The 144,179-nt window shown below is 39.2% G+C and overlaps 2 long non-coding RNA genes and 1 pseudogene across 4 annotated transcripts; 2 read left to right on the top strand and 1 right to left on the bottom strand.

The window, feature by feature from the left end:
* Positions 1 to 62,848: 62,848 nt before the first annotated feature.
* Positions 62,849 to 88,926, bottom strand: LOC112858889 (keratin, type II cytoskeletal 8-like; annotated as a pseudogene).
* Positions 88,927 to 90,136: 1,210 nt separating this feature from the next.
* LOC147581648 (uncharacterized) lies at positions 90,137 to 96,146 on the top strand. Of its 2 annotated transcripts, none has more exons than XR_015250118.1 (3): positions 90,137 to 90,492; positions 90,613 to 90,782; positions 92,511 to 93,274. It is a non-coding gene; the product is annotated as an uncharacterized LOC147581648 (long non-coding RNA). The 2 variants fall into 2 exon arrangements; XR_015250117.1 differs by lacking the exon at positions 92,511 to 93,274 and adding an exon at positions 96,101 to 96,146 and having other exon boundaries at positions 90,140 to 90,492.
* Positions 96,147 to 133,396: 37,250 nt separating this feature from the next.
* LOC147581647 (uncharacterized) lies at positions 133,397 to 142,217 on the top strand. Of its 2 annotated transcripts, XR_015250116.1 has the most exons (4): positions 133,397 to 133,493; positions 136,500 to 136,620; positions 139,020 to 139,116; positions 140,918 to 142,217. It is a non-coding gene; the product is annotated as an uncharacterized LOC147581647 (long non-coding RNA). The 2 variants fall into 2 exon arrangements; XR_015250115.1 differs by lacking the exon at positions 140,918 to 142,217 and having other exon boundaries at positions 139,020 to 139,424.
* The last annotated feature ends 1,962 nt before the right edge of the window (positions 142,218 to 144,179 follow it).

Genomic DNA, 144,179 nt, shown 5'->3' with positions numbered 1-144,179 from the left:
TAGAATGACATGATGGTTGATTGATCTTGGTACCAAGATCCAATTCCTTCAAGAACAATTTTTTAATGTTTATTTATTTATTTTGAGCGAGAAAGAGAGGGAGCATGAGTAGGGAAGGAGCAGAGAGAGAGATAGAGGAGAGAGAATCCCAAGCAGAGAATACTCAACACTGTCAACAGAGAGCCTGATGTGGGGCATGACATTATGGACCATGAGATCATGACCTGAGTCGAAATTAAGAGTTGGGTGCTTAACTGACTGAGCCACCCACGTGCTCCAATAATACTTTTTAAAATATGAAGATAGAGATGCCTGGCTGGCTCATTCGGTTGACCGATTGACTCTTGATCTTGGCTCAGGTCATGATCTCACAGTTTGTGGCTTCCAGCCCTGCTATGAATCCCCCTTGAAGTGTCCTGACACTATCAATATTGGCAACCTGAGCCGACCCAGGCAAGGTTTGGTCAGAATAAAAATCTCTACTTGATAATGACCTTTTCACAACCCCCTTCTTTGTACCTGCCCACATGGACTGTTTGCCTTGCTGAGCTCTCAGCGTTCTGAAATGCAAAGAGCAAGATTTTTAGAACTGGAAGACCCCAGTTCAGAATCTTTTAGCCTGGGACTTCGGAAAAGTCATGTAGCTTCCCTGAGACACAATTGTTTCTTGTACAAAAGGAGTTAATAGCATCACCTACCTCACAGGGCTGTTGTGAGTAAAAAAAATTGAGTATGGGCAAGTGCCTAATAATTCCTGACATATAGTAAGTGTTTAGTACATTTCATGTTCACAGAATATAAAGGATTAATTATTACTGATTAAATAGTGAGCTATTTTTTTTTTTTTTTTTTTTTTTTTGCAACATGGCATCCACCTTGTGGTATGTTGAGGTTATCTCATTGGTAGTCAATGTAGTTCAACAACCGGTATCTATGTTATTGTTTATGTGTGTCACCTGATCACACTCAAATGAAAAAAGGAATAGATGGTACGCCTCTTTTCAAACTGAGTGGAGACGGCCCTCGCTGCCCTCAGTGCCTTTTTCTGGACATCTTGATTGACGTCTGATTCCTTGCCTTGCAGTGGCTATTTGTGCAAATATTTTTATTAGGGACCGTCTGGGACCTCATGCAGACTTCCCACACCACCACACATCCATAATCCTCAGCATAACCAGAAAGTCATTTCTCTACTGAAATTACAGTAAATCTCAAAGGCCTGGGAGATGGAAAGGGCTGGAGTAGAGAAATGGCTGCTTCCCTTTGGTTTGCCTGGCCAGCCATTTTCTGCCATTCCCCTCTGAGAGCTTTAGGAGGCCCCCAGTACGGTCTTCGTGACCTCCTCCGACATGCCCTATGTCCTCTTTGTGGTGGGAAAGCCTCTACCTTCTGTTTGAGAAATCACTCCTGTGATACATTCAAAGCTCTAAAGGGGAAAGGGCTATGTCAAGGACAGACAGTGTTCGCATTTGGAGGTTTTCGACAGCTCGAAATCTCAAATGGTGTACCAGTCTGGGTGTCCTAATGGAGGCTGAGGCCTCACATGCTACAGCCTTTTGAGCTCTCCAGCCCCATGTCCGTGGTGGTCAATTCTTTAAGGGATAAAGCTTTGTGGCCTTGAGATCTTTTGCCTTTTCCATCTCTGCAAGGTGCTCCATTTATATAATTGTTGGCGGGTGCCTGGATTCAAGTAACCTTTGCTATGTTGTGTGACCTGTAGTCCTATCTTCATTATTTAAGCAGGCATAATAATAACTCATACAGCTCTGCGAACATGAAGGGAGATGTGAAGGGAGATGTGGTGTAGGTGCTCAAATACATGTGCTTTACTACTAAACATAACAAAGAGAAGTTCTAATAAAGAATATAAGAGGTTCAGAATCATGTACCTTCTTGGGGTTGAGCAAAGATAAACGATCTGATGGAGACACAGGATGAGCTTCCCCATCCTGGTTCTGGTAGTCTCTGCCTTACCATGGTGGGTTCTACACTTGTTCCAGGGGTTTAAACCACTAAAGGTTAGGACAATTGCAGGGGGCCCCAGCTGGGGGGAGGTGGTCAATAGTGGCAGGATTTTCTTCATTGGTTTCTCAATGAGCCGTAACTCTTTCAGATTCACTGCTCACATATGGCCTCCAAGCAGATCTGGCAGTTTCCATCCATGATGCAGGCTGGGAGAGGTAGGGTCTGGAAAACTCATAAAAGCAGACTGAGTGGTAAAGGAAAATCAATCTTCTCCTGCTTTGGACCAAGTTGATGAGAATCATTCTCCCTGATTCTCCATAAATTGGAACAAGGCTTAGGACACTAATCCTACTGTAATACCATTTGAAGACGAACACTGACATTTGTGACATTTAAATAACAGTTCAGGTCTGCTATTAAACCAGGGCCTCCAACTGTTTAACCTTTGCCCTTGTGTACTATTACCCTTGGTCTAGTGCATGCAAATGCGTTTATTAATGTGTTTCAGCTTTCTGATGACACGTGATTATTTAGTGTTGCTGGATACGCCTCATAATGTGAACTATACTTCACCAAGCACAAAATTTATTTTAAAACTTTTAAATATCATATTTTCCAAGGCTCTCTCTTAGATTGGTTTTATGCAGTTAAAACTAAATAAACAGTTGAGGTGATTAACCGGAGACTTTTCCGTGGGTGGAGGAAAGTGTATTTCTTGAACTAAACAAAATTGTCTAGAGAAATCCAAAGTCATTCATTCATTCAACAAAATTTCTTAAGTGCATTTTACCTGTCACATAAAGAAGACATGCCTCCTGCTCTTTTTTTTTTTATGTTTTTTTATTTTTGAGAGATGGAGAGCACAGGTGGGGGGGGGGGCAGAGAGAGAAGGAGACACAGAATCCGAAGCAGGCTCCAGACTCTGAGCTGTCAGCACAGAGCCCGATGCGGGGCTTGAACCCATGAACCGTGAGAACATGACCTGAGCCGAAGTTGGATGCTTAATCCACCTCGACATGCCTCCTGCTTTAAAAGAACTGTACCTAAGGGATTTTATACACCTGCTCACATAGTTCTGTACCTTAATTTATATGTATCTTACCTGACAAAATTCTTACTGGTTTCAAAAGAGCATTTCCTCATTAGTTTGAATGGGGATGTGGCTCTTTCCCACTCAGAGATGATATTTTTAGAAAGATAGTGTTGGTATTAAAGTCAGGAATAGCCTCTTCATCTCTTGGGTATTTTCCTAAACAGGAGAAAAGACTTCTTGTTATATTCCTTATCATCACATACCATTTTCTGAGTATCAACAGGTCTGCTCCACATGTAATGAGAAGTGAGTAGGGTCACTTGACTATTTAAGGTCACTTTGATGGCTGAGATTCTAGTTTGGCTTAATGTTAACTTAGTCCCAAACTGGCACATGAGAGACCTATGGCTGAATGACTGGTTCTGTCAGTTTCCAGATGTGTGAAATTCACAAGCCTCAGTTTCCTCATCCATAAAATGGCTTAATAATATCTACCATGCTGAGTTGTTGGGAAGATCAGAGGAAATAATTCTGGGAAGATAGCCAACATAGAGCCTGATGCCCTACAACCCCTGTTCTGGTCCCCGTACTTTTGAGAGACCCCCACCTCATCCCAGCCCTCCTCCAGCCCTGCCGCGTGTCACTGCACAAAGCTTTCCTTTCTAGGATGGTCGTTCTAACCTGGGAGTAATTTTGTCCCTATGGCGATATTTGGCAATGCCAGGAGACTGTTTGGTCGTTACAATTTTGGGGCAAGGGATGCTAGTTGCGTTTAGTAGGTAGAAGCCATAGATGCCGCCAAACATCCTATAACGCATGGAAAAAACTCATCCGTACCTTGCGCAACAAAGACTTATCCAGGGCAAAGTGTCAATAGTCCCAAGCTTGAGAAACTTTGCCCTTGATTCCTAGGACCCTGAAATTCTCTCCCTAAATAGCCTATTTCCAGGGTCTGTGCTTCTCATCCCCTGGGCAAAAGGGGTGGCTAATGTAGATGTGTAAGATGGGGTGTCCACACATGCTGTGTAAGACCTCTCTTAGATGCCTGGAGTTGGGGGAAGGGGCGTGGCTCTTGGGCCAGCTCTCTCCTACCGTCATGTCTCAGTGTGGAACTCTGAGGAGTCTGGGAATTCTAAATTGGCACCTGGCTTCCTAAGTCGTTAGGAAGGTATATTTGTTAATTTCAGAGAATAAGATATATTTCATTTAATGGCTTGTAAGCTTGATCTATAGCTTTAAGTACTTATACGTATAATATGTGGGCCTTTGTTTCCACTCTTGCTCTGGATCCCACAAATGTTGGGAAGGGCATGCCAATTAGATTTCTAAAACTCTGCATCATTCCTTTTCCGTGGCTGGGGTCACCTGGTCTCCTTCCCTCAGGCTCAGTTTTAAGAACTTGCTTTGCTTAAGGCAGATGATGCACGGATGGTCCTATTGCCACATGCCCCATGTGCTGAGGCTCAGCACATTTCTTTCGATTGCTGGTGTGTTCCAGAGTTTGTGATCTCTTTTGCAGTTGGAATATTTATGGTGACCATCCTCCCGGTGACCTCTTTTCCTGAGAACTTCACTTCAGTGCAGGCATGGGCCTCTGGCAGACGTGTTAGTATCATCTGATGCAAGCAAAGCCTTTCAGAATCTTTTCCAGGGAATTAGTTTCTGCAAATGGCTGTACCTCAGTGCCGTAAACATGACAGTTGCTTCTGGACAGCTATATCCCACCACAAAGAAAGGCAGTAGGTAGAAAAAGGAAGAGAGAGAGAGAAATGGAGGCCTGCCTGGGTTCTTGATGTCTTTCCAGTCTCAGAAATATGTCTGGGTTCCATCAGATACCTCAGTTTCTTCCAAGAAACTATCTTGTTTGCTTAAGCTGGGTTGAGTTGGTTTCTGTTATGTGTAACCATAGGGCCTTGACTAAGACCCCATCTTTCAAGTTCTTCTTTTGGTAACTTGTCCCAAATTTTAGTGCCTTGCTTGCATCACATTTGGCCTTATTCTCCCCAGTGCCCTGATTGGCAGTGTGGAGGATGGAACCCACTGCTGGATGTCAAATTTTGCCTGTTGCGAGAGCTTTCCCTCATCATTTACAGGTGGGGATTGACTCCCAGGAGCTGTCCAACATCAGTGGATAGATCTGGTTCTGGACTCTCCTAGTTGCAAGAAACAAGACCATTAGGCCATGTCCTTTGGTGTGATGCTCCTTATTCTCTAGAAATTTACAGCTTAAAGCTGTGTCTACATATTTCCAAACATCCTAAGCAAACGAATAATGGTTTGGAAAATTCATGAACAATAGATAAGGAAACACATTTTCACTTGGACGCGTGCGGTGTTTTAGACATAATCTTGAATATACACCAGTGCCGAAGAATGGTAGGAGAATATACAAATGAATATTAAGATTCATTGATATTCACTAATATTGATATTAAGGGGCCCAGCTCAGAGGACAGGGGTGGGGTTGTGGTTTAGAAATGTGTGCTTGTGAGTGAGCGTGTCAGTCTGCTCCTTTCCAAGGCCTTTTTGCATGTTTTCTCATTTAATCCTCACTATAACCACAAGTCCATTTTTACAGATCAGAAAATGGAAGCCCCTGTTAATGATGAAGAAGGAATTGAAATTCAGGTCTCTCTGATTCCACAGGTATGGGGGCAGCAGTAAGGAACCCAAGTTGGGAAATACAGGAACCAGTGATTTTCTTGCAGAACAGAAATGTTGGGAATGACTATTTTAAAAAAAAAATTTTTTTTAACATTTATTTATTTTTGAGACAGAGAGAGACAGAGCATGAACAGGGGAGGGTCAGAGAGAGGGAGACACAGAATCTGAAACAGGTTCCAGGCTCTGAGCTGTCAGCACAGAGCCCGACGCGGGGCTCGAACTCACAGCCCTCACGGACCGAGAGATCATGACCTGAGCTGAAGTGGGCCGCTTAACCGACTGAGCCACCCAGGCGCCCCGGGAATGACTATTTTTAAAAACTGTTTGTCTCATACAAAAAATAGATTCTCAGAAATCATGTAGAAATTCTGTTATGTTACCTAACCGTTGTGTTCTTTTTTCTCTCTCTGTTTGTTTACCGGAGGATTTAAGCCAGCTTCCACAAGAGACCGTTGATTCATTAGTTCAGCCAAATTTTTGTTGAGGGTGAAAAAATCAAAATGGCTTTTAGATGTAGTGTAGTTAAGATGGTTGACTGGGGAGTGCCTGGGGTGGCTCAGTCGGTTCAGCATCCGACTTCGGCTCAGGTCATGATCTCGCGGTCCGTGAGTTCCAGGCCCGCGTCGGGCTCTGTGCTGACAGCTCAGAGCCTGGAGCCTGTTTCAGATTCTGTGTCTCCCTCTCTCTGACCCTCCCCCGTTCATGCTCTGTCTCTCTCTGTCTCAAAAATAAATAAACGTTAAAAAAAATTAAAAAAAAAATAAAAGCACTAAAAAAAAGACGGTTGACTGGATTGCACACTCTCCCTTCTGTTCTTACTGATATTCTTTTAGTTTCTTCCCAGGAGTTTGCCGTTGTTTTCGTCTTATTTTTATCTGTGCTACTCAGTCAATGACCAGTTTATTTGGATGGATGTGTCTGAAGTTTTCTTGTGTGTAGACTCAGGATGGTTGTCCGGCTAATCTGAACATCCATGCTAATGTTATTAAGATGACAAAAAAAAAAAAAAAAAGCAAACAAATTCCAAAAATCAATTCCTTGACCTCCTACACATTCTATTTATATATTTACAGGCTTAGCCTGGCCATAATTTTAAATTCAAGAACCAAACCCAATTATAGATCTGTATGTAAAAAAAGATGTTTCGAATAAGTTTACCATGATCCAGAGAATTCTATGCCAACAGTTTTCTGACCTAATTTTGTTTACTCCTAAAATTCCTAGTCTAATGGACACATCCAAGATCATTCAAACAGGGGAATCTTAACTATGATTGCTGAGTAATTAGATTTTTTTTTCAGAATTACTTTACCATGTATTTTAATCAATAACTAGCAAAATCTAAAGTCCTGCAAATCCTACCAGTTATAGGAGAAAAGTAAAGGACGAGTTAAAGACCCATGTCCACAGCAGAAAAAAATGATGAGTTTTTCCTCACTCAGCAGAACGGGATGCTCCAAATATATTGTTTTTCCCCTCCTGGAGTTATTTATTGGCCAGAAGGGAGGTGGACAGGACTTCTTTGAAGTTAAACATCTTGCTTGGATGAGCAGATATGTTGCATCAAATCAAAGTAATAAAAAGACAAAATGCTTTATTAAATCTTCTTTATCACTATATTGTGCTCCAATAGGATGATCTAATTAAAGGCCAGTTAAGCCTTTTTTCATCTGAAGAGGAGTTCAGAAGCTTTCATTATTAAAAGGTTTGCACAGAAACAAATACATTGCTGCATTGCTTCCAAGTTTCTCCGTGGTGCCTCCTTCCTGTTTTGCTCTAATTGTTATGGATGTCTTGGCTGCCACTTCACGGTTTGATGCTAATTAGTCTTTTTCATCTTCAAAGGACCTGTAAGACACTAACATGATTAACATTCATAATACCACTCTGAGGTAGGCACTGAAGGTGCTGTATTCGTTTTGGAGACAGAGAAACAAAAGAAAAGAATTTAAAGTGGTATCTATTTGGATGCTGCTGCTGAGTGCTTTGCTCTCTGGTTCTGAGCTCCCAAATGCCTTAACTGGCTCCTTCTTTACCTCTGTGCCTGCCACTGCACATCTCTGTCAGATGCTGCCAGTTCATTCTGCATTACGTGACATTTCTTCCAGTCATCTAACCACCATCATCACCATGAGAAAAATATATACAAATCAGGGAGAACTCCATTAGCGATTGCCCCTCAGTTGGATTCTCTCTAGGTCACCTTGATTTAAGAAGCATGCACTGAGATACTGACTCACGTTTTAATTTAATTCCTCGAAAATATCGTTCTTGCATAGAACTTCATTCAGTTTGGACTAAAGTGGAGATCCAAAACTAGCAACTGATACAGCTCTTTGGCCAGCCAAATTGTCTCACACTTTTTTGCACTTGCAAATTTTGTGAAGTTTGTTCTTCCTAGGTCATCATGGACTCCTCTGTCCTCTATTGCTTTATACAGAGTTTAATCTGTGTGATTTATGTTACCTGCCCAACTGATGAAGGCGTTTGAGTTTGCTGACTAAATAGAGAAGGGAAAGATTGTCTTATTCCCCCAAACCACGGCAAATTTGGCTAATTGGCAAAACTGGTACGTTGTTGAATTTCTTGGATATCATATCACTCCTGCCCCCAAACGACCTCTCTCCTTTCCCTGTCAAATCCTTACTAATTTATTTCATTTAGCATTCTCAGAGGAAAGTAATCTAATAAAGGAATCTACACGGAATTGTAAATGACTGACACCAGGTGGATGTTTTGCCCCTCTAGAGCTACTGAGAGTTTAAAATTTTTTTCAACGTTTATTTATTTTTGGGACAGAGAGAGACAGAGCATGAACGGGGGAGGGGCAGAGAGAGAGAGGAAGACACAGAATCGGAAACAGGTAGAGCTACTGAGAGTTTAAAAGAGAATGGTAACCACACCTTCATGTCTGCTTTCTGCGAAGCTAATGGAATTTTCTTTTTTTAAAATAATGGCATGATTGGAATCTCTCAAGTCACATTATATACTTGTGATTATTGGCTTTTACACTGTGTGCATATAAGACAAGTCCCACCCAAAAGCCTATTTTTTTTTTTTTTAATTCAGATTTCTATGTCAGAGTCTAACATACTGGGTGAAATCAACAAGTAAACCCTGGAAGGTAAATCTAAAACATTGCTTATTTATTTAGGCTTCTGTCTGTATTAAACAGAGAACAGGAAGAGAATGTTCTGGGGTGGAGGCATAACAGAGGCTAGGCAGACTCTCTTACATTTTTTTATTTCCATTTTGAATTTGATGCTGACTTGTCTGGCTCTGAAAGAATCAGACACAGATAGTAGAGATTTCCAGCCATGATAAATGACCTTGGACAGAGTCGCTGGTGGGGTAATGGCAACTATTAGTGGAAATAGGAAACATTTCAGTTGTGACCTGTTCCAGAATGCACCTGCAGGCTTGAAAGGTGAAAGCTCAGAGTACAGCCTTACTGTGTCACTCTCCTGTGCCTTCCATAGCTTCACTTTCCACTTAAACTTGACCTTAGTTGAATTAACTCAACCAAAGTCTCCAAAGGATCAGGCAGTGCAAAAGTAAGCCACTTTCTGAGACATGTGCATCTCAGTTAATTCTTTTGGACTTCCATTTTTAATTTTTACAGGTTCTCGGCTTTCGCTTAACCGTAATTTGTGATTGAGGTTAAATTAAAGTTTATTTTATTTTTGGTGACATTTTCATAACTAATTTGAACTTAGGTCCCTTTGTGGAGAAATATTTACAAAGAAATAACATCAAATTGCATGGTGTAAATACCATGCCATTCAACTATGTAAATAGCAGTTGAGATGTTTAATTGAAAATGAAGCACTGGTAAAATATAAACATCGTTTTTGTTCCAGTTGCTTTGAGTGTAGGCTTCAGCGGCACAAATGAATTCAATAACTGATGGTGAAAGTTAGGATTTGTAACAGGGCCCAATAACTCCAGTGTGTCTGGAAACCTTTTTTGTAATTGCTATATTCTTTAATGATGCTCAGTCCATCTCTCAAAACACACTCATTTGTTGTCACAAATATTGGCTGTTTGAGACCTGCTACACTGGCATGTTAATGTACAATTCAATGTACCATTGTGGGTTTTGGTTTTCCTCTCATTAAGCTCTTCCGTGGCCATCAATTAGATATCTTTCAGGCTGCTTCATTGTCTCAGGACGCTAGAAGTATACCAGACACTCCAAAGTGATCAAATTATTAGTGTTTTGAACTTGTTTATTTATTTATATAGCTGTAACTCTGTATTATATGGCACACCCCAAGCAAACCCCTCACAGTTCACAACTTGACAAGCATATTATTGGAAGAAACATACATGCTTGGTTATGGGATAAGGAATGTGCAACCACCTTGGAGAGGGTTAAGTATCTCTACTTTTTGGAGAGGTTCCTTTATTCCAGATTTAGAGACTCTAATATGTAAAGATGAAATTGTAACATCTTTTGATCCAAAATTTGATGGAAGGTCATTTCAATAATCCCAACCGATTGCATATTTCATCTTTACATTACATTAATGGGACTACACCAAAATAAAAAGCTTTTGCACAGTGAAGTAAACGTTTACATCAACAAAACAAAAAGTCAACCTATTGAATGGGAGAATATATTTGCAAATAATATATCCAATAAGGGGTTAATATCCAAAATTTACAAAAAACTTGCACAACTCCATGCCCCCAAACCAAATAATCCTATTAGAAATGGGCAGAGAAACTGAATAGACATTTTTCTTTTTTTAAAAAAAAATTTAATGTTTATTCATTGTTTGAAAGAGAGAGAGGGAGAGAGAGACATGGAGCAAGAGCAGGGGAAGGGCAGAGAGAGAGAGAGGGAGACACAGAATCTGAAGCAGGCCACAGGCTCTGAGCTATCAGCACAGACCCTGATGTGGGGCTTGAACTCACAAACTGTGAGATCATGACCTGGCCGAAGTCAGGCACTTTACCGACTGAGCCACCCAGGCGCCCCTAGACACTGTTTCAAAGAAGACATACAAATGGCCAACAGACACATAACAAAATGCTCAATGTCACTAATTATCGGGGAAATGCAAATCAAAACCACAATAAGATATCACCTCATGCCTGTCAGAATAGCTATGTCAAAAAGACAAGCAATAATAAGAACTGGCAAGCTGATGGGAACGTATATGGGTGCAGCCACTATGGAAAGCAGTATGGAGGTTCCTCAAAAAATTAAAAATAGAAATACCATATGATCCAGTAATTCTATTACTATTTACCCAAAGAAAACAAAAACACTAATTTGAAAAGCTATATGCAAGCCTATGTTTATTGCAGTATTATTTATGATACCCAAGAGATGGAAGCAACCCAAGTCTCCACTGACAGACGAATGGATAAAGATGTGGTATAAATATACAATGAATTGTTACTCAGCCATAAAAAAAAGAATAAGAATCTTGTCATTTGCAACAGCATGGATGGACCTAAAGGGTATTATGCTAAGTGAATTGAGTCGGACAGAGAAAGAGAAATACCATGTGATTTCACCTACATGTGGAAATCAAATGAACCAACCAACCAACCAACCAACCAACAAAAACCAGAAACGGACTTGTAAATATAGAGAAGAAACTGGTGGTTGCCAGAGGGGAGGGGCTTGGGGTTTGGGCAACATAGATGAAGGGGATTAAGAAGTATAAACTTCTAGTTATAAAATAAGTAAGTGATAGGGAAGAAAAGTACAGCGTAGAAAATATGGCCAATCGTATTGTAATAACTTTGTATCATGACAGATGGTGACTACACTTACTGTGGTGAGCATTAAGTAATGTAAACAGTTGTTGAATCACTAATATAACTGAAACTAACATAACATTATATTCAACTATACGTCAATAATAAAAATTAAAAAATAAAGTACATTAATGGGAGAACTTGCATTACCTTTCTTGAGTAACTGTATCCAGAGAGAAATTATAGCTTAACTATTAAGAGCATAGACTCTGGAACCGTATCTACTGGATTAGTTGTGAAACCTTGGGCAAGTTACTTAACTGTTCTGTCACTCAGCATTCTTATCTGTAAAATGAATATAAAAGTAATGCCTGGCTCATCCGACTGTTATAAGGATTAACCGGAATAACGTAACATAAAGTATTTAGAACAGTGCCTGGCACAGTGCTATATGAATATAGTTGTTATTCATTTAATTAGTAAACATTTATTAAGAGCTTTCATTGGGGCACCTGGGTGGCTCAGTCGACTGAGCGTTCGACACTTGATTTCGGCTCAGGCCATGATTCCAGGCTCATGGGATCGAGCCCTGTTATCAGGCTCGGTGCTGAGCACGGAGCCTGCTTGGGATTCTCTCTCCTTCTGCCCTTTTCCCCTGCTTGTGCTCTCTCTCTCTCTTTCTCTCTCAAATATATTTAAAAAAAAAAAGTCTCATCATTAAAAAAGCATTTATTATTTAGTATCTGTTAATAAACATTAACTTTCTATATTATTATCTTTTATGACAAACAATTCTTTTATTTTACTGATTTATTTTATTATTTTTTCCAGCTTTATTGAGGTGTCATGGACAGATATAAATTGTGTGTATGTAGGTCATACCAGGTGATTTTTTAAAAGGTATACAACATGATGATTTAATATGTATACATATTGTGAAATGATTTTCACAATCAAGTTAATTAACATATTCATTATCTCACATGGTTACTATTTTTTTGCGTGTATGGTGAGAACATTTAAGATCTATCCTCTTAGCAAATTTCAAGTATACAGTATTATTAATTGTAATCACCCGGCTGTACATTACATCTCCAGGACTTACCCATCTTAAAACTGAAAGTTTGTACCTTTAACCAACATTTCCCCATTTTTCCCCACCTCCCAGGGAAACAATTCTTTAAGGAAGTAAATCTAATTACAAATTCTCACTACTTTATTCCACACAATGAAGGTCAGGCTTTGAAGAGTTAAAACCTAATGAAAATGTGCTCATATCTGGTAAAATTCTTGGTATGAACACTTCTTTTTTCATTTAAAGGGCAGCATCTGGACCTTAGTAAGCAAATATGCAATAAAATATTATTTTGACCTTTTAAAAAGTTGATCTTTATTTTATTAAAACGGTAAAAATATTCCAAAGAGTAAAGTTCCATGTTGAATGGCAGTTTGCCATCATTTAGGGAACTGTTTATGTGCAAATAATGCTTTTACATTGCATATTTTTACAAAGAAAATCAGACTATAAGCTGACAGAATCACCTGAAGTAAAAAACTAGAAAGATTTCACCTAAGCTCACCAATCATGGGAATTCAGTTTGAAAAGATCCTTTTTAGTCGAGAAGCAGCTGAATTTGTTTTCCGGCATAAGAGTCAAAGATTTTAGGGTAGATTATTTTGCTCTCTGTTACAGTCTCATCTCTCTCTCTCTATGATCCGTTGTCAAACAAAACCCGGGAATCATTTTATAACCTTACTTACTGCAGCAAAGACATTGGTGTCAGGGACACCTATTTGGTTTCCATCTGAGGCATTTAATTTCTTTTAAAAACATTTTTTTTAACATTTATTCATTTTTGAGAGACACAGAGAGTGACAGAGCTCGAGCAGGGGAGGGACGGAGAGAGAGGGAGACACAGAATCCGAAGCAGGCTCCAGGCTCTGAGCTGTCAGCACAGGGCCCGACACGGGGCTCGAACCCACAAACCATGAGATCATGACCTGAGCCGAAGCCGGATGTTCAACCCACTGAACCACCCAGGCGCCCCAAAGGCATTTAATTTCTAAGGCTCAAAGTGGACCTTGTCAGAAATCGAAAATTACATCCCAAATGCAAAGGCTTTTACAAAACAAATCAAACGAGCACATTTATCGTAAACCTTTGCTGTGTGCGTGTGTGTACGCGTGCGCGCGGATCCAACTTCCTTTTTATTAGTCTCCAGGGGCCTCTTGGTGAAGCCTAACAGTGTGGAGTCCTGGGGAGTTGCACAACTGGCCAAGGGGGCCGGGCCCTCCCTCTTCTTCCTCTCCTGAGGTAGCTTTGTGGTTTAGATTTGGGCAGTTAGACCTTGTCTTCTGGGCCTTTGAATCTTGAGCAGGTGAGGAGGCAGGCAAGGGACGGATGGAGGCACATTCTGGCAATGGGATTGGAGCCTGCTCTGCCTGCAGCCTCTTCTGCCCCTGGCTGCCCAGCTGCGTCAGACCCCTGGGTTTTTGCCCCTTTTCCAAGACTGGTCCTCCAGCCTCCTATCAATTTTGCGAGCCTCCATATACTTCCATTCAGTCTCCTTCTCCACAATTTTTTTTTCCTTATGATAATCAAAGGAGGTTTCTATTTTATGCAAACAAGAATTTTCATTGATGCAACAATCTTCAAAGCCTGGGGAGAAACCAGTGCCAACCTTTTACACTGAATTATCAGTCTTGCCAATGGTAGCTAATCTGAAGGCGACTTGCCCTTAAATAATGGTTTATGGAATCTATCAGCTATTGGCAACTGTATCAGTTATATGCTTCTGTAGGACTGCACAAATGATATTTGCCCAAATGTATCTTGATTTGGCAGTCATCCCTCATCAGCCAGTGATGGCTGATCTTATTTCAGCTGCTATTTTGGAACTGGAATTTTGACATTGTTAGAATGAGCTATGCTACTGTCTTGTGGAGATGAAGTAAGGTAATTGGTTTTAATACTGTGCTTTCCAGAAGTGAAATGTCTGCAATGGTGTTATTAGCTGAGATACTGTAGATAGTTTTACATGTCGGGAACAATTAACACGTGTCCTGTGGGTCTGATTACTAGTGTTAAGGAAGTTCTGTTCTGCATAACCCCCAAAGCAAAGCCTCCAGGAAAGTTAAAGGTCCCTGTTCCACCATTAAAATGGAAAAGTAATGTGCCTTTTTTTGATTGACTATAAACTTTGACTCGTGGGACTTTGTTCTTAAAGGTGAAAACAAACATGAATAGGAGGCAAGTTGTTTTCCTTAAAAATTCTTAAAACTGTAGTTGAAACCCTTTATCAGAAAATTTCTCCAAATAAAACTAAATCAATATCACCTTATAATTATCACAGGGAGAAAAAAAAAAGCCAAAAAGCCAAAGTGGACATTTTCCTTAAAACACAGCAAGCAGAAAAGAAATTTTATATGTTTAGGCCGTTGCCCAGAAGAGGGATAAATTCGATATTTGATATGTGAAACCGTTGTAGGAATAGCATGAGGAGTTGTATTTATAAAAGATTTTAGGACTAATTAAATGATTGAAAGTGAATTTATGAGACATCCTGATTACTACATATGGTAGATCCTTAGAATATAAAGGTAATTAGGTGAGATTCACATACACACAGTAAATTCCCACTAATATGCATATTCTCGATTACACGTGAGTAGAGCCAAGTCATAAGTCGGGCCTTCTGCTCTCGGCTTCTTCACTAACCAAGTGACTAACCTGAGGCCAGTTGGCTCAAATGCAAAGTGAAAAACGTGGACTATAGGAGTTCAAGCTACCTGTCAGCTCTGCGATTCCATGATCCTAAAATTGTACGTTTCATTTTCTTTTTGGTCGTTGGATTATGTTTCTCTTCTCTGAAGGACGAAGGAGAAAAGAAGTAGTAAGAAATGTGATGTCAAAGAGGACAGGATAATCCCAAATGCCTGGCCCCTGAATGGCCTTGGGAGGGAAGGAACCCCCTTCCAGTCCAAGAAAGAGTGGGACAGGTGTTGTTCTACCAGTGGCCATCAGCTGAGATGAAGAATTAAGTCTTCCCGCCACAGGGAAGTCCTGATAACAAGTGCTGGACTGAAGAAGCCAGTGTCTGCCTCCATCACAAGCAACTGCATGGCTTTGGGCAAATTATGCAGCCTCTGCGGGAGTCTTATCTTCAAAAGAGGAGCTAGGACAGATCTTCAACATTTTCTTTCCCAGCTCTTCTATGATTCAAAGAAAGCAATGTTTGGAGTATCAAGTAAGGATCGAGTTATCCACTCATTTGAGGTTAAGTTTTCTTTATTTTGCCTAGAATATTATCGCTCCACGCTGCAAAGTGGAGATAGCTCTAAAACTGAGAGTATCTTTCCATTTGAAATTACAGCAGGCCAAGTGTGGGCTTTTCCTTGAAGAAAGGAAATAAAAAAGCAAGACACATGGTCAGGAAAACTGTTAAGCGGTGGGAAGATAGAGAGATTAGACATTTTTCTATCAAAGGCAAGAAAGCTGTAAGAGGAAAGTGGAAAAAAAAAAAAGAGTAAGAGCGAGAGAGCAAGCACAGGGGAAGAAGTGGGGGAGGAAGGAGGAAATAGAAGGAGCGCTGGGCTTTGAAGTGAGGCCAGAACTGCAGCAAAGGATTGTGGGATAGGAGGTCAAGAGAAAAAGTAGATGGGGACCCTTTGTTCAGAGGTTAATAGTTATGTGTCAGAAGTGCTTTATCAGAATAAAATGCCCTCTGCATTTTTAGATACTTTTTTAGAGGAGTAAACCACTTCTGTGGAAGTTTCCCAAGGTCCTTAAGAAAGAAGCGTCCTGTGGTTTCTAACCTAAAAAAGGATATTCTGCAGTTAGAGGCTCTGTTTTAATTAGAAATAACCAACTGTGGAAAAGGCCTAGTGTTTCAGATTGAAAATGATTCGAAACAAATGATTTTGTTTTTATTTGGGGGTGCTCAAGGGGTAGGTGGGGGAAGCAGCTGAGAGAGATCTGGAGAGTCTTTTAATTGCTCACCAGGATCTGTACTCTTTCTACAAGTTCAGTGCCATGTAGCACTTGTAAATGATGAATGAGGGAGAGGCCCCCAGCTCTTCCCAGGCATTCCCTGATTCCGAAGCGATTCCAGCCAAAGGTCAAAACCGAGGTAAACTCAAGTTTGCTTTGGCAAAACCTGCTTTCTTATTCAGATAGCCGAGTACACGATTGTGTAAAATTAGCAAAGGTTACCATGGGAGCCTTAAGAAAGTTTGTTGAAAGTGTAGGAGACAATAGCACAGTGGTGTTTCCTTGAATGAGTTATCCAAAGTGCTTTAAATCAGTAGTTCCAGGGAGTTACATATATATATATATATATATATATATATATATATATATATATTCTTGTTAAACAAGAAAGGCAAACAGTTTCCTTTACATTTGGCAGGTTTCTTTGTGTGAAAGTGACGCAGTCAAGTTTTTATTTGTATAACTCTCCTCAAATGTGCAGTCATGCTGCCCTCGTGGATGATTAAAGGGGTTCGCAGGAAAACCTCCACCTCTGACTGTTTAACTTACCAGGACTTTTAAAAGTGAGGCTGATAAAATTCATAAATTTATCACATCTCTAACAGTCGATGACACTCACCAAGTCCGTTTCCGATACACTTCAGTTCCACGCTTTCGTGAAGCCGGGTCACTGATGACAAATCTCACGCAGAACGATCAAGTCATAACTAACCTTTAAGTGTTTCCTTGATGGTTAAGACCAGAAGATCTGAATAAAAAGTAGCAGGATCCTTGATCGGATCTTTGTTCTGACACTTCCCAAATCCACAAGGCGGAGGGCACGGTGCAGGTTGGGGTGTAAACTGTTCCATACTCTTAACCCTCACTGAGAAGCACCAGAGATATGTTCTGTTTTGCAGCAGGGAAACGAATAAACACGCACACATTATACAACAAATATTTGATTTGACCGTGGATTCATTAAAAAAAAATTTTTTTTTCAACGTTTATTTATTTTTGGGACAGAGAGAGACAGAGCATGAACGGGGAAGGGGCAGAGAGAGAGGGAGACACAGAATCGGAAACAGGCTCCAGGCTCTGAGCCATCAGCCCAGAGCCCGACGCGGGGCTCGAGCTCACGGACCACGAGATCGTGACCTGGCTGAAGTCGGACGCTTAACCGACTGCGCCACCCAGGCGCCCCTCATTTTTAATAAGCTTATTAAAAACTGTTATCTGCAAGGAAGACGTAACTGCCAAGATGAGGGAATGAATGAGGGTAATGGATTATAATATAATCACAAAATGCTGCGGTGCGAATTTCTTTCGCTTGAGATATTTTTAAAAATTCTCTTATTTTCTAGGCTCCTGCAGTACAGTTGCTCTAAAACCACTGATTTAATCACCTCAGGATTATAAAAATTGTTTAAGCCGTGGGAAAGGGTTACATTTCCTCCTCTTTTAATTGTTGGTCAGAATTTCAAATAGAATGCAATATTTTATATATATGGTGACAGGCCAACTGCGTGTTTTTTTATAGGATGGATGGTTACTTGTCCTTGTATAACCGATATCATTCTCCGAAAAAGCAGGTCAGGTAATGCTAGACTTGGTAATAGCTGTGGGTGCCTTGAGCACGTCTCAAATCAATAATGACAGAGGTAGCCTTATAGCAATTTATGAACCACAGTCCCCTTGGGAAACATAGTTCAAACCATAACTTCATCTAAACTGTTTATCGGCTAAGCTTGCTCAAATGTATGAAGTGTCAAAAAGTTTCTTTGACATTAGGCTTGTTATTGTCCTTTGATTTATGTACCCAAGCAAAACGTAGTAAATAAAAAGATTGTTTGGTGGTTTGGTATTTTAAGGAAATGATTAGAAACATTTGCCAATGCTATTCATTTTATATGTTTTTTTTTTCCTTTCCAAATAAAAAAAAAAGTATTTCCGTCCAGCGAGTGACTTCACGGTAATGGAACCTTGAATGATCATTATAGTAAGCAGAAATGCCAATGGAGTTGCTATGAAATATTCAGAAAACTGAACTAAATGTGTGATGTTCATATAAAGCATCTGTCTCTTTCCTTGAATTTTGCATGCCCAGGAGTTCACAAAATGTCCCATTTGAGGCACATTTATGGTGGTAAATCTGAGTTATTAAAAACATGGTTGTCATATCGTAGTTAGTTTGTGTGGAAACTTTCACATGGAAAATTCAAAGGACTATTCTCTTGAAAAGCATCCTTAAAGAAAATTCTTGGGTATACACAAAGAATTTTTATTTGCTTAGGAATGGAAATATTGACTTCTTAGATTTTTTTTGATGGTGGAATATTATAGATGTATAAAATGCATCAAAAGGCAAACTATAAGACAAACCCTTTGAACAGTATTTCATTTAAGTGTTTTAGTCCAGGATTTTACATTTTATTTTAGTTTGAGGCTTTCCAGTCTTATAATTACTTAAGCAGATTTTCATATTAGGCAACCCTATGGGTAGAATGTATATAAAAAACCGAAATATAAGATTACAAAAGTTGGTCAAGGATTCCAAAGGATTGGATTATGAGTTTTTAAAAGATTAATTTTTAAATAATTTTTATATCGATACAAGTGGAATTCACTCACACATTACAGGGAAACAAGAAACCCAGCGGAGATGGACACATTTTAATGCAAGGGTTGCTTAAATAAGGACTATTTCTGTTTATGTTATATATATTTTTGAATAGTTGGAACTAAGTTGATGGGCACCATAAAAAAAAAAGTCACAGACATAGGACAAATGAGCACACAGATATCTATACCAGCGTGGTTAACTTGTTAGCAAATCTGTTTCCCTGAAAACAGGATACAGTGAATCTGTGTATATTTAATGGAAAGTGGCCACATTTACTGAAGAATTAGGAGAAAACACTCCCCAGTGGAGTTAGATCTGCTATCCTTCAAAGAAAGACTGTTTCCTAGGCTGGCCAATATTCCTATGGAGCAACCTATGCCTATTGATAAGTTATCCCATTCCTCTCCGGAATCAGCTGGTCAGGAAGGATACAGAGGGGAGGGAGAGGAAGGGAGAAGGCATTGTGATAGCGGCTTTGTCTGATCGCCAAGGTAGGAAGGGGGTGGAGGACTGAGAAAGGAAGAATAAGAGAGGTAAAAGATAGGAAAGAGAACAGGAAAAGAAGGGAAAGAAATCAAACAGAAACAAAACAAAACAAAGCAGGAAGATGATAGCTAGATAGAAAAAAAAAAAGCATCTCTGAAACAGATTCTCCTTCCTGACCTCCAAGCTCTTTACAACAGGGATTCCTAACCTGGATTTCATGGACTTCCCCAGGTCTGTGAACCCACTGTGCAATTGTATGCATGTTATATGAGTATGTGTATGTGCATTTTTTCCCCTGGATGAATTGTTTTTTGTTTTGATCTGATTCTCCAAGGGGCTGCAAGACTCAATAAAACCTAAGAACTACTACTTAAGTGGGATCTTGTGCACACTGTAAAGACATTTATCTTTTAAGCAGCCTGAATGCTTGAGATGGACCGTCGATCATCAAAGAATGTTACTTTCTAGTATTCAAGTTTGTGTAGCCTGAGGTTATTCATTTTTTCAGACCTTTAGAATGCTAGCTATTCAGTCAAACAGCATTGATTGACTATTTCCATTAAATTAAGTCAGCTTTCTTCAAAGTGGGTGTCCTGGGAGTGTGGACAAACAGTGCTGCACAGAGAAAAGGAAGAGTATGCATTTGGTGGCAAATATTTCTGAGATGCAGATACTGTAGGGAACGCTAACGAACTGTAGGAAACTGTACTGGTCACATCTCCTTACTCCTCATTAATTCTGTATCCTCCTCTATAAATGAAGAAGAAGAAGGAGAAGAAGAAGAAGGAGGAGGAGGAGGAGGGGGAGAAGAAGAAGAGGAGGAGAAATGTATTACTGGCGGACATTTATTGGGTGCTTACCGTCTTCCAAGTGCTGTGAGAAGCATCTATATGCTTTATGCAACTAAGCCTTTCCAACAATTTTTATGAGGTTGCTGTTATGTTTTCATTTTACAGATGGGGAAATTGAGGCATAGAAGTCAAGAAATCGGCTCAAGGTCATGAAAGCAATAAATGGTAGAGACAGTGTATGAACACGATACGGGCATTGTAAGTCCGTAGCCCATGCTCTTGGGCCATTAGACCAGAGCAAGGCACCTGGTCAGGCAGTTGCTTAGCTCTGTTGCTGCAAATGGGAGAGAATCCTCTGCTCCTTCTGTGGAGTGGTTACCATGGCACCGCTGTGCTAAAGCTGTGCCTAGATTTGAAATACACATTGTTATCTTATTTCCTTCCATGTTGAACGGTATACTCTTCTGTTGTGACTTGTTCTTCTCTTCTCCCTTTCCAGATGACTTCCTAGGTTCTTGTGGTTCTGTAATTCTAGGGGAGAAAGGGTGACAAGAATTTGATACGAGTTTCAGAAGAAAACTAATTTTCCATCACCTACACAAAGTTGTTTCTTAGAAGCTTCAGGAGAAATTGTGTCTCACCAGATATGTGGTTTTCTATCAGAAGGAGATCTAATGCTTCCAAAGTATTATCTCAGCAATATAGACCCCATCTACCATAGGCAACATAAAAAAAAATTCCTGGAGATGTAACACCTTTCTTTTTTAGTTAGCCAACTTCCTGTGGACAATTATATAATTTAAGTAGGCATTATATTATTTGGTACTCTACATCAAAGAAAGTTCCATGTTTTTCCTCTTTTGGAATGTTTGCCTTTTTTCCTGAGGGATCTGGGTATTCACTGATGTGTAGTTAAATCATTAGGATTTAGTGTACTTAAATCCTAGAAAAGCACACATTAAAAAATGTAAGTATCTTTTTCTTAATAATCAGACTTCTTTCCTTCTTTGTTCTTAGTGCTATTAATCAATAAAATGGCCAACGTTGGTCTTTAAAGAATCTTATTCAGATTTTTGGGAGATTTGGGAAGATACATCCCTGTTGAAAGAGAGCCTTTTTCCCCCCTCTCTTTTAGGAGAAAGGACACATATGGAAAGCCTTAGCTTATCTTTAGTGGCTCCTACACCCATTCTGGACTCCACGGAAAGGCCTTGAATGGGATTAGGTCCTAGAGATAGCATGTCAGCCATCATGAGGGATGGGCTAGACCATCCTTTATTTTTTTCCTTTGGGTCCCGTGTGAAAAACAATTTAGCAGCATTGATGAGTGTTATTAACAATGAGATAGGATATAGCTCCCCTTCCCCACATCGGATGTGCTTAAATATAGAATAGTTATCTTTTGAAAATTTAAATGAAGCTCGGGGGAGGAAAAGGTGGTTTGGCAGATATCTTAGGGAATTTTCTATTTCTATGCTGTAGTCTAAGGTTTAATTCCTCAACTCCCTGTATTGCCCTACTTCAATCAATGATCTGAGTAGTTTCATTTTTACTAAAGCTCAGAATGCCAACCATATTGATTATATTTAAAAAAATCAAATAAATCTTTGTTTTCTTCCAAATGGTTAAGTTGATGGATTATTTAGCTCTATACCCTCACTGCCTAAAGTAGCTGATAGTCTGGGATTTTTAAAGTAAAGCCCTCTTTATATATTTCTTTTTTCTTTTCCAAATGGCATTTTCTTTATTTCCAAAAATTACCTTTTAAATCCAAGGAAATGATGGTGCCTCGCTACCTTCCAGAGCATTTGGTCTTCATGTTGAAAGTAAACTATTTTTAGGAAGGGAGTTTCCAAATATGAGCTATTTGTCAGAAAAGGTTTTTCATTGTAGGTATACCAGAGCTTCCCAATTTGAAACTGAGTGTGAATAATTCTTCTCAGAGGCTCTGGAGGGGCCAAGAGTGAAGTTTCCTGACCCGCTATTCCCTCAACATCTTCTCTCCCTCACCTCCCTCCTCAGACGAAGTGAGCAGCACTGAGCTACAAAACTGGTTTTCACTGGTGCCTGGTGGAGCCTTAATTCCTTTCTGTCAGCACATCCCTAGGCCTCTCTCCTAGTTAGGATAAGGACTGGATAAGCAGTTGAACTTCTGGATAGTTTTCCAAATGAAATTCAACCTCTAGACCTTTTGAGGTTTACCCAGTCTTCCTCACTAGCCTGAGATGAGTTTGGAATGAATTTTTACCTAATGGATTCTATTTGAGGCAATGGTTGCATTACTCAGAGTCATGAGCATAACTTCAAATAAGGGAAAAGAGCTAAGCAAGCACATGAGAATAGATGTGAACCTGAGGAAGGCGTCTGAGGAGATGCCGGGAGATTCTGCCTAGCTGTTGAATGGAGAAGTGGGATTTCATGAGACAGAAGTCACCTCCTAACGTCAGAACCATGTTTAAGTGATGATGTAAAAAAGAATATAGCTGATGAAGAAATGTGAAAAGCACTATTTTGCAATATAGTGAAATGACTATGCAGCATTCAGAATAAATTACTGAGTATTGATAAGCCTGGTGAAAGGCATTAAGACATTAGAAATGAAATCTGTGATAGACGTACCCTGAGTAAGTGGGACTGTGCCTCCTGCTGGTTTGTTGCAAGGAATTTTCTTTGGGGAAAATCCTACTGAATTACATGACTTGTGAATCTGTTACTAGGGAGGGACTAAATGTTGATAAGAAAACAGAAGTATTTTATTTAAAAATTTTTCATGTTTATTTATTTATTTTGAGTGAGAGTGAGAGAGAGAGAGCAAACAAGCCAGGGAGGGGCAGAGAAAGAGGGAGAGAGAATCCCAAGCAGGCTGTCAGCACGGAGCCAGACATGGGGCTTGATCTCACGAACCGTGAGATCATGACCTGAGCTGAAATCAAGACTCAGATGCTTAACCGACTGAACCACCCAGATGCCTTGAAAGGAGAACTATTTTAAAACACCAAGATATCTTTAAAACTTTTCATTTTTAGCACAGCTACTTTTCACTAAAAGAAATCATTACGTCTCTATTTGTCCAAGTTACTGTTTTCGTACCGGGGCTAACATGAGGGTGAAGCCAGTGTGGCACCTTGTCACGGCCCTATTTTACACCACACACTTTATTTAACTGGTTAGACCTCAGACATTTGTGTGCACACAAGCTGTGCTTCTATAGATTTATCTTAGTAATGCTGTAAATAATGGAAAGAATACATGAAAAGTTGGCAATAATACTCATTCGAACCACATCTATTCTTTAAAGATGAAACTTGTTTCCCATGACGGAGAAACGTTATCACTAATAACTCCTTCAACTACAAACAGTTATACAGGAACATACCTTAAACAGTCAGTGAAGTAATCAAGAGGCATAAGATTTAATCTTATCCTCGTAGAGGTTATGGAATAGTCAGGAATATGATAACTTATATATGGTAGCATAAACTATGTGCTAATCGTGGAATACTGGTAAGCAATGCTCCAGGGAGACCCAGTGCTCTTTAGATTAGACAGGTGGATAAACAGAGGACTTACACCAAAGCTTGAACACAGGGTGTACCTGTTAGCAGAGGAGGAGAGTAGATGATTCAGGTAGTGGAGCTGATTTTTTTTTTCAATTATTAACTTCTTTTCTTTCCTGTAACAGGATTATATGCTCCTGCTAATTGCAGTGTGATTTGTAATATCTACTTAGAGGGGAAATATATCTTATTTCTTAAAAAAAATTTTTAATGTTTACTTATTTATTTATTTATTTTAGACAGAGAAAGAGAGAGAGAGAGAGAGAGAGCAGGGGAGGGGCAGAGAGAAAGGGAGACACAGAATCCGAAGCAGGCTCCAGGCTCTGAGCTGTCAGCACAGAGCCCAACGCGGGGCTCGAACTCACAGACCATGAGATCATGACCTGAGCCAAAGTTGGACGCTCAACCCATTGAGCCGCCCAGGCACCCCTTTGGGGGAAATATATTTTTTTGGTCTATTAATGTTGGGCTTGCCAATATTCCTTGCTTTGGTAATGAAATATGAGTAAGTCCTGACATATGCCACATCAGAGCAGAAGCTTTAAATGTGAATGTTTTTCTTCTGTTTTCTGCTAGGACTATAGTCTGTCCTGGATAGTGGCTTCTTCTTGGGCATGGGTTCTGGAATGAAGTGACACATAGAGCAGAGTTGGGGCCTGGAGCAGAACTGAAGCCCAGTAAAAATCCACATGTAATATGAATGAAAAATAGATATTTGTTGTAATCCAGAGATTTGGGGGCTGTTTGTTGCTGAGGCACAGCTGACAGATACATGGAGGGGTCACAACTTGAGCAGTGAGTGGAGATAGAAAGCTACACGGATGAGGAAAAGTGGAAAATAATCTACTTTGGTCTCGTCAAGGGATTTGTATAGGAGAGAAATTAAACAAAAAAGAGGTTGGGCCATATTTTGAAAGCCTTAATAACAGATTAAGAACACTGACCTTGTTCTAAAGACAGTGGAAAGCACTAAAGATTTTGAGTGCAGGAGCAAAGGAACAAAAGGATATTTGAGGAATATTTGTCCAACAGGAGTATTAGGATAAAGGAGAATGTGGGAAAGAAACATCTTCTTAAGCACGTTCTTTAAAAACGTTTCCAAACAGGGGCACCTGGCTGCCTCAGTCAGTGGAGCATGCGACTCTTGATCTCAGGGCCGTGAGTTCAAGCCCTGCATTGGGTGTAGAGCCTACTGAAAAAAATTGTTTCTGAAGAAAAATAATTATTTTGTTAGAAGATATTTCCATATACATTTTCATATTTCATATTTCCATATATAAAATGCAAAGAAAACAAATCAAATGGACAAAACAAATTGTAAGGTAGAAAAAATTGATGTGACCAAGACAACACAAATGGTTGCTTAGGTGAGGGAAGCAGGACAATCTCCTATGACTTATTGATATCTTTGTCAAGCTGGTACCTCATGGAAACCACCCGAGGCTGAAGCCTTCTTCATAATTCGAATTTGTTCCTTCTCTTTGTACACATATGGCAACTCACATGCAATCTTTTTCTTTGTCTGCAGATCCATTATTAATGTTCTGCTCACTGTGGTGTGTGTCCTGTGAAATCATGAAGGGGACGAGAACTATTTTTGGCACAGAAAACCTGTCGACTTGTTAGTCTGTAAGTGGTACCTGCAGAATCCATAGAACTTCAGGACTAGTGACCTTTACCACACATATGAATGAGGATGAAAGTTGACAATTAAGGTGGCTATCTGGTATTCCACAATAAAATAAAGTTTACTTGCTTCTTATCTTGTTCAACACTTCACAAGCTTTGGGTCCACTTGTGAGTATCTTTCCTACCTAAGCGGCACAATTTTTTACATGGATTGGATGAACTATCTTGCATTTTCCTAGGTGATATGCCATTTGACATATTGGTTTATTGAAGGCAGACATGCACGCAGCAACACAGAGCGAAGAAGGTCATCTAAACATTGCAATCCTCCCCTGTGTCCAGATGTGAGGGTCTTCCATTTCGAACTCCTCAACAGAGTTTTCTTGGTTGTGCTGAGACATTTTCACTCACTCTGATCACAGTGTTTGCCTCAAATCTCATAAAGCCTGGCATGTTACTGCTGTTCTGGAAGTCTCCTGCTTTGTGAACGACAAGGTTTAATGAATTGGGAGTATCGATGCACGTTGCATTCACTCACAAAGGGAAAATCCTTTCAAACGGCTATAGCCACAGAAATTCAATTTAGTTTATTTAGGAGGAAATGAGAAACTTGAATTGTAGGTGTGGAGTCTTACAATCTTTCAGACTGATAAAAACACAGTTTGGGGGATGGTTGGAACAGCACGGAATTGACTTAGCCAAAATTATTTTTGTGAGCACGTTTCCAAACGTAGGATCATGTTTTGATAAGAAAAATCCCTTTCTCCGCAAGTTCTCAGGTCCCACTCATTGGCCCCTCAGCCTCAATTCTGGAACCTCTGTCAAGCTGTTATGTGGCTCAGTTCTTGGTGATATGTTTTCAATTTGAGTCAACTTGATGAGAGAAAAATTACTAAAAAGTGGGAATGAGCTGTGAGGTGAATAGGGTTTTCCTATCAAAGTGGAGGTATTTTTAAAAGCATTTATTATTTCAAACTAAAACATTTATAGAAAGCCATGAGTGTGAAGTGTATGGTTACCAGTTGCGGCTTGCCATATTGAAAAATTCAAGTTCATAGGAAATATTTACTGAGGCTCTGGCTAGCAAGTAGTTTGTTCATGGCAATAACTTGGTCCAGAAGGCATGTCAGTTTAAAACAATAGTTTACTAACACAGTAGTAACAGGCAATTAGGATTCATAAATGTTGCCGCGATTGAGAGATAATTTCGGGTCTTAGATGGAAATAATTCTGTAATTAACAGAAAAGAACTTAAATGCTGTATGGCTATGTCTTACACATGATATGAAGGTCAGAAGTGGGAAAATAACTCCTCCATTTTCAATATTTTATGGGCTCTGATGTAATATGGTTATTTTTTTCTGTGCTGAAAATGATGAATATCGTTTTTGGCACATTTGTTCCCTAGTAAAGAAGTATTTAGCTTACAAGTGAAAAAATCTGGTTTGACTGTGGATTAAAGAGATGTTGTATGGCTAAGTTTACTTTTGTCGGAAAGGTCAGCTTTGTGTGGCATTCTCTGGAAATTTGTTTGGAACGTATAAAATTCTCTTGCCATGTGAATCCTGGAGATCTGAGGGAAATATATTTAATCACATTCGGTGGGAACATTCCCTTTTGTGTGAGTTCTTAGTTCACAATGTGTTTCCTTGATTACATGTCATGGAGTTCATCTCACAACAATGTGTATCGTGTATTGTCGAAAAAAAGAACAGGCTGCAAACAGTATCGACAGTATATGATTTTACATACACGTAAATTTTTGTGCGTGTGCATGTGTATAAAAAGAAAGATATCCTGCAGGTTGTTAATATTTAACTCTGGGTGGTAGGTTTTGGGTAAGTATTATTTTCTTTGCATGGTTTCTCATAGTGCTTGGTGTTCTTTTGTTATTATGAAATACGATACACATTTGAAAGAGGACATATGTACAGCTTCAAGAATAATAATGTAATGAATATCCACTGTAACAGCTAAAAATTAGGACATTTCTTTATCTTAGGAACCAAAACTTTCTTCTGCTTCTTCCTCTTTCATGGAGGGAATTGCTTGCCTGAAATTTGAGCTAATCGTTTCTTTGTTTTTCTTTCTGGTTTGGTCACCTATAAATGTATCCATAAGCCATCTATAGTTTATTTTCATTGTTTTGAGTTTTAAATAAATGGAGCCCTACTGGATGTATTCCTCTGTGACTCTTTCTTTTTCTTTCTTCAACTCATTACATTTTAAAGATTTATCCATGTTGATGCGTGCCGTTGATCGTTTTCTTCTTTGTGAGTGGATAATATCATTTCATCACACACAAAAAATCAATGCGGTTACAGTCATTTCTTGAAGAGAAAAACCTCACATTGACATTTTAGAAATATATGTGATGAAGCACTGCTGAAAGAAGCATGCTTCTGTGAACTGAAAATTTGTTTTACTATTCTTTATATGTCTGTACGTAGATGGTGTCCATAGCTACCTACAGAATGTGACTTCAGGGATCCCCAGCGGAGAAATATCCCCCTTTCTTGACCCTACCGGACAGTCACTGAGTCTGAAATTCAACCATTAGCTATTCCTTCCTTGGGATTTTAGGAACTATCTCCCAAAAGGAAAATTGTATCATTTGCCATCTAACATGAATTACCTTAGCCAGTAATTGGCTTTTGGACTTGGGAAGCGATGAGCAGATGTTGAGGGGCATAGGAAAGGAATAGTTCTAGACCTTGAGATGTTTGGAGGAGGGGCTTCAGTGGGACATTTAAATGAAGACCTCGGGGGCCCCTGGGTGGCTCAGGCAGTTAAACGTCCGACTCTTGATTTCAGCTCAGGTCATGATCTCAGGGCTTGTGCGTTTAAGCCCCACATCCGGCTTTTGGCTCTCAGTGAAGAGTCTGCTTCAGATCCTCCGTTCCACCGTCTCTCTGCCCCTCCCCAGTTTAATGTTATCAATCTAGAACGTCTGATCCTGCAGAGAAAACCCTATGAGATATTGCATATGGTTCTCAGATTCCATTCACTTGAATACCCCGAAAACCTCTCTTGGATCCCTCACAAAGGGAAGGCGGCTGAACAGCAACAAGACTTGTGTTTTAAGCTGTCTCCCTGTTTCTTTCCCGGAGAGTATTCATTCAGGGGAATAAATAGGAACGTCTCTGTCCAAGCCACCATATATCGCACCAAGTTACTGTAATGTTTTCCCAACTGGTTTTCCCCACTTCTATCCTCGACTCTCCAGTTTACTCTCAACACAGTAGCCAAAATGATCTATTAATACATCACTCCTTGGGGGTGCCTGGGTGCCTCAGTCGGTTAAGTGTCCGACTTCTGCTCAGGTCATGATCTCACGGTCCGTGGGTTCGAACCCTGTGTTGGGCTCTGAGCTGACAGTTCGGAGCCTGGAGTCTGCTTCAGGTTCTGTGTCTCCCTCCCTCTCTTCTCCTCCCCCCCTTGTGTTCTCTCTATCAACAATAAATAAACATTTAAAAAAATTTAAAAAAAAGTCACTCCTCTGTTAAAACTCTTTAAGATCGTTCACCTACTTTCCCTCCCTGCCTTCCACTATCCCCTCCTCCATCTTTCTCACTCAATTTTCTACTGCTCCTCTTGTTCACTACATATGCAACACACTGGCCTCCTTTCTGCTTCTCCAGCTCACCAAGCACCTTCTCGCCTCAGGGCATTTGCACTTGGTGTTCTCTCTGCCTAGTCCACTCTTTCCTCATATTTGGTTCATTCCCTCACCGCCTCCAGGTCTACACTCAAATGATACATTCTTTTTTTTTTTTTTAAGTTTGTTTATTTATTTTGAGAAAGGGAGAGCAAGAACATGAGCAGGGGAGTGGCAGAGAGAGAAGAAGATAGAGAATCCCAAGCAGACCCCATGCTGTCAGCCTGGAGCCCGATGTGGGGCTGGAACTCATGAACTTTGAGATCATGACCTGGGCCAAAACCAAGAGTCGGACACTTAACTGACTAAGCCATCCAGATGCCGCTCAAATATTACATTTTTGATGAGGACTTCCTTGGTGTCTGCTTTATATGAAATTGTAACTCCCAGACTCTGTATTTCCTACTTTCCTCCCCTACTTTATTTTTCTTTACAGTACTTATTGTCATCTAACACATTATATATTTTACATTTTTCCTTTGCCTATTCTTTAAAAAATTTTTTTTGATGTTTATTTATTTTTGAGACAGAGAGAGATAGAGCATGAACGGGGGAGGGTCAGAGAGAGGGAGACACAGAATCTGAAACAGGCTCCAGGCTCTGAGCTGTCAGCACAGAGCCCGACGCGAGGCTCGAACTCACGGACCGCAAGATCGTGACCTGAGCCGAAGTCGGACGCTTAACTGACTGAGCCACCCAGGAGCCCCTCCTTTGCCTATTCTTTGTCTCCCTCCACTAGAATATAAGCTCTGTGAACTTTTTTGTCTGTTTTCATATTACTGTATTCCTGGTGCCTGAAAGGTACTGGCACACAGTGTGCTCTGTGTGTGTGTGTGTGTGTGTGTGTGTGTAATAAATGAATGAGTATATAAAAATAAAGGATGACAGCTACCTTATACCTATATCACTTTTCTTAGAATATTTAGTTCCAGACTAGAATTTAGCTAGAACCACATTTAGTTTTCACTTAAGTGCAAACATTTGCTCATGGTGTTTTCTTTTTATGTACCACAATATTCAGAATTTGAATTTTGTTTTTTCCCAGCTGAAGAGAGCAATACATTAAGTGCAAGTTTAGTAATTTCTAACTGTTCTCACCTTTTGGAAAAGAGTTACTCGTGTTAGAAAGTGAAAAACATTTAAGTTTTCCAGAAATATTCTCTTTGAGGAAATTTATGCTTTTATCTATTTATTTATTTGACATAGCATTTATTTATTTATTTATAGATTAAGTTTTTAAAAAATGCTTATTTATTTATTTTGAGGGGGGCAGGGGCAGCGAGAGAGGGAGAGAGAATCCCAAGCAGGATCCATGCTGTCAGTGAGCAGCTGTATGTGGGGCTTGAGCCCATAACCCCTGAGATCATGACCTGAGCTGAAATCAAGGATCAGCCACTTAACTGACTGAGCCACTCAGCCGCCCTTAGAAATAGCTTTTTTTTCTTAATTTTATTTTTTATTTAAAAAAAAATTATATCCAATTTAGTTAGCATATAGTGCAACAATGATTTCAGGAGTAGATTCCTTAGTGCCCCTTGCCCATTTAGCCCATCCCCCCTCCCACAACCCCTGCAGTAACCCTCAGTTTGTTCTCCATATTTATGAGTCATAAGTTTTGTCCCCCTCCTTGTTTTGATATTATTATTGTTTCCCTTCCCTTATGTTCATCTGTTTTGTCTCTTAAAGTCCTCATATGAGTGAAGTCATAGGATATTTGTCTTTCTCTGACTGACTAATTTCACTTAGCATAATACCCTCCAGTTCCATCCACATAGTTGCAAATGGCAAGATTTCGTTCTTTTTGATTGCCGAGTAATACTCCATTGTATGTACATACCACATCTTCTTTATCCATTCATCCATCGATGGACGTTTGGGCTCTTTCCATACTTTGGCTATTGTTGATAGTGCTGCTATAAACACGGGGGTGTATGTGTCCCTTTGAAACAGCACCCCTGTATCCCGTGGATAAATGCCTAGTAGTGCAATTGCTGGGTCGTAGGGTAGTTCTATTTTTAGTTTTTTGAGAAACCTCCATACTGTTTTCCAGAGCGGCTACACCAGCTTGCATTCCCAATAAATAGCTTTTAAATAGATCTTTGTGTGATCTACACATACAGTGAAAAGAAATCTTTGAGCAGCAAGACTTACTGTTAGGTTAGGGCAACTTTTACAGTTGAGGTGGGCAATTACATTTTTAACCCGATTTTTCATCTTGAACTTTTCAGGTATTTGAGAAAACATTTGGGTCAGGTGGTCAATGCGTGCATATATTCCCTTTTTTCTTCTTTAACTTATGTCAGGAGGTAAGAAGAGAGTTTTCTTTGCAGAAACAAGATGCAGGGGGGTGTCAACAAATCTATCCTGCCACTTGTTTTTATAAAGTTGTATTGGGACACAGCCACACCCATTTGGTTATGTGCTGTCTATAGGTATCATCTATGCTATCTGGCTGTGTACAAAAAAGGTCTGTGGATCCCGGGGGCTCCTAAGTGGCTCAGTCGGTTAAGCGACCTACTCTTGTTTTTGGCTCAGGTCATGATCTCACGGCTTTTGTGGGTTCAAGCCCCACATCAGGCTCCGCGTGCTGACTGCATGCACAGCCTGCATGGGATTCTCTCTCTCCCTCTTTGCCCCTCCCCTGCTCGCACTCTGTCTCAAAATACATAAATATACTTAAAAAAAAAAAGATCCGTGGGTCCCTTATTATATTATAACCTATCCAGGTTGAGGAGGCCAGCCAAAAGGCAGGTAATCTTACAGAAGAGGATAAAACAAAGGTGTTAGGACAATCACAGAACAGCTAATCAGTTCTTAATTAATAAGTAATCATACATTTCCTCAATTAGCACAACGGTTCAGTCCTATTACATTAGTTATAAATATAAATTTTCTAGGTAAAACCATGTATCTTCTTGATATATTAAAATCCAGAACTGTTTAATTTTGGATTGTTTTTCTCAAGTAATAGTGACACTCGCCCCTAATTCACAGTTCTTTCACAGTTTTTTTAGATCAAATGTTCTTCTGTAAGCAACACAGCTCTTTGTAACACAAATTGCACTCTGATTTGCCTGTTTTATATGTGTCTTTTAACATATGATTGAAATTTGTTGCAAGTTATTGCAGTGATTAGTTTTAATGAAGTTATATCTCTTTTGACATTAACTACTTCACAATGAAATGTTGGGTACAGCATTAATGCTGTAGTCAATTTGGTCACCCAGTCAGGTTTTATAAAAAAAAGACTTGATTTTCTTAAAACGCAGACAGCATCTCTGCATTTAATATTGTGTCTTATTTCTGATACATCCAGAGAGATTGTATGGAAATGCCCATTGAGATGTGTGATAAATAACACAATTAAGATGTGTCTAACATTTGAGAAGATTTCAGAATGTGTGATTTGCATTTGGGAATCTCCAGGAAGGCTCTACTCAGAAGGTTTATCATCTGCTTAAATTAATAAGGTTTGTGTAGTCGAGACAAAGTGTCAAATCAAGCTTTCCAATAATGGTTGGGAAATAAAAGGACACATGACATATTTAGCATTAAATACAACTCTAGTGGTCTGAAAAAGTTAGGTGTCCTTGGAAACGTTATAATCCGATTAATTAAGGCCCTGTAGAAAACGGTAGACTTCTGCCTACAATATAGGCTTAAATATAGAGCCATAAAATCAGAAATAGAAAATACATCTGGCACTGCATTGTTGCAGTAAATTCGATCATTAAATCAAAAAGTAATAATAAAAAAAAACTACCATGTATGGAGTTTATGTGAGCCAGGCATTATTCGATGTGCTTTCCAGGCATTATGTAATTTGTTTTTCACAACAACCTTCCTATGTCTATTTTGCTGATGAAGAAACTGGGGTTGCAGCAGTTTCTCAAGAACATAGAGAGGACGTGATGGGGCTTGACTGATCCAAGGAATCTGTCTGATCCCAAAGTCTGGCTCTTAACCTCTGCAGTGGAGCACTGCTCTAGAGAGGTGTAATCTAGAGGAAGACTTAAATAGATCCTCTCGTCTATTTTTATGGCCTGCCACTGGTTAAAAACATCATTCTTTCCAATCCTTCATGATTTCCTGAAGCCTTGAACCCTGCCTCCCTTACATTTGCATACTTAATTGCCTTTTAGAGAAGCTCCTTATAAGTAAAGTTACAAATCATTTCTTCAAAGCATTAGAGTTATCTTTCTCTTATTTACTCTTTCCCTAGGCTCCTAAATATGATATTGTAAATCTCACCTATCATCATCCATGCCTCAAAAGGTGCTTTCTTGTTAAAAAAGAAAAACAGAGAGGGGCGCCTGGGTGGCGCAGTCGGTTAAGCGTCCGGCTTCAGCCAGGTCACCATCTCGCGGTCTGTGAGTTCGAGCCCCGCGTCGGGCTCTGGGCTGATGGCTCAGAGCCTGGAGCCTGTTTCCGATTCTGTGTCTCCCTCTCTCTCTGCCCCTCCCCCGTTCATGCTCTGTCTCTCTCTGTCCCAAAAAAATAAATAAACGTTAAAAAAAAAATTAAAAAAAAAAAAAAAAAAAGAAAAACAGAGAAATTCCAGTGTTGTTCCAGACAGCTGTATTATGTTGAGATGACATAGGTCTGGAAGGTGTTCATTCTACTGGACATTTCTGGAAACAAATATTTTAGCTTGATTTATGGTGCTGAAATAATTATTGTTATTTTAGGGATTCCACATACTTCCATTGGAAGAACATTTGGAAAGCATCTTCTGATTGTCTAGGCACCATTCCCTGCTCCGAATTATTTCAACTTAATTAAACCATGTGGTGTTTTGTGTCAATAAATAATGCTTGTAAACAGACGTGAAGGTGAAAAGTACAATTTAGCAGGACACGTTACTGATATGATGCCATCAGCCCAGATATGTCAAGTAGTCTAGAAGCACATTCTTTGTACACTTTTATGTAGAGCCAATCATTGTGGTATCTCGACACGATCTGGATCGCACCCTCTCTCTTCACGATCATGGGGCGTTTTAGGACTTTTGGGGAAGAACTTATGTTGTTTCGTGCTCATTCCCTTTGTCCCTCTCTTGGCTTTTGGGTTTGTCTGCTGAATGAGCCGAAAATTATGCAGTATCCACAAGCTGAAGAGTGTAGTCACATTCCCTGCTCGACATACATGTCAACATAAAATTTCCCCTTTAGCCTTCGGAAGGAGAAGGAGAAAAGAAGACGCAATTTTGGGCAAGCAGTTAATAGGTTCAGCAAAGCTTGCTTAATTATTTCAATAATCAGTGAAGTATTGTTGACTAATTAAAGGTTTACATCATTCCAGAGGAGTTGAGGGGGATATACATGAATATGTAAAATAAGATTAAAAGTATGCATGAGGAGGGGCACTTGGGCAGCTCAGTTGGTTAAGCATCTGACTTCTGCTCAGGTTATGATCTCATGGCTCCTGAGTTGGAGCCCATGTTGGGCTTGGGCTCTGTGTTGACAGCTTTGAGACTGAAGCCTGCTTCAGATTCTGTATCCCTCTCTCTGCCCCTCCCCCGCTTGTGCTCTGTCTCTCTCTCGAATATAAATAAACATTAAGAAATTTTAAAAAACTTAAAAAAAATTCTTTTTACATTTATTTATTTATTTTTGAGGGACAGAGAGAGACAGAGCACAAGCGGGGTAGGGGCAGAGAGAAGGAGACACAGAATCAGAAGCAGGCTCCAGGCTCGGAGCTGTCAGCACAGAGCCGGATGCGTGGCTCAAACCCTTGAACTGTGAGATCGTGACCTAGGCTGAAGTCGGCCGCTTAACCCACTGTGCCACCCAGGTGCCCCACATTAAGAAATTTTTTAAAAGTATGCATGAGGAAATATAATGTGAAGGTCAGAGCTGGGGAGAATTGGAATAGAACAATTCACACCCACGTGAGTAAAGCCAAGTTCAATTTGGCTCTGAACGTCCAGTGACTAACATGGAAAGGGAAACATAATTGATAAAGTCTAAATTTAATTCACTGAAAAGAAACTATGCCAATATTGTGATTTTTTTTTCCTATTATTCTGAGCATAAAAATCACGCGGGACAGGACTTTTCTAAGTCCCATTGTGATGTGTTGGCAATTTTAGGGAAGTGTATTGATTCTCTCCTGCTACAGATCACAACTCAATGTATTATTACGTTACCTCAAATGTCACCTAGAAGAAAAAATGTCTCTCCAAATATAGTCAATTTAAGCCTGGGCTATAATTAACTCACTTGGCAGAATCTGGCTATATCATTCTTTTTAGTTTTAATTTTTCTTCTTCTTTTTTTAATGTTTATTCAGTTTTTGAGAGAGAGGGAGACAGAGCGTGAGTGGGGGAGGGACAGAGAGAGAGGGAGACACAGAATCTGAAGCAGGCTTCAGGCTCTGAGCTGTCAGCACAGAGCCTGATGCAGGGCTCAAACTCACGAACTATGAGATCATGACCTGAGCCGAAGTCAGACGCTTAACTGACTGAGCCACCCAGGCACCCTTAGTTTTGATTTTTCTTTATTTTAGAGAAAGAGAGAGAGAGAGTGCACACGGGAGAGCGGCAGGAGAAAATCTTAAGCAGGTTCCACACTTCGCCCGATGTGGGGCTGAATCCCATGACTCTGGGATCATGACCCAAGCTGAAATCAAGAGTCGGATGCTTGACAGACTGAGCCATCCAGGTGCCCCATGGCTTGTTCATTCTTAGCTCAGCTATAAGGACCTACTACACTTGCTGTTTATTTATTATTTTAATGTTTTAAATGTTTATTTATTCTGAGAGAGAATGAGTGGGGTAGGGGCAGAGAGGTGGCCTCCAAAGCAGGCTCTATGATGTCAGCACAGAGCCCAACATGGGGCTCGATCCCACAGACCATGAGATCATGACCTGAGCTGAAACCAAGAGTTGGATGCTTAACTGACTGAGCCACCCGGGCACCCTCCGTTTGCTGTTTACAACTACATAGAGAAACTCCTACCTTTCTGTGTTTCCCCCTGCATATTCCTGTTAGTAGGCCTTTATTCAGTATATGGCTTCTGCCTCAAATATGCCCGTTAGAAATTGCAAAGGGTATGTTATTTTACCCTGCTTGCAAGCTAATAAGTTAGCTGCCATAGTTTCACGACTCACAGCAAATAGCAGTAGCCAGGGCTTAGCATTTATGTTGGTGTCCCGAGCACCACTCCTGCAGGACCACATAAAGAGTAGGTGATGCATACAAGCATGGTGGGTTGCATTACAAGAGAGGAACCCTTAGTCTGAAGGACCTGAATCTTTTAGTCATTTTGGTGGGGGTTAAGAATGCCTGCTTCTTTGCCCTAGAGAAAGACATTATCTCTATCTTCCAAGGTGGTTAGCCACACAAACATCCCTGAAAAGATAGTTTGGAACAATGACAGTGCCTCTACTTGTAAGATATGCAGAAATGTGACAGACCCATGAAGAATTGTTTCTCAACACTACCCTCACTCTATTATATCCTTTTTAAAACTACCCATCCCTGAAAATCAACATTATAAGAGCTACCTTATTTCAGCCTTCTTGGTTCCTGCATTTTAGTGAAATGCTATCTCTCTTGAAACTCTCTTGGAACTTCCATTGTAATTATAAACCCTACCAGGATTAAAAAAAAATGTTACTTTACTTTTGAGAGAGAGCAAGTCCACACGAAAGTGGGGGAGAGGCAGAGAAAGAAGGGGACAGAGGCTCTGAAGCGGGCCCTGTGATGACAGCAGAGAGCGTGATGTGGGGCTCGAGTTCAAGAACGGTGAGATCATGACCTGAGCCAAAGTTAGATGCGTAACCTATTGAGCCACCCAAGCACCCCTCTTTCGTAATTTACCTAAGTTCTTAACTTTCTTTTTTAAGTTTATTTTGAGAGAGGGGGTGGATAGGGGCAGAGAGGTGGGGAGAGAGAATCCAAAGCAGGCTCTAGGCCATCAGCACAGAGCCTGACATGGGGCTTAAAGCTACAAACTGAGATCATGACCTGAGCCAAAACCATGGGTTGGACGGTTAACCTGGTAAATGACTGAGACATCCAGGTGCACCCCCCCACCAGGATTTTTTTTTTTTAAATTTTTTTTCAACGTTTATTTATTTTTGGGACAGAGAGAGACAGAGCATGAACGGGGGAGGGGCAGAGAGAGAGGGAGACACAGAATCGGAAACAGGCTCCAGGCTCTGAGCCATCAGCCCAGAGCCCGACGCGGGGCTCGAACTCACGGACCGCGAGATTGTGACCTGGCTGAAGTCGGACGCTCAACCGACTGCGCCACCCAGGCGCCCCATCCCCACCAGGATTTTTAAACGAACCTTCTAATATATACTTTCTTGTTTCTAATAGTTTCATACGAGTTAATAGTTTTTTTCTCAAGGAAGTTCTAAGGTCTTAGAACACAGAAACTACTTCTGGAGCTTATTTGGTATCCACTACAGTACTGAATATTATAGATGGTATTGTAGAATATATAGGAGGATGAGAAAAGGCCACAGTTAGAAAGGTTGTCCATGGTAACAAAATGATAAATAATTGTCTGTAATGTCCCATTTGTCTGCTTTAGTGACCAAAGAAACAGAATTCCTAACTACGAATCTGGAAGTTTTTATGATTTCATAGTTGTAGCAGGCCAGGATTCTACAGCCAACTCTTGGCTTGATTTTACTGGAGTTTAATCTTGGTGTGTTAGTGAATTGTGTTGATTTATCTCTGATTAAACATAAGGGATGGAAGTAACTTTCATACACAAATCTGGCTGCTTTCATCCAAAAGTTCCTTGGATAAATAGGGCCATGCAATGTGCACAAGATAGGTGGCAGGAGGTAGCAGGGAATATTCTGAGATAGCATAATCCACATAGATACTAACTCATAAGGAACAAGTCCATATTTATTGAAAGCTAACTAGGTATCTGCTCTAGTGTGGCAGCCTGGCTTCTGGTCCAGAAGCAGAGAATAAGGCCAGCACATATATTTGGAATAATTTGGCAGTCCAAGTAGTTTTCTTTTCTTTTAAAAAAATTTTTTAAATGTTTATTTATTTTGGAGAGAAAGAGAGAGACAGAGTGCGAGTGTGGGGGAGGGGCAGAGAGAGAGAGGGAGACACAGAATCGGAAGCAGGCTCCAGGCTCCGAGCTGTCAGTGCAGAGCCCGGCAAGGGGCTCGAACTCACAAATGGTGAGATCAGACCTGAGCCGAAGTTAGACGCTTAACCGACTGAGCCACCCAGGCGCCCCAAGTAGCTTCCCTTTTTTCTGCATAACTCTCTCTCTCTCCCCCTCTCTCTCTCTCTCTCTCTCTCTCTCAAATCAACAAGAACAGCATGCGTTTTAAAATGAAGATAAAAGGCTCCTTTACAGAACGTGACTTTATAGCTGTGTGAGAAGCATCACAGTTCAGTGAAAAGCATAGACTTTGAGGCTCAGTTAAAATTTGGACTCTACCACTTATTCACTAAGGGAGTCAGGTTAAATTACACGTGTCTGATGAGTTATTTTAACTGTGGAAAATAAAACCTACTTATTGGCATCTTTGAGAATTAAATGAGATCATGTATGTCAAGCACCCAGTGGGGGGTCTGCCATATACATTTGGGCCCTGGAGTGATAATTTTCATTATTACTGAACGACTGACTCATAACAATGATTCCAGGCTGGAAAACTGGGGAGGTGATTAAAGAAGAATTTAAAAATTTTTTTTTTCAACGTTTATTTATTTTTGGGACAGAGAGAGACAGAGCATGAACGGGGGAGGGGCAGAGAGAGAGGGAGACACAGAATCGGAAACAGGCTCCAGGCTCTGAGCCATCAGCCCAGAGCCCGACGCGGGGCTCGAACTCACGGACCGCGAGATTGTGACCTGGCTGAAGTCGGACGCTTAACCGACTGCGCCACCCAGGCGCCCCTGGAAGAATTTAAAAAGCTAGGATTAGGGGAGGGATGAGTAGGTAGAACACAGAGGATCTTTAGGGCAATGAAATATTCCGTATGGAAAAATTTTTTAATGTTTACTTTTGAGAGAGAGAGGGAGAGAGAGAAAGTGCAAATGCTCCTGTGCACACCTGCGTGAGTTGGAGAGGGGAAAAGAAGAGAGGGGGACAGAGGATCCAAAGTGGGCTCTGTCACGACAGCAGAGAGCCCGATGCGTGGCTTGAACTCACAAACCGTGAGATTATGACCTGAGCTGAAGCTGGATGCTTAACTGACTGAGCCACCTGAGGCCCTTGTATGGTAAATTTTAGTGGATACATGTAGTCACACATCTTTTCAAACCTATAGAATGTAAAACACCACGAATGAATCCTAATGTAAACTATGGATCCTTTGGGTGTGAATCCTAATGTAAACTCTGGGTGATTATGATGTGTCAGTGTGGGTTCATCAGTTGTAACAAATGCAGCACTGTGGTGGGGGATGTTCATAATGGGGGAGGCTATGCGTGTGTGGGGGCAGAGGGTAGATGGGAGATCTCTGCACCTTCTGTTCAGTTTTGCTGTGAACCTAAAACTGCCCTAAAAATAAGATCTCTTAGAGACATCCCCAAGCAGGAAATAACCTAAGGAAGGCTTTAGCTATCAGCTAAGGTACCCACCAGATCTCGAGAATGGAAGGAAAAAAGATGACTGCTCTTCGGTGGGTTGTCCTGATTAGTGAGGCATTAATTGAGAATTTCAATCTCCAGAGCCATGCAGAAAAATTTTTAAATTTTGTAACCTTATGGATCTTTGTAAAACTTCCATGCTAAAATACACAACTTACATAATTGCCTGTGATGTACTTTAGAGGCTTTGTCTGAGTTTCAACTTGGCTTACCATATTTTTTTGCTTGCCTTCAGATACTCCCATTATAAAGTATAAAATAGAAATTATAATGTAGGGAGTAATAGCTTCTTTGTCAATTTGAAATAAAGTAATTGGTAGCTTTCCAAGATAGTCTGAAGGGGGCAAGTTACATTTGTGTGATCTAAATCCATTGGTTAAATGCACAGGGATTAACATCTGTTAAAAGAATTGGGCTTGGCATGCAGGTGTTTCAATATTTGCATTTAGTATGTGTTTCAGAAACAGCCTCTGAGAAAAACATTTATGTAACAATCTGGTGGTTTTATTGTTTAAATCTGTCAGGACAGTCATTTTGTTACTCAGACTTTGTGACCCTCTTGCAAGCTGTAAACTATTTAACGAAGTGAATATATTGAGAAAGATGACAGACTTTCAAACTTCGGGGGGGAAAAGAGTATTATATGAGAAGAATCAGCTTTCCCCCTTGAGACTGCGCCTAATATGTGAACAGCAAAAACAATTACATTGGTGATTTCAGGAAGTCCAATAAATTCCGTCGCACAGTTCCACTTCTGAAATATTACATCACTCAGCAAAAGCTTAGGCTCATATATTAGCTGAAATGAACTAATCACGAATTAATTACCATCCGTTCAGCTTTGTGAATGGAGTGCAGAGGTAAGGCTCTGGATTCCCTGCAGCCAGCGCCTTGAGGCTTAACGACGCCTGCAGTTCAGTCTCCCAGCGCCCCTATGTGGGGAGGGGCACTCCAAAGCTAATTATTTCATCAGTCCTGGTGATCCCCTCTCATTGCGGTGATTGACTTAATCATTCCATGATCCACATTGTTAAAATAAGTTGTGCTCTGGCTGTTTGTTTTGTAGGTAAAGTGGGGGAAATAAATGCGGCGTTTCTCCAAGGATTTGTGGTTTAAAATTAGAAAGAAAATAGAGCAATCAATTGGTTTCACACACTGCCAGATTATACCTCAAGCAAATTAAAACTGGGTAAAAGTTGAATTGTAGGTGATTTCAGCTTTATGAAATCCACACGTGGGTATGATAGCACATGATGGCTCACTTTGGCTTAATTACTTTTTTTTTTTAATGTTTATTTATTTTGACACAGAGAGACAGAGCATGAGCGGGGGAGGGGCAGAGAGAGAGAGGGAGACACGAAATCTGAGGCAGGCTCCAGGCTCCCAGTTGTCAGCACAGGGCTCGAACTCACAGACGCGGGGCTCCAATTCACAGAGCGCGAGATCATGACCTGAGCCGAAGTCGGACGCTCATCCGACTGAGCCACCCAGGAGCCCCAAGCTTGGTTAGTTTTTACGTGCCTTAAACGTCTTTAGGGTGCATGGATATCCAGTCAGACACAATGTTTTGTGCATAAATAGCAACTCGTTTTGAATGTTATATCTGCCCTGTGCTTTATTCTCACACAGTTTTCTTTGCTTTTTAAACTTCTAGATCCTAGTTCAGGGTTATTTCAGGCCACTTTGGAAATTCACCCAGGAAGTTTCTGTTGGTGCAGATTTCATATACATTATGGCTTCAGGTAATTGATTCCAAGAGCAGCTGGGTGGGGTGGGGATGTGTATGTGGAATTGTATTCCAAATTTTCTTTGATAGCTTCTGGAATAGTCTGCACTTCTCCAGGGCTAAAACAGCCATCTACTGTATTTTCTTCGCTTATACTTCCCCAATTGCTGTAGCCAGTCCCATAAATTCTATCTTATTCATATCTCTTCTTTGATGCTTTCCAGATTTGGGATTGCACGGACCAGCAAAATCTCCAGAAAGTTTTTTGGGGAACGTATATTGATGGTCAAAATTTGATTTAGTCAGTTATGGACATGAAACAAATACTTTTATCATTTAATAATTGAGAGTACCTTTTAACACCAAAAATTAAGAAAGGTCTAATGTATGAATGAAGAACAGTGCTTTAAACTGAGTCAATTTAACTTATGCAGAAGTCATTTCATTTATGTCATTTTTCTCATTTGGATGACAACTTTGCTGGATTGACATGTAGCAGGAGAATATAGAGAATTATTGACACACTTAAAAATGGCTTTGGGGCTCCTGGCTGGCTCTGTCAGAAGAGCATGCAACTTTTGATCTGGGGTTGTGAGTTCAAGCCCCACACTAGGTGTAGAGGTTACTTAAGTAAATGAATAAATTAAAATGAAAAAAATGACTGGCTTGGAATCAGGAGACCTGGGTTAGGGATCAGACACCACTCCATGTTAGCTATTGGATTCTCTCTGAACTTCCCCTCTGTGAAAAGGGGATGATAACCCTGGCCTGGGCTTTGTCATGAGGTAACTGTGAAATTCATGTGGAATAATGTGTGCAAAAGTGTTTTTGAACCATAAAGCACAATGAAAATGAGGTGGTTTTTTTGTAAATCTATGCAAGACTATTATGAGATTTCTAGAATCTCCTGCGACTGGGCTTAGCCTTAGGAATTATCTGAGGAATCACCCCGCAGCCTTTCTGAGTAGTATTTGACCTCCCTTTTCAGTGGAGGAATCTCCTAAGAAGTCTAGAATCTCCTAAGAAGTCTCGAATCTCCTAAGACTGGGCTTAACCTTAGTTACTACCTGAGGGATCACCTCACAGCCTTTCTGAGGAGCATTTGACCTCCATTTTCAGTGGCAACACAAGCCATCCATGGTCTTCCGATGGGTAAAGTATATGGTTTTTAAATGGAACTGGTTTAGATACTTTCCTGTAGCATCTGCCTATTGGTACCAGTTCCTCGAAGAAACACATGCTATTCTTTCTCCTCGGTGATGGCGCTCGAGAAAAGTAGAAGGATTTAATTCCTGAGATTTTATTTTCTTTCCAGGCCCTAATTCCTTTAATCATTTCATGTACGGAAAAATTCCGAGTCTCCTTGTCGTCCTGTCCTGCTTCTCCCATCTCTCCGGGGAACTAAAGACGGACCACGGTATTGGTATTGGAGGTACGCTGTAGTGAGCATGAAGAGAGGTAAGGTTTCACATTCCCTATTTAACACATCGCACTGCTAGCAATGCAGCTTAAGGTCTTGAGAGAGATTGCCTCTGGGAGATCTTCCCTGAACTTCTGGATGTTTTCTGTGTTGTCTTCTCCGCTTCCCTCAGACTCTGTATGTTTCTGCCTTTGCTTTTAGTATGTTCTATATAATTATACGTTAATATACCTATATTTTCCAGTATGTATCTTCTTCAGAACAGGATAGATCTCTTTTTCATTTTTGTGCTCTTATTATACAGTAAAATCTTTTTTTAAATGTCTATTTACTTATTTTTGTGAGAGAGGGAGGACATGCACACATGCGAGGTAGGGACAGAGAGAGAGAGAGGGAGACAGATGCTGGGTTCGAACTCGTGAACCGTGAGATCATGACCTGAGCTAAGGTTGGACGCTTAACTGATGAGCCACCCAGGCGCCCCAACCCAGTAGATTATTAATAAATATTGAGTTCAACTGAACATGAGTCTTTTTCTTGGCATCTGCATGATTCTGTTTATAAATATTAAACGGACAGCCCAAAGCTTCATGTCTTTTTTTATTGGGGTGCTTGTCACATATTTCCTATTTTTTAGTTGCTTACTTTTTCTGGTGTCAAGAGGAAAACCTTATAAAAAGTTAATTTTATCTTGTTAACTTGGCCCTGTACTCCAGTCTAGTAATTGAGTGCCAAGTCTGTTTTTTAATTTCTTGAATGATTTTAAATCCAGGTAATAAGGGAAGTCTCTTTTCTGTTTGTCACAGAGCCAGCCATTTTTTCTTTGCTGGATGAAATTGTTACCTGTTTTCTTGAGCGTTTTCTTGAGCATTCCTTAGAAATAGTTTACACATACACACACACACACACACACACACACACACACAAATATATGTATCTTATTTTACAAGGTGCTTTTATTTGTTTTTTGTCCAGCTTAACTCAGAAATTATTCACAGATGAAGTCATATGTATTTAAAGTTTATAATGTGATGATATGATATACATATACATTGTGAAATGATTACCAACATCAAGATAATTAACATATACATTGTCTCACGTGATTAACTCTCCCTTTTCTTTCTTTCTCTTTCTTTCTTTCTTTCTTTCTTTCTTTCTTTCTTTCTTTCTTTCTTTCTTTCTTTCTTTCTTTCTTTTGTGGTGAAATCCCATAAGATCTTCTCTCAGCAAATTTTAAGTATACTGTACCATATTATTAACTATAATCACCATGCTGTACATTATATTCTCCAAACTTATTCATTTTACAATTAGAAGTTTGTGTCCTTTGGCCTACAGTTCCCACTTTTCCCTCACCACAGCCCCTGGCAATCACCACCCTGTTTCTACAGCTTTCCTTTTTTGAAAAAGATTCCATATGTCAGTGGTACCATGCAGTCTTTGTCTTTCTCTGTCTGGTTTATTTCATTTAGCATAATGCCCTCCAAGTTTATCCACGTTGTCTCAAATGGCAAGAACTCACTTTTATGGCTGAATAATATTCCATTATATATATACATATACACTACATTTTGTTTATTCATCTACTGATGGGCACTTAGGTTATTTCCATATTTTGGCTACTGTGAATAATGTTGCAGTGAACATGGGTGTGCATATGTCTCTTCAATATAGTGCTTCTATTTCCTTTGGGTATATTTTCGAGAGTGGGATCATATGGTAATTCTATTTTTTAAATTTTTTTGAGGAATCTCTGTAGTGTTTTCCATAAGGGGAATTTACATTTCCAGCAACAGTGTACAAGGGTTCCCTTTTCTGCCTGCTTGCCAACATCTTATCTCTTGTCTTTTTGGTAAGAGTTTTTTAGCAATGTGAGATGATATCTTATTGACATTTTGATTTTCATTTCCCTGATGATTAGTGATGTAGGCTGTCTTTTTCATGTACCTTTCGCCATTTATATGTCTTCTTTGGGAGAATATCTATTCAGATCTTTGATTATTTTTAATTGGATTTTTTTTTTTTTTTGCTCTTGAGTTTTATGAGTTTCTTATATATATTGGATATTTACCTCAGATATAGGGTTTGTAAATAAACATTTTTTTCCCATCCTGTAGCCTGCCTTTTAAATTTATTGATTGTTTTCTTTGCTATAAAGGTTTTTAGTTTGATGTAGTTCTACCTGCTTATTTTAGCTTTTGTTGCCAAGACCAATGTCAAGGAACCTTTTCTCTGTGCTTTCTTCTAGGAATTTTACAGTCTTAGATCTTACATCTAAATCTTGAATCCATTTTGTAATTTTTGCGAGTTGTATAAAATAAAGGTCCAGTTTTATTCTTTTGCATGTGGGATATCCAGTTTTCTCAACACCTTTTATTGATGAGACTATTCTTTCCCCATTTTGTGTTCTTGGTGCCCTTGTCAAAGATTAGTTGACTGTCTATGTGTAGCTGTATGTTTGGGCTCTCTATTCTGTACCATTGGTTTATGTATGTGGTTTTATGCCAGTACCATGCTGTTTTGATTACCATAACTTTGTAATATAGTTTGAAATCAGGAAATGTGATACCTCCAGCTTGTTCTTTTTTAAGATTGTTTTGGCTATTTGTGGTCTTTTGTGGTTCCATACAAATTTTAGAATAGTCTTTTTTTTTTAATTTCTGAGAAATGTGACATTAGAATTTTGATAACGATTGCAGTGACTCTATAGATGGCTTTGGATAGTATGAACAATTTTAATAAAATTAATTCATCCAGTTCACAAGCATGGGATATTTTCCATGTGTTTGTGTTCTTCAATTTCTTTTTATCAATGTCTTATAAACATTTTCAGTGAACAGATTTTTCACCACCTTGGTCAAATGTATTCTTAAGTATGTACTGTTTCTATGCTTCTATAAATGGAATTGCTTCTTAATTTCTCTTTCAGATAATTCATTTTTAGTGTACAGAAACATAACTGATTTCTGCATGTTGATTTTGTATCCTGAAACTTTACTAGATTTGTTTATTAGCTCTAACAGTTTTTTGGTGGTCTTTTGGGTTTCCTATATAGAAGATCACATCACCTGAAGAGATATCATTTTACTTCTTCTTTTTCATTTTGGATGCCGTTCATTTCTTTTTCTTGTCTAATTGCTGTATTTAGGACTTGTAGTACTATGTTGAATGGAAGTTATGGGAGTGGGCATCCTTGTATTTTTTCTGATCTTAGAAAATGGGCTTTTAACTTTTCACTATAATGCTATTATGAATAGCCTTTACTATTTTGATGTACATCCCATCTATACCTAATTTGTTGACACTTTTTATCATGAAAGGGGGTTGAATTTTGTCAAATGCTTTTTCTGCATCTATTGAGATGATCCTATGATTTTTATCCTTCATTTTGTTAATGTGATGTATCACTTTCACTGATTTACGCATTTGAAATATTCCTGCATCTCAAGGATAAATCCCACTTGCTTACGGTGTATGATCCTCTTAATATGCTGAATTCTGTTTGCTAATATTTTGCATCTACGTTCATCAGGGCTTTTGGTCCATAATTCTCTTTTCTTATAGTGTCCTTGCCTGGTTTTGGTATCAGGATAATGTTGGCCTCATAAAATGCGTTTGGAAGCATTTCTTCCTCTTCAGTTTTTTGGAAGAGTTTGAAAAAGATTGTTATTAATTCTTCTTTAATATTTGGTAGAATTCTCCAGTGACACCATCTTGTCCTGGTCTTTTATTTGTTGGGAAATTCTCTATTACCAGTTCAATCTCCTTACTTGTTTTAGGTCTGTTCAGATTTTCTATTTCTTCACGATTCAATGTTGGTAAGTTGTATGTCTGTAGTAATTTATCCATTTCTTCTAGGTTGTCCAAATTACTGGTAAATAATTGTTCATAGTAGTCTCTTATGATCCATTGTATTTTTGTGGTATCAGTTGTAATGTCCCTCTTTCATTTATAATTTTACTTATATGATTCATCTTTTTTTCTTAGTATAGCTAAAGTTTTGTCAATTTAATCTTTTCACAAAGCCAACTCCTAGCTTTGTTGTTATTTTCTATTGTTTTTCTAGCCTCTATTTCATTTATTTTTGCTCTAATCTTTATTATTTTCTTCCTTCTGCTATCTTTCAGCTTTCTTTGTTCTTTTTTTCCCTTACTCTCTTGATGTATAATCTTAGGTTTATCTTAGATTGCTTATTTGAGATTTTTCTTCTTAAAAAGTTTTTTTAATGCTTATTTATCTTGAGAGAGAGAGAGAGATAGAGAACAAGCAGGGGAGGGGCAGAGAGAGGGAGATGGAGATCCCAAGCAGGCTGGGCACTGTCAGTGCAGATCCTGATGCAGGGCTTGAACCCATGAACTGCAAGATCATGTCCTGAGCTGAAATCAAGAGTCAGATGCTTAACCAAATGAGCCACCCAGGTGCCCCTTTTCATTTTTTGAATTGAGGTATAACTGACATATAATATTGTATTAGTTTCAGATATTCAGTATAATGATTCAGTATTTGTATACACTGTGAAATGACCACCACAGTGGGTCTGATTTCCACATCATCATATACATTATATGCAATACAATATTGTTAAATATAGTCAAACATACTATATGTACAATACCCATGACTTATTTTATGACCTGAAGTTTGTACCTCTTGAGCTTCTCCTATTTGCCCACCTCATGACCCCTCTCCTCTCTGATAACCACCAGTTTATTTTCTACATTTATGGATTTTGTTTTATTTTTTTTTAGATTCCACATATAACTGAAGTCATATGGCATTTGTCTTTCTGTGTCTGACTGATTTCACTTGGCGTATGACTCTCAAGGTCCATCCATGTTGTTGCAAATGGCAAGATATTATTATTTTTTTTATGGCTGAGTAGTATGTGTATATCCCACATATTTATCCACTCATCCCTTTTATGGCTGAGTAGTACTCCATGGTATATATACATTCCACATATTCTTTATCCATTCATCCCTTTTGTTGTTTCTATTTCTTGACTCTTGTAAATAATGCTGCAATGAACACAAGAATGCATATATATGTTTTTGAATTAATGTTTTGTTTTCTTTGGATAAATACCCAAAAGTAGAATTGGTGGGTCATATGGTAGTTATATTTTTAGTTTTGTTTTGAAGAAAGTTCAGGCTGTTTTCCATAGTGACTGTACCAATTTGCATTCCCACCAACAGTGCATGAGAGTTCCTGTTTCTCTTCATCCTTGCCAACAGTTGTTTCTTGTCTTTTTGATAATAGTCATTGTAACAGGTGTGAAGTGATATCTCATTGTGGTTTTGCTTTGCATTTTCCTGATGAATAGTGATATTGAGCATCTTATTAGGAGTTGGCCATTTGTATGTCTTCATGGAAAATGTCTATTCAGATGCTCTGTCCATTTTTTAATTGGATTATTTGCACTCCTCTTCAATACTTTAGAAGAATTTGAAAAGAGTAGGGATTAAATCTTCTTTAATTGTTCTGTAGAATGAATCAGTGAAGCTGACTGATCCTGGACTTTTGTTTTTTGGGAGGTTTTTGATTATTGATTCAATTCCCTTGCTAGAAATCAGTATATTCTGATTTTCTATTTCTTTATGATTCAGTCTTAGAATATTTTCTGTTTCTAGGAATTTATCCATTTCTTTCAGGTTTTCCAATTTGTTGGCATATAATTGTCCATGGTAGTCACTTATGATTTTTTGTATTTCTTTGGTATTTGTTGTATCTTCCCCTCTTTCATTTTTAATTTTATTTAATTTGACCCCTCTTTCCTTTTTTCTTAGTGGGACTAGGTGAAGACTTATCCATTTTGTTTATCTTTTCAAATATCATGTTAGTTTCATTAATCTTTTCTATTGTCTTTTTAGTATGCATTTCATTTATTTCCACTCTGATCTTTATTGTTTCCTTTTTCTGTTACCTATGGGCTTCATTTGTTCCTTTTTTTCCAGTTTCTTTAGCTGCAAAGTTAGATTATTTGAGATTTTTCTTGTTTGTTGAAGTGGGCCTGTATCATTAAGAACTTCTCTCTTAGACCTGTTTTTTGCTGTATCCCATAGATTTTGGTATGTTGTATTTTCATTTGTCTCAAGGTACTTATTGATTCTCCTTTGATTTCTTAATTGACCCATTTGTTGTTCAGTGGCATATTATTTGATCTCCACATATTTGTGATTTTTCCAGTTTTCTTTTTGTGTTTCCAGTTTCATTTGTTATGGTCTGAAAAGGTGCTGACAGATTTTATTAAAAAAATTTTTTTTTTTAAGTAAACATTTTTTTTTTAATGAGAGAGAGAGAGAGGGAGAGACAGAGCATAAGCAGGAGAGGGGCAGAGAAAGAGGGTGACACAGAATCTGAAGCAGGGTTCAGGCTCTGAGCTGTCAGCACAGACCCTGATGTGGGGCTCGAACTCACGGACTGTGAGATCATGACCTGAGCCGAAGTCGGAAGCTTAACTGACTGAGCCACCCAGGCATCCTAGTGCTTGATAGATTTTAATCTTAAATTTGTTGGGATTTGTTTTGTGGCTTAACATATGATCTATCCTGGAGTATGATCCATGTGCACTTGAGAAGAATGTGTATTCTGCTTTTGGGTGAAATGTTCTGTATGTATTAAGTTCATCTGGTCTAATGTATCATTTAAGGCTGATGTTTCCTTATTGATTTATTGTCTGTATAGTCTATCCACTTATGTAAGTAGGGTATTAAGGTCTTCTACTATTATTGTATTGGTGTGGATTTCTCTCTTTAGGTATGTGAATATTTGCTTTATATATTTATTTGCCTCTATGTTGGGTGCATAAATATTTATAAATGTTATATGTTCTTGCTGTATTGACCCCTTTATCCTTATGTAATGCTCATCTTTGTCCTTTATTACCATCTTTGTTTTAAAGTCTAGTTGATTTAATATAAGTATAGCTACCCCACTTTCTTTTGGTTTGCCTGAAATATCTTTTCTCATCCCTTCACTTTCAGTCTGTGTGTGTCTTTACAAAGGAGGTGAGTCTTTTGTTCTTTTTTCCCCATATAACCACTCCATGTCTTTGATTGGAGAATTTCGTCCATGTATATTTAAAATAATTATAAATTTGTAGGCATATATTTATTGCCAGATTTAATTATTCTTTTCTTGTCTGTTGAGATAGACCTGCATTGCTATGAGTTTCCTTCTTATAACTGCTTTTGATGCATTCCACAGATTTTAAAATTTTTTTTTTTTTCAACGTTTATTTATTTTTGGGACAGAGAGAGACAGAGCATGAACGGGGGAGGGGCAGAGAGAGAGGGAGACACAGAATCGGAAACAGGCTCCAGGCTCTGAGCCATCCGCCCAGAGCCCGACGCGGGGCTCGAACTCACGGACCGCGAGATCGTGACCTGGCTGAAGTCGGACGCTTAACCGACTGCGCCACCCAGGCGCCCGCATTCCACAGATTTTAATGAGGCATTGACCAAAGTTCTTTTTTGTATTTTGTTAACTGTATTGTTTTTAAAATTTCAATTTTTCATTATTCATTGTTAGTGTGTACAAATAAAATATTGTATTCTGAAACCTTGTTAAATTCACTTATTGGCTCTAGTTGTTGTTTTGTTTTTGAAATTCCTGAAGGATTTTCTATGTAAATAATCATTTTTCTGCAAATAGATGCAGCTTTTTCTTTTCCAGTTTGGAGACCTTTTATTTCTTTTATTTGCCTTATTGAACTGACTTAAACTTCCAGTACAGTGCTGAATAGATTATGGTAAGGGGGGGCATCACTGCCTTTTTCCATGTGATAGGGAGAAAGCTTTCAGTCTTTCTCCATTAAGTATGATATTAGCTGTAAGTTTTCTGGAAAGCTGTAAGTTTTCAAGTTGAGGAAATTCCCTTTGAGTTCTTCTTTGCTAAGAGTTTTCAGCAGATATGCTTATTTAATATTTCTCAACTGCTCTTTATGAATTTGTTGAGATGGCAATATGATTTTTATTTTTTAGTCTGTTAATGTGGTGAATTACATTTATTGATTTTTGAATGTTAAACCAAACCTTGCTTTCCTTGAAGCATCTTATGCTACTTTATGTATTATTGGATTTGATTTGCGAAAATTTTATTTAGAACTTTTGCATCTATGTGCATGTAGGATATTGGTTTATAGGTCTCCTCTGTTATAATGTCTTGCTGGGTTTCATACCAGAGAACTTCTGACCTCATGCAATGAATTGGAAAGCTTTGCCTCCTGTTCAATTTTGTGGAAGAGTTTGTGTAGACTGGATACATTTTTTTTCTTAAGTGCTTGATTGAATTCTTCAGTGAAACCATCTGAGCCTGAAGCTTTTGTTTATTTGTTTGTGAGAAGTCTTTAATTATAAATTCGATTTATTTAATAAGCTATTTAGGCTATCTATTTATTCTCGAGTAAATTTGGTAGTTTGTATCTTTAAAGAAATATGTCCATTTTATCTGAATTGTCAAATGTTGGCATAATGTTCTTAATATTTCCTTATTTTTCTTTAATATCTGTAGGATATATAGTGATGTCATCTCTATCATTCCTGATATTGGTAACTTGTGTATTCTCTCTTTCCTTCTTCTCATTAGTCCAGCTAGCAATTTATCAATTTTATTTATCTTTTTAAAGAAGCAGCTTTTATTTTTATTAATCTTTTCTTTGATTTTCTATATTTTATTCCATTGATTTCTAGTTTGATTTTTAAAATTATTTCCTTATTTCCTCTCTTCTACTTTGGTATGTATTTGTCTTTTTGTTTCTACTTTTTTTTTTTAAGATTTTATTTTAAGTAATTTCTATAACCAACATGGGAATCAAATTCACAACCCCGAGATCAAGAATCTTATGCTCTACCAATGGAGCCAGTCAGGTGGCCCTCTAGTTTCTTAACATAGAAGTTGAGTCATCGATCTGAGGTCTTCTCTGTTCTAAGATAGGTGTTTGGTGTTATAAATTTACTTCTAAATATTGCTTTAGCTGCATCTCACAAATTTTAAAATGTTGTGTTTTTGATCCAGCATAATTATTAATTTCCTTTTTTTTTGACCCATGGTTTGTTTAAAAGCATGTTGCTTGGTTTCAATATAATTGAGAATTTTCCAGATAATTGATTTCTTATCTATTTGTATTGCGCCCAGAGTAAATACTTTGTATGATTTGGATCATGGAGACATGTTTTGTGATCTAAAATATATACCTTGGAAAATGTTTCATGTGCACTTGAAGGAAATGTGTATTCTACTGTAGTATTGAATGGGTTGTTCTAAAAGTACCAGTTGAGGTCAAATTGTTTGGTAGGGTTCTTTAACTCTTCTATATCCTTACTCATTTTCTGTTTAATGATTGTATCAATTATTGAGATTGTTGAAATCTCTGAATAGAATTGTGAATTTGTCCTTTTTTTATTGCAGATGTATCAGTTTTTGTTTCATGTGTTTTGATGTTTTGTTATTATGTCCTCATTATGAAGTGACCTTTCTATCTAAATAATGTATGTCTTTGTTCCATGCTTTGATATCTACTTTATCCTATATAATATAGGTGTCCCATCTTTTGATTTCTTTTTTAAATGTTTATTTATTTTTGAGAGAGAGTGAGAGATCATGAGCAGGGGAAGGGCAGAGAAAGAAGGAGACAGAGAATCCCAAACAAGCTCTGTACTGTCAGTGCAGACCCCAACGGCGGGACTCGATCTCATGAATCGTGGGATCATGACCTGAGTCAAAATCAAGAACCAATCATTTAACTGACTGAGCTACCCAGGCACCCCCATCTTTTTATTTCTGTTCACATAGTACATCTTTTTTCATTCTTTTAATTTTAATCAATTTTTATTTATATTTAATTTTTTTGATAGGCAATATACAGAATTGAGTATTTTGTTTTTTTAATCTGATCTAATCTGAGTATTTTGTTTCTTTTTTTTTTTTAATCTAATCAATCACTGTCTCTGACTCGTGTGTGTAGAACGCTAACATTTAAAAATTTTTTTTTTAATATTTATTTATTTTTGAGACAGAGAGAGACAGAGCACGAACGGGGGAGGGTCAGAGAGAGAGGGAGACACAGAATCCGAAACAGGCTCCAGGCTCTGAGCAGTCAGCACAGAGCCCGATGCGGGGCTCAAACTCACATACCGTGAGATCGTGACCTGAGCCGAAGTCGGTCGCCCAACCGACTGAGCCACCCAGGCACCCCTAGAACGCTAACATTTTAATGAGACTATTAATATAGTGGAGTTCAAATCCTGGTATTTGCTTTCTATTTGTTCTATCTGTTCATTATTCTCCTTTGTCATCTTTTTTTAAATGTTTTCTTCTGGATTTATTGAATATTTTATTGCTCCCTTTAATTCTTGTTGTTGATTTATTAGGTAGAACTCTTTGTTGTGTGATTTTAGTGGTTGCTTTGGTGTTTGTAGTAAACATCTTTAAATTTATCATATTCTAACTTCTAGTGATGATATTATACTGCTTTACATACTACATAAAATCTTTATCACATTTTCTTCTCCCAGCCTTTCTGTCATTATTGTCATATATTTTTGATTTCAGCTTGGATCATGATCTCATGGCTCATGGCTTCAAGTTCAAGTGTGGAGTCCACATGGTATTCTCTCTCTCCCTCTCTCTCTGCCCACCCCCCACTTGTGCTTGCTCTCTCTCTCAAAATAAATAAACTTTAAAATATAAAGATACTTAACTAATAAGAAAAAAGTAATTAAAAAAAACACGTCATTGCCATTTTTGGTGCTCTTTGTTACTTTGTGTAGCTTATGATTTCCATCTGATATCATTTTTCTTGTGGCTGGCAGACTTTCTGTATCAATTCTTGAACTTCAGCTGTGTTAGTGATGAATGCTTTCAGCTTTTGTATATTTGAAAAGTGTGTTTAGTTTACTGTTGTTTTGCTGAATAAAGGATTTGAGGTTGACAGTTTTTTTTTTCCCTTTCAAAACTTTATTTTTTTAATTTTTTTATTTTTTATTATTTTTTTTAACGTTTATTTATTTTTGAGACAGAGAGAGACAGAGCATGAACGGGGGAGGGGCAGAGAGAGAGGGAGACACAGAATCCGAAGCAGGCTCCAGGCTCTGAGCTGTCAGCTCAGAGCCCGACGTGGGGCTCGAACTCACGGACTGCGAGATCGTGACCTGAGCCGAAGTCGGCCGCTTAACCGACTGAGCCACCCAGGCGCCCCCCCTTTCAGAACTTTAAAGATGTTTTTCCACTATCTTCTGGGTTGTCTTTTTCTGATGAGAAATCTGATGGCATCTTTATCTTAGTTTCTTTTTGTGTAATATATTTTTTCTCTGGCTACTTTCAAGACCTTCCTGTCACAAAGATTTTAAGTTATTTGATCATGACATGTCTTGGATATGTGGGTTTATGTATTTCATTAAATATGAATTATATTATATTTTAATATATTTTGGCTTTTATGTCTTCAAATATTTGAATGTTCTAGTGATGGTATGGGATTTATATAGGTTGTATAAGATGAAAACTGATAAAATGGAAAAATCTTCCTAAAATTTGTTTCATACTTCTTGACTTTTATATTTCCATGAATAACATAATTATTTTTAGCCATCTATCTAGGCTCAAAGCCTTGGAATAATGTTTTATTCATTTCCCTCTATACTGTAATCAATCACATATAGTTGTTACACCTATGTAATCAATCACCCTTTACTGAGCATCTAGTATTTGCCAATAAAACACTGTTATCATCTAAGTCTCACAATATCTTCTAAAGTAGGTATAAATGTTTCTATTTTCCCAGTGAGAACAAATAAACTTAAAGAAGTTAAGCTGGTGACTCTGTCATTGAGTTTGTAAGAGAAGAGCCAGAATTCGGGGCCAGGTTTATTTGTATCCTGAGGTCCTCCCCCCTCCCCCCTTTTATTTCTGGTGGAGTAAGCCATTTCTCTCAAGGGACAGTATTATTCTTCAGGGCGTTTCCCTCCTGAAGAAATTTTGTTATTATTTTTTAAGTTTTAGGGACACAGATTAGTTATAATCCTTGGTTCACAACACTTTCATCATTGGTCCATTCATGGCCACATTTTATTTTTTTTTTTTAAAATATATATATTTTTTTAATTTTTTTTCAACGTTTATTTATTTTTGGGACAGAGAGAGACAGAGCATGAACGGGGGAGGGGCAGAGAGAGAGGGAGACACAGAATCGGAAACAGGCTCCAGGCTCTGAGCCATCAGCCCAGGGCCTGACGCGGGGCTCGAACTCACGGACTGCGAGATCGTGACCTGGCTGAAGTCGGACGCTTAACTGACTGCGCCACCCAGGCGCCCCTAAAAATATTTTTAAAGTAGGCTCCATGCCCAGGGTGGAACCAAATATGGGGCTTAAACTCACAACCCTTAGATCAAGACCTGAGCTGAGATCAAGAGTCGGAGTGGAGCTGAGATCAAGAGCTTAACTGACTGAGCCACCCAGGTGCCCCCCACACTTTATTTATTTGTTTGTTCTTCTGTTTTAAAATAATAATAATGACAATAATGAAGTGAACTACCACCCAACATGAAAGATAGGACCTTGCCAATAGCCTACATCTACTCACTGGCTCTTTTATTAATCTCCTTTCAATTCCTACTGATGCTACATGACTTACAAGTCTAGATAGCTCAGCTTTGAACTATTTAAATTGCATCGTAATTTATCCATATCCAATTTTCCCCCTCAATCCATTCTAAACATCTCTTGATATTTGATTGATCTTAACATACAACTCTTTTCACATCATTATCTTATTCAAATCTTTCATTCTTTGCCCAGGATTTCTTAGCTGGCCTTTGGAGACCTCTACGATTTATTTGACCTCAATCTATACTAGCTATGTCTCACAGTGTTTTTGTACTCTGCATGTTTTAGACGAGTCAAAGTGTTCATGATTCTCAGACAATCCCCCCATATTTTTATCCTTGACAACTTAAGCTGTTCTCTTTGCTTGTAAGGCAGTCTCTGATTATTTAGTCATCTTTTTCATGAAGTTCTCCTTGATTCTCCCAACAAGAAGTAAACACCAAACTAACAAATCACTCATAGACTAGGGTCTATCACATAGTTCTTATTACCTACTAATTCATGCTACAACAATTTGTATTCTTTTTTTTTTTTTATTTCTGTTAATGGATTGTAAGCTCCTAAGGAATGGGGATTATTTTAAATTTATTTTTGTATTTCTCATCAGCTTAGTCACTTACTGTGGTTTTTCCTTACTTGTGGGAAGGATGGATGTCCATTAACCTCAGGAGTTCAGCACCAACCAATTATTTCTGCCTTTCACTCTCAAAGCCTTTTTTCTTTTGCTTTTCCTGACTCACCACTTCTCCCTGTCTGTGCATTGAATATACACAGTGGTGGTGGTGGAGGGTTAGTGGGGGTGGGAGGAATAGAGATAAGGGAAGGAGGGAAGGAAATACCCGATACATAGAGCTATGTCATAGTCTCCAAGAGATGGATCTACAAGGAAGTGGTGTAAGCTCATTGACAGGTGAGAATATGACAGTATCGCTTATTTCCAGGGTAAGGAGTGGCTGGAATGGAAATTAGATCAAGAGAAAGAAGGTGGGTGGGGGCTCCAATTTCATATCATGCCTCACGTGCTGTTTCTAGTGCATCCTAGGTGACTAGTCATTCTTACTACATTAAATAATAATACCTTGCCCTTGAATAGCACATGAGAATGTAATTCACATTATCCCTATCTTAAAGATGGGGAAAATGGATTGATGCAATTTCTTTAACTATCATATTTACTGTTTAGGAAGTTAGTTGTACTCTTCTCCTAGCCTAAAAGAATGTAGGGACTTTTGAGAGGCAGAAGAGGGATGATCTGAACTAAATCTCTAAATAGGTCTGAGCTAGAGCATCGATGGCGAGAACTCCCCCCCTGCTTGATGTGGTGCTGCCCTAATCATACACTTTCCTGTGCTGAAATGCAGTTCCTAAGGTTCTTTAGCATTTATTTTACAATACGTTTTCTTGCTTCTTTCAGGGCTCCAATGCCTTTTGGTGCTCTTGTCTTCCTGGACTGGGGTTTGGGTCAGGGTCCTCCTCCTGCTGGTCTCAGTGTTCAGACCATCCAAGCAGTGACAAGGCAAATTAGGCCTATTTAATGGCGTGAATTCCAGTTTTCTTAGATCCATTTCAGTTAAGTTGCTAAGAAGGAACAGTCCTTTCACACACACATTTATTTCTGAGGAACACTGTAGAGTCATAATTCCACTTGCTCTCCAATAATTTGTACATTGTGTGCCCCACCACATGCTGCTTTTGCAGATTTACACCTTCAGTGGAAACTTGCCGAAAAAAAAGCCGCTAGGAAAGAAAGGGGGAAAGAGAGAGGGGAGGAGGAATGGAGGGAGCAAAGGAGGATGGGAAGGAGGAAGAGAGCAAGGGTAGGGAGAGAGAGAGAGAATGAGAGAGAGAGAGAGACTTTATTTTTAGCTTGACTCCTAAATCAGGGCAGACAGGAAACCATTACAGATGTACATGACGTTGATGATTAGGTGATGAGGCTTGTCAATGTTACTAAGTTGGTTTCAGTGGCATTTCTTTAAAAATATTTTCTTCAAACCTACAGATTGAAGGTACTTATGAAAAATTCCAGAAAAAAAGTTATTTCCAGTGAGTTCCTTGTGGTGGTGGTGATGAGGGGTGTGTGTTATTGATCTTATAATCAAAATAATGACTTTAAACCAGGTTTTCTAAAGAAAATTAATGACTGCCTCAAGTTAATGGCCTTCAGCCAATCTCCCAGTCAGCCATTAATCCCCAGGAAATGCCCTGGGCCTTGATCATTGTTGTGTAAATAATACAAAAGTGGGTATAGTTCTCTTGTCAGATGGGAAGCCTACGTTGCCCTTGTCTCCTGGACTCCCTTTATGGTAAAAAGAATAACCCATTAGGAGGGAAAACTGTAACAATTTCGTTACCATTGTTTAACTAAAATTATTAAATAAGATATTAAGCAACTTGAACTCTGTATGTTTGAGTAAGAAATAATGGAGGACTCCAAGCTCAGAATTCTTAGAGCTGTGAGTGACGTAAAATATAGAGGCCGATATTGAATTGAGAAGAATGCAATTACTGTCCTATTAGATATTTCAAGTTAAAATCAGGGTTAAAGTAACACATAATTGACTACTTTACTGGTTGCAAAAAAAGATGGTACTGAAATTTACTTTTAAAATTAGGACCTTATATTCTAATAAAAATATCCCGAGGAGCTGCATTTTACAAGTTTTCAAATAAATATCATGATGAATAGGGATATTTTTCTTATCTTAAAATATCAAAGGATATTTATGGTCCTTTTCGTGGCTTATTCTGCATTCCACGATCCTCAAGAAGGCAAATCGTGAAATGAAAAACATGTGCGAGAAATTAGTAGAGCAGTTGCTCCTGACTGCCAAAGGAGATGCTACTGAGGGGGAAAGGCCTTCAAGGGGATTTTCCTACTTTGAACAGAGATGTCCACGCACATTGTTATCCCGCGTCCCAAATTCAGGCGGTAAACTTTACATGAAGTAGGTTCTCAATAAACATTTTCAGAATGAATACACATATTTTAATAAAATATGAACAAACATTTTAAATGTAATTATTTCAATTTTAATAATTTAAAATTTTGTCCATTACACCCCAGTAAAGCTGGAAGAAAAAAAAAATGACTCGTCCTTGCCCAGAGTTTTTTTTTTTTTTTTTTAATTTTTTTAACATTTATTTATTATAGAGAGACAGAGTAAGAGCATGGGAGGGACAGAGAGAGGGGGAGACACAGAATCTGAAACAGGCTCCAGGCTCTGAGCTGTCAGCACAGAGCCCGACGCGGGGCTCCAACTCACGGACCGCGAGATCATGACCTGAGCCAAAGTCGGACGCCCAACCGACTGAGCCACCCAGGCGCCCCCAGAGTTTTTTGTATATTTGGAAGATTAGCTTTTTCTTCTTCTTCTTTTTTTTTAAATTAGTTAGTTAGTGTATTTATTTATTTATTTATTTATTTAAGTAACCTCTACACCCAATATGGGGCTCAGATATGACCCCAAGAACTGAGCCAGCCAGGCACCCCAGATTAGTTCTTTATCTTTGATATACATTTTGTGTGTTTTCTCCTAGATTGGCGTTTATCTTTTTTCTCTTACATATTTTCTTTTTCCAAACGACTATCCATTTGTCACAACACTGTTTATTAAAGAGTTCATCTTGTCCTCACAGGTGGGAAATGCTGTCTCAATTATATTCTAAATTTCCATATGTAGTTATGTTTATTTTTAAACTTTCTTTTCTGTTGTATTTGGTTGGCTGTTTGTTCATATGCCATGTTTTGATACATAGGAGAGCTAATTAGTTTCCTCTTGGCTTTTTTTTTTTTTTATAAGTGGCTTATCATATAGTTTTAAATGCATTTAAATACATACCTGGATTTTAGAGCCAACTTATCTAATTCTAGAAAAAAAATCTCATTTATATATTTTTTTAGAAAATCACATTACATTCATATTAACTAGGAGGAGACCTGATACCTGTTTTCAGTTCAGTGATTCTAATGAAGAGTCCATTCATTCAATTTCCTTTTTTCTTATAGGGTGTTTGCCATGTCACCCATATAGGGTTTGTACATAACTGTTAATTTGCAAAATGTTTATTTTTATTTTTGTTGATGTCTTTATTCTGTCATTATATCTTCTGATTGGTTATTACTTATATATATTATGGCTGCAAAATTTTGTATAATCTTGTATCTTACTAAGTTACTGAATTATTTTATTTATAATAATTTTATCATTGATTCAGATATTCAAGTAAAGTATTATACCAGGTGAAAGTAGAGATGATTTTATTTCTTTTCCGATTCTTTTATCTCAAATTCTTTTCTCTTGTTTCATTGCACTAGCTAGTAAGTCTGATTCTGTGTTAAATAGTTAAAAAGAATAGCAGCCATTTTGCCTTATTCTGGATCTTAGTGCAAATGCTTCTAGTGTCTACATAATAAATAATATGCTGGCTTTAAGATTGAGGGAAATTTATTTTATTAATTTATTTTATTATTTTTTTTTTTAAATTTTTTTTTCAACATTTATTTATTTTTGGGACAGCGAGAGACAGAGCATGAACGGGGGAGGGGCAGAGAGAGAGGGAGACACAGAATCGGAAACAGGCTCCAGGCTCTGAGCCATCAGCCCAGAGCCCGACGCGGGGCTCGAACTCACGGACCGCGAGATCGTGACCTGGCTGAAGTCGGACGCTTAACCGACTGCGCCACCCAGGCGCCCCTTATTAATTTAAAGAAACATCTATGGCTTTCTATTTTATGAAGTATTTTATCAGAAATGACTTTTGAATTTAGTTGCATTTTTTTTCAGTGTCTATGTCGTAGTCAAGTAATTTTAAAAAATCTTTTCAGATGGTGATCATAGTAATGGCTTTCTTTTTTTTTTTTTTAAGTTTCATTTATTTGTTTTAAGAGAGAGTGTGCACCCACGTGCATGAGTGGGGGAGGGGCTCAGAGAGAGGGAGAGAGAGGATCCCAAGCAGGCTCCACGCTGACAGTGCAGAGCCCAATGCAAAGATCAATCTCACAAATCGTGAGATCATGACCTGAGCTGAAATCAAGAGTCAGGCACTTAACTGTCTGAGCCACTGTCTTAATATCAAATCACTCTTGCATTCATGTAATAAACTGGTCATGATATATTAATTTTTTTAACGTTTATTTATTTTTGAGAGACAGAGACAGCATGAGCGGGGGAGGGGCAGAGAGAGAGAGGGAGACACAGAACATGAAGGAGGCTCCAGGCTCTGAGCTGTCAGCACAGAGCAGACGCGGGGCTCGCACTCACAAGCTGTGAGATCATGACCTGAGCCGAAGTTGGACGCTTAACCAACTGAGCCACCTGGGCACCCCCATGATATATTAATTTTTAAATGAGCGGTTGGATTCTATTTCCTAATATTCTGCTTAAGATTTTTTGCCTCAATATTCCAAGGTAAGATTGGTTTCTGTTTTTCTTTACTATGCTATTTTATTAGGTTTATGTATTGATACTTCTTTTTTTGTAAAAGCATTTTTGGAAACGTCTATGTTTAGAAAAATTTGTATAGCATTGGATTATCTCCACTTTGAAGGTTTGAGTGAACTCCCCTGTGAAACTATCTGCACATGGTTATTTTTGAGGGCCAGTTCTCCATTTCTCTTTTGAAATGTAATCTGAAATTTTTTTATATATATAAGAAATGCATATTTGAATCTGTGATAGGAGAACAATGGCCCCCAAAATATCCATGCCCTAACCCCCAGAACCTATGACTAGGTTATTTTTGCAGATGTGATTAAGGGTAGGGACCTCCAGATGAGGAGATTATCCTGAACTGCCTAATTTTTTGAGAATTTAAAAGTAAATAACTTTTTCTTGCTGGGTCAGAGAGATACAATGTTTTACTATCGCTGACTTTGAAGATGGAGTAAGGGACCATGAGCCAAAGAATATGGGTGGCTTCTAGGAGCAGGAATAGCCTTTAACTGACAGCCAGTAAGAAAACAAGGACCTTGTTCATACACCCACGAGAAAATAATTTCTACCAACACGTGAATGAGCCAGCAACAAATTCTTTTCTAGAACCTCCATAAAAGGAACCACCCTGCTGACATGTTGATTTTAGTTCAATGAAACCCATAGTGGATTTCTGTCTTAAGAACTATAAAATAATAAATACGTGGTGTTTTCTGCCACAAGTTTGTGGTGACTTTTTATGGCAGCAATGGAAAACTAATACCTGGACAGAGAAGGTCAAATTTGATAAATGTATTTTGTATGAAACTGACTGTTTTACCTGGGTTTTCAGATTTATTTTCATAGAATTACACAGCATGGACTCATGGTTTTCGAAATTTTGTCAATTTATTTCTCCTTTGTTATTTATTATCTTGTGCCTTTATACTTTTTTTGTGTGAAGTTTGGAAGAGCCGTCTGAGGCTTTATTTGGGAAAAGGCACTTGAATTGGCTTTTGGCTTTTATTATTTTTTTTATATTTTTAGTTTTTAAATGTGTATTTTGAGAGACAGAGAGCACACACAGGGGATGGGCAGAGAGAGAGAGAGAGAGAGAGAGAGAGAAAATCTTAAGTGGGCTTCATGCCCAGCCCTGAGCCCCACGTGGAGTTCGATCTCACTGCCCTGAAATCATGCCTGGGCTCAAATCAAGAACTGGATGCTCGGGGCGCCTGGGTGGCGCAGTCGGTTAAGCGTCCGACTTCAGCCAGGTCACGATCTCGCGGTCCGTGAGTTCGAGCCCCGCGTCGGGCTCTGGGCTGATGGCTCAGAGCCTGGAACCTGTTTCCGATTCTGTGTCTCCCTCTCTCTCTGCCCCTCCCCCATTCATGCTCTGTCTCTCTCTGTCCCAAAAATAAATAAACGTTGGAAAAAAAAAAAAATTAAAAAAAAAAAAAAAAAGAATTGGATGCTTAATGATTGAGTCACCCAGGCTCCTTGACTTGGCTTTTAGGTGGGGACATGAGCAAGATGGGGTATCCAGGGCACTACACTCCCCCCGCTGGCAGGCTGAGGACTGAAGCGGAGCCTCAGGTGGGTCCTCCTGTTTCTGACAGTCCCCAGCACAGCTCCTTCCCCCCCCAAAGGCTCTATGGCCGCCATGAGAGGGGGTGGCTGGGAGAGACCTCAGGGGCTGCTCAGGTGGACAGGATACCAGACAACTTGGATGCCAGCGTCACGTGGCGGATCTCTATCTTCCTCACAACCACCGCCCTGGAGGAGCTGCCACAGCTGAAGAAATTGGAGCCCCCGCCAGACTAGAAGATGCTCAGGCCATAGTTGAGATCAGGGCTCACGAGGACCCTGTAGGCTGAGCTCAGCCCACCTGAGTAGCCACTGGTGGTCTTAGTATAGATACTCATGTTCTCATCCCAGACTCCAGCTAGCTTTTCTCGCCCTCCAGGGGCTTGCAGTAGGTGGACATCTCCAATGTCCAGGGCCAGCTTGATGTTCATGAGCTCCTTGTACTCGCATAGCTACCATGCTGTGTCCTACTCGGCTCACTGCAGGGTGCCTCCAGCCGTGCCAGCTTGGCATTGGTGAACTTCACAGACAGCTCCCCCCTGCGCTGCTCTGCATCAGCGACAGCGTGCTCTTTGATCTCCTGGTACTGCTTTTTGAAGTCCTCCACCAGCCCCTGCCTGCTGCCAAGCTTTAACCCCAGCTTTCGCTTCTCCTGGTCCAATATGTCCAGCTGCTGCTGAAGGTTGCTGATGTAGCTCTAGAACACGTCCCCGTGGCTCCGAGTTGTGTTCCGCTGCCGGAGGCTCCGTTCGGTCTCCGGAATGTTGTTCTTCTGCCCCAGGTGCCAGCCCTGTCGATGGAGGCAAACTTGTTGCTGAGCGTCTTGATCTGCTCCTTCTCCTGGGTGCACACGGCCTTGATACTGGGGTCTGCCTCCAGCTTAAGGGGACTCTGCAGGCTCTGGTTCACTGATGCAACCGTGATCCTGCCCACTTCCCTGGCCCCACTGTAGCCGCTGACCACACTCATGCTGGCGCCCAGGCCACCCTGGAAGCTGCTGCCTCTGCCCACCCGGGACAAAGCTGGTCATCTGAAAGGGGAGTCTTGGATGAGAAGGCAAAAGGCCCTATCTTTGCCTCTAGCCCGTCCCCATTCTCAGTGATGTTTTGAAGAGGGCTGGGCCAGTCTTATCTCCTGCAAAATCTGCCTCTACAGAAATATCTTCTAATTCTCTTGAACTGATCTCTCCTGCAGGACTGCCAAACTTGGCAAGAAAGAGCCAATTCTTACCCGTATTTTGATAGTTTTTTCCCAGGTGGTCTCACTCATAAGCTCTATCTGCATGTGATCTGTATTCTTAAGATATTATAGTCCACAGCTAATCCGAGAGTCCAGTTTATCACGTCATCTACCATGACAAGAAGGATCACCAACTTTCCAGCCCACTGTATCCGTTTTCTTGCTGATCGCCAACTGACCACTGAATTAATATTTGCTATTTTAAGTTTTGTTAAGGTAGCTCATGCCTAGGTACGAACCTCTGTTGTTGTAGAGTGTATTAACTGTTCACAATGTAAAGAATAAAGTGATGGCGACTTTGAAACAATAAAAGTGTATTTGTGCCAATTCAAGCATACGCAATCCGGGGTTATGATATGCTAACCTTGCCTTTTCTTGCTCTATGTAGTCCCTTGGGCTTGCTCTGGTCTGCGTGGTTGCATGTGGCTCACGCTGCCGCTTCCGTGTTCCAGGCCTGAGGATTGCATACTTCACTTCTGCTTATAATCAGCTGGCAGAACTTAGGCACCTTCCTGCATTCCTACCTGTAAGGAGAATGCAAAATACAGTGTTTAGTCTCAGTGCCAGTTTGTCTGGATGAAACACAAAGACAATCTCATAATGGCAAACAAAAGGGGAGAATGGATAGTGAGGCCTATTGGTGGCATATACCACATCCTTTTCCTCATGACTTTTTCCCGTTTTTTTTCCTTTGAAAAGTAAGATTTTTTTTTTTTTTGCATTTCAAGCCTTAAAAATTTCTCCCATAGTATTTTTATTTAGAGAAATTTAAGTTAGTATGTTTTTTCTATAGTTCTTAGTTTTTTCTCTCCAATGCAAATAGCCCTTTCATCGTATATAATAATAATCCTTGTTTAAAAAAATTAGCCAACAGGGGCGCCTAGGTGGCTCAGTCGATTAAGCGGCCGACTTCAGCTCAGGTCATGATCTCACGCTCCGTGAGTTCGAGCCCTGTGTCGGGCTCTGTGCTGACAGCTCAGAGCCTGGAGCCTGTTTCAGATTCTGTGTATCCCTCTCTCTCTGACCCTCCCCCCCGTTCATGCTCTGTCTCTCTGTGTCTCAAAAATAAATAAACGTTAAAAAAAAAATCAGCCAACAAAAGAGAAAGGAAATATCCAAAATCTCTGCCCATTGAGGAAAAATACCATCAATGTTTTGATGATTATTGTTTCATGTACCTTTTTTAGAAGCATACACATACACTCCTTTCCCCAAAGATTTTAGCAAAAGATGATCATATAATAATTTTGTTTTTATTTTATAAACTTTAAAAAAAACGCCATTTTCTTTTTGTTCATTATCTCTTCTCCCGCCACCTGAATAGCCCTAGGTATCAATGTTACCAACCTCGTATGTATCTTGGCTTACTTCAATTTGTGGTCATATGATTATATTCACATACGTGTTTACATATATTCACACATGTTTAGAGTTATATATGTATTTAAATATTTTGGTATTGTTTGGTTTAGAAAGGTAGCATAATATATATATTTCTCTGTCTCTTGCCTTTCTCATTTAACAGCATGTTGTAGAAATCGTTTTTTGTTTGTGTGTATTTTATTTTATTTTATTTTATTTTATTTTATTTATTTTTTCCAGAACTTAAGAATGTATTTACTTCCTCTACTTTATGGTGAATCTAACATTTCCTTTTCTTAAGTCCATTTATTTTTATTTTTGAAAGAGGGAGAGAGCGAGAGAGAGACAGAGGGGCAGAGAGAGAGGGAGAAAGAGAATCCCAAGCAGGCTCTGTACTGTCAGCACAATGCCTGATGTGGGGTTCTGACTCATGACTGTGGGATCATGACCCGAGCTGAAATCAAGAGTCAGACGCTTAATTGACTGAGCCACCCAGGCACCCCAGAAGCTAACATTCATTTTAGGAACTAATTATGAAATGTTTCAATAGCTACAAAATAAAAATGTCTTTTATTAATACTGTAGGGGCCAAGGGCAGGCAGTCCCAAAGTGTGTTGTGGGAATCTTTTTAATCATTGACTATAGATTCATAAAATTCCTTGTAATTGCTGTATGTTATTTCATGGAATGTTTTTAACCACAACTTATTAAAACTTTTACCCATTAATAGACATTCACTCCCCCCACCCCCATTTTTTGTCCCTGCCCTAAAAAAACTGCATTAATTATCCGTATATACTAGTATTTTATTTCTGTGGTACAGATTACCAGTAACAGAGATGTTGATTTGAAAAGTGTATGTGATTTGGGGCGCCTGCGTGGCTCATCCAGTTAAGCGTCCGACTTCGGCTCGGGTCGCGATCTCACGGTCCGTGAGTTGGAGCCCCGCATCGGGCTCTGTGCTGACAGCTCAGAGCCTGGAGCCTGTTTCTGATTCGGTGCCTCCCTCTCTCTCTCTGTACCTCCCTGGCTCGCACTCTCTCCCAATAATCAATAAACTTTTAAAAAAAATTAAAGAAAAGAAAAGTGTATGTGATTTATATTTTAGCAGATATTGCCAGACTGTTTTTCCAAAAGGCTGTAACAATCCATACTTCCTCCAGCATACTCTCCTATATCTCCCTCATCGATAGGTGTATTGCTGTTTTAAATCTTACCAATATCATATGGGTTACGTATTGCTACCTTAAAATTTCATTTTATAATAGCGAGATTCTGTGCATATATATATTTAATTATTGTGTATATTGTATACGTATATTTAATTAAAAAAGAGACACAAATTTATTTAGAAACACAAAGTGCAAGGGGTGTCTGGATGACTCAGTCAGTTGAGTGTCTGACTTTGGCTCAGGTCATGATCTCACAGTTCGTGGGTTCAAGCCCTGCATCAGGCTCTGTACTGAGAGCTCAGAGACTGGAGCCTGCTTCTGATTGTGTCTCCCTCTCTCTCTGCCCCTCCCTCTCATGCTCTGTCTCTCTCTGTCTCTCAAAATCAATAAATATTGAAAAAATTAAAAAAAAAGAAATTCAAAGTGCATGATTGCTGTAGCTGTATGTAGTGACATACATATTATGAATGTCAAAATCAAATACATGTATTTGATTGTAGCAGATAATTTTCCCCTAGCGGTATTGTGTTTCTCTTAAATCTTTGGGAGTCTGTAGGCTGCTATATAAATGGTCTGAGTGCTAGGTGAATTTTTTTAATGTAAAGATATACAAAATTGTAGCTCCTTGTTTGTGATAGAGACAGAAACTGTGAAATAAATTTGGTTGTGCTCGTGGTATTTTAAACAAGCAAAAAAAAAAAGTTCAACGGTCTATAAAGAAACTGCATTTATAAGTTTTATTATTAAATCCACCACTGCTTTGCTGACTAATAAAATGGAAAATGTGTGCTTTTATAGGTTTATAAAAAGGCAAGCTATAGTTTCATGAAAAATATCTTGCACCGATTGAATACAGGTGGCTACTTGTTTAGACTTGGAAGATGTAAAGGCTTAGTATAGATGTCTGAAAAAGGTAATATGGCACAATAAAAAAAAATCTTCCTTTCTTTGCTCATCAATCCTTTGGGTATTCCATGTCAAATAAACGCTACAACAATTTATAGTAAAAGTACACAGTGGAAGTGCCAACGTTAACACTCCTTAGGACTGGATACCTGCCAGACTTTTCACACCAATATTTAATGTGAACTAAAATGTCTTTTCCATTGGAAGTGTGAGAAGGAGCTTACTTTCCTATATTTGGCAACACGCTTATGTGAAGTATAAAGTCAAATGCCCGTGATGTTCTCTTTATTTCAACCATGATAAATTGTGTTCATTTGTTTAAGTGCATGTGGCAGCTTTAGTGTTCCAACTATAAATTTTGGTTAACTTCTATTGACGTGCTGTATTAAACTTAAGAAAAACAAATTACACTTCACCCGTTTTAATTGACCAAATGTGTCAAAAACACAGTAAGTATAACCCAAAAGGTCAGAGCCTTAGTCTACACTGTAATGGGTGTCATGGCAGGGATCCAACTTTTCTTGTACATTTCATTTTTCATGAAGTTTTAGGACAAGGCATACGTTTAACATTCACTTCCACTTCTCATTTGTACTTCAAAGTTTCTCATAGGCTGTATGACTACCAGGAACACTTTTCTCTTGTGCTATTTAAAGTTCTCTTTGCATTGACGTGTGTGCCCAGAGAATACTGATGTTCTCCTGTAAACAAGGCCTTGAGAATGGACTTTGGCATCCTGAGGGACGCAATGCTGATTTATAGCATACCCATAGATCACTGTAACACTCCCTGGAAAAGACCTGGTTTACATATCTAGTCCCTGTTTCCATGACGGAACAAGGAACCATGTGGTTAGGCCAGATTAAACTTGGCATATTGGATTCCCTTGGGATCTGATGAAAGTTACCAGTTTTAATTCTTTCGCTCTCTGTCCAATCGTTTATCTAAATCTTTATACCTTTGATAATGTATTAGCTTGGTGCCTGATGATTAAATGATAGTAATTAAACTCTCTCTCACCTGCTGTTGTGTCCTCTCTCTCTCGCTCTCTCTCTAGTTACCCTGTGGGGTGGTATCTTTTCATCTCCTGTTTCAAAATTAGCTTCTTTTCAAGGGTTCAAACATTGGTTTCCAGTGTGAATTTATGTCTGGAGAAACTCAAAATGGAGCAGGTGTTTGCAAAGTGTTATGTTTCATATTGGAGGAAAAAAGCGATTCTAAATCTTCAAGTTTCTTCCATTTCTATTACAACTTGTAAGAATCTCATTCTAAGGAACATGCTTTACCCCCGAGAAACCTTAAGTTTTATGTTGGTAGTAATGGGAGACTGTTTGTTCTGCTCTGATCAATTTAGGGGTGGAAAAGATAACAGTCATCCTTGTCCAAGAAGCCAGAGACTGACGGATGGAGCCTAATCAGGGGTTTTAATTCTCCTTAAAAAAAAAAAAAAAGGAAGAGACTGTTCCTTCCCTCCACCCCAGGGAATCACTATTATCATGAAGATTACCTGAGACTGAGTCAGGTTCTAAATTACAGTTGGCAAATTTTCTGTGAAGGGCCAGAGAAGAAAACTTGTGCTTTTAAGCCCGTGAGGTCTCTGTCACAACTACTCAACCCTGGCATGGACAGCATAGCCATTGATATTGCATAACTGAATGACTGTGGCTGTGTTCCAATACATGTTTATGGACATTGCTATTTGCATATCATAGAAAATATCTTGCGGGTCATGAAAGTGTCTTCTTCTTACCTTTTCCCAACCATTTAAGAATATAAACAACGCTTGCTTTGGAGCTGTATGAAAACAGTTGGCAGGTTGTATTTGGCATGAGGGTCTTAGAATACCAACCCTTGTTCTAACCTAATATTAGTTTCTAAAAGGCCCAAGAAATTTAGAGTAAGGAAGTTTTCTTTTAAATTAATGCTCCAGTCTTCTTTTACCTGCAACATTTTCTTTCATACAAAGATAGTTTACTTCTCTTCCCTCATTTTTTTGATCGGATGATAAATATATTGGTATTTTGGAGTCCAATCTAATGGGAATTAGGGGTAGCAAACGCTGTTGATGCCTTGTTCTATCTGCTCAGTACCCATCATTTACCTGCCCAGCTATTCTGCTTTGTGCAGCAAGTATGTGCGATTCTGTGTAAGATCTTCTCTGGCTACTGGAGTGTATTTGGCCTGTGGGTAGGACGTGCAGGGAGTGCTGAGGCATTCAGACCCCTTGGGGGTAGCTCTTGGGCAATGTGTGATAGAACTGGAGGGCAAATATCCCTAGCTTGGGCTCTGAGGCATATTGCTCATTGTCTCCTTGGATTCTTCAGTGGGACTGAAACTCTAGTCACTAATAACTGTAGCCTGCTTGAAAACATACCCTTGATTGGCCTCCTTCCTTTCTCTATTTTCAATTCCCCACTTCTTTCCTGGTACTTTTCAGGATTACTTCCCAAAGAAAGTAATTGCTTTCTTGATTGCTAGATTCTGAAGAGATTGCACATACTTAAATTCAAAACCAACCTTTTGTAATGAAGGCCACTGGCCTAGGTTGTACATTTTAAGTCCTTGCTTTCTTCTTTTGTATTTAGGCAGAGCCTGTCATCTTCTTTGTGTATGGCAAGGATTTTCCCTTCTCCTCTTTTGTCTTCAAAGGGAAGATACCACGACTGTTGGCCATCTGCGTGACTGCTGCATCCCAAGAAGAGGTATGCTATCTCTACCCTGGTCATACTGATTGTCATGCCCTGTACAATATGACACACGACACAAGAAAATAGGTCAGAGGGGACATTGTGCATCCTCCACTTCCTCTTCATACCCATCCTGTAAATATATCAAACAAAGGCGATCTCTATTGACAGCTCACTTTCTCTTCTTCATTGTGAAGAGCAGAACTGGGATGAATTGGAACAATATGGTCTCTTCGGAATCCAAATCTTGGATAAATTTCACTCTGCATCTAATTGACCATAGATTTCCTTACTGCCCCCTGCATTCTGACCTATTCTGCGCATTTTTCCCCCAAAGTGCCTGTGTGTTATGGTGCTAGGACTATTATTCCCAGGTATTCCTACTATTATTCCTGGTTATTCCAAAAAACAAATTTTAACTTTTATTCAAATTCTTAAAAGTAGTAATTTCCCTCTTGATAACATTCTGTCTCTATATCTTTCTTTCATTAGCAGTAAGCATGGATATGCTTCACTAACTTTCCTCCTAGTAGCTCCTGTTTTTGAGAGGTACAGCCATTTCACTACTTGCAGTGTAAGTGAAGAAGGAGTAGGAAGGACCACAAGACTTTTCAGGGTAAAGTTTTCATAAGGAAAGAGACGCAAAGTGGATACATGCAAAGGAGAGATACTAGGAGCAAAGGGTGGTGGTGGTAAAAACACCTGAATGTTAAATACAGAGTTGATAATATGGGAAGGCTATTTCAGACAGGCTGAAATAGAAGCAAATTTACACATTAATCAAAAGTTTATACATATATATGCAGTTTATTTATTTTGAGAGAGAGAGAGAGAGAGAGCACGAGTGGGGAAGGGGCAGAGAGAGGAGAGAGAGAATCCCAAGCAAGCTCTGCTCCATCAGCACAGAGCCCCATGTGGGACTCAAACTTATGAACCATGAGATCATGACCTGAGCCCAAACCAAGAGTCAGATGCTCAACAGACTGAACCACCCAGGCCACCCAAAAGTTTATATTTTAATAGAAGACTACTATTATTTCAATGTCAGATTTTTAAAAATGCATGTTTCAATAATTATTGTCAGATTAACTTCCGATCCCTGTTACTATAAAACCAATGTCTACTTGGACCAAAAATATCTTAGGTAGTTTGGCATGAGGGATGGTGTTAAAGGCTAAGATGAGAATAAGGAAGACCAGAGGTAGACCAGGAATTACACCTTTATAGGCCATATTTACACATTTCAAAACGAAATAGATGCATTCATATAGTAAGCTATGCTGAGTTAAGATACCCAGTTTGGTTCAGAAGTTCATTAAAATAGTTGAGGAAAGAACAAGACAGTTAAAAATAGTCCCCGGTTTATGAAGAGCAATGTTATTAGATGAAATCTTCTCATTTAACATTGTTACAAATATGAATTTGCGTGGATCAACAACTTTTCTTAATTTATCCTGCATATAACCCTAGAGCTGGGTGCTGATGGTGCCACAGATGCAACCTCTGGCTTAAGCAGCCTGTAATCTAATGACTTGATGAGTGGGACCAAAAATGGTACAGGAAAACTCACCAGGTGCCTTATGTTCTTTGACCTATTTTGGTCTACCACACTGTAATGTGGAAAACCTATGGTGTGGTTTTAACTTTGCTTGGTTGCAGATTTATCTTGACTTCATCCTTCCATCCATCCATCCATCCATCCATCCACTCACCCATCTATCCATCCATCTATCCATCCATCCGTCTGTACATCCATCTACTCACTCAGTCCATACTTTTTGATCATATACAATATGCCAGGTACTGTAGAAGTGTTTCAGATGTCTTCATGGAGCTTACTATCTTGTCTTTAAAACAAATCAGCACTGAGATTTAGAAATACATTAGTAATCCTTGGGATCCAGGATTTGTTAAAAGTAAATTATGACATTATTGAGTTTCAAAACAATCCACATATGGAGGTTAAATTATGGCAGATTATAGTCTTTGAGGACTGCTTACTAAAAATGTATCACTGCAGTCACATGAAGACAGGAGATAATTTGAAGACAGGACATCTATATTGTGTTTAAAGATTTAGTTGTTGAGTGTTGCTCTTAATATTCTATATATTATCCATTTATCAAAATTCAGCCCCACCAGTTGTCCAGCTTCCTTCTGGTCATTTTAATAATCTCTCAGATAAAATTTTTTACTTTACAGATGGACGTCCACCACCCCAAGATCACTGCCTTCTCACTTCATCCTTCCTTGGGATTTTCAGCTACACTTCATACATCATCACCTTTTAGCCTGCGCTGGCTACCCCATCTCACACTTCGTCACTTCTTGCATTCTTTGTGAGTTCTTTGCTCTGTTACAGAATCTGTCTCCATTGTCCACTAATTTATTATTTATAAACCAAATATAAATTAGTCACACTTTATTGGTATCTAGATCAGTTCTTTAAGACTATTACACATTATAAAAAAGAAATAATTTCTAGGATAAACTGGGGTCAAGAAAGTATTATATGATACTGTATATTATATTCCTTTTATATTGACTCTAGAAACTTGAGCAGGCAACTTATCAGTAGGCAGCTTTGTTACATTAAACTGAAAGTAATAAAGATATTTGCCACTGCTGTGTTGAGGTGTTAGCATTATAAGTCGGACATGTTGCTTTTGGTGATGTTCACTTGAGCAGATTTTTACTTTGAATACATTTTACAGTAGTGAGTGTCATTCTGGGGGTCATTTTCTCAACTTAAACTATTAAGTAATTTCCTTCATTTTATTGACCAATCCAGGATGAGTGTTTGTGAGCTACTGTGGATCATCTGAAAGAAAATCTTTATAAAAAAATAAAAGTACTGTTGTTATATGGTTTCCTATTGATTTAAGTAGACTTTCCTGAGTGAATTACTCCTTCAAGTTTTCTTCTTTTTTTTTTTTTTTTGTTGTTTATTTATCTTTGAGAGAGAGAGAAAGAGAAAGAGAGAGAACAAGCTGGGAGGGGCAGAGAGAGAGGGATACACAGAATCCGAAGTGGGTTCCAGGCTCTGAGCTGTCAGCACAGAGCCTGACATGGGGCTTGAACTCACAAACCGTGAGATCATGACCTGAGCTGAAGTCAGACGCTCAACTGACTGAGCCACCCAGGCTCCCTCTTCCAGTTTTCTAATGCAAAGTTGCCAACAATATATTTCATTATATAATGGAATTGGTCATAGGAAATGTAATATTTTTATTCATAGTTATTACATTTTATCCATTTAGATTCTCATGTATTCTATATGTAATTTCCAGCTCTTTGCTAATATAATGATCTCAAATTACCCAAGTAGATTTTTCCATCACTGTATGTGTCTTAGTCTGTTCTGGCTGCTGTAGCAAAATACTGTAGACAGTGTAGCTTACAAACAACAGAAATTCATCTCTCAAAGTTCTGGAGGCTGGAAACTTCAAGGTCAAGTTGCCAGCATGGTTGTATTCTGGGGAGGGCTCTATTCCTGGTTCATAGCTGGCAGTTTTATCCCTGTGTTCCTCACACGGTAGAAAGGCTAGGGAGTTCTCTGGAGCCTCTTCTAGAGGGGCATTAGACCCATTCACGAGGGTTTCACCATCATGAGTTGGTCATTTCCCAAAGGCCCTACCTTCTAATAACGTTATCTTTGGGGGTTAGGATTTCAACATAGGAATTTGGGGGAAACACAAACATTCAGACCATAGCACCATATCCACTGGAATCAAAGGTTGTACATTCAGAAGTTCATCATCCATCCCCACAAGGGGATGGAACTTTTAGCTTGCCATTGAGTTTTAATGTGGGTTAGTAGAGTCTAGGGGAGGCCAGCCAACAATTTCAAGATATAATGTGAATGGATCGTGATTTCTGATGGCATCATCTTAATAATTCTAGAAGTGGCATTTATAGCTGTATGGTGTATCTCATTGATGTTACTAGCTTGTCATTCAGTTAGCCCTGGAGAATCTTGGATTTATACTATTGAAGTGGAAAAAACATGCCTATGTAAGGCATTTTAATTATTATATAGGAAAATATTTACTATTTAGAACAATTTTTTTTAGGTTAAAAATCAAACTGCTGCGAATTTAGCATTAATTACCTTTACCAAGTCCTCTTTGGGCACCTCATTATTGCGTGGGTACTAAATTGTGACATTAATCACATCTGTTACGGCTAAGCAGGCAGGTGTGTGTGGCCAATTTTTAATTTTGTTTTTATTTTACTCTTTGGTCTGTAGAATTTACGGTTTTGTTTATTCAGAGGATGATGAGAAAACCCTGCCTTTGGAGTACTCCATAAAAATTTACAGAGACAATGCTTTTTTTCTTTAGTCAAAATAATGCACTGCATTTAATTTAATGACTGCTCAAAGTCGTAATTGGTTTGCACTTTGAAGCACTTTGGAATTTGTTGGTGGTTTTTAACTTAGGGTATGAGGGTCAAAATACAAATGGATTGATAAATCTGACTTTAGAATCTGAACTCTTAAAATCAATTTTAGTAATCCAAGAAAACAAATGTTGACGTTTGTAGAATAAGAGGCTATGACATTATATAATCAAGTATATACAGAAACATTTTTAGATTCATCTGGTGTGACTCAGAACTGTGTGAATTTTTTCAAATTCAGACGGGCAGTGTGGCATTGATATTTTTAAGTAATCAACTGAGGGAGCATGCTAGAAGAATTCTCTGTAATCTCTGCATGCAGACACAAGACTAACTTTATGATTGGATTCAGATGGAAAAGATCAGATGACTTAACTGATGAATTTTAGGGGCTCACAGCCAGTCTACAAAGACCCAGTTGCGACCAAGAGGAGTCCAAAATATTACCTGTATTATTTTTTGAGCAAATATTTCTTGAGTTCCTTGAATATGTTAGGCCCAGGTGATGGAGATATAAACGTAAATAAGACACTGTCCCTCCTCAAGGGCTATATGGAAACAATAAAAGCAGTAGTAGTAAAAATAATAAGTTACATTTACTGGGCACCTAAAGTGCCTACTTAAATGCAGTTATCTCTAACACAACAACTCTGCAAAGTATCATTTGCTCCAGCTTGTGAGCAAAGAAACAGCCCCAAAGTGGTTAATTAACTTGTCTGAGTCACCAGAGAGCAAATAGAGAATTTGGATTTGAACCTTGCTCTGATCCTAAGGTCTAAGGTCACCATTTTGAAAATACATGGGTCAGATCATGTAGATCATTTAGGACATTCCAAGTAGTTGAGATTTTATTCTGAAGGCTACTGAAAGCTACTGATTTTAAACAGCATATGGCATGCCAGGATTTGGGTTCTAGAGACAAACTTCTGACAATAGTACGGAGTATGGAATGGAGGGGTCTGAGACTAGAGGCAAAAAGCCACTGCAAGAGCTGAGGTTGGAGAGAATGAAGTCCTTACTTAGAACAGAGCAGTGGGACTGAAAAGGAAGCGAATGGATTTAAGACATGTTCAAGAGGAGGTGGGTGCAAGAAAAAAAATCAAGGACTACATCCAAATTAGAAGATGGTACCATTTGGTGTTATTTTGTGAATAGGAAATACAGAGAGAGATGGAGATGAGATTAGTTTAAAAAACTATTGAAAAATTGTACAAACTCACTATAAAACTTAAAGAGGTACAAGAAGACATAAAGTGAAAGTTAAATGTCACCCCAAGTCCTTGGACTCAGAAATATTCATTATTAATTTTTGGAACATTTATTTCTGGACATATTTCTATGGGAAAAAATATATAGAAAAAGATAAGTTACAAGATTCACTCGACTTTAGACACATGATTTTTTACCGTAAGGGATATTAATTCCTAAAAGCTCCCTCTAAAGTTAAGACAAAAATATGACAATACAGTTGAACAACATGGGTCTGAACTGTGCGAGTCTATTTTTACACGGACTTTTTTTGGATACAATATGTCACTGTAAATGTATTTTCTTTTCCTTATGGTTTTTAAAATAACACTTTCTTTTTTTCTGGTTTACTTCATTGTAAAAACACAGTATATAATACATACACAATATATGTGTATTGGTGAGGCTCCTGGTCAACAGTAGGCTATTTGTAGTTAAGTTTTGGGGGAGTCAAAAATTATATGTGGATTTTTTTTATTGCATGGGAGTTGCGCCCCTAACCTCTGTATTGTTTGAGGGCCAACTGCATATATGTCAAGAGCGATTCTGGTTTTATAATTACATGTTACATCTCTAAACAGTGTCCTGTGGATTCAAGTTCAAAACGTTTTTTAGGGGCGCCTGGGTGGCGCAGTCGGTTAAGCGTCCGACTTCAGCCAGGTCACGATCTCGCGGTCCGTGAGTTCGAGCCCCGCGTCAGGCTCTGGGCTGATGGCTCAGAGCCTGGAGCCTGTTTCCGATTCTGTGTCTCCCTCTCTCTCTGCCCCTCCCCCGTTCATGCTCTGTCTCTCTCTATCCCAAAAATAAATAAACGTTGAAAAAAAAAATTAAAAAAAAAAACGTTTTTTAAAGTTTATTTATTTTTGAGAGAGATAGAAAGGGGGGGAATGAGTGGGGGAGGGGCAGAGCTCTGTGCTGACAGCACAGAGCCTGATGTAGGGCTCTAACTCATGAACTGCGAGACCATGACCTGAGCTGAAGTCAGATGCTCAATGGACTGAGTCACCCAGGAGCCCCCAAGTTCAATTTTTAATGTGCTGAATTTAAGGTGTTCACATACCTTACAGACATCCATACAGAATTGTTCTTTATTCAGATGCATTTGTGGTCTTGGATTCACAGTGAGATCAGGTCTAGACATGTTGAGTCAGGAGATGTTATTGTATAGGTGAACGTTGAAACCCTAAGAGGTAACACTGAGTTAGCATGTAGAATTGATGAGGCCTGAGGATAAAGCCTTTGAGGGTACTCTAACATTTAAGGAGTGGAGAAATAAGAGATGAGTCTCCAAACGTATCTATTTAGGTAGAAGAAAAACAAAGAGATATGATGTTATAAAAGCCAGGAGAGAAAAGAGTTTGAAAAAGTTGACCATAGTGTCAAATGTTACAGAACAATCAAGAAAGAGAGTGGCTAAATATCCACTGGCTATAGCAATTTGGGAACAGCATGAACAGCAATTTGGTCTCATCAGAACAGTTTTTGTAGATAGGAGAAAGAAACCAAATTACAGTGAGTGAAGAAGTAAGCAGGAGGCAAAGATCACTCTTAAGTAACTTGGTTGTGAGGGTCAAGGGAAGCTAGAGAGATTGCTTAAGAAAGACACAGGGTTGAGAGAGGGCTTGCTTTCTCACGAGGAGAGGCTTGACTATATCATATGCAGAGGGTAAAACCCCCAAAGTACAGGGGAAAACAGAGCTGATAGGCAGAGCAGGGACCTGAATGGGTGAAAGATGTGGATTGTAGGACTAGCTTCGGGCAGGAAGTGAGATATCTCATTCTCTGTGATAGAAGGGGTGTATATATATATATATATATATATATATATATATATATACATATATATATATATATATATATATATATATATATATACATATGTAGATATATAGGAAAACAGGGCTATAAGAGAGTTCTTTTTAAATGATTTGTGTTTTCTATGTTAAGAAAAGGACAATATAAGGGGTGCCTTGGTGCCTCAGTCTGACTCCTGATTTCTTCTCAGGTCATGATCTCACAGTTGGTGAGTTTGAGCCCACACTGACAGTGCAGAGCCTTCTTGGGATTCTCTCTCTCTCTCCCTCTCTCTCTCTCTCTCTCCCTCTGCCCCTCCCCTGCTCATGTTCTCTTTCTCTCTCTCAAAATAAATAAATAAAACTCAAAAAAAAAGAGAAGAGGACAAGATAATCTGCTGCAAATGAGAATGACAAGGTTTGAAAAAGGAGTTTGAAAAATAATAAATGTAATTAGTGAAGTTGTTTGTGGGTCATGGGAAAACGGGCCAGCTAGGGGCATGTAAAGGACTGCTGACTGGCCCCAAAGGCTCCATCAGGGCTGTAAACTACTTTTCTTCCTGGCGCCAGATTTAGTGGAACAGACCAGTGGTTAGAATGATCCACGGGGTTTCGGTCCTTATGCACTGGAAGGGAGATCGACGAGGTCAAAGCCAATGGATGCTAACAACAGAATATCTGAAGGGATGGACCCCAAAGGCCTAGACCAGAAAGAGGAGAGAAAGGGAAGAAGATAAGGCAGGTTCTCTGAGTTGACGGTAGGTATCAATGAAAGTAAGAGAGTGCAGAATATGTGAAGAGAAAAAGTTGTGACTGGGATGTGATGTTTTAGATTTAAGAGGTGGAAGGTTTTCAGTGGGAATGGGAAATTTCCAGTAACTCAAAGCAATTGCATATTTTCTCATGAAAGGAACACAGAACCTGGGAATTCCATTGTTGTGGACTTGAGAATGCAAACACACTAGCTGTGGAAGGCATACACCCAGAACAAGTCTGTAGGGTGAAAGAATGACCTCTTTCTTTCCAGCTCCCCATTCTACAGAGAACAGTCCTCCGAGGGTTAGAGAGATTGAGTTCCACGTGGGGTGATGGAGACAAAAGGGAGCTATCGCTCCACATCTACTGCAGCTGCTGTTAAAATATGCTCAGTTTTATTTTCAAACCGAATCGATTATGTGAAATGGTTGTGTTAGTATCTTGTCCATCATTGTCATGCTGTTACAGAGCTTAGCACGTTAGATGGTAAGAACTGTAGTCTCTCTCCCATTAGACTGTGATTTCATCTGTGGCAGGGACTGCATCTTATTTATTTTTATATTCCCAGCACTTAACAGTGTCTGGCACATCAAAGGGGTTCAGCTATGTTTATTTCCTCACGTAGACAGAGATAATCAGGAAGAATTCACCAACTAAGCATGCTTGGAGCAACTATCTTTTTTATCACTGTTTTCTATATTTGACTTACCCCCCAAAAGGACCAATATGACATACAGTAGGTGTGGAATAAATATTTGTAATCAGTTGGTTATAAAACAGCATCCTTTCTGGATTGCAGAATTTTGGGCATTGCTTTGTTGTTATTTATGTAACTCTTCCCTGTGGAGGTATATTTATACAGATTCATTTACTTTCCTCAGTAATAATTTATTCCCTGAAAATACACCTTTGCAATTGCCTCTGCACCTGGTTGAGGTGATGGAATGACATGAATGATTCTGATGATGATAAAATGATTTTAATAGTGATGGAATATCTCTGTACATTGTGTAGCTGCTATTAGAGATCTACGATGTTTACTGAGAACTCTTCTGAAAATGTCATACTTCTTGATTCAAAGGCTATGTCTACCTAACAAAAGTGGAAGGTTGAACTCTTAGCTAATTTTTGCCTTTTTTTTTTTTCTTCTTGACTGGCTCTCTATCAGTCAAAATCATGGGCTGATTACTCAAACAGCTCAAGTGTGGTTTGGGCAAATCAAAAAGTACAGGGATCATTTGACTGACATAGAATGGAAAAAAAATTGCCATTTAAAAAAAGTGAAAAAGTCATTTTAATTACAGGGCTATTCATATACGGGAAACTGGAATGCCTAGTTCTTCTCAGGCACACAAGCAAATGTCAGAGCTTGTTAGAATGTTTGGCTGGAACCTGTGCCCCAGTCTTCAAGATTTTCTGTCCCATTTTCACTCTCAATTTTAGGCGACATTGCTTTTCTTGTCTTTGACCAAAGGGTGGTCTTACTTATTTTTGTTATCTACTGAGAGCTCATTATCTATCTATCTCTATTCTGTCATCTATCTATCATCATCTCGGTCTCTCTCCCTCTCTATCATCTATCATCTCTCTGTCTATATCTCCCAGAGAAGTTTGAGCTATCTGGTCTCTAGATGTCTCTTACAAATAGTCATTCAACTCCACTTAACACATAAAGGGGACATGAGGATGTAAGCATTAACTGATTAAGTTGTGAACCCAAGTGAAAGTACTTCTATATTCAATGACCGTCACAAATAGCCACATCCTCATCTATATTTTGACCACAGATTAAAAAACCCTAGTGGGATCAGAGGCCAGATATATTATTATCCTACAGCAACTTCAAGATTTCTGGCTCAGGCTTAGTGATGAGACAATGACAAGTGTGACAAACCAATACGAATTGTTTGGGTCACAACATAATTACTGGTTTTGTTCCTGAGGGACAAAATTTGAGGGGCACCTGGGTGGCTCAGTCAGTTAAGCGTCTGATTTTGGCTCAGGTCATGATCTCACAGCTTCTGAGTTCAAGCCCTGCGTCAGGCTCTGGGCTGACAGCTCAGAGCCTGGAGCCTGCTTCGGATTCTGTGTCTTCCTCTCTCTCTCTGCCCCTCCCCTGCTCATGCTCTGTCTAGAAAGAATAAATGTTAAAAAAATTAAAAAAAGGAAAATTTTATCAAATGTAGTTTAGATTAAACTTACAAGCAGTATACAGAAAGAATAGTCTCATGGAAAAGAAATACAAAGCTAGAGCACTTCAGTGGGCTGTTTTCACCATTGACAGAAGGATCAACATTTACTTGGTGGGATATATTTTCATAAAATGACAGAAAATTAAAAAAAAAACCACGTGTAATTAGTGTTCTCAACTTCTGAAGCAACTGAGTGCTTCCTTTTTAAAGTTAGAGGTTTTTCAAGAAAGATTCAAGTAAGTATGCAATCCCAACCAGATGTTACGGTAATCCTTCTGAAAGACTAGTCAGGAACAATTTTTTCACTCCAGATTGCTTGTCTTGTTGACAAGATTTTTCAAATTCTTCTCGGATTCTAAGGAACCCAAATGGGCATGCATGGGGGGCATAACACCTGTTATTTCCTACAATTGAGTGAGACAATTTGCTCTTACTTTTTCAGATTTGGTTCAAACATGTTTCTCCAGGGGCGCCTGGGTGGCGCAGTCGGTTAAGCGTCAGGCTTCAACCAGGTCACGATCTCGCGGTCCGTGAGTTCGAGCCCCGCGTTGGGCTCTGGGCTGATGGCTCAGAGCCAGGAGCCTGTTTCTGATTCTGTGTCTCCCTCTCTCTCTGCCCCTCCCCCGTTCATGCTCTGTCTCTCTCTGTCCCAAAAAAATAAATAAACGTTAAAAAAAAATTAAACAAAACAAAACACGTTTCTCCAATATGTCAGGAAAGCTGGACTCACCTTATGGCTCTTGTTTCACCTCTGAGTGTAGTATTTTTGGGTCCGTTTCCCCCAGGTTTGTTCCTGGATTCCTTTTTGGGTGGAAACTGAACTCAGAATTCCCTTTTGATATTGCCAACCACACGCTTCTAATAATCTACTTCTTCTCTAATCCCTTTTCTTTTTCTTACACCCAAGACATCTACTGATGGGGTTCGTGAAACTGGTTTTCTGTGCTCTCTTCTTCTCTTATAATGTATTTTTGGTGCCGTTTTCAAAGACCTCTTTTGAAAACATAATCTTTTTTTGTTACTTTTCTTTCTTTATTTATTTTTAAAAAAAAATTTTTTTTTTTCAACGTTTATTTATTTTTGGGACAGAGAGAGACAGAGCACGAACGGGGGAGGGGCAGAGAGAGAGAGGGAGACACAGAATCGGAAACAGGCTCCAGGCTCTGAGCCATCAGCCCAGAGCCTGACGCGGGGCTCGAACTCACGGACCGCAAGATCGTGACCTGGCTGAAGTCGGACGCTTAACCGACTGCGCCACCCAGGCGCCCCTGTTACTTTTCTTTAATTGCAACTCCAGCTTGTGTTAATGGGTATAGGCCCCTTAGCCACAAACCAAACACAGTGTCTAGATACAGAGTTCCTAAAGAAAGCAGGTGAAAAGGCTTGTCATCTCTTGTCTACCTGGGTGTTAGGTGGTGAAGTAGAGAATGATGGAGAAAACTAGTTGTTCAAATTTGTTGGAGCAGGAAGTTCATTAAGTCACGGCATTTCATCCTCATCCTCATCGTACAGTTAGGAGGATCCTTATTTTTCTTCTACCACGGATGAAGAAACTGAGATGCAAGAGGCTGAACAACCTTCTTTGAATCATATAGTTAGAAACTAGCAGAGCAGGGATTTAATCTCAAGTCTGTGTCATTTTGAGGACTTTGTTAACTATCATACCACATCAACTCAACCAGCTATTCAGAAACATTTGCAATAGATCATAAAGAGCTTTGTTAGGGTAACTGAAAACTCAGCTGATATGAATGTTGGGTCCATAGTCTTGCCCTGCACTGGACTGTACAATCATGTTCAGAATGCCTCCGCTGTGTCTGGAGAGAAAAGTATTACCTTCCAGGGAGGGTTAAACTCTGGGAGACTGATTCGTATTAAAAAGACCCACAAGAGGTTGATTTAGAAAGTAGAGGTCCAAAGTATTTGTGTAAAGAGAAATGCATGTCTGTGGGATTACAAATATTGATCACTTGGAGTGAGTTTTCCCTTTAGCTAGGTAGATTCACTTAGGAGATCCGTAATATATTAGAAACTTTCTATAATCAGGAACAACCCCCCCCCCACCTCCCCGCAAATATTCCTAGTGGGTTTCCTTTAAATTATTATAGTTGAGTATTGTGGGCTGAATTGTATCTTTGCCAAATTTACATGTTGAAGTTCTAACCCTCAATGCCTCAGAATACGAGTGTATTTGGAGATTGAACCTTTAAAGAGGTAAATAAGGTAAAATGAGGTCATAAAGGTTCAGTCTTAATCCGATATGACAGGTGTCCTTTTAAGAAAAGATTAGGACACATACCTGTGATCACACAGAGGAAGACCAAGTGAATACACAATGAGAAGGTGGCCATGGGTCAATCAAAGAAAGAGGTCTCATAGGGAAGCAAACATGTGCCCACCTTGTTGTTGGACTTCCAGGGCTGTGGGAAAATAAAATTCTGTTGTTTAAGCCACTCGGTCTGCAGTATGTTTTTGTTATGACAGCCCCAGCAATAATTAATTTTTTTGTAAATAAATAATTAATGCAATAATTAATTTTTTTGTAGAATTCTTTCCATTTCACTAAATAATGTTGTTCATTAAAAGTCAGAGTTTACTCTCTCTAAACAGTCCCGAAGATATACTGAATGATTTTTAATCTGTTTCCTAGACTCTGCACTTACCTGTGTTTTCTGTTTTCTTCACTAATAAATTATATTCTTTTTAAATTGCCTTGGTTAGATTTGGTAAACACTCCAAGACAGCACTGAACAATTAAAATAAAATGTGAACCAGTAAAGTTCACATTATTAAAGTTTATAATAGGCACATTAAAAAATAAAAAGAAACATGTGAGATTAATTTCCATAATGTATGAATAGAGATTAGTGTATGTTATGTCTCATATATGTTAATATTACATGTGATACATCCAAAATAGAATCATGTCTTTCTTTTTTGTTTTTTTTTAAGGTTTTGAGTAATCTCTACACCAAATGTGGGGCTTGAACTCATAACTCTGAGATCAACAGTTGCACACTCCACAGACTGAGCTAGCCAGGCGCCCCCCAAAATAGAATTATTTCAACATGTAGTCAATATGAAATTATTAGTGAGAAATACTACATTTTTTCCCCCATACTAAGTCTTCAAAATCTAATGTTTACTTTACTCTTAGAGTAGATTTCATTTTGGACCAAACATATATACATATACATATACATATATATATATATATATATATACATATACATATACATACATATATATACACACACATATATACATATATATACATATATATACACATATATGTATATTTTTAAAAAAGTTTTATTATTTATTTTGAGAGAGAGAGAGTACGTGGGGGAAGATCAGAGAAAGAGGGAGAGAGGGAATCCCAAACACGTCTTGTGCTGTCAGTGCAGAGCTGATGTGGGGCTCGAACTCATGAACTGTAAGATCATGACCTGAGCTGAAACCAAGAGTGCAATGCTTAACTGACTGAGCCACCCAGGCATCCTTGAACCAATCACATTTCAAATGCTCAGTAGTCAATGTGGCCAGTGGGTGGGACAGCTCTAGATCTATGGTTGAATCTTTTTCTATCAGCAATGTATTTGCACATCTTTTTAAAGTGATGCTTCTGTAGATGTCTGAGGTCACCTGTTGTGTGTTGGTGACTTGAAGTTTCAGTGTCAGAATGTGATATGCTCTTACATGAGAGCATAAACTTTATCTGAGTTTACTGCCATTTTACATAACAAATTCTTGAGTGGCCAAGTGTGATTGGAGGAAGTCATTGCTAGAGTTCCAATCAGATAATATTTTCCTGCTCAGGCTTTCTGGAAACACTCAGTTTTTCCCAATAGTCATGAAATGACCTGCTACATGCCAGGTAGGCACGAAAGAGGGAAAATATGTGTAAGGTCATTTATTTTTGAATTGAGTTATCTTAAATATTGAAAATCTCTAAATGGATTAACGGGGAGAATGCTTCCATTTATTGGTCTTTTACTATGTACTGACGCATGTGATCTTACTTACCTTTTAATAATCTTGTAAGCTTCAAACACATGAGAAAACTGAACGTTAGTGAATTTGAGTAAATTTCCCAAGACCGTGCTGTTCACAATCGGTGGTGTTTCTCACTCATATTTGTTTCCTTTTAAAGGACTTGTGGTATGGTTAAATCTTATTCCAGGGCATGCTCTGTATTTGAAAAATTTCAAAGCAACATGGGGTGTGTATGAATTTTGCAGAAACTGTTAAATCTAGCTTTTAATGGCCATGGGTTTTGTAGTAGATTAAGCTCGAGTTCAAGGTTCCAGCCCTTCCACTTACTAGGCTTTTTGTTTTTGTTTACCTTATTTAAACTCCAGAAGCTTGTTTCCTCATTTAGAAAACGGCCATCATAATAGTTTCTATCTCTTAGGGTTGTGTAAGGACTGAGTGAGCTAATTCAGGGAAAGTACATTGTGTGAGGCATATATTAATGACTCCCCATCTATTAGCTGCTTGTTCTTTTTTATCATAAGCAGTGACAAGCCTGGTATATATTAACTCTTTCAATTTACAAGAATTTTCTTGACCACTCAATATAGCAGCATACATTTTTTATACTTTATTTTATTTATTTTAAAAAAAAAATTTTTTTTTCAACGTTTATTTATTTTTGGGACAGAGAGAGACAGAGCATGAACGGGCGAGGGGCAGAGAGAGAGGGAGACACAGAATCGGAAACAGGCTCCAGGCTCTGAGCCATCAGCCCAGAGCCCGACGCGGGGCTCGAACTCACGGACCGCGAGATCGTGACCTGGCTGAAGTCGGACGCTTAACCGACTGCGCCACCCAGGCGCCCCTTTTATACTTTAAATGTGATTAAGCAGAGAAGCCTGAAGTACTTTTCTATAATTAACTGCTCAACTGTGTTAGAGAATGAAAACAGCTTTCAGAAGTAGATCTGACATTCACCAACAGCCGGGAGAGGACAGAGCTGATGTCTTTTCTACCTACGAACGAACAGTTTTGTCCTTCAGAGGTGGTGACCTTGGTTTCTTTCTGAAAGATACCTGAACTCTAGCCAATGGTGCTTTAGGATTTGATGTACCACCTGACCCATCTCAAAGGACAAAGAAGAATAAAGTTTTTCAAAGGTCACATCTCAGCCATTTACAATTTTTTGTTATGTTTCTGTCATGGCTGAAGATTGTAGTCAGACAATTGCAACAAAAACAACCAAAGTCAAAATGAACCAATGAACACAACAGAAATGGAGAAAGAAGGAAAAAAAAGAGCTTCTGTCTAGGGTTCAAATGCTTCCACTCGTAAGTCTTAACCTTTTTGATAATTATATTATGTGCAGCGGCAAAGAAACAAAAGGGGATAAAGGTCTTAAGAGTTATATTGATAAACTATGTGTGGTGCTCAAAAATGGCATGGAATATCTTGTTTAAGCTGTAAAAATATATTAGCATGTCATGTTATCTTCATAAATTCTTCTCACACATAGGGTGGGTGGAGTTCCTAAATCCCAAGGCACATTACCAATTCAGTTGGTCACTGCCATTCATCAATTGTTTTGTCACATATTTGCAGCCCCTCAGTTGGGACTGAGGTATTATGATTCTAGAGGGTTTGATAATAGGTGAATTATTAGCTGTTGGGGACGGATTTGTTTCTGAGCCTTTCTGTGGCAGTCTCTTATATAGGAAGGCAATCATTCTCACGGAATTTGCTCCCTCAGACATAAAGAGATTTTGAATATGGCTTGTAATTTTTTTCCTAGTAAAATTTCATTAGTGGTTAATTATGATTGGTAGAGCTTACCGGAAGTTCGCCAAGTGTGTTGAGAGTTCAAACATGTCAAATTTTGAACTGCGTCATGATGGGATGGACGGCTCTTGGTATTCTCTGTCACCATGTTTATACACACTGTGTATCAATCTTCTATGCATTATCGCATGTTGAACTTGTGATTTTAACCTTGTTGGAAAACAAAAGGGGCTTTTAGAATTCACTTTTCTCAGTCTGGGCAACGGTACTTTCTGGGTTTGGAGCCTTTGCCTTATACTGTATGATTTGGGGTAAGAAATAATTCAAGGGCTATTTCAACAGCGTCTAACTTTGATAGGATGCAAGAAGTTAAGTTAAATGCTTTTTGTAGATGTTGCAGATTGGGCCAGATGAACCCAAAGTGTGGCTAAGTCTGGTCAGTCTCATCTACAGTTTTCTCAAAGAAGCCAGATCAGATCTAAGGCAGATTAAGCAGAATCCATTTCTCTTCCAAAAGGGCCCGTTTGTAAGAACCAGGAAGAAGATAAAACACAAAGGAATATAATAAACTTCTCAATACATCCTTCTGAAAGTTTCAAGTTTCTATTTTAAAAGGGTGTATCCTCATTAAAGGCAGGCACTTTAGCTCATACAATTGTCATGAGCTCTGAAATCAGCTTGACTATTGCAAAAATTTATTGGTTTCTTAAATTTTTTTTCCCATAAGGGTAGGAGAAAATAACAAACGAAGGAGGCTTTCCCAAAAGTCAATACAAAACACAGCTTTATTGAAATAACTAGGTAATTAGACACATGATTTAAATTATGCTGAATCAAAAGTTGTTGCCTGGCAGGTAATGCTGTCAGGGTTTTGTGCTGTCTTTCCTCTCTGTTTTACCAGAGACTGGATTGATCTGAAAACTGCATCTATAAGTTCCTCACTGGAGAATATAGACAAAGAAATGATCCCCTTGGCAGTAGAAGTCCAGTGGTGGCAGATGCACGTACAGCAAAAATTCTGGCATGCTGGAGTAGGTTTAAAATAGTGCTAAGGAGTTTTTAATGTGTTTTTTTTTTTTTTCTGTGTTGGGATATAAACGTTTTTTGATGAGGGATGTTTCTGTTTCGGCAAAGAATTATGTGGCTCAATGATGCAGAATGGGAGTCAGGGCCTGAAAGATATTTGATTATGCGCTACAGAGGCCTCGTAATTGAAATGAGGTCTGGGTCTTAGACCTTCTCTATCCATCCCACAGTTACGTAAAATATTTCTGATAGGTTATTTTGAGCCCCTTTTGTCAGCTGTATAGCTCTGGTGCCATTGTGGAGAACCCTTGGCCTAGGGCGGACTCAGTCCTAGATTTTCTTTTCTTTTTTTTTTTAATATGAAATTTATTGTCAAATTGGTTTCCATACAATAGATTTTCCTATTTAAAGTGCTTGATAGGGGATACAAAATAAATCTAAGTCATAGATTCTATATTCTAGATGCTTACAGTCTGTTTTAGGGAAGCAACACTCACGTGCAGGAGTAGAGAGAGGAAGAAGACCAATGAGGGCTTTAAGGTGCTATGGAATGCTTGTATTTGGGCAGGCAAGGAACAAGGAGGATGATAACCGTGACCTGTATTGGGGGGGTGGGGCAAGCTACATAGGTGTTGAGGTTGAAATGTGTCTGGCATGAGGAATTAGATGGCTCTTCTCCCCCTGAACTATTTTAACTCAGTCACCTACTCAGCACATGTTTATTGCACATCAATCATGGTCCAGGGTGCCTTGGTGAGGAACACAGTGCTGAAGACAAAGAGCATAGCTGCTGCCTTCATGAAGTTTAAGATCTGGTGGGCAATAGGCATTGAACACGAAAACAAACAAACGTATATAACAAGAAACTGTGCTAGGCAATAGTAAAGAAAAGCAAGATGCTACAAAAGAGATCGTGGTTTGGGGAATACAGGTTGGAAGAAGAGACATTTAAGGTGAGATTCGAAGGATATACTTTTTTTTTTTTTACTTAATTTTTTTTTAACATTTATTTATTTTTGAGAGACAGAGAGAGAGCACGAGCAGGAGATGGGCAGAGAGAGAGGGAGACCCAGAATCCGAAGCAGGCATCAGATCCTGAGCTGTCAGGCTCCAGACAGAACCTGATGTGGGGCTAAGCCCCGCGCGGGGCTCAAACCCACGAACCGTGAGATCAGAACTGGAGCTGAAGTCGGACGCTTAACTGACTGATCCACCCAGGCACCCCTCGAAGGATATAGTTATTAAAATATAAAGACGCTTCTTATATAGGATGTGCTAAAATTAGATAGAATTTCTACCGAGGGGCTCTTTTATGTCATGTGTCTGACAAATGAGGTAAAGAAATATTTAGGACATGCTCGTTCAATTGGCAACTGTATCAGGCAGGGGCTCACCAAGAAACAGATGCTACCTGCAAATTGGAGAACTTGAGGAGGGTTGAATAAATTTATAAAGCAGCGGTGATGGTGTACGGAAAGTATTTTCAGGGCCATTAATAACAGAGCTGTCACAATCCCTAGACCCAAAGGGACAAGCTGGAGGGCATGGAGACCTGAGTACCAGGAGGAGGGGCAGTAATGCTTTGAGATGAACAGCGACCTTGGTTGAGGGACACAGCGGCCCAAGGTGCCCCCGGTGTGAGAATGCAGGTTTGGGGGGCACGATACAACCTGAGATCTCGCTCTCCTTTTCCTTCTGCTCTCCTGGTAATGATCCCCTTTGGCTGGACCCAACTAGACATCATCAGATGACGAATTTCACACAGGCTGGCCTCCCAGTTAGAGATCAACGCCCAGAAGGTAGAACATGGACTTTGGAGAGAGACAGAAGATACCTCATACAGCAAGGCTACATGAAGCTCTTACCGTAGACACAGCTCAGAGGTGTGAAAGAACGCAGGCCTTGTAAAACGACTTACGAAGATCTGCTCTGGTTTGAGTTCATCTGCGGTGGGTGTGGTGTGGTCCATCGGAATCCAAACTATGGCTTCTAGAGACTATGATAATCGCTCTTTCTTCTAAGGTTTTTCCTACTTGGTTTTTAGGCTTCTCTTCTAGTGGCTGTATTTTTTTCTGTAGCCTCTGTCATAATATCCGAATCACACTGGGAAGGCACACCACATGTGATGGCAATGCCACGGGAAGTGCAACGGGCCAGAAACCTCTCACGGCTGAGCACCATGCTACCAGAATTACTCACGCGGGCACCTACAGCACATTCCTACAATGCCACTTCTCCTTGGGACCATTGCTCTGCTCTTTCCTGGGGTTGTTCTGTCATTTTCTTTTTCCTCAGCAAGGCTGGGGATGTGGAAATGAAGAAAGGCAGAAGTTGAAATTTGTTGTAATACTAGCTGACGTCTGAACGCTGGGATCGCTGTGTAAGAGGAAGGAATGGATGTATTTACCAAAGAGCGCCAATCCCCCTTTCCGCCTTCGTTTCAAATTCTGCAGGAAAAAAGACAGCTCTGAAAATTTACGAGCCATAACGTGCTCTTCATTACTTGGTCACAGGGTAAGCAACCAGCACCCAAGCCTAAGGGTCACCTGCAGGTCTGGAAATCTTTGTAACTTTATAGGGAGGTTCATTGGCTCCAGGAGGAGTGATGAGGTGCTGAGAAGCCACTCATTCACCAGGGAACTGCTAAGCACTTTCGTGATAAATAAGGATATACATATGCACAGAGCTCTTTCGTTAGAGCATTTTCCCCAAACATGAGAATCTCAGTTAATTGTTACAGTGGCCCCGTGAATGGGGCAGGGCAGGCCTCGCAAACTTCCATTTCAGATGAGAAATTGAGCCTCACAGGCCATAGGGCCTGCCAGGGTCCTGTGGCTGGGAAATAGCAGAGGTGCTGGAAACGAATTCCAATTTCCATTTTTTTTTTTTTTTTTTATTTTAAATCACAACAGTTTCCAATGGAAGCTTTCTTTTTTTTTTTTTTAATTTTTTTTTAATTTTTTTTTTCAACGTTTATTTATTTTTGGGATAGAGAGAGACAGAGCCTGAACGGGGGAGGGGCAGAGAGAGAGGGAGACACAGAATCGGAAACAGGCTCCAGGCTCTGAGCCATCAGCCCAGAGCCCGACGCGGGGCTCGAACTCACGGACCGCGAGATCGTGACCTGGCTGAAGTCGGACGCTTAACCGACTGCGCCACCCAGGCGCCCCCAATGGAAGCTTTCAAAGCAGAGACTTGTCTAGCCCTTTTACTGTTCGCAGAAAATTCGAGGGTGTTGAGATAATCGGGAACTTTTCCTTTACCGAGTTTGTTTATAAATTTGTCCAATGAAAAGAGAAGTGTGGCTGGAGGTAAAATTAGACTCTGTTGGAACTTCTGTTCAAATACCTCTTTCCTTGTTTTTTCCTCTTCGGGATCCTGGTCACAGGACGGGAAGCCTGTTTCTCTCTTTGCTGTCGTACTCGCTCTTAGTAAAACGAGGACTCGTGGCAACATTGTGAACAGTGGAGTTCTACGATCTGACTTCTAGTTTTACAAAGACTCCCCTGGCCACTGTGCTGAGAGCAGACATTGGGTAAGGGGGAAGCAGGAGAGTCCGGCTAAAAGGCCGGTGCCGTCACTGCGGGAGAGGCGATGGTGGGGTTTTGGACAAAAGCAGCAGAGTAGGTACTAACAAGTATTGTGACCCGGATAGATTTTGACAGCAGAGCCTACAGGATTTCCTGACAATTTAGATGTGGCTTGTGAAAGAAAGAGAGGAGTCAAGGATCAATACAAGTGTTTGGCCCAAGCCACTGAAGGAAGGAGGTGCCATCAATGAAGATGGGGAAGAATGAGGTGAAGCCTCTGAAGGAAGATCAACAGGTCAGTTTCGGAAATGATGAGCTCGGGGTGCCTGTTACACGTTTGTATTTTCTTAGTTACTCCTCCCTCCCTCTCTCTCTCCCTCCCTCCCCTCCTCTCTCTCTTCCTCTCCCTCTTTCTCTTTCTTTTGCCCTGCCCTTTCCCTGTGTAACAAATTACCAGAAGTGGAGTGGATTCAAATAACACCCACTTAGAGTTCTGTAGGTCAGAAGTCAGGGTGTGCATGGCTGGATTCTCGGTTCAGGGTTTCATAAGACCACAATCAAGGTGTCGGGAAGGCTGAATTCTTGTCTGAAAGCTCTGGGGAAAAATCCACTTCTAGGCCCATTTAAGGTGTTGGCAGAACTCGGGTTTCTTGTGGTGCTAGGACTCAGGTCCCCGTTCTCCTGCTGTTCTGTCAGGTGGGAGCTGCTCTCAGCAACTAGAGGCCACCCTGAGGTCTTTGCTCTATGGCCTTCTCCTCCCTCAGCAAAGGAAAATTTCCCTCCTGTTGAATTCCTCTCATGCTTCAATTTTCTCACTTCCTTTTCTGAGACCAGCTGGAGAAAGCTCTCTGCTTGTTTTTTTTTTTTTTTTTTTAAAGCTCTCTGCTTTTATTTATTTATTTATTATTACTTTTCACATTTTCTTACTGGGCTTGACATTCGCCTCTTGCAATTTTATTGAAGTATAGTTAACATAATATTTTTAAATATTTAAGGTAAATGATTTGACATTTTGATATACTTCTGTATTGTGTAAAGCTCTCTGCTTTTATTTATTTATTTATTTATTTATTTTTAAGCTCTCTGCTTTTAAAGGGCTCATGTGATTAGGTCAGGCCCACCTGGATATCTTCCACCCCCATCTTAAAAAAAAAAAATTATTCACAATTTGCCTGAACTTTAAGTATCAAGCAACCTGAAAAGGAGCTATGTATAACAAACTGTTACTAGAAAACATAAGTAACTGTTTCAAAAAGAGTAGATGATTAGATTAAAGTATAGGTAACAGCAAATGCTTAACCATCCTATATTATTTCTGCCTTTTTCTGGAAATATTATTTTATTTAATATAATATATAATATCATATTAGTTTAAGATATTCAACATAATGATTTGATATTTGTATACACCGAAAATGATTAAGGCAGTAAATCTGGTTAGTTTTTTTTTTTTTTTTAATTTAGGATGAGGATTTTCAAGATCTACTCTCTTAGCAACTTTCAAATATGCAATACAATGTTACTGACTGTAGTCAGCATGTTGTACATTATACCACCCCTCCGGCCCCCCTCTGCCCTCCCCCCCACCGTGATTTATTTATCTTACAACTGGGAGTTTGTAACTCTTGTTCCCCTTCACCCATTTCACCCACCTCCTTACTCTCCTCCCCTCTGGCAACCACCAGGCTGCTGTCTGTTATCTATGAGTGCTTGTTTTGTTTTGTTTTGTTTTTTTAGATTCTGCATATAAGTGAAATCATATGGTATTTGTCTTTCCCTGTCTTACTAATTTCACTCAGCATAATACCCTCCATGTCCATCCATGTCATTGCAAATGACACGATTTCATTCTTTTTTATGGCCACGTAGTATTCCATTGTACATATATACCACATGCTGTTTATCCATTCACCCATCAGTGAACACTTAGGTTGTTTCCATATCTTGGTTATCGTAAATAATGATGCAATAAACGTAGTGGTACACCTGTCTTTTCAAATTTGTGTTTTGGTTTTTTTTTCAGGTAAATACCCAGAAGTGGAAATGCTGGATCATATGATCGTTCTATTTTTAATTTTTTGAGGAAACTCCGTACTGTTTTCCATAGTGGTTGCACCAATTTGCATTTCCACCAACAGTAAATGAAGGTTCTCTTTTCTCCACATTTTGGCCAATAGTTACTATTTCTAGTTGTTTTGATAATAGCCATTCTAACAGGTGTAAGGTAATAATGTCTCATTGTGGTTTTGATTTGCATTTTCTTGATTAGTGATGATTAGTAATGTTGAGCATTTTTTCGTGTGCCTGTTGCTCATCTGTACATCTTCTTTGGAAAAATGTCTATTCAAATCCTCTCCCCATATTTTAATTGAAAAAATATTTTTTTTTTTTGCTATAGAGTTGTAGGAGTTCTGTAATTTGTATGTATTTTGGATATTAATCCCCTATCAGATATATGGTTTGCAAATATCTTCTCCCATTCAGTAGGATGCCTTTTCACTTTGTAGGTGGTTTCCTTCACTGTGCAAAGCTTTTCAGGGTGATGTAGTCCCATGTTTATTTTTGCTTTTGGAGTCAGGTTCAAAAAATTATTTCCAAAAATAATGTCGATGTGTAGGTTTTTTTCCTAGGAGTTTTGTGGTTTCAGGTATCATATTCAAGTCTTTAAGTTAATTAAACTCAAGTCTTTGAGTTAATTTTTGTGTATAGTGTGAGAGAGTGATCCAGTTTCATTCTTTTGCATGTAGCTGACTAGTTTTCCCATCTTTATTAAAGAGGCTGTCTTTCCCCTCGTATATTCTTGCCTTCTTTGCTGTAAATTAATTGACCATATATATGGAGATTTATTCCTTGGCTTTCTATTCTGTTCCATCGATCTATGTGTCTGTTTTTGTGCCAATACTACACTATTTTTTTTTTTTTAAATTTTTTTTTCAACGTTTTTTATTTATTTTTGGGACAGAGAGAGACAGAGCATGAACGGGGGAGGGGCAGAGAGAGAGGGAGACACAGAATCGGAAACAGGCTCCAGGCTCTGAGCCATCAGCCCAGAGCCCGACGCGGGGCTCGAACTCACGCGAGATCACGCGAGACCTCGCGAGATCGTGACCTGGCTGAAGTCAGACGCCCAACCGACTGCGCCACCCAGGCGCCCCAATACTACACTATTTTAATTCCTGTGTTTGTAATATTAGTTTGACACCAGGGAGGGTGATCTCTTAGCTTGTCCTTCTTTCTCAAGATTTCTTTGGCTATGTGGGATATTTTGTGGTTCCATATAAATGTTAGGATTATTTGTTCTATTTCTGTGAAGAATGCCTTTGGAATTTTGGTAGGGATTTCACTGAATCTGTAGATTGCTTTGTACATTTTAACAATCTTCATTCTTCCAATCCATGAGCATGGAATACCTTACCATTTATTTGTGTTGTCTTCAACTGCTTTCATCAGTGTCTTATTGTTTTCAGTATGTAGGTGTTTTCACCTCGTTGGTTAAATTTATTCTTAGGTATTTTATTCCTTTGATGTAATTGTAAAAGGGATTGCTTTTAAAATTTCTCTTAATTTTATCACCCCCACCCTGCCTTTTAAAATTTAACTGTGCCATGTAACATAACATCACCACAGGAGGAAGATTCATCATGTTTACAGTCCCAGGGATTTTTCAGGGCATGTATACCAGGGGCCAGGAATCTTGAGGGACCACCTTAGAACTCTGCCTATCGCAATATCCAAGAGAAAATGTTGAATAGAAGTTTGGATATTCACATTTAGAGTTCAGGAGAGAAAATTTGGGAGTTATTGTGTTACAGAGTACTTAAAGCTGTGAGGCTGAGCTCACTACAAGTGACTCTAGATATTGAAGAGAAGAGGCTCAAAGACTGGGCTCCAGGCAATGTTCATCTTAAGAGATCTGGTAAAAGAGAAGAAACTACGAAAAGGAAACTGAGAAGCGGTGATCAGCCAGGTGGCAAGAAATCCAAGAACGTGGTATTCCGGAAGATGAGTTTTAAAAAAAGGATACCAAATACCAAAATCAATTGAATCAATTGTATCAAATGCTGCTGCTCGATCAAGTAACATGAACAAAAAGAATTGATCTTTAGATTTAGCAACATGGGGGTCTTCAGTGACTTTGATGAGAATGTTTTTTTATAGAGAGGAGAGACAGCAAGTCCGTCAAAAGTGACATAAGACAGAATGTGAGGAGACGAATTTGAAATAGTCACTCTAGACTATGCTTTGAGATTTGCCTTAAAGGGAGTTGTGAAATGATGGTAGCTTGTGCAAAGAAAAGTGGAGTCAAAGATGGGAATAAAAGTGTGGTTAAAGATGGGATAACAACAGCATGTTTGTATGTTGAAGGAAATGGTTAGTTTGCCACATTAATAATGCGGCATAGAGAGGTGAGAAATGCCGGTGTGGCCTTGAATAGGCAGAAGACTGAAAATCAAATACATAAATGGATGGGTCAGCTTTAGATAAGAGCATAGAATGTCCTTCTATAGTAATTAAAAATGATGATTAATCTCATTTTCTGTCCTTTTGCACAAATAAAAAAATCAAATGTATTTACAATTACCATGTGTTTAGCACTTTACAATTTATGAAATATTTTCACACCCATACTTTGTCTCAATACACATTTGAAATATCTTATTTGATTCTCACAGGGATTCTGGGAGGTAGAACTTTTGCCCTCATTTTCCAGTAAGGACAGGTATCGAGGAAGATTAAATAAATGTCACATTGCTCATGGGTAGTATTATTAGAATTTGGAGCGTCAGCCTAAACTTCATGTGTAGCAATGTTTTCCAAATTGTTGAGTTGAAATCCTGAGTCTACACGCAGTCACTGTATTCGGATGTTGTTAGATGTGTCTTACTATCATTTTGTACGTTGCCTTTATCTTTCAAGCAAATTCAGTGAATTCTTTTAACATTCGTCTGTATAAGATCTGCTTATATCTTTGAAAATGAAAAGAAACTGATTGATGTAATTGGAATTTAGCTGTTCAGATAGTGAAAGAATATAGTTTTTAGTTCTGACTCAATCCTTAGCCATTATTGGTTCCACTCTCTTACTATCTACTAGGATCAGGGAATACAGGTAGCCTCAAAAATGCAGACACTCTTTCCCATGCCACATGCTTGATAACAGACTGACTGGAAAACAGTTAACATGCATGGTGATGTAAATTAAAAGGTTTTCTCCAGGAAAATGAGGGTAGAGGGACCTTAAGATGACCATTTCAGGGGCGCCTGGGTGGCGCAGTCGGTTAAGCGTCCGACTTCAGCCAGGTCACGATCTCGCGGTCCGTGAGTTCGAGCCCCGCGTCGGGCTCTGGGCTGATGGCTCGGAGCCTGGAGCCTGTTTCTGATTCTGTGTCTCCCTCTCTCTCTGCCCCTCCCCCGTTCATGCTCTGTCTCTCTCTGTCCCAAAAATAAAAATAAACGTTGGAAAAAAAAAATTATAAAAAAAAAAAAATGACCATTTCATTAAGAAAGGTCTCCTCACAAATACCTTTCCTATGCCCCACGTGTTCTTTTATAATGTCAAATGAAGGCAGACCCATTGGATTTCTATTTAATATAGTTTATTTCACTTTTCTAGCTTCAACATATTCACTGGAAAGAGGAAGAAGGAAATTGGAAACAGGTATTCTTTACTATTTTTTGAATGAGGGCATTATTTTACTAACTTATTCTTGCAGTTCAGTAAGACACCAATTTTTCAGCTGTTTTAATTTTTCAGGTTTTTTTGTTTAAAATTTTTTTTAATGTTTATTAATTTTTGAGAGAGAGAGAGAGAGAGAGAGAGAGAGACAACAGGGGAGGAGCAGAGAGATAGGGAGACAGAATCAGAAGCAGGCTCCAGGCTCTGAGATGTCTGCACAGAGCACGATGCGGGGCTCGAACTCACAAGCCGTGAGATCTTGACCTGAGCTGAAGCTGGACGCTTAACCGCCTGAGCCACCCAGGTGCCCCGAATTTTTCAGTTTTTTAAGAAATATGGTGCACTTCAAACCTCTTTCTTTTGAGTTTTTTTTTTTTTTTTTGAACCAGTGGAGAGTCATATACCTCGGTTGCAGCGGTATCTCTGCTCAGAATTTGACTCACTCCCCTGGGACGCAGTGGTGCATTCCACTAACAGGATGTTGGCTTTGACTTGGTGACTAATGTCAAATAGCATCAGAAGTTCAATATGAGGATATAGCCATGAAGCATGAATTCTTACAAATTATATACTGTCCTGATCCTTCACTAAGGTGTAACCTATTGAAATTTTGGAACCCACGCTAATTCTTTCAGGACGTGGAGGTACCATACTTTGATAAGCAGCTTTACCACATTGAGTTACAAGCAACTGAGAATACCTTTTAAGCTACTTAGTAGTCAACTACAGGCTAAGACAGTGAGCACGTCGGAGATAATGAGTATTTCTAAAAATATCTTCAATAACTTATTTCGTAATCATAAAAAGCATGAGGTTTATGGATATGGCCATGTGAAGATATTCCAGTACCCTTCCCATATCTTCAATATATTAAAAACCTTTCTTCTACAAGCATTTTAGTTTTCTAAATAGGCAGAATTTACTAATACTGATACTAAATTACTTCTACTTAAATTACTTTAGGCAAAAATAATTGGGCATATTAGCACACGAAGAAAGATGCGGGTGATTATAATTAACTTCTAATTTTTATTTCCTAATTCTAAACTTCATATCATGAGAATCTCAACATTGCCCAAGAGATACAATCTGTTATATTATGTACAGTTGACTCTTGAACAGCACAAGGGTTAGGGGCACCTCCCCCTACTCCCCCCCCTCCCCACAGTTGAAAATCTGCATATAACTTTGGACTCCCTCAGAACTTAACCCCTAATAGCCTACGGTTGGTTGGAAGCCTTACCAATGTTAACACAGTTGACTAACCCATATTTTGTATATGAATTATATACTGTATTCTTACAATAAAGTAAGCTAAAGAAAATGTTATTAAGAAAATTAAAGGAAGAGAAAATACATTTACAGTATTGTATTATTTAAAAAAATCTGTGTGTAGGAGGCGCCTGGGTGGTTCAGTCGGTTAAGCGGCCGACTTCAGCTCAGGTCATGATCTCACAGTCTGTGAGTTCAAGCCCCGCATCAGCCTCTTTGCTGACAGCTCAGAGCCTGGAGCCTGCTTCCGATTCTGTGTCTCCCTCTGTCTCTGCCCTCTCCCCTGCTCATGCTCTGTCTGTGTCTCAAAAATAAATAAAAACATTAAAAATAAAATCTGTGTGTAATTGCACTTGTGCAGTTCAAACCCTTATTGTTCAAGAGTCAACTGTACTTCCAACAGAAAACTTTTACTTGAAAAAATATTAAGAAAATACAGTTCCCAAAACCCAAAGCCCAAACCCAAAACCAAAACAAAACAAAAAAAGAAAATACAATTCCATCACGACTGGCTTTTTTTCTTCCTACTTGTGATATTCTCCCCCCCAACAACTCCTCTTTATCTATCCAAATTTGATTAAGTCCTTTAAGATTTATCTCAAATGGTTACCCAGTGAATTCTGACTTGAGAATTCTGGCCTTTATCAGACTCTGCTTCGTGAGCAGTCATGAACTTATTAGCTATATCATTGATTGAGACACAATTACTGTAGAACTGATTGCATACAGCTTAGTGCAGTATTATGTATCATTTAAAAATTATTCTGTCTCTGGTAAGTTTCTAAGACATCTGAAGACACGTGGGTCACACCTTTTGTTCCGGGTGCAATATTTTTTGATTGAACAAAACATTTTATTCATTGATTCAGCCATCACTTATCCAGTGCTCACGATGAGCCGGGGACTTTGCTAAGTACTGGCACACCAAGGATTCATTTGCTATTTATCAATTCAACACATTTTTGAGTGCCTAATATTTGCCAAGTTCTTGAGATACAGGTGTAAAGTAAATTAAATCTCTAATTTTTTGTAACTCCCATCTTAGTAGGGGGGACAAAAAAATAAAGAAATAAGTGACCTCTATATATTATGAAGTAGTGATAAGGGCTATGAAGATAATGAGACAAGATAAAGTGATACAGAGTGATAGAGTGTGAGAGTGGGGATCTTTGAACAAAGATGGTGAGGAATGGTCTGAGAGACAGCATTTGAGTGAAGTGAGGGGGTGAGCTAAGCAAATGTCTGACAGGAGACAGTTCTTGGCAAAGGGAAGAGCAAGTTCAAATGTCCAAGATGGAGATACTCTTGGCATGTCCCGGCACAGCGAGGAGGTAAACTGGCCGGAAGGCCCTGAATGACAGGGAGGGTTCCCCGAAGGTGAAGTCAGAGAGGAGGCAGGGCCAGATCATAAAGGGCTCTAGAGAATTTGATTCTACATGGGGTGAGAAGATGTCGGAGGTTTTAAGTAGGGAATTGATATGGTCTGATTTATGATGAATGACACAATTGAAAAAGATCTTGGAATTTCTCTAAAGAAACTTAAAATCTCTTATTCATTGTTCTACTGTACAAACATTCATAGACATTCTTATTAGACTACGAAATTAAAAAAAATAAATTTACTAACAAGTAAAATATTCCCCCTATGTGTATGGTCTATACGGAGTGTGTGTATGTGTGTGTGTCTATGTATATGTAATTGTGGGGAGGGCCAAATAGCAAATTTAAGAGGAAAATATAACCTCAAATTATAAAAATGAGGAATGAAGCATTTTTAAACTGAAACTCAAATCCAAGAAATGTGGGTTCTTCATGTGAGAAACGAACACTGCGTGGCTGTTTTTTTTTTTTTTTTACTTCCGTATTTTTGTATCTCAAAATATAAAGATACAACTTAATTTGTTTAAAAGAGAGAGTCAGCACATGCACACAAATGGGGAAAAGGCAGAGGGTGTGGGAGAGAGATAATCTCAAGCAGCCTCCATGCCCAACACAGAGCCCGACGCAAGGATCAGTCTCAGGACTGTGAGATCATGACCTGAGGTCAAATCAAGAGTCAGACGCTTAACCAACTGCGCCACTCAGGCACCCCTGACTTAAATATTTTATGCAAGAATATAAATAACTGTTATTTGAATTGTAGGTCCCAAAGAATATTTGGTCAATATTTATAGCATATGTTTGCTTCAAATAAAGGCACAGGGATTGATTAAGTGGATCTGAAGAACTGTGAAATCGAAACATTATTATATGACCCTACGGTATTAAATAATCAAAGGTCTTTTTTTTCTGTTCATAGATCAGCTCTTAGCACTGTAATTAAGGGATCTGGTTTGTAATGTTAATTTTGGTGTTGAAGCAACGGGTGACTTAGAGCAAGATACAATGATGACGGTTAACAGCTAATGCTACTTGAGTGCTCATTCTGTGTGAAGCATTCTGAACTACGCACTTTATGTTGGTGTTTTCTTGCCAGAGTTCTGAACCAAATGAGAGAGAGAACAACTGGTCAGATGGAGAACCAAATATCACCTTTAAATGAAGCTATTATCAGACAGCCTGGCAACAAACGACAGGCTCCCAAATGCTGAGCCCTGGGATACGATAGATTTCTACATTCAGTCTTGGGCTTTGCTGGTTGACTGATAGGTTTTCCACTGAAGGGCATCCTAAGGGCATCCCGTATTGAAGAGAACAAAAGTTGAGTCTTCTGTGGGTAGCTAATCCCAGGATAAAGGGAGGGCAAGGATCTGGGCTCCCCCATTCTACCCCTTCTTCCAAGGTCATACTAAGGGGTACTTAAGGAAATTCCCTCTTCACTGAAGTTATGGGCATGGAGAAGAACTGTTTTTCCTGGTAATGAATCTATTAGCTCATGTAAATTCTTACATAAACCCTATATAACAGATATTATTGTCAAAATTTTGCAGACACAGAAATGAAGGCACAGAAAAGTGAAGTGAGTTGGCAACGTCCCACCACAAGGCTGTGGTGGAGACATCCTTGAACCCAGGCAGTCTGGCCCCAGAATTCACATTCTCACCCACATGCACTCCTGCTTCTCTAATCTTTTTGAGCTGAACTTTCTTATCTGAAAAATGACGGGGTTAGGCTAGAAAAATCTCTAAAAATTCCTGTCGACTTGAAAATGCTTTAATCTGTCTTTGGGTTCATTGTAGAAAAATCTGGGTGTGTGAAATCTTTGAAACTCCCCAGGCAAGGGATAACATGGAACAATATTACATACAACTTAAAACGTTATTTTGATGAAAAGCCACAGTAGGTAATTGTAACCCAATTCTCTTTTCAATGTGGAAAACTCAGCAGTTTAAAAAGGAACAGACAGATGGAATTTTGCTAACACGTCCAAGAAGGAAATATGATTTCACATGCATATTATATGCAAGTTTATGAATGCAGTCATAGTGTCTGGAACCTAGGTAGGAAACTATGATGAAAATCAGTGAAGTAAAATATCAAAATAAAACACTGCATGACAACTCCTAATGGGTAGCAATGCTGGCGCCTTTCATAAAACCTCTTGGGAGTATTAACGTGAGACATAAGTGGCTGAACGGGTCTGAATTTCCCTGGTGATAGTCATATATCAAAATGAACGTTAGCTGGCAACAATTCAGGAAGCGACATGCCTCGCATGCCACTGTTGAGATGCCAAAGTTGTGATCACGGACGGCAAATTGTGACATTTTACCGTGGGTCAAAATCAAGTAGACGACCTGGTGTATAATTCCCTAAGAACTTGTTTGGGGCAAAGACTGACGATTATAATCTCAATTAAGGACAGAATGTGTGATTTCAGTAACAAAATCACCTTTGTATATTTGAAAGGACAGAGGAATTATCAGCGTGTTTTCAACGAAACTGCTTGCAGGGTCTTCTGGGCAGTAGACAGCTTACTCGACGTTTAAATACACCCTGGGAGTTTTGGAATAGTGTTCTTAATGGAAGAGTTTTAGAAATCACCTTAAAGTAATAAGCTCTTAAAAATGGCTTCCGGCCAACATAAATTCTCATCATGCAATTAATATTCAAATAACTTCAGTTTTTCTGTCAAATTAATTCAGTGGTTGGCAAGTGTCAAGTACCTTTATTTAAGGTAATACATTTGAATTCTAGCTGGTGAGCTTTCTTCTCCTTCTCCATCAAAAAAAATTAAAAAAAATTTTTTTTAACGTTTATTTTTGAGACAGAGAGAGACAGAGCATGAACAGGGGAGGGGCAGAGAGAGAGGGAGACACAGAATCTGAAACAGGCTCCAGGCTCTGAGCAGTCAGCACAGAGCCCGACGAGGGGCTTGAACTCATAGACTGCGAGATCGTGACCTGAGCCGAAGTCAGACACTTAACCGACCGAGCCACCCAGGCGCCCCACAAAAAAATTTTTTTAATGGCATTGCCGTTACTAATTACAAAATATATCTTTGACAAGTGTGACTTTTTAAAGAAAAATGTTTATTTATTTTGAGAGAGAGACATAGAGAGTCAGTGGGGGAGGAGCAGAGAGGGACGGAGAGAGAATCCCAAGCAGACTCCACAGCTGTCAGCTCAGAGCCAAGCACGGGCCTCAAACCCACAAACCAGGAAATCATGACCTAGGCTGAAACCAAGAGTCAGATGCTTAACTGACTAGCTACCCAGGTGCCCCAGTAAGTATGACTTTTGAAAACAGATCACTTTCTTTTTTCAGGGGTTGCCTGGGAATCATGTGTAACTATAGTTCTAATTCTCAGCTTGCACCTGTCATTATTTTTAGTAGCATTATTTTCTAGATGACATCTCAGAGGTTCCTTCCGAAGAATTATTGTTATTTTGGGTTAAAAAGAGATTTTCTTTGCCTGCTGGAACTTCGTGTGTATTTGCTCTTTTCAAAGTGTGTGTGTGTGTGTGTGTGTGTGTGTGTGTGTCTTGAAATTTCTTAAAAATTTATGGCACAAAAAAAAAAATTTATGGCACAAAGGGGATGTTATGATTCTTGATTTTCATAGAGCCTAAGCATAAGAATGATTTCTTAATGACATAATTTGTGTCTATTATAAATTGCTTCCGTAATATGTTTATTTTATTGACTAACATTGCAGGGTAGAGGACATGAATTAGTAAGGAACAGAGCTGGACTGCTAAAAAAGTAAACGACAAACGTCAAGTACTCTGGAGCAAAGTCGTTTAATGAAACAAAGAGAAAAAGCACCAGAATTGTTGTTTTCTGTATTGCAATGCCACAAAATCTAATAAAGTTTTTAAACATGCAGCAGAAAGTAAACTAAAATTATATTATCTGACTTCTAATAAGTTACATTGGTGATTTGTTACAAACAAATGAGTAACAGGTAGTAAATATAGGTTGACATGTATTTTAAAAGCTCTAATAATACCCAGGGTGTAATGACTATGGAGATGCCAAGAAAGGGGAAGTCTGTCTGAATAGTGCGATTTCATTTGCTGCTTATTTTGAGAACAGTCACTTGGACCTCTTGTGAAATATTCTCTTGTGATTTCTCCACCTATAAATAGCTTGCTTTTGGGCCTGATGGCTTCTAATCAGTGAATAATGATTACTGACTGGGCCCCAGTTATCAACAGCAACAACAGCAGCATTTATGGAGCATTTAGTCCTCATAACAACCCAGTGAAGTAAGGATTATAATTACCTTCATTTTACTCGTAAGCAAACCAACACTCAAGAGAATTTAGGTCATTGCCAGAGACAAACAATGCAAATATAACTGATATTTATTGTGCTCCTTCTGTGTCCTAGGCACTACGCTTGTCTTGAGGACTAAACAGAATAGAAGGCAGCCTGTGTTCTCAATTCCTGTAGAGTGTTCTGGGGGAACAGATGAATTTCCAGACAACTACAACAGAGAGAGCTAAGAGCTAATATATGAAGTACTGTGTTGGGGTGCTATGAGATACAGAACACATTCTCAGGGTGTGAGGGCAGACTTGTGTAGGCAGACAGTAGCAGAGCAGGGTAAAAGCATCCTCTTTCTTGTGTGTACCTGGTGACTGAACATAGATCATGTTCACCTTTATTCTTTTATTTTTAAAAAAAATTTTTAGTGCTTATTTATTTTTGAGGGGGGGGAGAGGGAGAGAACAAGTGGGGGAAGGAAGGGCAGAGAGAGAGACACACACACAGAATCCGAAGCAGGCTCCAGGCTCCCAGCTGTCAGCACAGAGCCCAGTGTGGGCCTTGAACTCACGGACCGTGAGATCATGACCTGAGCTGAAGCTGGACGCTTAACGGACTGAGCCACTCACGCACCCCCGTCTTTATTCTTTTAGATCTACAAGGCTTTAGTTCTTTGCAGTCATATTATAGCTTACCACAATACCACATGGGAAACTACTCTCTCGCATATGTAATGCCAGAATAGGCCTTACATTTATTTTCGGGGCTGCGTGGAGGAGACTACTCATCTATTTTGCCAAAGAAAATACATACTTGAGAAAAACACCGAATAATTTCCTAGACACATGGAATTTACAGCTGATTGTTTAGAAGATCCGGTTACTATTTATAAACTCTCAATTTTAATATAAGACGTTTTAGCCGCTGAAAGTGTCTTTTTTTTTTTTTTTTTCATTTTAGAAGTTCAGGATTACATGTACTAGCTACGTGGCATGATTGCATGAATTTCTAGCCTCGGAGAGCCGTCTGTATATCTGAGTAGGCTTGAGAAAACACCTCTTTTCTAGGAAGTGTCCCTCTCCTCTAAATTCGTGTGATTGCCATAGATGTCGCCGTGTTTATAGATGTGACTATTCATTGGTTTGGGGTGGGAAGAAGATCCAAGCTGGGCTAATCAAATTACCCCACTATTTTGGCCTCATTAATTAGGCTTGGCTAGTCAGAGTCCGTTGTTCCCTTCCCAAATGGGTTAACTACAATTCGATTCTGGCATTAACTGCCTGGAATTCGCACCAGACTCCACAGGTTAAGAGCTCAGTCCTCTGCAAAACTGCCCTCACTTTAGAAACCAGATGCAAGTGGGGTCCCCAGGTCAGCCACACTTCTGATTGACCTGCTCTGAATTTGGGGGTTTCCATGGCTCTTTCAGTTTCCGTATTTTTTTTTAACATTTATTGATTTTTGAGAGAGAGATAGAGATAGAGAGTGCACGAGTGAGAGAAGGCCAGAAAGGGGAGACAGAAGTTCCGAAGCAGGCTCTGTGCAGTGAGCGTAGATCCCGATACGGGGCCCGAACCCACTAACGGCGAGATCATGACCTGAGCCTAAGTCAGGAGTTGGATGCTTAACCGACTGAGCCACCCAGGCACCCCTCAGTTTCAATAATTTAATAGATCTCACAGAACTGAAGGAAGTGCTATATTCACGATTATAATTTTATTATAAAAGACACAACTCAGAAACAGCCAGATGAAAAATCTGCACAGGGCAAGGTCTGGGAGGGTTTCAAGCATAGACCTTCCATGCTTCTTCCCCATGGAGTCAGGGCATCTCACTCCCTGGCACATCTCTATCTTCACCAACCAGAAAGAGCCTTGGTGTTGAGTTTTTGTTGGGGTTTCATTAAGAGGCACGATTGATGAAATCTTTGGCCATGTGATCAGACTCAGTCTCCAGCACCCATTTCCTCCCGAGAAGTTCCAATTGTCTAGTCACATGCCAAGTCTTTCTGATGACAGCCAGACAGTGAAGGCTGTCCCAGAAGCCATCTTTTTTTTTTTTCAACGTTTATTTATTTTTGGGACAGAGAGAGACAGAGCATGAATGGGGGAGGGGCAGAGAGAGAGGGAGACACAGAATCGGAAACAGGCTCCAGGCTCTGAGCCATCAGCCCAGAGCCTGACGCGGGGCTCGAACTCCCGGACCGCGAGATCGTGACCTGGCTGAAGTCGGACGCTCAACCGACTGCGCCACCCAGGCGCCCCCCAGAAGCCATCTTTGATCTTCGGGAGCTCACCAAAAATCACTCCGTTAACATAACAAAGACATTTATCATTCAGGAAATTCCAACGGTTTTTGAAACTCTGCAAGGAACCAAGGACAAAGCCCAGATATATTCTTTATTATATCACAGGGTTCATGCTTGGAAATTTTGTTATTGGAATTCAAACTCTTTAGATTCCTGTACTGTGCCATGTAAAGCTTAGGGCTGTTGGCTGCCATGTTTCCAACCAGATAAACAGAAGCCAATGTGTAGAAAGTAGAAGAGAGAAGAGAGGAATGGGGCAGAGAGTGAGCCCATAGAGGTTCGAGTCCCTTTTCCAGCATTTTCCCATCCTTGGTTTCTGTGAGGCTTCACATCATCTGTAACAAATATCCTTTCCCTCTTCTGACTTCATCCAACTCTTAGCTGTTTCTCAAACTCCTAACTGAGGGTCTGCCGGTAGAGTGAGCAAGCGAACACATGTATGGGAATGGAAATGTGCGTACTGAAATAACATTAAGCCACAGGCAGGATTTATATCCGCCTCCTACACATTGCGCAGAAAGTCATTTGCTGCTTTGTACAAATGCTGATCTTGCTACTCTTCAGAATGAGTTGATGGCAGTATGTGGGGAGTGTCATCCACCCACTGTCAGGTGTTGCCCTCCACACACACGCGTCTGGCGGTAAAGACATCTCTGTCTTTATAAGACGCTACTGTAGCAGCTACCACAGAATTGGAACAAGGGCCTCGACTCCAGGGTTGGCTCTTGCTGACCCAGAATCCACCTCTGTGTACAGCCGCACACGTTGTGTCCACGGTGGAAGCAACTCTGCTTCCTGCTGGTGGCCTCCTTCAGTAGTCTTGGATTTTTACAAGCGCTTTGCGGGCCCCCACCGTTGCGAGTTGGGAATTTTAAGTGTGGAAAAATGTTAAAGCTCTTAGGAATACTAGATAACACAGAGTTCGACTCTGGGCTTCGCACGTCCGCCTAAAGGGTCCGTGAGACTTATCACGGTGTGTAGAACATAGTTGGCTCACCTCCGGGCTTTTGCATGTGCTGGGGGTGTCTCTGCCTGGAGGTAGTCGACTACGTATTATTGCTCAAGTGCGGTCTTCTTAGTGACGTGTCCTGGACCCCCCTGTCAGGATGGCTCCCACTTATTCTTTGCCCCTCTTTCCTGCTTGTTTTATTTTGTAGCACTTAATCAGCATCCGACACGTTGAACATTTATTTGCTCCCTTGTTTGTTGTCCGGCTGCCCCTTTAGAACGTAAACTCTCACAAAAGAGGACTTTTCCCTATTTTGTTGTTTTATCCCAGGGCCCAGAAGAGCAGCAGACACATTGTAGGCACTCAAAGATTTCTTGAACAACAAGAGAAATGAAGCAATGCTTCTGCTGTCCGGCGTCTTCTGAATACCTTTCCTACATCCGGGGGAACCTTCCTGCCATGTGATTCTTGTTTCTTTAAGAGGGAAGGTCACGTCCTTGATTTGACTTGCCTGCAGCTGGGACACCGGTCGGATGTCCCACACAATACTGTGAATTTGAAGTCAGTCACCTTGGGAAGTACGTACCAGGGGGAATGCGTGTGGGCTAGTGTGGAGATAACATGTTGCAGTTACTGTTCTGTCACTAAATGTGTATCTTTCACATTTTCCTGCACGTGTGTGTGTGTGTGTGTGTGTGTGTGTGTGTGTGCGTGTGTGTGTGTGTGTGTAAAGGGAATGGTGGTGGATGTTCTAGCAGCCAGAGTTCAGGGCTGGTGGTGTGAGCTGAGTTTCTGTGTCTGGTGGAGTTGGCAGTGGATTTTTCTGTGGCACGGTCCGTCTGTGTTTGGGGGTTGTACCTGGCTGCATCGCCCCTGGGTTTTACTCCCTCCCCCTCCCACAGAATTTGGGAACTGTGCAAGTTCCTTTTGAAAATAAATGTCTTTTTTCTATTTAAACTAGAGTTTACGTGAGCTCTGTTGTCGGCAACTGGGGATCCTAACCGAGCCACAGCTGGTTTGAATCTGACTACCCCAAAGTCTACAGTTTTTAAAAGGAATGTAGCAGTTTATATGCTAGAACATTCTTTGGGTTAGACCTCAGTGTTCATCTGGTCAAGTAATTTTCAAATTTTTTTTTTTTTTTGCATAGCATTATTTCTTCTAGAGACATTTTACAAGAAAGTGGGCACCCAATAGGAAAAACATATGAATCTGAAGCTGCTCTAGTTGAAGGCTGGTGGATGTAAGAATCCTTGGCCCCTCTCCCCTCGCAGTGTCCGAGGCCTCCTGAGTCCTTGAGGCATCCCGAAACATGGGAGTTCCCTGACAATTTAACTACCTCATTTTCTAGAAGAGGGAATGGATATGCGGGAAAGTGTAAAAGATACACATTCAGTGAGAGAACAGTACCTAGAACCTATTAACGATACACTAGCCCAGAGTTTTCGTACCACCCCACACTGCACACTCAAAATAAGAACGAAAAGTAATCATTTTCTTTTAACTTTCTCTTCTGGGCACAGTCTGAGTAGCAAAAGCAACAGTCCATTTATTTTTATTTAAAAAGACTTTTTAAAAACGTTTATTCATTCTTTGAGAGACAGTGAGGGCGTGAGCGGGGGAGGGGCAGAGAGAGAGGGAGACGCAGAATCCGAAGCAGGCTCCGGGCTCTGAGCTGTCAGCACAGAGCCCGATGCGGGGCTTGAACTCATGAACCTTGAGACTGACCTAAGCTGCTGATGCGGGGCTGGAACCCATGAACCGTGAGATCATGACCCGAGCTGAAGTCGGAGGCTCAACTGACTGAGCCACCCAGGTGCCCCTCCAAATTCTTTTAAATTTGAGTGCGGTTGGTACACAGGTTACATTAGTTTCAGGTGTCCAACATAGCGATTGAACTTTTTTTTATGTGTCATGCTAAGCTTAGCATAATTGTAGCTAGCATCTGTCACCATACAACACTGTTACAATATCATTGTCCATATTCCCTATGCTGTGCCTTTTATTGCCATGACACATTCATTCTATGACTAGAAGCCTGTATCTCCCACTCCCCTTCACCCATTTTGTTCACCTTCTACCCGCCCCCCTTCCCCTCTGGCAACCATCAGTTTGTTCTGTATTTGTAGGTCTGATTCAGCTTTTCGTGTGTTTGTTCATTTGTTTTTTTAAAGTCTACATCTGATTGAAATCATAGGGAATCTGCCTTTCTCAATCTGACTCATTTCATTTAGCATAAAACTCTCTAGGTCCATCCATGTTGTTGCAAATGGCATAATCACATCCTTTTCTAAGGCTGCAAATATTCCGTTGTATGCATCTATACGACATCTTCCTTATCCATTTGTCCAACAACGGGTGCTTAGATTGCTTCCAGATCTTAGCTATTATAAATATTATTGCAATAAACATAGGGATGCATATATCTTTTTGAATTAGTGGTTTTGTTTTCTTTGGTTGTAAGTACCCAGTAGTAGAATTATTAGATCATATGGAATTTCTATATTTGATGTTTTGAGAACCTCCAAATTGTTTTCCACAGTTGCTGTGCCAATTTACATTCCCCATCATCAACTTTCTTGATGTTAGTCGTAGGAGAATCATATAAGTGACAAAATGGGCTTAGTACATAGCATCCAAAAGAGTTTCTGGTGCTCACAGTTCAAGATACCTTCTGTGATAGAACCACTGTCCACACCTGTAGGCTATCACCGTTGGGCACTATTACAATGGAAGGTACTGGATATGTAAAATTCTCAATGACCAATGCTTTGCTGTGTTCCACACCTCTAAATCTCTTCAGAATTCTACTTCTTCTCTGAAGGCCATATATATATATATATATATATATATGTGTGTGTGTGTGTGTGTGTGTGTGTGTGTGTGTGTGTGTGTATTTTTTTTTTTAATTAGATCTGATAAGGAATAACTGACAGGATGAAATCTTGCTCAGGAGGTGGTCCAATCCCTCATGTTAAGACACTAATGTTTTCTGGATTAATAATTTTGACATGTATGACAGAATAACCCAAGGGACCATTACATTGAAACAGTAGTTGTGTGATATTTGTGTTGCCTTAGTAACTATAAAGCGCTACTCTGGGCATAACTGGCCTTTCTGTTCTTAGTTTACTCAACTATAAAATGGCTACTACACTACAATGTTTTCATATTTATAAGTTTTAAGGCTACATAAGCATTCATTCACTCATTTTTTTCAACAATGCAATTCAAGCCTCTATCCTTGACCAAATGTATTTAATATTGATCTATACAAAGTACTGATATCCTTCCATGAAAGGTAAATGTAGTTTGAAAAATGTAACCTAGGGGTGCCTGGGTGGCTCAGTCGGTTGAGCATCTGACTTCGGCTCAGGTCATGATCGCGCAGTTTGTGAGTTCAGACCCTGCATTGGGCTCTGTGCTGACAGCTTGGAGCCTGGAGCCTGCTTTTGATTCTGTGTCTCCCTCTCTCTCTTTGCCCCTCCACCGCTCACTCTCTCTCTGCCTCTCTCAAAAATAAATAAACATTAAAAAAAAAAAGAAAAATGTAACCTATCCCAGGTCCTGACTTGGACCGTTTTCAAGGTTAAACAGGCTGCTGATCTCTTTCCATTCATCTGTGTAATGCTTGTAGAGATGATCACCTTAGACAAGGCCAGAGGGGCCATTGACCTGGGCGCCCCCCCTTTAGAAGGCCCTGTATAGCATAAATACTATTCAGTTCCAAGGAAATGCATCTCTACTTTTCTTGAACTTTATCCATGAAGCAAAGGCTCCAGTGCCCTAATTCCATGAAGGCTTGGGGATTGTGTCCCTGCCAATGTCAGAGACAGACACTGCTTTGAAATGTGGGATAAAAATACTTGAGCAGAGCAAAAATAAATCAATTTGCCAAATCCCTTCTGTCAAATAACATTGGCACAATATTTTCTTGAACAAAGAGGTAGTGCTGAGTGTCTATATTCCCGCTTTTCCTTGTCAAGAATTGAATTGTGCTTCCTCAAATTCATATGCTGAAGTCCTAACCCCCAAAATGTGACTGTATTTAGAGATAGGCCCTTGAAGGAGGTAGCTAAGTTTCAGTGACATCATACGGATGGGCCCTAATCGAATAGGATTAGTGCTCTTGTCAGAAGAGATACCAAACGATCACTTTCTCTCTCGGCATGGGCTCAGAGGAAAGGCCACGGGGACTGCAGCACGAAAGCAGCTGTCTGCAAGCCAGGGAGAGTCCTCATCAGAAACCAAACCTTGCTGGATGGTGATCTGGAACTTCTAGCCTCCAGAAATGGGAGAAATACATTTCTATTGTTTAAGCCACTCAGCCTTTTTTTTTTTGTTTGTTTGTTATGGCAGCCCAAGCAGATTGATGCATTTGGGTTCTTTTTTGTTTTTTGTTTAGTGTTTATTTATTTTTGAGAGAGAGAGTGGGGGAGGGTCAGAGAGAGAGGGAGACAGAGGATCCGAAGCAGGCTTTGTGCTGACAGCAGAGAGCCCACCGGGGGGCTCGAACTTACAAACAGTGAGATGGTGACCTGAGCCGAAGTCGGATGCTCAACCGACTGAGCCACCCAGGTGCGCCCTCCCAGATGCACTTGTGTTCCAATTCCTGGAAATTGGAATTAGGGAGGTATGCAAATAGCTGAACACAGTGTCTGAATCGCCTTTTACAGTGTCAAATAATTCATAGTACTTAGAAATATATATACGTCTAGATGAAACATGTGAACCGTGACACTCTTTTTTTTCTCCAGTTTTACTGAGGTGTCCCCGAGAAACAAAATCGCATATGTTTAAAGTGTACAATGTGATGCTCTGATATCTGTATCCATCATGAATTGGTTACCACAGCCAAGTTAATTAACACATCTATCATCTCAGTTTGTTTGTTTGTTTGTTTATTTGGTGAGGATGTTTAAGATTTACTGCCTTAGCAAATTTTCAAGTACATAACACAGTATTATTATTATTATTATTATTATTATTTTTAATGTTTATTTATTTTTGAGAGAGAGAGAGAGACAGAGTACAAGTCGGGGAGGGGCGCAGAGAGAGGGAGACACAGAACCTGAAGCGTAATCCGGGCTCCGAGCGCTCCGGACACAGAGCCCCACTCGGGACCTGAACTCGTGAACCGCGAGATCATGACCGGAGCCAAAGTGAGATGCTCCACTGAATGAGCCACCCACGTGCCCCATAACACAGTATTATTAGCTATAATCACCATGCTGTATATTGGAGTCTCAGAACTTACTCATCTTCCAACTGACATTTTGCTCCCTTGGACCACCGTCTGCTCGTTTCCCCCAGCACCCTGCCCCTGGCAACCACATCCCCGCTCTCCGTTTCTACGAATTCTTTTTATTTTTTGATTCCACATATAAGTGACACCATATCGTATTTGTCTTTCTTATGAAATTGATTCTGTACATTGGCTGTTAGGTCGACATTGAATGTTTCAGTTGTGAATGGTTTTATTTTTACAAAAATTTTTAATAAGGGGGCACCTGGGTGGCTCAGTCAGTTAAGCCTCTGGCTTCCACGCAAGTGATGATCTCACAGTTTGTGAAGTCAAGCCCCACATCGGGCTCTCTGCTGTCAGCATAGAGCTCACTTCAGAATCTCTGTCCTCCTCTCTCTGACCCTTCCCTGCTCTCTCTCTCTCAAAACTAAATAAACATTAAAAAAATTAATAAGAGGTAATTACATTTTCAGGGGTGCTTGGGTGGCTCAGTAGGTAAAGCGTCGGACTTCGGCTCAGGTCATGATCTCAGGGCTTATGGGTTCAAGGCTCATGGGTTCAAGCCCCACATCTGGCTCTGTGCTGACAGCTCAGAGCCTGGAGCCTGCTTTGGATTCTGTGTTTCCTTCTCTCTGCCCCTCCCCTGCTCGCACTCTGTCTCTCTCTCTCTCTCTCTCTCTCACTCAAAAATAAACAAACAAAAAAATAAAAATAAAAAAAGAGATGTAATTACATTTTCAGAAATTACATTAAAGTTTCATTTTTATGTGTATCTTCTGGTTTAAATTTTGATACTGATTATAATTTTTATTTTGTCCTTTAATTGTAATGTATTGTTTTGATTATTTTAGAGAAGAAAATAAGAAACATGAAAAATAGTTTTCCTTTTGTACCTTCATTTTTTTTTTTATACTTTGCAAACAGTATTTTATTTTTTTAATTCTTTAGATCGGAGTTTAGCAAACGAAGACCTGTGGGTCAAATCTGGTCTGCCATTTGTTTTTGTATAAAGTTTTATTGGGATACATCCATGCCTATATTTATATATATTTTCTATGCCCATATTTTTGTATATTGTCTATCGCTATTTTCATGGTACAACATCAGAGCCGAGTAATTGCTACAGATACGGTATGACCTGAAAAGCCAAAAATGATTACTCTCTGGGCCTTTACAGATAAAGTTTGCTAACACCTGCTTTAGATCATTGAGAACATGTACAATTTGAATCATGATAAAAATAGAAATTGAAATAAGGTAAAAACTAAAAAGTAATAGGAGAGAGAAACTCTTCAAGTTAATTCTCCAAATTTAAATAACCAGAAGCTAAGAAAGTGAGCAGACTCCTGTACAGCATTGCTCACATAAAATTTGTAAGCAGGACATTATAAATTATCTAAAGAAGACACAATGAAAACGAGCAAGGGACGTTATCCACATGAAATTCACATTGGATTTCTGCTATGACAAATTCGCAATAAATGAAACCATAGTCACTGATCAAAACAGCGAAAATGAAAGACAAAATTATTCGCATCAGGGGCGCTTAGGTGGTTCAGTTGGTTCAGGGTCCAACTCTTGATCTTGTCTCAAGTCATGATGTCACCATTCCTAACCTGGGGCCCCGTGTCAGGCTCTGAGCTGGCAGCACGGAGCCTGCTTGGGATTCTCTCTCTCCCTCTCCCTCTGCCCCCACTTGCACATGCACTCCCTCCTTCTCTCTCTCAAAATAACTATATAAACTTAAAAAATTTATTCACATCAAATTCATGATTCAGAGACAGAGAACAGAATTCTGGCATGCTTGTCAGAAATTGAAGAAAAATACATTCATAAAATCTGAAAATTGGATAAAAAAGTCAAAACTCTGGCACTTCACTCTGTTTATTGGATGATGATTCTGGAAAATGGTTGTCATATCCTGACACAAACGAGAAAGTTTCTAGCAGAGCACAATCTGATTCAAATCAGTGATTACAGTTTTCCATTGGATAAATGTGGCAGAAAATTTATGTTTCATTTTTTATAGATTTTACTTTTTAGAGCAGCTTTAGGTTCACAGCAAAACTGAGTGGAAAGTGCAAAGATTTCCCACATCCTCTCTGCCCTCCCGCATGCACGGCCTCCCCCATTATCAAAATGTGCTACCCTCCATCAATGTGCTACATTTGTTACAACTGATGAACCTACGTTGACACATCGTTATCGTCCAGACTCCATAGTTCACATCTTGGTTCACTGTTAGTGTTGTACATTCTGTAGGTTTGGACAAATGTAGAGCGACACGTGTCCACCGTTATTGTATCATACAGCGCAGTTTCACTGACCTAAAATTCCTCTATGTGTCGTATGTTTCATTTTAAACCGCAAATCTTTCAAACCGGGCAAGAAGTTGTTATATTCTAAGTTTAAAGACAAAGTGTCTTGTGACCTGCTGTTATATATTTCTCAACCAACGTTCATAAATGGTTTGGGCCCATAAAGGTATTTGTGATTGGAAACACGTTTGATTAAAAGACAATGAAATTGTAAAGTGGCAAACAAATAAAACGTAACCGAGATTGAATCCCAACCAAATGGAAAGTGATTAAATACATTATGCATGGAATATTTTGCAAGATGAGTAACTGTTATTAAAGAATAACTAAACTGAAAAAAAAAGGAGAGCTAAGCTAGAAAAAAAGAACAGGAAATGCCACAAGCACATAAAATTAACAAATACTAGACAAGTGAACAAAAGGACTAAATAAATGACATATTTTTCAACAAAGAAGTAAATGTAGAACAGAATCCATATCATTGGTATAATGTTCTTAAAAGGATATTAAAGATGATATATCATGTGTCCAATTTGCAGCAAAGCACAATGATGCTTTTGCAACAATAAGTTTTTGTTCAGCTTTATTGAGGTATAATTGATAAAATTGTAAGATATTTCAAGTGTCTGTTGTGATGATTTGATAAACATTTACATTGCTAGGGAATTCCTCCCATCTAGATAATTCACACAACCATCAACACACATACATATTTTTTGGTGAGAACAAATAAGTTCTACTGTCTTAGCAAATTCCAGTGATATAATACAATGTTATCAATGATAGCCACCGTGTTATATATCAGGTCCTCAGACCTTATTCATCTTCCAGCTGGAAGTTTGTACCCTTGTATCAACCTCTCCCCAATATTTCTATAAACACGAAAAATTTTTGGATTTGGTAGAAATGATCTCCAAAGTTGTCAATAGAATGGCTACATGAATAAATAAGAATACAAATAATGAAAATAATAAAAGAAATGTGACTCCCCTCTTGGGTGGAGAATTCAAATTAGATCATTAATTTATTGGATACAAAAGTGGGAGAATTTACACAAAAAAGTAAATATTACTCAGTAACTGGATTTCAAAAGTTATGTTGAGAAGCTCCTCAAATAAAAATCAAGTTGTGATTTTTAGTAGAAAACGAATTTAATTTTGAGTGTCCGTGTTGTTTGCTATTAATGTTAGGAAAAAATAATGACCACACACATACAGAGATGTGCTTGGCTGCTTCATTTTTAAAAGGCTTAAAAACTTAAAGAAAAAAAAAAAAAAAGAAAAAAAAGCCCCAAACTTTGGAGAAAACCTTGGAGAAATTGCAAGAAGCTGCATGTTAAATATGCAACAAAAGTGACGTTTCATTAAAACAGAAGGAAATTACAACTAGAAATAGAAATATTTCCTGACTCTGCAGAAAAAGATTCAGGTACAAAATATTTCCCCAACTAATTTCTATAAAGAATATTTTCTAGTCATTGGAAAGCAAATTATGGTTTCAACTGAAGAGAGATTGGAATAAACTGAGCGGCACACTGCTGTTTTCAGTTCTCCTTATAATATTCCAGTACTGACAATTTTAAAAGGAATATCATATGGCTGTACATACTGCTTTAAAATACTTCAAAAATCCGATAAAAGCGATAGAGATTACTATAAGGTAATTAAATTATTTTGGAATGTTTTTGTGTTAACAATTTGTCATCAGTATCCCTATGTTATGTTCAAACATGATTTGTTAATTTCATGCTCCATTTTGAAACAAGTACTGTTGTAAATTTGTATTAACAATGCCAATGGCCACTGCCTGTGCAGAGCAATGTTTCTCCATATTAATACGAATAAAAAGCCATCTAAGGACTACAGGGACTCAAGAAAGGTTATCCGGTTTGGCCGCCGACAGAAGCCAACTGTGTGGACACCTCGAATCACACCAAATAACTAGTGACTCTGCAGAAACGTTATGAGATAAACATGCGTTCATGTTCGCTTAACAAACGTTTATGTTTGTGTTATGTTTGTTACGACTTAGATGCGTGGTTCTGAAATGAATTATGTTATTTCTGTGCTTTATTATCCACCCAAACCTTGCTGGGCCATCAACAGCACACCTAGACAGGCACAATAAGAACTGAATTGGGTTTTCTTTGATATTTTGCCAACTTTCAGTTTTATGCACATATTTCTCAATTTTATTAGGAAGGTATATTTGTTAAGAGAGGGGGGGATAGAGCATATTACATATTTTATTTAACAGCCTGTTTGCTTGCTGTAAAACTTGAATATTTAGGCATGTGGTATGTGGGCCTCCATTTGTCCCTTGTGTCCAGGGTGAGGGGCCCTCCTACTGGCCTTATCTTCCCTGTGCGCTGTCACCAGGACCACTGGGTAAGACGCGGTGTGAAAGCATGTTGACCACAGACAAGTGATACGCTGGTGTCTCTCATTTAGCCTTCTCCCTACCCTTGCTGCATCTCAAACGGATCTTTCTTCGCGGTTCCCGGGAAGGGGAGAAACTGTTGCACACCCCAACTGCTCAGCATTTTCCTCCTAATTTGAAGCCTTTTGCTTTCTTGACTGAAAAAGATGCTCTAGTTCTGAATGAACCCACCTATGCAGGCTGGCTCTGTTGAAAAGCCAGAGAAATCTGCTTTTGGATTTGTCCTGCGTGCTTCCAAGAAGGATAAATGTCTTACCATCTAGGAGAATCAGCAGTCTGTCACGACCCAGACTTATTAAATTTAATGATTTATTGTAACTAAGTCTATGCTATTATATTCAAGCAGTTATTACATATCTTATACGCCAAAGTTGTTAAAAATAACAAAGGACTATTATCTTGAGTGTGGGAAACAAAATCATTTTTTAAAACGTGATTAATGCTGTGAGCTTGGCCCTTTTATGTACATGTGGTGAGCGGTATTCCATGGGAACTTTCTCAGCATGTGTCCAACGATGTAAACAAAAAGTTAAAATACAGCTTACACTCTCCCTGGCATTCATTAGCATAGCCAAGAAAGCAGGAACCAACCACATTTTACATAAAAAGACTTTAGAAATCTGTGTCTACTTACATTAGCATTATTCAATCCGTGGGTGCCAACTAGATGCGTAGAAACGATTTATTTATAGGCCTATCACCAAAATGTGTTCTTCATTAATTCATATTTTTCCCAGCTCACATTACTTCTTGAACCCATCCAGGTGGTTTTTAAATGCTGAGGGTAATTTAAAACTGAGCAAGTTCACGCACACCCTTTTTTAGTGCCTAAGTATAATCGAATGGAAATGTCCTTACCGCCCATTTGATATTTTGTCAATTTGTTTGCCTTTAATTAACCTCAAGAATAACACCAACGTGAGCTTGGCTGGACCTTTTGAGTTGAGATCCACACTGGGAAGGAAATAAACCTTGAACGCCTTGCCAAAGATATTTAGAAATATATTTCTCACAAGATTAAAGCTGAAAATCCAAAGTAACTGCAGCTTATTCCGACAATACAGTTCAGTGAAACTGTTACATTGAACATTTCCTTATATATGACATTCATTAAAATAGAAAAGGCCTCATCTGAAGGCTTGTAAAGTGACGTTTCCTCCATATAATATTTTCCTGTATGTAACGTTCAAAAAGCGTAGTGCCCTGGAAAACATTACAAAGGACTTTCCTTGTCGATCTGCGCTTGTTGTTAAATTTATTTTGGGCTGTCCTTGTGGTAAGCGTTTCATAGCTCTCCGCAGATTCAGTCAATATATAATAGAAAGAAAGCGCCCGGACTTTGCCTTTCAATCTCATGAAGAGCAGGAGAAAGTTTACGTTCCAGGCTGAGGGTCCTTGAGCCCATATTTTGGTTCCGATAAAGCTTCGGTCGCGCCCTTCCATTTTTTTGCCAGGGACTTGTGTCACCTATGTTGTTGTCAGCAGCTAGGAGACCTAGGGTCCCCAATCTCGTGACCTGATCATGAGAAAAACTTGTTCATAAATCAAAGGGACCCTCTCCACTCTGGAAAGCAGATTTACCTCCATGTTGTATTTCCATGCGGAGTTATATAGCCAAGCCTCCGTTGAAAAAACTGCAACTGATTTGTGTCCCTACGGTATAATTTTTCAATATCCATTATTCTTCAGCCTCGCAGGTGATTCCCTTAGTTGACAAAAACATTTTTCTACATCACCCTAGGGCTTTGAAGTTTCCAGTAACAGGCTTCAAGTGCGTAGTATATAGGTATATATGTACAATGAAATTTATGCAGGGGTAATCAGCCCTCTGTTGTATTATTTTGTGGTTTACTTTAAGCAAATGTTAATCCAAAAGTGACTTCGTATGCATTCATTCATTCATTTATTAAAATAATTTTTAATTAAAATAACTTTTTTTTATCTTAGAAAGAGCACAAGTGAAGGAGAGGGGCAGAGAGAGAGAGAGAGAGAGAGAGAGAGAGACAGAGAGAATTTCAAGCAGGCTCCACACTAAGTGCAGAGCCTGATGTGGGACTTGATCCCACGACCCTGGGATCATGATCTGAGCTGAAATCAAGAGTCAGATGCTCAACTGACTGAACCAACCAGGTGCCCTTCAAAAACATTTTTGAGCGCCTACTGCATGCTATGCTAGACTCTAGGTGTAAGAGTAACACTGTCTTCATCCGCCCGAGTGTTCAGACAATTAATAGGGGCTTGCGGTAGAATGTGAAGAGAGTTGGCAGCAATGGAGGTACCGGGTACTATGGGGACAGACAGCAGGGTGATCTGAACTACTTTATGGAGCTCAGGGGAGGCCTCACTGGGTGGGGGGTGGAGAGTGGTGGAGTGTGGGTGGGTATGGTGGTGGTGTTTAGTCTGACACCTGAAAGATGTTCAGGATAGGCTAAAGCAGGGGGTGCATTGAAGGCTGAGAAGATACTTGGTGGAGGGAACAGCACTTGCAAAGGCTCAGAGGCCAGGGAGAATGTGGTGTGTTCAAGGAGCCAAAAGTCTGAGTCTAAGGGTGAGGGGGCAAGGGGTGAACATGATGCCAGATTGCAGGTCTCTCAGCATGATTCAGGCAGAGCAGACGTCAGCTTTTGAGAGAGACAGAGCATAAATGGGGGAGGGGCAGAGAGAGAGGGAGACAAAGAATCCAAAGCAGGCTCCAGGCTCTGAGCTGTCAGCACAGAACCCAATGCGGGGCTTGACCCCATGAAGTGCAGGATCATACCTGGGCTGAAGTCAGATGCTCAACCAACTGAACCAACCAGGCGCCCCGAAGATGACATTTTGATTGGTCTGTCTGGCCTGGCCATTGGAAAGTACATTTATGGCATGAGGTTAAGAATTTTATAGTTTAAAGGAAGGAAAGGAATGGGCAGAAGGAGGGCTTTGTGAAAGCCCATGCTTTTCATTTTGTCAAGTCATTTGTGCTGCATGGGTCTTAGAATGTATTCCAAGTAGCTTTGGACCTTGGGTTGACTTTGTCAAAATGAGTCATGCACATAGTCTGATACGAGGGTGCTCTCGCCTTCGAAGATCTTTACCACCACAAGACAGTGCCTGAAATTCCAGTGCTAGATATTCATTCCTTTGAATGTTGAAGAGTTTTATTTTACAAGTTTCTCTTTAAACAAGTTTCTCCTTAAAACATAAATGTCTCTTTTGAAGGATAAATATAAGTCCCTTGAAGTGATGGTGAATACATGTTACCATATCCTGAAAATGTTTCAAGAGTATGGAAGGTTAAGGGGAGCAGGAAAGGGGTAGAGAAATACGGAAAAGCATTTTACTGAGACGATATTAGTGAGAAATTGCTCGTTGAAGTCCCTGAATTTATATGTGGCATCTTGAAGGCCCATTATTATGAAATTATGATTGGTAATGTATGTAAGTTTTCTTATATGGGTTCTTTTACTAATGTTTTATTGTTTAGAATGTGGAGTGCTTATTTAAGAAAGTGGTTATTAAAAAAAGTCATTGTTAACCATTATTTGTACATTCATACTTTTCTGAAACTGTTCTATGTCCCAGATAATGGTGAAAAGAGACCTTATTTTAAAATTTATCTGGGGGCGCCTGGGTGGCTCGGTCGGTTAAGCGTCCGACTTTGGCTCAGGTCATGATCTCACGGTCTGTGAGTTTGAGCCCCGCGTCGGGCTCTGTGCTGACAGCTCAGAGCCTGGAGCCTGTTTCAGATTCTGTGTCTCCCTCTCTTTCTGCCCCTCCCCTGTTCATGCTGTGTCTCTCTCTGTCTCAAGAACAAATAAACGTTAAAAAAAATTAAAAAAAATAAAATTTATCTGAATAGCACTATTACATCACAGTGGAGAACATAGTATAACATCATATAATAAATTATCTATCTTCGAAACAATAAAACATCCCTTTAGATGTGGTTGTTGTGATTGTGTATCCATAGTGAAGGCTGTTAATGTTTGAGACTGAAGTTGCGTTTTCAACAACCTTCAATGGATCACTAAATTTATTGTTTTCTTCTCCGGCTGTATCTGTTACTCTGATTGTCACGTTACAATTAAAACAAGATTAAGAGCCTACAGCACAGATAAGTAAACACAAAACACCCAACGTGTTAGGAGTTTATATTCCAGGATAAGTGATTAAGATGTGTAAATAAAAGAATTTATAAAAGAATTAGGACCTAATTAAAAATATCGTATAATAAAAATGTAAGGCCCAGAGAATTTGTGCATGCAAAGAGTCTGTGTTTTTGTATTAGCCTGTGGGTTTTACAAGAGGTAGTGAGAAATCAGGGGTGTAATAACTGAGGCCTTAGGTTTCCTCTTCTGTAAAAAATGTAGGCTACTCTGGGGCGCCTGGGTGGCTCAGTGGGTAAAGCGTCCGAATTTGGCTCAGGTCATGATCTCACAGTTCGTGAGTTCAAGCCCCGCATCGGGCTCTGTCCTGACAGCTCAGAGCCTGGAGCCTGCTTCACAGTCTGTGTCTCCCTCTCTCTCTGCTCCTTCCCTGCTCATGCTGTGTCTCTCTCTGTCTCAAAAATAAATAAACATTAAAAAAAAAGGTAGCCTACTGATACCTTTCGTGTACCTCTCAAGGTTGTTGGGAGAATCAGAACAGATTGTGAGTGGAAGGGCTTCCAAGCTATCATGGGTGAAATATTATTAACAAATTTGTTCAGAAACAGGGTGGGGGAGACAAAAGTTTGCATTACTGTCTTCTCTGTTCATGTGTCAGGAGACATTGAGGCTAAGTGGATGGAGTGTGGACTGTCTGGGAGATGGGAGACCATGAAACCCTTGAGATGTGATTTAATTACAGTGTAGATGGCCAGTTTTCTGCCCACCCCCATAGTGGGTCCATACCTTTATCCAGATTCTCAGTCCTATGCACCTGTGAAGTGTTAAGGACCACTGTCTGGGAGGAGGTATTTTCTTTTTTTTTTAATTTATTAAAAATTTTTTTTAATGTTTATTTATTTATTTAATTTATTTTTGAGAGAAAGAGAGACACAGTGTGAGCAGAGCAGGGGCACAGAGAGAGGGCACACACACAGACTCCAAAGCAGACTCCAGGCTCTTAGCTGTCAGCACAGAGCCCGACGTGGGGCTCAAACTCACGAACTGAGAGATCATGACCTGAACTGAAGTCAGAGGCTTAATGGACTGAGCTACCCAGGCCCTCCTGGGAGGAAGTATTTTCTGCATCCTTTGCCAAGTGATCTGAGTAGAAGAAACAATTTCACAGACCGTCTTGTTTTATGGAAATGTAATCAATTTTTAGAGTTTATGGAGCACGGTTTAAAGATCAAAGGGATGTGGCACTTTTAGGAACTCTGATGGTTCCTCATCAGAGTCTTGTCTATCAAGCCTGCATTAATCGAAGCACGTTAGAGTTGACTTGCAATTCCAAATAATGTGCTGATTTCATGGCATGGCATGAAATATCACAAACATGATTTGCATGGCATTTTGGGGTATGCTGTGTGGAATTTGGGTGTGTCTATATGGATCTTGGTAAAAAAACTACATCATTTTCTTTATAGAATTAGGATAGAGAAGATAAAATACAAATAATTAAAAAGTGAGATAGTAAGTACTGAATTTATAAGACCATTCCAAAGAAAATATTTTGAAACAATTCTAACGAGAAGCTTGCACTTGCTTTTATCAGCTTTAACGCCTGAAATGACTCGGTGAAGTGTTTGATCAAGACCTATACATGATGATCTCTTCCATTTTTTAATATTTTTCATTGATGAGAGACTGAATTCAAAATAATTTTTGTAAAGGACTTACCAACCATTCCAAAATCATGAGAGTTGAAAGTATATTTTAAAGTCTCTAATAGATTTTCCTTATCTTCCACTGAAAATTTCTTAGGCTAACGTACATGGATTTCAAATCCAATGGAACATTTTCATATCAAGTATTCCAAACTAACGAAGCTCTACCTTTGGGAATACGCATGCATTGTCGAAGTAGCCATCGTCAGGAAGTAGCCATCGTCATGAGGTAGCCATCATCAGGAAGTAGCCATCGTCATGAGGTAGCCACCGTCAGGAAGTAGCCATGGTCATGAGGTAGCCACCGTCAGGAAATAGCCATCGTCAGGAAGTAGCCATCGTCATGAGGTAGCCATCGTCAGGAAGTAGCCATTGTCATGAGGTAGCCATCGTCGGGAAGTAGGCATCGTCATGAGGTAGCCATCGTCGTGAAGTGCAGCCAGCAGGGACAACAATACTTGCACGGTCAATGCGTCGAGCGCTGTGCAATGGGCAAAGGAGTTCAACATATGTGAAGACTCAGAGTCAGGACCTTCCACATGCTTTTGAGCTTGCCAGGAGTGCCTGCCTCGCTGTCCTCGTCTAACTTCTCTCATCTCCACCCTCTGATTGCCTCCAGAGTTCTGGGCCTTGTGTCTTTCCACTTGGGAATGTGGCATAGGAACTTCTTCAGTAGGTTCCATGGCCCTTGTTCAGATGGTTGCCAGTGGTGAAGTGGACCGGCAGATGGCAGAGGTTCCGAGGAGGAGTAAGAAGTGCTGAATGATGCACATCTCGCTTGCTGCCTCTGGGGACAAGTTGGGAACACATAAGGCACCAAACTCCGATTAGGTGGCTGGCCACTAGAGACTGTGGCTTGGGGGCTTTGAACACCCAGTCGGTCCTACCCCTGAGTGCCGGGGAGATCAATGTCTCTGTTCAGGGCAAGCTAGTAGGAAAGCTCCAGAACACGGTTTCTGAAACTTTGGTGTGCGTCAGAATGACCAGAAAGGATTGTTGAAATACAGATGATTGGGCTCAATGCTTATTTTCTGATTCAATAGGCCTGGGGTGCAGCTCAGGATTTTGCATTTCCAGGAAGTGTCTGGGTGATGTTAATGTTGCGGGTGGGGAACGATAGGTTGAGAACTACTGCTTTCAAGCGTGGGGTTTCTGATTGGATTTAATGTAATTTTCCACTTTTCCTTGATACATTTCTAAAGTCAATCTTTTAAAGTATCTCTGTAACTTTCAGAATTTTTATAGTGTGCATCTGTGCCATTCACAGATGTAAGATACATAGTTCAGGGGCGCCTGGGTGGCTCAGTTGGCTAAGCGGCCGACTTCGGCTCAGGTCACGATCTCGCGGTCCGTGGGTTTGAGCCCTGCGTCGGGCTCTGTGCTGATGGCTCAGAGCCTGGAGCCTGTTTCAGATTCTGTGTCTCCCTCTCTCTGACCCTCCCCCGTTCATGCTCTGTCTCTCTCTGTCTCAAAAATAAATAAATGTTAAAAAAAAATTTAAAAAAGATACGTAGTTCAAAAACATGACAGCAACCCAAATAAAATAATTTTTAATTTTGCTGAAACACAAATTTGAATTTCATGTTATACAGCCACTGTGTGTATAGACTGCAGTCAGCAGCTGGTGAGTGAATCAACGCAAAGGCCAGTGTCAACAATTCAAACTGTGTTTGTTTGCTACTCTAGAGCATTTTAAGTGAATACTTGCATGTTCTTATGCCAGGGTCACAAACCCAAATGTCTAACTGGTCCAAGGAAGCAATTGCAAACAAGTGGAAAGAACTGAGGGAGAGTGTGGTGAACTGGTGGGCTTGTGTCCATCCTAGGACAGACACCTTCTAATGCCAGGTAGGAATGTGGGCTGTTTTGCCATGTTTTCTAAATTTCAAGAGATTCAGAAATCCAGATTTTTACACGAAATCCTTTTTTTTTTTTTTTTTTTTTTTTGATGTCTGCTCTCTGAAGGCCCAACAAAACACATTTGTGAGTCAAATTCTAAATTTACTTTTACGGTCAAATAACACCCCACAACTTGAGCATTAGAGAAGATTTTGGAAACATAGATTTTGTGAATATCAAGTGCTCACCATTCAATATTTTGAAGGAGTTTAATTTAGTTTAAATATGTGACTGCCCTTTAACAGCAGTTTTATTACAATGAAGGAAAGGAAGTAAATGTGTTATGATGTTTCATTCTTGGGGTCAGGAGATGGAGTAGGAAGTTCTTCACAGAATCGCTAAAACAAACTTTATAAAGTAGGCATTCAATGCCACGAGTACATAATCGTGTGCCAAACAGAAATTACATTCTCCATGCTGTGCTTTATCCTTATTCACATTCTTTTACTAGCCTGAAAATCATTTTGGGAAATAACCCTCCAGTTGTTGAAAGTAAATATAATTTTCCTAAAGTGAAACAATTTGCCATTAAAATATTTTTATCCAAGGGCCAAAGTTGCCATATGACAGCTGAAGTGTTTATGGTCAATTCCCAATTATCTAGAACTGGGCGGTTGGATTTTCGTATTAATTCTCTTTTCCCTTGCATACCCTTTGACTATTTTATTGCTCATACCACTGCCGTCATTAGCCTGGCAGATAGAATGATAGGATGTGGTTTTACAAGCAATTCTTTTAAGAGTCAAGTTGAGAGGTTCTTGGAATCTAAACCTTAATTTGAAGTTAGGGTTTTGGCATTTTTCACTTATACATTTTCCTGCCAATCCTGCTTTCATTTAAGTAGCTGAGGATGACTAGGATTTGTGTTTCTTCTCTTTCCAAAACTCCCAAGATTTTTGGTGTTTTGCCTTGAGAGGAACAAATGCCAATCTTTTTATAAGAGAAGCCACTAGATAAACAGTGGATCTCAGTGAGAGTTGAGCAAAGGGTCGGTATATGGAGGAGCCAGTGGCATCCTTGATAAATCACTTCGCATCTCTAGGCCTTGGTTTCTTCATGTAGAGAATGAATAAGATTGGCAAGATCAGGGATTTTCCCCATTGTGTTCTGTCCCAGACTCTCCCTTGGTGTGCCGTTAGTAGATTCTTCTATGGAATGTAAAGGATAGAGTGGCAACTTTACCAGTCAAATCTTGCCTAAATGTCACTGTGCCTGTTTTAAACAAGTCCTAGAGTTCAGGGCTCCACTAGGAGTTTTAGGTAGATATTAATCATAAAAGGGGAGAAAAGTTAAGAAAAGAGTAAAAAAAAAAAAACCCAACTCTGATGAGCTGGTATATTATCTCTTTGACTTAACTATAGCTAATAGAGCAAACAAATTAGTATTTTTTCCCTGTGTAGTCTGGAATATCATGGCATAGAATAGTCTCTTTCCAATATCATGTTATTGTCTTAAAGTGAAAGAGAATGATACTGCATGCTAGGTAAAGACAATAACACATAGATTTCCCAGCTCTTCTCTTTATTACTGAATAATTGTAACCTGTCAGGTCAAACACAGTTGAAAATTAGCCATAAGCTATGGGGATTGTAGTGATTACTTTGTAAGACAGACAGAGTGTGAGTGGGGTCAGGGCAGAGAGAGAGAGGGAGACACAGAATTTGAAGCAGGTTCCAGGCTCTGAGCTGTCAGCACAGAGCCTGATGTGGGGCTTGAACTCATGAACCATGAGATCATGACCTGAGTTGAACTCGGACGCTTAACCAACTGAGCCACCCAGGCACCCCAGTAGTGATTACTTTGTAAACAGAGTTTAAGAACATATTATTCAGCTGAAGCCAGGGGATTGGACCACATGATCATTCATGACCCCCTTTTATGCTAATGGTCAGCACTTATTTTGTCTATTGCTGTGATTGAATCTTTTGGAAGAAAGTTAAGAGACACATGAAATGTAATGGAAAATAACACAACCCTCTTAATATAGATCGGTATAATTCTAGTATGGGTTGCAGGGTTAATGGGAGGGGAGGTGAGAACAAATTTTTGTTAAGTGTGTGCTACTGTTCTATGAGCCAGAAATATGGGTGAGCAAAATAAAGAAATCTCACCTTTATGGATTCTATGGATTCTACATTTTACACACACACACACACACACACACACACACACACACACACCACACACACTCTCTCTCTAAATGCTGCAAAGGTAAATAAATCAGAATAAAGGAGCAGAGAGTGATGGCTGGGGTCCTGTTTCAGGTTGTTTCTCAGGAGTTGGCATTAGAGCAAAGACCTAAATGAAGTAGAGGAAGAAACTTAAGTTTTAGAAGAATGTGACAGCCAGAAAGCAGGCAGTATACAAAAACCCTGATAAAGAGAATGTGCTTGATGTTCTTAAGGAGCACCTAGAAGATGCAGGGGACCACAGTGTCAAGGGAGGTGATGGTCAGAGATCAAATTGGAGAGTTATTTGGGGCGTTGTGGTAAGCATGTCAAACAGTTTGCATTTCATTCTGAGTGTGTTGGGAAACCTTTGGAAAGTTCAGTAAGGGCCAGTGATGTCATTTAGTTTACATCTAAAGAGGTTTCTCTGCTGTTCTGTGAAGGGTAAAATTTGGGGAGGGCAAGAGTAGAAACAAGGAAATCGTCTAGGAGTTGCCAGTCAATAGCTGATGACATCTCCACTGAAGACAGGGGCACAAGTGGTGAGAGAGGGGTGGTCAGATTTGTGGCGTATTTCCAAGTGAGAGCCAAAGGGTCTTGCTGATGGATGCGAATGGGGTGTGAGGGAAAGAGATATTACCAAGATGACCCCTTGGTCTTTGGTCTGATCAAATCAATGGAACAATTTACTGTGATGGAACAAACTTGAAGAGGAGACAAGACTGAGGAATCAAGAGCTCTGTACAGTTAGGTATGAGTTAAGTTTGCCCGTTAGGTATCCAAGTGAAGATGTTCAATAGGCAGTTGGATATCAGAGTCTGGTATTTTGAGGAAAGGCTGAAGCTAGAGAAAAAGTCAGGGCATCACTAGTGCAGAGATCATACTAAAAGCCACCAGCTTAGATGGCTTCCTGGGATTGAGTGTAGAAGGAAAACAGAAGAGGCTCTAGGACTGAGTCCTGTGGAGCACTGACATTTGGATGTAGAGAGATCAGGGGGTGTAGCGAGGACACGCGTGGTTGGTCTGGTGGCTTCTACTTTATCCTGGTTTTGGGTAGCATGTCTATATAATCCAGAGGAAAATAGCTGCAGTTTAATAAGATTAAATTCACTGCAGTGAATTAAAAATCTCAGAAGTCCTTAACAGAAGGCACTTTTCAGTGATATCAATCAAATGATAACCTCATTAAAAAAACAAAATATAAATGGGCCACTGACCTGGCACGCTATGCCTTTCAGTTATCTTAACAATAGAAAGAGTGTGGCAGTAGTCTAAAGAGTTGTGGGATATCACCAAGATAATGAGCTTGATGATCATTAGAAAATGCTTGGGGCACTTGGGTGGCTCAGTTGGTTAAGTGTCCGAGTCTTGATTTCAGCTCAGGTCATGATCTCATAGTAATGAGATTGAGCCCCGTGCCGTCTTGGGATTCTCTCTCTCTCTGCCCCTCCCCTGCTCACACATTCTCTCTCTCAAAATAAATAAACATGAAAAAATACTATGTATGTGAATATTCCAAGACTACAGTATAAATGCAAGTAATAAGGCTGTGATCAACTATTTCCCTTATTAGACAGAGGAGTTAAGACCTTGAATTGTGTTTGGTCTCAAGGTTTAGGAGGTTTTTAAATTAAAAAGCACCTTAAAAGAAATCCAGTTTAGTAGCAAAAAAGCCAAACAATCCAATTAAAAAATGGGCAGAGGATCTGAGTAGACATTTTCCTAAAGAAGATGCACAGATGGCCAACAGACTCATGAAAAGATGCTCAATATCACTCATCTTTAGGGAAATGCAAACCCAAAACCACAATGAGATATCACTTCATACCTGTGAAATGGCTACTATCAAAAAGACAAGAAATGACAAGTGTTGGCAAGAATGTGGAGAAAAGGGAGCCCTTTTGTACCGTTGGTAGCAATGTGCACTGGTGCAGCCACTATGGAAAACAGTATGGAGGTTCCTCAGAATTAAAAATAGAATTACCCTACGATCGAGCAGTTTTACTTCTGGGTACTTATCTGAAGAAAATGAAAACACTAACTTGAAAAGATAGATACATCCCCATTTTCACTGCAGCATCGTTTACAAGAGCCGAGATGTGAAAACGACCTAAGTGTTTGTATATATGGCAAAATAATCACCACAGTACGTCTGGTTAACATCCATCTCCATACTAGTTACAGAAGTTTTTTGGATGAATGGACAAAGAAATGTGCTATGTGTACATAATGAAGTATTCTTCCGCCATAAAAAAGAATGAAATTTTGTCATTTGCAACAGAGTGGATGGACCTTGAGGGTCTTATGCTAAGTGAGATATTTGGAGGAAGACAAATACCATGATGCCATATCATCTCATATGTGGACTTTAAGACAAAAACAAAACAAAACAAAACAAAACAAAAGCTCGTAGATACAAAGAACAGATTGGTGATTGCCAGAGGCAAGAGGTAGGTGAAATGGGTGAATGGGGTCAAAAGGCACAAACTTCCAGTCTTAATATAGATAAGCCATGGAGCATAATGTACAGCTTGGTGATCGAAGTTAATAATTCTGTACTTCATATCTGAGAGTTGCTAAGAGAGTAGATCTTAAAAGTTCTTATCACAAGAGGAAAAATTCTGCAACCGTGTATGGTGATGGATGTTAACTACATTTATTGTGGTGATCATTTTGCAATACATATGCAAATATTGAGTCATTATGTTGTATACCTGAACCTAATATATTGTTATGTGTCAATTATACCTCAAATAAAAAAAAGCAATCTACTAAAAAAATATATATATTCTTTACCCCAGTGGAAACATGGCAAAGGATTTATACCAGCCGGTCAAAGGGAAGTACATTAGAATATATGCTGACATTTAGTAGCAATCAAGTAAATACCAGTTAAATGAAATATCACTTTTAATATTTTGGAGTGGTAATATTTTAAAAAGATGAGTAAATGTGTACTCACATTCTTTGTGGGAATGTAAATTAGAAGAATTTTTCTAGACTAAAATTTCACAATCTATCAAAATCCTTAAAAAATTCAGATTCTTTTCTTTCTTTCTTTCTTTCTTTCTTCCTCTCTCCCTCTCTTTCTTTCTTTCTTTCTTTCTTTCTTTCTTTCTTTCTTTCTTTCTTTCTTTCTTTCTTTCTTCCTCTTTCTTTTTCTTTCTTTCTTTCTTTCTTTCTTTCTTTCTTTCTTTCTTTCTTTCTTTCCTTCTTCCTCTCTTCCTCCCTCCCTCCCTCCCTCCCTCCCTCCCTCCCTCTCTCCCTCTCTCCCTCTTTCTTTCTTTCTTTCTTTCTTTCTTTCTTTCTTTCTTTTCTTTCTTTCTAGGTTTCACACCCAGTGTGGAGCCTAACGTGGGGCCTCAACTCACCACCATGTGATCAAGACCTGAGTTGAGATCAAGAGTCAGACATATTCTTTTTGAGAACGATTCTGCTTCTAGGAATTTATCTTAGGGAAATATTCTGAGTTAGGTACTAAAATATTTTTTGGAGCAATATTTGTAAAGGTGAGAAATTAGAACTATCTTAAGAATACAGTGGGGACTAGTTAAACACATTATAGTGCATTTATATGATGTGATTTCTCTAGATGTGTTTGAAGATTTTCATGACATGGATAGATGTTCATTGGATACCATGGGAAAAAAGCAGATTATTGAATACCGCACACATTGTGATAGCAACTATATATGCATGTGCACGCATATACACACATATGGATATAGAAAAACACCTGAAAAGATTTCTACCAAAACATTTACAAGAATTTTCTCTGGGTAGTAAATTGAGGTGATTATTATTATTATTATTATTTTTAAGTTTATTCATTTATTTTGAGAGGAACAGACAAAGCGCAAGTAGGGGAATGGAAGAGAGAGAGGGAGACAGAGTCCCAAGCAGTCTTCTTGCTTCCAGAGCAGAGCCTGATCTGGGGCTCGAAGTCACCAAGTGTGAGTTTATGACCTGAGCCCAAACCAAGAGTCTGATGCTTAACCAAATGAGCCACCAAGGCACCTCCAGGTGATTTTTAAATTCTCCAAATATCAGGGCGCCTGGGTGGTTCAGTCAGTTAAGCATTGGACTCTGGATTTCTGCTCAGGTCGTGATCTCACAGTTTGTGAGTTCAAGCCCTGCGCCTGGTTCTGTGCTGATGGCATGGAGCCTGCTTGGGATTCTCTCTCTCCCTCTCTCTCTCTGCCCCTCCCTGGCTTATGCTCACTCCCTCTTTCTTTCAAAATAAATAAACAAACTTAATAAATAAATAAATAAATAAATAAATACTCCAAATATCTTTTACGTTTTCTAAAATTTCTATAACATTCATGTATTAGTTTTGTATTTCGAATTTTAAAAATATACAGAGATTTAAGAAGGAGATAACATTCTTGGATATTTTCATCTTGTTGATAATACCATATTATTATAAAGTTTGTTTTCCTATTTACTATTATTGGCCATTTATGGCTTAGAACCAAATAACTGTTATAAGTGAAAGAATTTTGTGACTCATATGCAACGCGTTCTCTTTTCTTCTTTCGACGTGAAACTACGACAGTGATCCCATCTGACAGCACAGCTGTCATTGTGCTATGTTGTGTTGCAGCCACACAATATGCAGCCACACAATAAGCAAGTGAAATATGGAAATAACTGATAGTTAGCAGGGCTGAATTAGGTAATTCTGAATTCTTGGCATTGTATTAAATGCTAGACAGTAAAAGACTAAATAAAAGACTACATATGTTGAGTTAATTGTTTTCTTTTGGTTATGAAGATTTTAATCTGACGGGGCCTAAAGATTTCGTAGGCCAGAAATTTCAATTCTCTGAACTTTCAACTTTAACCTGGTAGGGAGAGGTGGGAATTTAGATGGAGTGAAGGCTCTTCTCTTTAATTAATTAATAGAAACCATTTGAGGAAGTAATGTGAAAAATCTGTAAAATTCATTATAGATAATGATGAAGGTGACGATCTATACAGAAAAGCTCAAACTTCTATGACAAATATACATATCTGTGTATGTGTGTTTGCTCAAAGTATTTAATTGGCTAAAAGTAATTTTTTTTAAGTTTATAAACGGCATATGAGAAAGGACATTAAGTATGCTTTTCAAGACAGGATATTTCTGGCGTCAGGATAATTGTACACTGACTCAGAAGAAAATAATATGCGTAAGTGGTAAAGTAATTGAGGCAGTCCCATATGTAATTCAAGCGAAAGGAAACAACTTTTCTCAAATCACCTCTAACACTTTGGTTTCCTCTGAATGACCCAGATAATTGCCATGATACTTCACTTCATGGTGTATCTTCTATGGAGACCTGAGTTTTAGCTTTTGGTTTCTACATAGAACACAAGGAAGAAAAAAAAAGCATAAGCTTCTTCCTTTGTGGAATTTCCCAGTGAAATTGAAAAGGGAGTAACCAAAGGGTTGTAGGGTAAACCAAAGACCTAAGTTCTGTCGGAAGTCCTCTGGAAGAGAATTTAAATACATTGAAGACAGGAAAGCTGTTTCCATCAGTTTTGACAAAAGTAATCGTATGAAAGCATTATTTCTATGTAGACGAAAAGCGAAATGTCTTTACAAGATTATAAGTTAGCTTTAACACTCCTCTATTTTTAGAAATTGCATTGCCAGGTTACCTTGATATTTTAGAATTTCCTTCTCAAATGTAAAAACAGAATGTGAACTGCACCGATGGTATGATTTCAGTATGTTTTAATGACTGAGGCTAAGAGAGACTTACAGACTCTTTAAGCAGAGAGCACACATTGATCACCTAAGTCCTTTGAGATGGGCTTGGTGGTGTGCACCTAATAAGGCTTATTAAGGGTGTTGAGTCTTTCGGGAGACACATGAGGGTTTTTTGGCTGTTGTGAGAGGGAAATACTTAAATTACCCCTCTCTACTCTCTGATTGTTTACAGTGTCCCCTGGAGATATCAGTGTGCTTGAAACACATAAATCTCCTTTCAAAGGTAGCTTGAGAGCCTGAAATGCAGCCAGGGAATTTTAAATGGAAAGGATAGACCAGGTCTACTGGGTCCTCTCAAATGCAGATATTTTAGTTTAAGTTATAGCACAATCTAGACCAAAGAGTAAAATCTCTATGAGAATTTAGCTAAAGGAAAACGTATAGCTGCTGTTGAAAATGAAACATTTGCAATCTCCAAAGACTCTTGTTTATCTGAGGCTACCTCAAGGATGTACTTTGGGGGGCAGTGATTTGCAATTCCATCACAGCCCCCAGGAACAAATGAGCAAACCAACCAGATCACAGATAGATACCTTAGTTGTTGATTCACACTGGCTAACTGGAATTTCTTAAAGCTCCAGCTTGGGGAAAAGTAAAGTTCGTGAGGTTAATGAGAGACTACCTGCCTTGATTCATCCTTTAAATTCTTGAATTTGTCAACTATTTTCAAGTGTTCGTTCATGTCCCCCTTATTTCCCTGATGTATCATTTAATTCACAAAACTGCACATTTGGCATTTCTTTAAATCACAAATTATAATTCTGCACTAAATCCTGCAACATGTCAGACTGAGTTGAGTCCCATATATCTTTTGTTTGGCAGGAACTATTCTAGTGCTTAATGAAGGCTGCGTTGGCTGATCCCTCTGTGCCTTAATTTGTCTGGCCACAGTAGTAGGTTTTTGTCTTCTCCAGAAAATGACTCTGTAGCAGTGTTTTTCATTTATATTGCTTCATAGCCATTGCATGCTTCATTTTACTTGGAAGCCTACTTTCGTTGGGCTTTCCTTGCCAACAGATCACTCCCCACTTTCTGACTTTATCATCTTTATTACAACAATCTGGGGGGGAGCAGTACATAGCTGCACGCCATGATCAAAACACTTCTTTTGACATTTGGGTTAATGCCACGACTTTGATATCTGAAAATGAAGCTAATACTGGAAAGAGCCTTTCACACAATTGGTACAAATGTTATCTTTCCCACCAGTGTTTTACTGGATGATGCAGTTTAATTAACATTTGCGCATTCATGTCAAAAGCTCTGTCATTCCTTGCTGTCTAAACCTTTCATTGGTTGTTACTTCCTGGGAGTCAGGGGCACCCCAGCACTGAAGGCATAGTTGAAGTAGCAATTAATTCTGGCTTATTTTTAGCTATGATTGGTAGACTAGAGACTGCGTTGATGCCTCTATTTTCAGTTGCTGGCTTATGTATTTGGCCGAAGGTAGCTGCCCTTCAAGAGATAAGGGAGAAGATGTTAACTGGCTGTCGAATTTAAGTGAGGATTGTGATATAAAAACAGAAAACTGGTATGGTGATGATCTTTTTTTCCCTTTTAACTTTAAAAACACCTTATCTGATTTATTTGGAATATAATTTGAGGTTGAAAAGCTAGAAGAATTACTAGAGAAATGCATGCTTAGGGAAGGGGAATCTTGAAGAGGGTATGTGTAAGAAGAATGTGTGTGAGAACAGGACAGGATGATTAGACAACATTGGGAAAGGGAATGAAGCACTGATAGGGGATATGTGTTTGCTCACATTGAAGTTTCTTTCTTGTTGGGGGTACTCTGTGAGCATAACTTTCCTCGCTTCTCTCAGCCCCCTGAATTCACTCTGCCATGAGGGAGTTGGAGGTCCCTCTCGCTGGTGAGGTGGGAAGGGGAAGTTCGGCATCCTCTCCTTTCTCTTGTGAGTGGGCTTCCCATAGAGAGCCTTTTTCTTTTCATTTCCGTGTCGTAAATCTAACAGAGGCCCGTCTCCAGGCATGTGTCTAGAATGGAGAAATCTTTCTAAATCTGAGGTTCAATATTATGAAGTTCACTTGTCCATTTTCTCTAATTAACACCTTTATAAGGAATAAAGGCAATATTTTGGCAGCTGTAAGACAATAGCACCACGGATGGAGGGGACAAGTAGAATTATATCAGGTAAAGTCACACTATGCTCGAAGTGATAAAATATTATTTGAAGATAGACTATGATTGGTTAAATTGCATGTTGCAAACCCTAGGGTAATCACTGAGAAAAGAGATATGTAAGTTAATAGAGGAGATAAAATGGAACACAAAATATGCTATCAAAATCAAAATAGGGAAAAAATAACAAAGAAAAATAGATGAGAAAAATAGAAAACAAATAGAAGGGGCACCTGGATGACTCAGTCGGTTAAGCATCCAACTTGGGTCATGATCTCACAGTTTGTGAGTTTGAGCCCTGCATCAGGATCTCTGCTGTCAGCACAGTCTGCTTCGGATTCTCTGTCCCCCCCCCCCTCACCCCACTTCTGCCCCTCTCCCCCCCCTCTCAAAAATAAACACCTGAAAACGTAAAAGAAAACAAACAGCAAGATAATAGACTCAAACCCAGCCATATCAATAAAAAATTAAACATGAAATGTCTAAACATTTTATTAAAAGGGAGAGGTTGTCAGAATGGATTAAAAAAAATCGAGATCCAAATGTATGTTACCTAGAAGAAAAGCACTGTAAGTGTAAGGATAGATAAGTTGACAGTAAAAGATGTACCCTGCAAATACTAATCAAGAGCAAGATAGATTGCCTATTTTAGTATTGTACAAAGTAGCCTATGGGACAAGGGTTACAAGCAGATATAATCATGAAAGAATGAAATCATCTAGAAAGCAAAGCAAACCTAACATGTATGTTCCTAATAACAGAGCTTTAAGATACAGCAAGCGAAAACTGGCAGGACTGAAAACAGAAATAGACAAATTCAGCAATTATATTTGGAGATTTCAACACTTCTTGGCAATTGAAAGGACAAGCAGAGAGGAAATCACTAAGGATGTAGAAGACCTGAACGTTACCATCAACCTACTTGAACTACTTCACATTTATAGAAGACTATACCCAACAATGACAGAATACGTGTTCCTTTGGGATGCACATAGAACATTCATGAAGTCAGGCATATATTGGGTCATAAAACAAGTCTCAATAAACTTTAAAAGACAAATCATACAGAGTGCATGATCATTAACAGAATTAAATTAGAAATCAATTATAGAAAGTTATCTGGAAAATCTAAAAATATATGGAAATTAAACACTGTAATTCTACATAATCCAGGGCAAAGAGGAAATCTCAAAGGAAATCAGGAAATTTTTTGAATTGAATGACAGTGAAAACATTACATATCAAAATTTGTGGGATGCAGCTAAAACAGTGCGTAGAAGGATATTTATGGCGATAAATCCTAGTATTATAAAGAATAAAACCTTTGTCAGTAAGTTTCCTCTTAAGAAACTAGACAAAGAAGAGAAAATTAAACCCACAACATTTTGCATACAATTTCAGGTGATCCTAGAGCCTTTTGAAACCCATCATAAATTTAGATTAAGAATCCCTGATCTTCAAAGATTAATCCTAAATTTGTATCTCCATAATCAGACCTCTTTCTTGAGCCCCAGAACGTTATATTTAAGTGATGTCAGGGCATTTACAATGAAGTATTTCACAGTCACCTAAAACTCAAAACTTATAAGAGGTAGTGCATTAACTTTTCCTTCCTCCCCCTTTCTTTGCTCCCTCACTCCTCTCTCCCCCATTTCTCCTCTTCCTTTCTCCTTTTCTAAACCTAAACCAAAGAACAATGCCACCATTCACTCAGCTGCAAGATCCTGGGCATCTTTCTTCTCCCTCATTCACACATCTAATCAATTACAGAATCCTGATTATCCTACCTCCCAAATCCCTCAAATTCACCCATTTCTCTGCATTCCTTTTGCCACTGTCCTAGAACGGGTCACCAACGTACCCTAAGTAGATTATATAATAGCTTCCTCACTTACCTTCATTGTCTCCTGCATAGTCTGTCCTCCAACATTTTCACTTTCAATAGGCAGTCAGAGTGATATTTCAAAAAGAGTAATGTGATCTTGTCACACCCCTGTTTATAACCTTTCTCTAGCTTTGCTGTGTTCTTGAAGTTAATTCTTGTTCCCTGGCTTATATGACTTTTCATGATGGGGATCCTGCTTATCTCATGGACCTTACTCTCTCCTCATGTTGTGCTATCAACTTTCTCTTTCTTCCAGGTCTTCCAGATGCTATTCATTTCATCTGGAATATTTTTCCTAACCCATTTCCCTTTTCCCTTCACCCTTATTTCTACTCAGACCTTATTCCTACTTTAGACCTAGCTTAGCTGTCGCTTCTCTGTCAGGACTTCCCACATCTCCTTCTGCTGACTGCTTGTCTTCACCTCCAAAGGATCCAGTGTCCCTGCTAAGAATCTCATTGCATTTTATCATTCTGAATTATAATTTCTGACTTGTGAATCTCCCTTACCAGGCTGTACTATAATGTTTATCCTGTGGATAAAATCATGGTGCATTCTTTTTGACAATCTGTGGTAATAGAAGAAGCATTCTGCAATTCTTAATCACTTGGGAAAATATATGGCCAAAATAATGTAAATAGAAAGTAGACATTCAGTAAATATTCATATAATTAATGTACTTTATCTGTGATTTCACATTGTCATATGCCATTATCATAACAAATGCTACTATAGATTTTTTTCTCTATTCCATTGACAAGGAAAATATAATTGCTTTGTTAATAAGTGTTGGTACTGTGTTGGATAGGTTATGAAGACAAATTAAATGTTACAGTTTTCTCTCAATTTTCTGTGTATCTTACTATATTTTCTCCTCAGTGAGGAGAATTCTGAGCAGAGAGTTACGGATATTAGGTTGAAAATGTAGGCTCTAAAGACCTCAGCCTCCGAACTAAATGTAAAATTGATGGGCTTTGACTACGCTAAATCATTTTACTTGGCTTTCATTTATAAGTTCATAATTGTAATTACCCATTCTCTCCTGCTCCTTTGCTATGAATCAAGTGGTCAGTACTAAAATTACACTATGCCATCACCAAATGTCCAGCACCAAACCCTTATTAGGCTAATAACAGACTCATTAGAGATTAGAAGGGGTCACTATGCCCTTTTGGCTTGGCTTTCATACATTGTACTCTACTTTGGTGGAAAAACAAAATCATTAAAATAAAGTTATGCACGAATAGCCATTAAACCTTGTTATAAACATTTGGCTCATTTAACTGTGTATGGAGTTGGTTATATTTGTTCATCAAGTTATCCTGATAAAAGTGGTAAAGAATTTGGGGATGTTTTAAAAATAACCTACAGTTATGTGCCCATGATTTTAGTTTAATTTATAATACTGTAGGAAGAAAATAAGTAGCAAAGTAAATATGGCCAGGCTTGGTTGAGTTGTATTTCTTTGTCATCTCTAACCATAAATATAACACATTTAGAAGTATTTTTGCACTTCTATAACCCTGGAGCTATAAGAAGGAAAAAACTTATCAGTCATACAGTAAATGAATTGGAACCAGACTTTGCAGGTATTCAATTTCCCATAAATATATTATTCTAATAAAAGACTCCTACCAAAAGATTAATGCTGCATTTTAATCTGATGTTGGCTTTTTCGGTTGTTATTTTTTGGTAATTCCAGTCAACGATCAGTTTATTGGTGTTATTTACACATTTGTTCATTCATTCAACAAATTTTTATTTACTTAGTATGTATCAGGGACTGTGTGGTTGGGGTTCCAGAGATGAATAACATACAATCTATGATGTCAAGGGGCAGAGCTATGGTACCGGCTCTGGGTGCTCTATGCATCCATGTGTATCTATTGGGCTTCCTTCTCTGTGAGGAACCTTAGGTCATGGTCCCGGGACTCCGAGGAGAACCTTTGCCATGGTGTCTCTCTCTGGAGCCCTGTGGACCTGGTAGGGGCATGTCCAATGGCTGCTCTGAGTTGGATGTTTTCCGTTTAAAATGTTCAGAGGGCTGACTCTAAGTCTGGCTCCGGGTTATCATTTTTCCTCAAATAAATACTCTAATTACATTTAGGGTTTGATTGATCTTTTACTTAATTTAGAAAGAAGCTTCACTGATGCATTACATTTGTTTCTTTGCAATGTCAAAGAATACTATCGTTATGATTGGTGCCATTTGTGATAAACAAAGAGGAAGAAGCTTAAAACAGGGCTGAAGATTCAAAGCCTCTCTCCCAACTGACATGGGTTTGTGCTGGGACATCACCTCTAGGCTGGTGCAACCCGCATGCCAACACAATAGATACATTTCTCTAGGCTTTTAAACTTCTGTTATGTTTTGTGACTTCAAGGTTTCTTTCTTTTTTCCTCTAGGGAATAGAAATATGTATTTTTTCCCCCATTTTATAGGCAAACCACTTCAATAGAACATGGCTGGCAGCCATATGGTCATATATGAATCCAACAACCAATTTAGCAAAGAAAACTGCTTGTAACAAGTTTTGGATATGCCATCCCAGGTATTACTTTGATGATAAACAAGGAGATGATTGCCAAGAAAATGATAGTAACATATATAAAAAGGTACGTTCCCTTGAGTCATTTAATCATGGTCCAATTATTAGTTACCATCTATTTGAAGTGAAGTCCATGGCACTTGTAGGAGGTACTTAACACGTTTTATGTATAATTTTATAGCAAAAATATGGTGTTAATTTTCAAGCAGCTTACAATCTAGTAAACTTTTGAATGAGTGCTTGTACTGCCCTTATCTGGAACTTCTAGGTCTAGACTTTTGGCTGGCATGGCTTCCAGAACTGGCTTTATGACTCTATTTCAGAACCAGTGTTTCTAGCCAAAACTAATAAGTGGGGAATGGCTCAAAGATGGAAAAACAAAACAAAGCAAAACTTAAGTTAACTAAACACATTAGAATCTCATAAAGAGTTATTAGGAATTTGGGGGAAATGGCTCATCTCAGTTTTTGTTTTATGTTACAGGCTATCACTTCCCTGGATGGTTCCTTCTGCTCTGACATTTGCAGAATCAAAGCTTTAGCCAGACGGCCATCACTCTTCACATGCAGGCGCACACGTGGTGTGTAGTTAGAATTCTTTTCTTCTACAATCAGGAAGATAAAAGGGAAAACAAAAGTATTAGGGTATTTTATGAATTTTGTTTACACTTTATGGAAAGGTGACTGTTGAACCTGTCTGGGGAAATTAAATACTCCATAACCATTCATAGATGTGATAAGTGCACACTGATAGCCACGTGAACACAGTGATGAATATTTCTTCTGAAGAAATCTATAGTAGTTTGATTTTATCTGATTTTATCAGCTATTTTCAGTTATGTTACTATTTCAACATTTAGATATTTATTGAATGTACCATAAAAATAAACTTGGCTGAATTTCTGAACGGAACTTGTCAGGTGTCAAAAATTATAATACAATTCAAATTAATAGGATATTACAACTATGATGACAGTTGAGGAACTATCCACAAAATACCAACAAGTCTGACTTCTGGAAGGAGTTAGAAACATTTCTCTAAAATATTTTACAAGCAGAGATAAAGAGGAATTTCTTCTTTCTCTTTCATTGAACAGCAATGGAATTAACAATTAAGATTTTTAGAAAATCACTAAAATGGGTGCGCCTGGGTGGCTCAGTTGGTTGAGCACCCGACTCTTGATTTTGGCTCAGGGCATGGCTCCAGGGTTGTGGGATAGAGCCTGCTAGAGTCTCTCTCTCTCTCTCTTTCTCTCTCTCCCTCTGACCCTCTCCCCCCATCGTGCTCTCTCTCTAAAAAAATTAAAAAAACACTAAAATGTAGGCCATGACATTTTACATATATGAAGCATGACAACCAGCTGCAGCTGGTAAAGTCATACAATCACAAAGTCAGAGAGCAAAGAACTGAAATGTGCTCCAGTGCTGTTTCTTTTTGAGAAGCTTTCACATGTACACCAGTAACGTGCAGGGGTGCAAGTGCTGGGAAAGGGTTAAATACTGAGACTACCATTCCTTCAAAGCTGTTTCCCATGAATCTCTTGACTTTCAAACAGTTTAACACAATGTGACCCTTACAATATGTAGAAGTCATGACATGATCCAGGAAGTTTACCAAAGCGTTTGTACTGTTTTATTTAGCCTGGCATCTAGTATTCTAGGGTGTTTACAAAACAATATGGATTCCTTAGAGAATACCCAAAGTGCACTACCTACCTCAAAGAAGAGAAGCTTAGAAAAATTTTAGAAAAGGATTATAACATGTAGTAAATATTAGCTGAATTTCTCTGTAAAAAGCCTGTTTTACGCTGGTTACTTCATCTAACTTTGAATTTGAATTCAGACTTAGGGGCAAATGGTCAGATTTTATATTTCAAAGCATAATTACTTTTTCTGGCTACAGGAGAACGAGTGCTGTCATGGGAAGAATTTCTAGTATGTTAGAAAATTGCCCACCATTGTATAGTCTTAGTTGAATTTAAGGGATGCTCAAATTTAGGCTTTGTTCTTGACTTGTATTTGGTTTAAAATCTTAAATTATTTTATGGTTATTTTTCTTCACGCATAAATAGGAAAAAATAATCACAACCTGCCTTTTGGGGCTCCTATAGAAAGTAATAAAATAAAAGAAAAATCAATCTTGGTTAATATTTAAGATGCTGGTGAACAAGGGTCGATAACAACATTGTATCTAATTGCCATCCAAATTCTTCAAAAGGCAGTAGCTAACTTTCAGTGAGTCTTCTGGACTTGCCACATCTTAGTACGAATTTATATCGAAATGGGTTGGAAGTCTAAACTTTAAAGGACTGGAGAAACATTATCCTTCACATGCCATTAGAGTGATCTGTCTAAAAAGCAAAATTTATCATTTTCTTTCAGTGTTAAAAGTTCCTCAGTGATATCTCCATCATGTTGAAGACACACGTTGTATACGCCATATTGCATGATGCGGTTTTGATTATCTTTTTCATCTTTGGCTGCTGCCATCACCCCCAATTTATACCCTGTACTTCACTTCTACACACTTCGTAGAGCTCCCTGAAGGCACCAAGCTCTCCCAAGCTTTCCTGCCTTCATATATGTCATTCCCTCTGCCTGATGTGCCATATCCTCACCACCTTCCATCACCAACCTAGTGAACTTTTTGTTCAATCTTAGAAATTCAGCTTATATCACATTCTTCATGTAACTTTTGCTAACCTTCCCATTGCCCGAAAGAATGCTACATTTGTTTTATGACTGACCCCCAAATACACTGTGGGTTCCTGAAGTGTACGTTCCCTATTCTATATATCGTTGTATCCCCAGCGTCTAGCTCAGTGGAGCTGATTGAACAAGTAAATAAATAGATGAAACTCTGAGACAAATTATGCAGTATCTCTCTGGAAGCATCTGGAGTTAGGTACTAACATTAAAGCACTCCACCTTTCTAAGAATGGGAACTGAGAGATGGGAGTCAAGAATCAGGCACTTGAAGTTTAAAGTGATGACTTTGTTCATGACAAAGCCTGGGTTGGAGAACATGGCTTAGGTATGTGTCAGTGGTGGGTTTCCTACTAGAACCCAAGAATTAGACATAATATTTTCCTGAGTCAAGGCAGTTATGGACAACCAGAGGCCTGGACAACCTCCTTATTTAGGTACAGAGTTTTGACCACTAAAGTTATGACATGATCAAGAGTAGACCAGAACACATGCATATGGTCAGATCCCAAAGAGAAAGAGGAAAGAGCTGATCTAGGATTGCCTACTTTTTGTTTCAAATTTATGAGTAAGTTAAGACAACATTTCTCCCTTGGGAAAGAATTAGTGTAGGCACAGAGAGACCAGAGGAGTCATTTGAATGGATATCCTTCTGCATGTGAACATGAAATCAGGGCAAAGGGAGATCCCCTCTTCTCCTTCTTCTGGTACTACTGACAGTTATATTTTTTTTCTGCTAATGGCATTACTCTTCTCCCAGTTATCTAAGTGTAATTAGAGAGACATTGCTCCAGTTTATAGCTCATCTCCCACAAAAAGGAATTGGCACTGATCTTTCAGCCTATGTCTAGTCGCAGCACTAATTGTTGGTATCTGATCTTTTAATTATTTAAATATAAAAGTAATAACTGATTACTTTGAAAATAACAAATGCTTCCAATAAATAAAAACAAGCCTGCCTAGAAGTATCCTAGTCTTCCAGCACTTTTTCCTGTCTGAAGATAACTACTGTTCATATACATATCTCTAGACTTCTTTCTATGCATTTACACATGTGTAGACATAAAGATTTTTGAAAACTGCAAATACTTAATAATAGCTGGTAGACATATTCCTATTTCCTATCTTATTTGTTTACCTCATTCCTTTTATAATTTCTTTCAGCATTTCCCTATTGCTGGATATTTAGGTTGTTTGTAATTTGTTACTACTACGAAGAGCAAAGTACTTACTATTTTTGTAAGAGAGATTCACAAATAAAACTGTTGAGTCAAGTAATCTGTACATTATAATTTTGGTAGGCATTTTCATATATGCTTTACTACACTATATTTTATCTATATGATTATACACACACTATATATATTGTCTGTACTAACAATATATCAAGTTCCTATTTCCTGAGACTTACGGACTCTGGAAATTACACAGCTTTCCAGTTTTTACCAATAGGGTGGATAAAACACGTCTTATTGTTTTAATCCCATTTCCTTTATTACTTATGATGTTGAACATGATTTTGCATGGTTATTAGTCTTTTTCATACTTTCTATCCTGCCATTTCATAATTTTTGCCCATTTTTTTAATAGTTTAACATTATGGATTTTAATTCCGTGTCTGCTAAATATGCTGCAAATATTTCCTTACAGAGTGGCTTTCTTTTCACTTTGTTTAATAGTTAGCTTTTTACTAATAGATTTTAATGCCAACATTTTCATAGACTGAGTTCCCATATAAACATCAATCTCTTTTGGGAATTTCAGTTCTGTTCCATTGATTTGTTTATCTATTCTTCATACAGTGTTAATTCTATAACAACAGAATTTAATAACAATAATCTCTAATATTTACTGAACCTCAAATGTGTCATTCTCTTAATCTTCACAAATACCTTATGTGGTAATTAACATTATTATCATCATCATTTTTCATGTTAGGAAGCTGAGGTTCAAATAGGTTAAGTAACTTTCTCAGAATTACTGAGCTAATAAATAGTTGAGCTAGGATCAACACCGAGATTTTTGATTCAAGGTCACTGTTGGTAAGTCCTATACTATCAGCACTTTCCACAGGTCTATGGAATGCTTTGACATTTGGGTTAGCAAGTTGTCTCTCAATGATGTTCAATTTACAATATTCTTATGAGTAAATTTTATAATCATCTTGTCAGGTTTCATAAAAGTTCTGTTGGCTTTTCAATAATTGTTTTGAAATTTTGGATTATTTCGAGAAAGGAATGTCATTGTTATGGACTGAGTTGTGTCCCCTAACCCCAAACTCTCATGTTGAAATCCTAACTCCCAGTACTTCAGAATGTGACTATATTTGGAGATAGAGTCATTAAAGAGATAATTAAGTTAAAATGAGATTATTCAGGAGCAACCAATTCAATGTGCCAGGTGTCATAAGAAGAAAAAAATTGGGATAGACAGACTCAGAGGGAAGACCATGTGAAGAAATAGGGAGAAGATAGTCATTGACAAACCTAGGAGAGAGGCCTCAGAAGAAATTCACTCTACAGACATCCTGCTCTTGGACTTCTAGCCTCCAAAACTGTGAGAAAATAAATTTCTCTTGTTTAAGTTGCTCAGTTTGCACTAATTTGTTATGGTAGTCCTAGTAAACTAATACAATCATTGTCATAATTTACTGTCTTCTCATTCAGGATAATTCTATGAATTGTAGTTTATTTTATCATTTTTTTATGTTCTTCAATTATTCATAAGTGTTTTTTCAAGTGTACATTAATATTTCTTGTTAGTCTTGTTCTTATTCATTTTATTGATTTCTGTAACTCTTGTGAATAAGATATTTTGTCTTTTTCCCTCTCTAACTTTTTTTTTCCAAACCATAAGAGACTCTTAAAAACTGAGAATAAACTGAGGGTTTATGGGGTGTGGGAGGGCGGGGAGGGTGGGTGATGGACATTGAGGAGGG

The sequence above is a fragment of the Puma concolor genome, chromosome B1, assembly GCF_028749965.1.
Source record: "Puma concolor isolate L17-30 chromosome B1, mPumCon1.1.hap2, whole genome shotgun sequence".
In the NCBI taxonomy this organism is placed as follows: Eukaryota; Metazoa; Chordata; class Mammalia; order Carnivora; family Felidae; genus Puma; species Puma concolor.
Note: the sequence above shows the minus strand (reverse complement) of the source record. Positions and strands in the feature narration are given on the sequence as shown.